Source organism: Triticum urartu, chromosome 5, assembly GCF_003073215.2.
Source record: "Triticum urartu cultivar G1812 chromosome 5, Tu2.1, whole genome shotgun sequence".
Lineage (NCBI taxonomy): Eukaryota > Viridiplantae > Streptophyta > Magnoliopsida > Poales > Poaceae > Triticum > Triticum urartu.
In genome coordinates, this window is record NC_053026.1 from 204,107,477 (window position 1) to 204,251,655 (window position 144,179).

Sequence of the window (144,179 nt, forward strand, 5' to 3'; positions counted from 1 at the left end):
CGGGCTGAGGCCGGATCGTCCAGACGGCGGTCCGGATCGTCCGGGCTTCTGCTGACTTAGCCCTTTTTCTTCTCCGTCTTCACGTCCATCTTCCTCTTCGGATTTTCCTCGCTCCTTGGCGTCTCCATGGCTAACTCCTTGATACCTGAGTATGCACAATGTCTCCGTTTGAGGTAGTAGCCATGTCTCATGGTCATCGAAGTGGAATTGTGAGAGGAGAGATGTCACCTCGGTCTCGAGAGCTCTTGCACGTGATCGAGTCATGGGTACACTAGGCACTTGATGAGATGATGGTAGGTCCATGGGGATGACCTTGGGATGCTCCGCATCATCTTGTAATATTTTTTTGAAATTCCATGATTTCTTTTCCGTTTGCTTTGGTGTTCTGCGTCGGCAGGGCCCGACCCCGCGCATACCTCAGCCGCCATTGGGCCGTCCGGATCACCAGGACGGACCAAGGAGTGAGGGGGTACGTGGCCAGTTAGGCTCCTCAGTCGCGATGCTGAGGAGTCCCCCTTGATGCGCAAACAACTTATAGAAAGGAGATGCGAGAGTAGGCCTAGTGTTCTACGACGGCAGGGCCCGACCCCGCACATACCTCAGCTGCCATTGGACCGTCTGGATCACCAGGACGGACCAAGGAGTGAGGGGCTACGTGGCCAGTTAGGCTCCTGAGTCGTGATGCTCAGGAGTCCCCCTTGACGTCCAAATGACCTTCATACCTTGGCTCCACTTGGGAGGGCGTGCGACGATCAGGTACCGAGGGACCTGGTGATGACCCACAAGTATAGGGGATCTATCATAGTCCTTTCGATAAGTAAGAGTGTCGAACCCAACGAGGAGCAAAAGGAAATGATAAGCGGTTTCCAGCAAGGTATTCTCTCCAAGTACTGAAATAAGTGGTAACATATAGTTTTGTGATAGGATAATTCGTAATGAGCAACAAGTAACAAAAGTAAATAAAGTGCAGCAAGGTGGCCCAATCCTTTTTGTAGCAAAGGACAAGCCTGGAAAAACTCTTATATAGAGAAAAGCGCTCCTGAGGACACATGGGAATATCGTCAAGCTAGTTTTCATCACGTTCATATGATTCACGTTTGGTACTTTGATAATTTGGTTTGTGGATGGACCGGTGCTTGGGTACTGTCCTTACTTGGACAAGCATCCCACTTATGATTAAACTCTATTGCAAGCATCCGCAACTACAACAAAAGTATTAAGGTAAACCTAACCATGGCATGAAACATATGGATCCAAATCAGCCCCTTACGAAGCAACGCATAAACTGCGGTTTAAGCTTCTGTCACTCTAGCAACCCATCATCTACTTATTACTTCCCAATGCCTTCATCTAGGCTCAAATAATGGTGAAGTGTTATGTAATCGACGTTCACATAACACCACTAGAGGAGAGACAACATACATCTCATCAAAATATCAAACGAATACCAAATTTACATGACTACTAATAGCAAGACTTCTCCCATGTCCTCAGGAACAAACATAACTACTCACAAAGCATAATCATGTTCATAATCAGAGGGGTATTAATATGCATATAGGATCTGAACATATGATCTTCCACCAATTAAACCAACTAGCATCAACTACAAGGAGTAATTAACACTACTAGCAACCTACTAGTACCAATCCTGGACTTGGAGACAAGAATTGGATACAAGAGATGAAGTAGGGTTTTGAGAGGAGATGGTGCTGGTGAAGATGTTGATGGAGATTGCCCTCTCCCAATGCGAGGAGCATTGGTCATGACGATGGCGATGATTTCCCCCTCCCGGAGGGAAGTTTCCCCGGCAGAACAGCTCCGCCAGAGCCCTAGATTGGTTCCGCCAAGGTTTCACCTCGTGGCGCGGAGTTTCGTCCGGAAAGATGGCTTCTGATTTTTTCCTCATCGAAAGACTGCATATAGCAGAAGATGGCCATCGGAGGGCCACCAGGGGGCCCACGAGGTAGGGAGGCGTGTCCAGGGGGGTAGGGCGCGCCCCCACCCTCGTGGGCAGGGTGTGGCCCCCCTGGTGAACTTCTTGCGCTCAGTATTTTTTATATATTCTGAAAACGTCTTCCGTGAAGTTTCAGGACTTTTGGAGCTGTGCAGAATAGGTCTCTAATATTTTCTCCCTTTCCAGCCCAGAATCCCAGCTGTCGGCATTCTCCCTCTTTATGTAAACCTTGTAAAATAAGAGAGAATAGGCATAATTATTGTGACATAATGTGTAATAACAGCCCATAATGCAATAAATATCGATATGAATGCATGATGCAAAATGGACGTATCAACTCCCCCAAGCTTAGACCTCGCTTGTCCTCAAGCAAAAGCTGAAATCGAAAAATATGTCGACATGTTTGGAGATAGAGGTGTCGATAAACCTAAAATACAGACATGAGGGCATCATGATCATCTTAGAACGACAACTTACATAATTCTTGTCATATGATTTCTTATGCTAGAGTAATAATTCAATCACAATTTCAAGTATGAATCGTAAACTTCATTGAAAACTAACAAACTATAATCTCAGTCATTGGAGGAATTGCAATTTATCATAACATAGGAAAAAGTCAATATATAAGAGCTTTTCAGCAAGTCCACATACTCAACTATCATATAGTCTTTCAAAATTGATGACACTCATGCAATACTTATGGGTGTGGAGTTTTAATCGGACACAGAGAAAGATAGGGGCTTATGGTTTTGCCTCCCAATGTTTTACCTCAAGGGTAATGTCAACAATAATAGTTCATGAAAACTCACATCCAATTAGCCATATATACCAGATCTTTCCAACCTACTGTGCTTGCCAAAGGATAAAATGTAAAAAGGAAGGGTGAAGATCACCATGACTCTTATGCAAGGTAGGAGATAAAAGTAAATGATAGGCCCTTCGCAGAGGGAAGCAGAGGTTGTCATGCGCTTTTATGGTTGGATGCACAAAATCTTATGCGAAAGAACGTCACTTTACATTGCCACTTGTGATATGGACCTTTATTATGCAGTCTGTCGCTTTTATTTCTTCCATATCACACGATCGTATAAAGCTTATTTTCTCCCACACTAATAAGTCATACATATTTAGAGAGTGATTTTTATTGCTTGCACCGATGACAACTTACTTGGAGGATCTTACTCAATCCATAGGTTGGTATGGTGGACTCTCATGGCAAAACTGGTTTAAGGGTATTTGGAAGCACAAGTAGTATCTCTACTTGGTGCGATGAATTTGGCTAGCATGAGGGGGAAAGGCAAGCTCAACCATGTTGGATGATCCATGACAATATAATTTAGCTTAGATGTAAGAAAACATAACCCATTACGTTGTCTTCCTTGTCAAACATCAACTCTTTAGCATGTCATATTTTAATGAGTGATCACAATTATAAAAGATGTCCAAGATAGTATATTTATATGTGAAGACCTCTCTTTCTTTATTACTTCCTATTAATTGCCACGATGACCAAAACTATGTTTGTCAACTCTCAACAACTTTTATTCATCATACTTTTTCTATGTGAGCTCATTACTCTCCATAAGATCCATATGATCTCTTTGTTTCATTTTTATTTATTTCTCTTTTCTTTTATTCACTTTGGATCATGGCAAAATAATCAAGCCCTTGAATCAACACTAATCTTTATTATATATAGCTCACGGACTCGATTACATAGAGGGATCATAAAGCAAAACTGAAAACTAGATCATGCCATAAACTTTATTCTACTAGATCAAGATATTACCAAAAGGATCGAACTAAGAAAAACGGTTAAGATAAAAGTGATGGTGATATGATACCGGGGCACTCCCCCAAGCTTGGCAGTTGCCAAGGGGAGTTCCCATACCAGATACTCAATTCTTCTTTGTTGGTGGAGAAGGTGATTGTTTTGTTGATGGCGTAGGCTTGTCGTCCTTCTTCCAAGGCATAGGCTCACCATCATAGAAGGATGATCGAGTCTCCTGAAACCTCAAATCTGCAGCCACACTCATCCTCTTGAATCTATATTCATACTCACAGTTTTGATTTTGCAGGTCATAGATCTGGGCTTGGAGGTGCTCGATTTTCTCATGAAGCTTGAAGATGGCCTCCCCAATGTCCTTGACGTCCAACTTCTGGTTGTTGGTGAACTCCGTGATCATAATGTGATTGGAATCGAGTCCATGCTCCACCATCTCTTGACACTTGAAACATCTTGCTCCAATTCCTCGAGCCTTGCCTCTGTGCTTCCGGTCTTCCTTGGTCCCTCAACATCGTGGATGTGCAACAACCCCTCACGCATCTCAATGGTTTGAGGGTGTTGCAGCACCTCCGCGAGGTAGGGGTTGATGACCTTCTTGAAGAACTGGTCCTTGGGGGCACTTGAAGACGACAGGACGTCCTGGATCTGTCAGAAAAACAGCTCAAAACACAAACAGAGGATAGTTGCGTGATACGGGAGTCAAAACCCCCAGGAGATTATATAATGAATTTTTACCGACCAAAATACGTATTGTGCAAGAAAACGGAGTCCGGAGAGCGCACGAGGTGCCCACGAGGTAGGGGGCGCACCTAGTAGGGTAGGGCGCACCCTCCACCCTCATGGAGGCCTCGTGTCCTTCCCAACTGCGTCTTATTTTTCTATTTTTCTAAATATTCCAAAATGGAGAAATATTGCCTTAAAACTGTTTTGGAGTCGGTTTACTTACCGTAACACATACCTATTCCTTTTCGGAGTCTGAAACGTTCTGAAAAGTGTCCCTTATGTATTCCTCCAGGGTTACGGTTTCAATAACATTGGTTTCAATATTTATGGGATCACCTGAGATATAATGTTTGATTCTTTGACCGTTCACCACCTTCGGATTTGTGCCTTCGAAATTGTTGATTTTTATGGCACCGGACCGATAGACCTCCTCGATAACGTAAGGACCTTCCCATTTAGAGAGAAGTTTTCCTGCAAAAAATCTTAAACGAGAGTTGTATAGCAATACATAATCTCCTACATTAAAGTCATGCTTTTGTATCCTTTTAGCATGCCATCTTTTAACCTTTTCTTTAAACAACTTGGCATTTTCGTAGGCTTGGGTTCTCCATTCATCGAGTGAGCTAATATCAAATAACCTCTTCTCACCGGCAAGTTTAAAATCACAATTGAGCTCTTTAATATCCCAATATGCCTTGTGTTCTAGTTCGAGAGGTAAGTGACATGCTTTTCCATAAACTATTTTATACGGAGACATACCCATAGGATTTTTATATACAGTTCTATAGGCCCATAATGCATCATCAAGTTTCTTGGACCAATTCTTTCTAGACCTATTGACAGTCTTTTGCAAAATTAATTTGAGCTCTCTATTACTCAATTCTACTTGACCACTATACTGAGGGTGATAAGGGGATGCAATTCTAAGATTAACATCATACTTAGCAAGCATTTTACGGAAAAGCACCATGAATAAATGTGAACCACCATCAGTCATTAAATATCTAGGGACTCCAAATCTTGGAAAAATAAATTATTTAAGCATTTTAATAGAAGTGTTATGATCAGCACTACTAGTTGGAAGAGCTTCTACCCACTTAGTAACGTAATCAACAGCAACTAAAATATGTGTATAACCATTAGAGGCAAGAAAAGGTCCCATATAGTCAAAGCCCCAAACATCAAATGGTTCAATAATGAGTGAATAGTTCATAGGCATTTCTTGACGTCTACTAATATTACCAATTCTTTGACATTCATGACAAGATAAGACAAACTTACGGGCATCCTTGAAGAGAGTAGGCCAATAAAAACCAGATTGCAATACCTTATGTGCAGTTCTTTCTCCAGCATGGTGTCCTCCATAAGCTTCAGAGTGACACTTGCGTAGGATCTGTTCCTGTTCATGCTCAGGTACACAACGTCTAATGACACCATCTACTCCTTTATAAAGATGTGGGTCATCCCAAAAGTAATGCCTCAAATCATAGAAGAACTTTTTCTTTTGCTGGTATGTGAAACTAGGTGGTATAAACTTAGCAACAATGTAATAAGCATAATCAGCATACCATGGAGCAGTATGAGAAGCATTTATGACATTTAATTGCTCATCAGGAAAGTTATCATCAATAGGTAGTGGGTCATCAAGCACATTTTCTAACCTAGACAAGTTGTCTGCAACGGGGTTCTCAGCTCCCTTTCTATCAACAATATGTAAGTCAAATTCTTGTAGCAAGAGAACCCATCTAATAAGTCTAGGTTTATCATCTTTCTTTTCCATAGGATATTTAATAGGAGCGTGATCAGTGTGAATAGTTACTTTAGAATCAACAATATAAGGTATGAACTTATCACAAGAAAATACAACTGCTAAGAATTCTTTGTCAATAGTAGCATAATTTCTTTGAGCATTGTCTAGGGTTTTACTAGCATATTGAATAATGTTTAATTTCTTATCAACTCTTTGCCCTAGAACAGCACCTACAGCATAATCACTAGCATCACACATAATTTCAAAGGCTAAATTCCAGGTGGCTGAACAATAGGTGCAGAGATCAATGATTTCTTAAGTATTTCAAATGCTTCTACACAATCATCATCAAAGACAAATGGTATATATTTTTGTAATAAATTAGTCAGAGGCCGAGAAATTTTTGAGAAGTCCTTAATGAACCTCCTATAAAATCCGGCATGAACAAGGAAACTTCTTATACCTTTGATGTCCTTGGGGCATGGCATCTTTTCAATAGCATCAACCTTGGCTTTATCAACTTCAATACCTCTTTCAGAAACTTTATGCCCCAAGACAATACCTTCATTAACCATAAAGTGGCACTTTTCCCAATTCAAGACAAGATTAGTTTCTTCACATCTCTGCAAAAATCGATCAAGGTTGCTCAAGCAATCATCAAAAGAAGAACCATAGACGGAGAAATCGTCCATGAAAACCTCACAAATCTTTTCACAAAAGTCAGAGAATATAGCCATCATGCATCTTTGAAAGGTAGCAGGTGCATTGCATAAACCAAAAGGCATACGTCTATAAGCAAAAGTACCAAAAGGGCAAGTAAAAGTAGTCTTTGATTGATCCTTGGCTGACACAGGTATTTGAGAGAAACCAGAATAACCATCTAGAAAGCAAAAATGTGAATGTTTAGATAATGTTTCTAGCATTTGATCGATAAAAGGTAAGGCATAATGATCCTTTTTAGTGGCCTTATTTAATTTGCAGAAATCAATTACCATCCTATAACCTGTAATAATTCTTTGAGGAATCAATTCATCTTTATCATTAGGAACGACAGTAATACCTACCTTCTTAGGGACACAATGGACAGGACTTACCCACTGACTATCAGCAACGGGATAGATTATACCTGCCTCAAGGAGCTTTAGTATTTCCTTTCTTACCACTTCTTTCATTTTAGGATTCAGCCGTCGTTGATGATCACGAACTGGTTTAGCATCTTCTTCCAAATTTATTTTATGTTAACATAGAGTGGGACTAATGCCCTTAAGATCATCAAGAGTATACCCAATAGCAGCACGGTGCTTCTTCAGAGTTTTGAATAATCTTTCTTCCTCATGCTCTGAAAGGTTAGCACTAATAATAACAGGATATATCTTTTTCTCATCAAGATAAGCATATTTAAGAGTATCAGGCAATGGTTTAAGCTCAAACACATGATCACCCTTGTGTGGAGGAGGATCCCCTAGGATTTCAAAAGGCAAATTGTGTTTCAGAATAGGTTCCTGGTTAAAGAATACTTCATCTATTTCCCTTCTTTCATTCATAAACATATCATTTTCATGGTCTAGCAAATATTGTTCTAAAGGATCACTAGCAGGTCCGGCAATAGAAGCAAGACCAATAATTTCATCCTTACTAGGTAATTTCTTCTTCACGGTGTTGTCTACTAAATTTAGAGAAATTAAATTCATGAGACATATTATCTAAACCGATAGTAACAACATCCTTTTTGCAATCTATCTTAGCATTAACAGTGTTTAAGAAGGGTCTACCAAATATAATGGGACAAAAGCTATCTTGTGGGGAACCAAGAACAAGAAAATCAGCAGGATATTTAGTTTTCCCACATAAGACTTCAACATCTCCAACAATTCCCATTGGTGAAATAGTATCTCTATTGGAAAGTTTAATCGTGACATCAATATCTTCTAACTCAGCGGGTGCAATGTCATGCATGATTTCTTTGTATAAGTCAAAAGGTATGGCACTAGCACTAGCACCCATATCACATAAGCCATGATAACAGTGATCTCCTATTTTAACAGAAGTAACAGGCATGCCTACCACAGGTCTAGGTTTATCTTTAGCACAAGGTTTAATAATTCTAGCAGTTTCATCACAGAAATGAATAACATGCCCATCAATATTATCAGATAAGAGATCTTTAACAATAGCAATATTAGGTTCAACTTTAATTTTCTCAGGAGGTGTATAAGTTCTAATATTACTTTTATGAACCATAGTTGAAGCTTTAGCATGATTCTTTATCCTAACAGGGAAAGGTGGTTTCTCAACATAAGAAGTAGGAACAATAGGATCATTATAAGTGATAGTATTTTCTTCAACTTTAATAGGTGTAGCTACTTTTACCTCTATGGGAGGATGATATTTAAACCACTTCTCCTTGGGGAGATCAACATAAGTAGCATATGATTCATAGAAAGAAGCTACTATCTTAGAGTCAAGTCCATATTTAGTGCTAAATTTACGGAAAACATCGGTATCCATAAAAGATTTAACACAATCAAACTTAGGTGTAAAACCTGACTCCTTACCATCGTCGAGGTCCCAATCTTTAGAGTTGCGTTTAATTCTTTCCAATAAATCCCATTTGAATTCAATAGTCTTCGTCATAAAAGAGCCAGCACAAGAAGTATCGAGCATGGTGCGATTGTTATCAGAAAGCTGAGCATATAAATTTTGAATAATCATCTCTCTTGTGTGCTCATGATTGGGGCATTAATATAACATTGATTTAATCCTCCCCCAAGCTTGAGCGATGCTTTCTCCTTCGCGAGGCCACAAATTATATATATAATTGTGATCACGATGAACAAGATGCATAGGATAAAACTTCTGATGAAATTCAAATTACAATCGTTTGTAGTTCCATGACCCCGTATCATCACATAGCCTATACCATGTCAATGCATCTTTTTCAAAGTTAAAGGGAAGACCTTCTTCTTAAGAACATCTTCGGGTACACCGGCAAGCTTAAATAATCCACAAACTTCATCCACATATATTAGGTGCTCATCAGGATGCGTTGTTCCGTCTCCTGCAAAAGGATTAGCTAGAATTTTTTCTATCATACTTGAAGGAATTTCAAGGCAGACATTTTCATTTGTAGTAGGTTCAGTAGGTTGAGGAGGAGCTCTTTGCTCTACTGGTCGGGGTGAAGATACCCCGAACAAGCCCCTCAGAGGATTACTTTCCATAGTAACACGTGACAGTAAATTTCAGCACACTATATAAATTTTCCTTACCAAATTCCAACTACCAAAGGCGCTTCACTCCCCGGCAACGGCGCCAGAAAAGAGTCTTGATGACCCACAAGTATATCGGATCTATCGTAGTCCTTTCGATAAGTAAGAGTGTCGAACCCAACGAGGAGCAGAAGGAAATGATAAGCACTTTCCAGCAAGGTATTCTCTGCAAGTACTCAAATAAGTGGTAACAGATAGTTTTGTGATAGGATAATTTGTAATGAGCAACAAGTAACAAAAGTAAATAAAGTGTAGCAAGGTGTCCCAATCCTTTTTGTAGCAAAGTACAAGCCTGGACAAACTCTTATATAGAGAAAAGCGCTCCTGAGGACACATGGGAATATCATCAAGCTAGTTTTCATCACGTTCATATGATTCGCGTTCGGTACTTTGATAATTTGGTATGTAGGTGGACCGGTGCTTGGGTACTATCCTTACATGGACAAGCATCCCACTTATGATTAACCTCTATTGCAAGCATCCGCAACTACAACAAAAGTATTAAGGTAAACCTAACCATAGCATGAAACATATGGATCCAAATCAGCCCCTTATGAAGCAACGCATAAACTGGGGTTTAAGATTCTATCACTCTAGCAAGCCATCATCTACTTATTACATCCCAATGCCTTCCTCTAGGCTCAAATAATGGTGAAGTGTTATGTAGTCGACGTTCACATAACACCACTAGAGGAGAGACAACATACATCTCATCAAAATATCAAACGAATACCAAATTTACATGACTACTAATAGCAGGACTTCTCTCATGTCCTCAGGAACAAACGTAACTACTCACAAAGCATAATCATGTTCATAATCAGAGGGGTATTAATATGATTATAGGATATGAACATATGATCTTCCACCAAATAAACCAACTAGCATCAACTACAAGGAGTAATTAACACTACTGGCAACCTACTAGTACCAATCCCGGACTTGGAGACAAGAATTGGATACAAGAGATGAACTAGGGTTTTGAGAGGAGATGGTGCTGGTGAAGATGTTGGTGGAGATTTCCCTCTGCCGATGAGAGGAGCGTTGGTGATGACGATGGCGGTGATTTCCCCATCCCAGAGGGAAGTTTCCCCGGCAGAACAGCTCCGCCAGAGCCCTAGATTGGTTCCGCCCAGGTTCCGCCTCGTGGTGGCGGAGTCTTGTCCGGAAAGATGGCTTTTCATTTTTTTTCCTCATCGAAAGACTCCATATAGCAGAAGATGGCTATCGGAGGGCCACCAGGCGGCCCACAAGGTAGGGGGCGCGCCCCCCACCCTCGTGGGCTGGGTGTGTCCCCTGGTGAACTTCTTGCACTCAGTATTTTTTATATATTTTGAAAACGTCTTCCGTTAAGTTTCAGGACTTTTGGAGCTGTGCAGAATATGCCTCTAATATTTGCTCCTTTTTCCAGCCTAGAATCCCAGCTGCCGGCATTCTCCCTCTTCATGTAAACCTTGTAAAATAAGAGAGAATAGGCATAAGGATTGTGACATAATGTGTAATAACATCCCATAATGCAACAAATATCGATATAAAAGCATGATGCAAAATGGACGTATCACCTGGCAGGGTGGCGTACGCTTGGCGTGACCCGAGCGCAGCCCCCGTGCCCAGCCCCCTCGTGCGGCTCTCCCGAGGGGAGGTGTTGCGATGAGGCCAGACACAGATCTCAGAGGCTCCCTGAGGTTGATACGACCATTAGGCTGCCCTTAGTTGTTTATCACCAACGCGGAGCATAGCGCTTTCGCACTTGCACGGGTATAGCCGCTCCTCGGCAGTGTCGACTGCCAGCGCAGAGCATGGTGCTTCCACTGGTGCGTGGGTGAGGGCTCCCTCTGAGTGGAGCCCCCGGGGTGTGTACATCGCCGCCCTGACACGTGGCTTGCACGGCAGGGCTGGACGAGGTGTGTCTGGGCACTCGTGAGCCAGCGCGGGACTCACGAGGCCCTACCTCAAGGTGGGTTGCGCCTGGTCTTGGCTCTTGATGGCTGTGGTGATCCTGCGAGATGGTTAGGCAACCTGCTCCGAGTAGATCTCCTGAGGCTATCGCATGAGGAGGCCAAGCACCAACGACCTTAGGAGGTGACATGAACGGGGATGGCCCGCCAGAAAGAGCTCAGCCGTTGGGTTTATCGATGGTGCAGGGACGGACCCGAGCATAGGCGCCGTGCCTAGTATTCTCATGCGAAGGATCCTAAAGAAAAACGATTGGCATGCGGCTCCCTTGGTGGGTGGCAATCAGGCAGGTGATGACTATAAATAACTCATGCATGGGAACCGGCTAGCTTAGATAGATGCGAGAACGATACATGCCACCGGGACGGACCCGAGCGGCCTGGGGATGATGTAGCCCGATGGGTGCCCCAGTGAGGTAAGCTAAAGATGCAAGAGGATACACGCCATAGGGACAGGCCCATGCGACCTGGGAATAATGCAGCCCGAGGGGCGCTCCTAGCTGAATGAACTTGGAAAATGTCACCTGGTTTTGTTGTCGATGGAGCATTGGGGTAGCTGAAGCCGTGCGTTGAAGAAGTCCCTCCTCATGAGCCGCCAAGACCCTGAGCCTCGGGAGGATCTGGGGGTTCAGGTGGCTCCCTGAGTACCGTATCCATCTCCTCCAGGACTGCATGATGCCTAGCCTCCCGGGTTGCCAGGATGCTTCGTAGGTTGCGCTTGAAGGCGGCTGCCACGCTCGGTAGGCCAAACGTCATGCAGATGTAGCTGTGAGGTGGACCCTCGCACCGGCCAGCGCGCGAACACTGAAAGTGCTCTTGAGATGCGGCCCTGTTGAGCCCTGGAATGTCGACACGGATGCGCAGCTCGCCACCCTCTCCTGGATGGGGAGCTGCACCAGGTGGGCGGTGGTCGCCGTGTATTGCCCTTGCTTCCTGAAGCTCCTAGGTGGCCTTGACGATGAACTCCTGAGCATCGGGCGCTCCTTGCCCGGTGCCCTCCTAAGGGAAACGTGCCGCGAAGCACGCCTCCACGTGGTGCCCGAGCGCCTCCCTCGTGATGTCGACTAGGTCTGAGGCCCTCCAGAAGAGAGTCCCCGAGCCCTGCCCGAGGAGGGCGCCGGGTGCGCCTTCCTATGCTAGGGAGGGAGGCGTCCCAGGCGCGGGCGTCGATCCTGATTTGGCACCGCTAGAGGCGCCACTCCCCTGGGGCCCTGTGCGGAGTAGTTGCTTCTTCTTCTTGGGGGTGGCCTCAGGAGGGTACGCGCCCTTACCGTCAGGGTCTTTGATTGCTGCGGCCTGGAAGGGGCGCTCGAGGAAGCACACCGCATCTCTTTCTTCGCAGGGGACTGTGATGATCCCGCCGCTTCCTGGCATCTTGAGGACATTGTAGCCGTGGTGGGTCACTGCCATGGACTTGGCCAGAGCCGGATACCCGAGTATGGCATTGTACGGCAGACGGATGTGAGCAACGTCAAAGTCGATGAGCTCGGTGCGGTAGTTGTCATGCTGTCCGAAGGAGACAGGGAGGTGGACCTACCCTATCGGGGTGGTGGGGCCGTCACTCACTCTTGAGAAGGGCTTGGTGGGCTGAAGCTGATTGTATGGCACTTGGAGGCTATCGAATGTCTCGACGGATAGGACGTTAAGCCCTGCGCCGCCGTCTATGAGGGTATTGGTGACTTGTACATTGCTGATGACGGGTGAGCAGAGCATCGGAAGGACGCCGACGGTTGCCGCACATTTGAGCTGGTCCGCCGAGCTGAAGGTGATGGCGTACTTGGACCACTTCAGCGGGCGCGTGGCCTCAAGCCTAGGGAGGCCTGCATTCACCTAGCGAGAAAACTTCTTGAAGATCCGTTGGGAAGCCGGGGCTTGAGCACCACCCAAGATGCAAGCGATAGCGCACAGCTCCGGGAAGCCCCCAGCCCCCTCGTCCTGATGGTGGTTGTCGTTCCTTCTTGGTGGTGACGGTAGCGGAGGGAGGCCAGGATTCCCCTGAGGACGGTCCTCGCGAGGCTGGTCGCGCCAGGCGCCCTCACGAGGCTGCTCCTATGAGTGGTCCTCACGAGGACGGTCGCGCCACTCCTGGCAGGGGCCATGGTCATCCCAGCGTCCTCCACCTCGTCCTCCTCCTCGACCGTAGCCCCGGTCGTTGCACTCGGGGCGTCGACCGAAGCGTCCATCTCGGATGGTCCTGAGCTCTTGACAATCGTTGGTGTTGTGGCTGTGTACATTGTGGAAGGCGCAGAATGGACGACTGCTCTTGGACGACTCGCGGTGGTCCCGGCCGCGCTTCGTGTCCGTCTCCGCTGTGAGCACGGCCACTCCCTTGCACTTCACGTCCTTGGCGTTGGCTTTCTTCTCCTCTGGGTCGGCAGCAGGGAGCTCTTGCACACTTGGTTGCTATGTTGAACAGCTCTAGAGTCGTGTACCTTCTCGTGGATGGCGAGCTCCTCCTTCACCTTGATGTCGCGGACACCATGGGAAAATGCTGAGATGATGGCCTCGTCCATCACCTTGGGGATCTTGAGATGAACATTGTTGAAGGGTGGATGTACTTATGCAGGGTCTCTCCTGGCTGTTGCTTGATGAGGCGCAGGTCACCCGAGGCCGGAGGGCGGTCGCGAGTGGCCTGGAAGTTGGCGATGAAGCGGTGGCGCATCTCACCACAGGAGGAGATTGATCCCGCGGGCTGGTTCAGGAGCCATGAGCGGGCGCCATCCTTGAGATCCATGGGAAACCAGTTCGCCATGACCTTTTCGTCGCCATTGGCTGCCTCGATGCTCAGCTCGTAGAGCTGCAGGAACTCCACGGGGTCGGGGGTGCCGTTGTAGCGCAGAGGTAGATCCGGCTTGAACTTGCCTGGCCTAACGGCATTGCGCAGCTCGGGAGCGAAGGCGCGGCAGCCTGCGGTGGCCACCGGGGCCCTCTGCAGGGGCGGAGCCTGCCCTTCATGTCCGCGCACCGCCGCCACAGGTGGCTGTCGGTGTTCTGGGAACGGGGGTCCCCAGACTTGCCTGCCTGCGGCCTGCGGCGTGGCTCAAAGGGGGGCCCAGCACGGCCCATCTTCACCAGCACAAACCCAAGACCCTCGCGAGGGGCCAAGCCTCGCGGGGCAGACGACACGGAGCTTCCTCAGGCAGGGCCTCGTCAGGCTGGCTCGCGAGGAGGCGGAGAGATCAAGGCGGGGTACCTCGCGAGGTGCCCATGACGCAAGCCATGACGACTCAGGGCGCCAGGCGGGTGCCAGCCCGCGCAGCGTCCTCTTTTCCTCTTTGGTGCGAGGGGGCAAGCGCAGCCGTGGAGTACCGAGGCATCAGGCAAAGGTTGCCGTTTCGGTGCAACGAGACCAAGACCAGGAGGACTACGAGACGGAGGTCACCGTGGAGCCCAAGACGGCGTCATCACCAGAGCTTTGCACAGGCGAAGAGTACTTTTGTCAGGATAGTTGATACTTGCTGTCCCCCTTCAAATTAGCTCGCCATTGTTGGCTCCCTTCCCGCTCAATATTTGGGGAGAGTACCAGGGCCACTATAAATAGGACCAGCCACCCGCGTAGCAAGGGGGTTCGGCTCAGTCTCCTCCAAGGGCTCGACAAGTAGAGAGGTGGTAAAAAGAGAGAGAGAGAGAGATAGAGAAAGGTGGCTGAACTTCTCCCAGCAGTTCATCGCCCCAGCCAAGAACAGACCCTCGCGAGGCTGTTCTTCCTTGTACTGCCCATTATCATCAGCCCAAGAGGCAATCCACCACACCACACACTGGAGTAGGGTATTACACCACAACGGTGGCCCGAACCAGCATAAACCCTGTGTCCCTCGTGTTGTTCTTTTCGTAGCTTTGATCCCCAAGTGGCGGAGGGGTGCAGGGAGGTAGGAGGCGAAATCTCCGCGCGCACCCCAGTGTTCGAACCTCAAGGGTCTACCGGAACCCGAAATCCTACATTTGGCGCGCCAGGTAGGGGGTGCGTCGGAATTCGTCTGCCACTGCTCCGTTCTCCTCCGACCATCATGCCCATGTCTGACGCACGTCGGGCCCGCGCAGAGCGCCGGGCCGCCCTCGCTTCCCGCGTCGCCCAGACAGCCCCTGTCGGTGGGTGTCCTCGCCGTTCCCCGTCGACCGCCGTCAACGCCGCCACCGGCCCGACAGGGGACGAGCAGCAAGCATCATCTTAGCATCCATCCGTGCGCCAAGACGGCCGCACCGCGACTCCCTCACTCGCCCCGGCTGGATCCTCGTCCCGCGCACTTCGCGTGCCCGTGGAGGCTCGGGCTGCACTCATAGCGGCAAACAAGCTCCTGCACTACCGTCCCGTTGATGACGTCTACAAAGAATGGCTCGACCGCGTCGCCGAACTCGTCCGCGCCGCAGGAGGCTCCCCCGCACCGTCCGCTCCGCTGCACCGCACCCGGCCCCGCGCGGGCGACGAGGCTCCGGCGGCGCCCCGGCCGCCTCCTCCTCAAGAAGACGCCATGGCTCCAAGATGCGTGGCCCCTGGGCGGAACCCGCTCCATCAGGTGCCAGCGCGGCAAGAGCAGAGCTACCAAGAAGTCCCTCCCCCGCCAGAAGCTGCCCGGGCACTCCCTGCTCCAGCACGTCGCAACCATCCTCCTGCTCCGGCGCGTGGGTACATGCAGGACCAGGCTCTCCATCACCCAAGGCCCCCCGTGGCCACAGCAGGCTGCCGCGCTTACACCACCGAACTGCGCAGTGTCGCGTGGCCGGGCAAGTTCAAGCCGGACCTGCCTCCTCGCTACGACGGCACGGCCGACCCTGCGGAGTTCCTCCAGCTCTACGAACTGGGCATCGAAGCTGCCAACGGAGACGAGAAGGTCATGGCGAACTGGTTTCCCATGGCGCTCAAGGACGGGGCCCGCACCTGGCTCCTGATCCTGGCTCCAGGCACAATCTCCTCCTGGGAAGAGATGCGCACCTGCTTCATCGCCAACTTCCAAGGTACTCGCGACCGGCCACCCGCCGTGAGTGACATGCGCCGCATCAAGCAACAACCCGGGGAGACCCTGCAGAAGTACATCCAGCGCTTCAACAACGCACGCCTCAAGATTCCCAAGGTGACTGAAGAGGCCATCATCTCAGCCTTCTTTGACGGCGTGCGCGACATCAAGATGAAGGAGGAGCTGGCGATGCATGAAGACCTGTGCACTTCTTTGGAGCTGTTCAACTTGGCGAACAAGTGCGCCAGGGCTGAGGAAGGGCGTCTCTCCCTCCTTGAACTGCCTGCCGCAGACCCGGAAGAGAAGAAGCTCAAGGCCAAGGAAGTGAAGCGCAAGGGGCTGCCGTGCTCGCGGTTGAACCAGACACCAAGCGGGGCAGAGATCAGCCCGAATCCCCCAAGGGCAGCCGGTACTGCGTGTACCATGACCTCCACACCCACAACACCAGCGAATGCCAAGAACTCCGAGCCGTGCGTGAAGGAAGGATCGGCCGTCGCCCTGACCGTGGTGACCGGGGATACGGCCGAGGAGGAGGAAGGAACACAGGGCGCTGGGAAGACCGTGGCCCGCCCCAGGGATGGCACGACCAACCTCGCGAGGATCGCTGGCAAGACCCACCTCGCAAGGGAGGCTGGAGGGATCAGCCTCGCGAGGATCGCCCGCAAGGCAACGCAGGCCTCCCACCGCTGCCGCCGCTGCCAAGGAGAAACGAGGACCGCCGCCAGGACGAGGAGGCTGGGGGCTTCCAGGAGCCGCGCGTGATCGCCTGCATCCTGGGCGGAGCTCAGGCCCCAGCCTCTTAGCGCATCTCCAAGCAGTTCGCCCGCGAAGTGAATGCAGCCCTCCCCAGGCTCGAAGCCACGCGCCCTCTCAGGTGGTCGGCGTGTGCCATCACCTTCAGCTCAGCAGATCAACTCAAGTGTGCGGCTATAGCCGGAGTCCTCCCGATGCTTTGTTCCCCAATCATCAGCAACGTGGTGGTCACCAAGACCCTCATCGATGGCGGAGCAGGGCTCAACGTCCTGTCCGTGGAGACGTTCAACAACCTCCAAGTGCCCTACAGCCAGCTTCAGCCAACCAAGCCCTTCTCCGGTATCACCGACGGCTCTACAGTCCCGATCGGGCAGGTCCGCCTCGCCGTCACCTTCGGGGCACGCGACAACTACCGCACCGAGCTCATCGACTTCGACGTCGCTCACATCCGCCTGCCGTACAACGCCATCCTCGGGTACCCGGCGCTGGCCAAGTTCATGGCCGTGACTCACCACGGCTATAACGTCCTCAAGATGCCAGGGAGCGGCGGAGTCATCACGGTGCCCTGTGAAGAGAAGGACGCAGTGTGTTCCCTGGGGCGAGCCTTTCAGGCCGCATCACTGGAGGACCCAGATCGCGGAAGCATGAGGCTTCCCGAGGCCGCCCCCAAGAAGAAGAAGACAACGTCTGGCCTGGCCCCTCAGGAGGTAGGCCCCTCTGGGCCCGTGCCTGCCCAGGGGGAACCTCCTTCCGTCGCATAGGAAAGCGCGCCCGGCGCCCTCCTCAGGCAGGGCTCGGGGGCTCTCCCCTGGAGGGCCACCGACCTAGCAAGGGTCACGGGGGAGGCGCTGGGGCACCACATGGAGGTGTGTTCCAGAGCACGTTTCCCTCAAGAAGGAGCAAGGCAAGGAGATCCAGACCCACAGGAGTTCGTCAGCAAGGCCATTTAGGAGCTACAGGAGTCCAGAGTCATGAGAGGCGCCCGCCGCCTACCAGCAGTGGCTCCCCATCCAGGCGAGGATGGCGGGCTGCGCTTCTGAGTCGACGTACCAGGGCTCAACCAAGTCGCCTCCCTGGAGCGCCTCTGGCCCTCGCGAGTGGGGCTCTACGGAGGTCCACCCCACAACTACGTTCGCATGCCTTACGGCTTCCCGAGCGCGGCTGACGCGTACCAGCGCCTCATGAAGGACGTCGCGGAGGCGCAAGAGGCCAGGTGCTCCGCAGCCCTGGCGGAGATGAAGATGGCCCGCGAGGAACCGCCAGCGCCTCCAGAGCCTCCCGAGGCCCCTGGGCCTGGGGGCTCAAGAGGATCGGCAACAGGAGCCCACCGAGCCGGCTACACCAACACCCCTTCGTCTTCAGCGTCATCAGGTGACATCTTTCAAGTTTAACTTCCAGCTGGGAGCGCCCCCAGGGCTACATTATCCCCAAGGCGCGTGGGTCCGTCCCTGCCGTGTATATCCCTTTTTATTTCGCGTCATTAGCTAACCTTGTTGGGGGCGCACCTCGGGCTGCATGATCCCCAAGCTGCTCGGGCCAGGCTCAGCGGCATGTACCCCATTTGCGCTCATTTCCGGTTATGTGTTAGAACTGCCATGCTTGATTATTTGATGCCGGTACGCGGCGCCTCCTTTTCTCCATGCTGACCACTTGCACATTAAAGGGTGGGGGTACCTGAGCATCGCGACTCAGGGCTCTTACTGGCTCTCCAACCCTCACCCTCTTGCCTTGACCACGGCATCACGACCTGGCATACCAGCGACGGCTGAGACCAGCTCAAGGGCCAGGACCCGAGGACGTAGAGTGCAGGCATCTAACCGAACTTGTAGGGAAACAACACAAGATAAGGCCCAGTGCCAGGCGCAACCTGCCTAGAGGTAGGGCCCCGTGAGTCCCGTGCTGGCTCACGGGTGCCCAGATACACCTCACCAGGCCCTACCGTGCCAGCCATGTGTCAGGGGGGGGCTGTACACGCCCCGGGGGCTCCTCCCGGAGGGGTCCCCCCTCCCACGCACCAGTGGAAGCACCATGCTCCGCGCTGGCTGACGACACTGCCGAGGAGTGGCTACGCCCGTACTCATACGGAAGCGCTATGCTCCGCGCTGGTGATAAACAACTGAGGGTGGCCTCCGGGCCGCATCAACCTCAGGGAGTCCAGTGCTCAGTGTCTAGCCTCATCGCAACGCCTCCCCTCGGGAGTGCCGCGCGAGGGGGCTGGGCATGGGGGCTGCGCCAGGGTCACGCCCAGACGCACGCCGCCCAGCCAGGTCCCCACGGGCCTGGTTCCTCGCGCCTCTTCCTGAGCGGAGCCAAGGTATGAAGGCCGTTTGAGCGTCAAGGGGGACTCCTGAGCATCGCGACTCAGGGGCCTAACTTGTCACGTAGCCCCTCACTCCTTGGTCCCGTCCTGGTTTCCGGTCGGGGCTATTGCTGGGTGAGGTATGCGCGTGGCCGGGCTCTGCAGACGTAGAACGGTGGATTCGCCCACATCACACCTCCCTACTTGCTATTCATGTGCCAAGGGGGACTCCTGAGCATCGCGACTCAGGAGCCTAACTTGTCACGTAGCCCCTCACTCCTTGGTCCCGTCCTAGTTTCCGGTCGGTGCTATTGCTGGGTGAGGTACGCGCGGGGCCGGGCTCTGCTGGTGTAGAACATAAGCAAGTAGGAAGGAAAAGCACAAATTGCAAAGGAATTCGAAAGCAAATATTACAGGCCACACTATTATCCCAGTATCAGGCGCAAGTTTAAACTCCTCCCTGAGGCATGGTACATGTGCAGGAATCAAAAGCAGGGCAGGAGCCACGATGGAGTCACTTGACGGCGGGGTAGCGGCGCGGCCTTGCTCGCCTCACGAAGCACGGGGTCAACGGCGCCTTGCTCCGGCTTGGTGCTGAAGGCCTGGAACTTCCCCAGCAGAGCCTCTGCACGACCCTTCACGGCCTCGGCAGCAGCCGCCGCGCGCTAGCCGCTGACGGGCTCCAGCAGGCTGTCAAGGTCGAACCCGGGATCGCAAAGGTGGATGTGGGTGAGAACCCGCGTCAGTGCTGCAGAAGAGAGAACGCGCGCCTCGGCCTCGGCCGTGGGGCTGAGGCCAAGGGAGACATCTTCAAGAGCGTGGACCAAGAAGGGAAGCAGCTTGGCGGGGACGTCCTCAGCGCCGGCCAGCGGGCTCTCCAGGCCGCTGGGGTTCGCCTCGAGCTCCGTGAAGGCCGCGCGGTCTTCGGCGAGGACCAGGGCCTTGCTGTCCAGCTCGGCCTTCCTCGCCCCCAATTCCTGCTCCAGTGCGCCTAGGCGGTCGCGGCGTTTCTTGAGCTTGGCCTCCCGGCCCTCGACGACCGCCTCGCAAGCCTTCACGTTGTCTTCCTGCTCTTGGCGAAGGCGAACCTCTTTCACGAGCTGATCCCGCATGCCCTGCGGCTCGTCCTCTAGCACCTTGCAGCAACCACGGGCATCGACCACCTTTCCCAGGGCTGCATCGCGAGCAGCCTTTGCCTCAAGGACGGCTTGCTTCTCCTCGTCGCATGCCGTCGAGGCCTGGACTAGCGCCGCCCGAATCGAAGCGTCGGAGAGAACCCATCCAGAAACCAGCTCCAAGCGCCCGGCCACCAGGCGGGGGTCGGCGCCGAGAAGATCCTGCCGTAGCCGATCCAGCTCAGCAACAGCACGGTCCAGGATGGCGGAAGGAGTCGGGGAGATGGCAGCCGATGGAGTAGGAGGAGAAGGCGGTAGCACGGCCGCAGCATCCTGAGGCGGAGTCTGCCGCGCCCCGACAACTGTAGCAGTGGCGGCAGACGGGAGCACCTCGGGAGCCACTTGGGCCGTGGGGGCTGAGCTCGCCCCAGCCGGCTCAGTCAGGCCCCGCGAGGATGACCGGGCGGGAGAAGCTTGTGCGTCGCGGTCACCTTCCTTCAGGGGCGCTGTCACGAACGAAACCTCAGGAGCCCCCTTTGACTTCTTCGCTGCGGGCGCCAACCTATCCAAAGATGTGGACGTCAAGCCTCAGAAGCAGAGCAAGAGATAAAGACAAGAATCGAATGCTTACGGGTCGCCGCCAGTGAGCTCAAGAAGCCTCCGGCCAAATTTGAAGCCTGAAAGCCGGCTGGAAGGGTCAACCTCGGGAAGCTTGGAGGCGGAAGGTGCGCCTGCGGTTCACCCCAGGGCCGGGGGAGACCCGCGGGAGATCAGCCCTGCCCTGTCCTTCTTCGGGATCAGGGGCGAGCTCCCGCCGTCCTGCTCGTCGTCGTCTTCGTCGTCATCCTCGTCATCATCATTCGGAGAGAGGCGGAGAACACTGGTCCTGCGCCGGGGGAGGGGAGCCCTCGACTCTCCGTCAGTCTCCTCGGAGTCAGGCCCTTTTCCGTGCTCCCCTCCTTCCTCTTCTTTGCTGGAGTCGCCGGAGGGCACGTCCACCGGTCCCTCGGGAGCCTCCAGGGGCACGGGCCCTTCCCCGTTGAAGACGGGCATGGACTTCACTACCCGCTCCCAGTCGTCGCGAAGGAACAAGGGCGTAGGAGCACCCTCCAACCTCGCCACATTGCCCCCGACCAGAGATTGGAGAACCGCGGCCAAGTCTCCGTCGGCCCAGGCCGCGGGGCTCGGACGGGGCCTCCACATTGGAAGCAAGTACCGCCGAAGCGGAGCCAGCTGGTGCTCCAGGAACTCCCTCAGCAACGACGCGCCGGTCAGCTTCGCCGCCGCCATGTCGGCCGGCCTCAGATCCGCGTCCATCTTCTCCAACACCATCTTCGCGCAGGGATCCGTGAGCTCCGCTCGACCCCAGTTGTTGGAGCTCGTAGGCTGCTCGGTGGGCAAGATCAGCCGAGGGTGGATGCGCTCAGCGTCCACCAAGACCCACTTCCTCCTCAAGCCCTCGATTCTCTTCCCAGAGTTTGAGATGGCAATGGCGCCACCATACGCGACGAAGCTCGCGCACGCGGAAGCAGGACCGCGAGAAGTCCGGAGGGAGAAGTAGTGGTGCAGCAAGGCCACTAAGGGTTGCACCCCAACGTGGGCCTCACAATAATAAGCAAAGATCGCGAGGAGAAGGACGGAGTTGGGATGGAGATGCAGAGCCTGCAGCTTGTAATGGCGGAGGACAGAGAAGAAGAACTCGGAGAAGGGAGGCACCAGGCCAGCGACAATGGCGCTTACGAAGAGTGGATAGAAGGTGCTCCTCTGACCCTCAAAGGTGGCGGAGCCGGCCTTGAACACCTTCGACCCATCGACGCCTCGCGCCGTCACTATCCGGCGCAACTGGGCAAGGCCCATCTCCGACACGTTCGGCGGGTCCAGGGCAGACGAGTACCAAGCCGCGGCCGGGGGCTGGCAAAGCGCCATGGCTTCCAGGTTCGCACGGCCAGAGCAGATCTGGAGATTTCGGAGGAAGGGAGGAGAAGCACAGGAAAGGGGATCTGAACGGCAACCGGGGGAAGCAAGAAGAAGGGCCTAGGCGGACGCCACTCTCTTATCAACTCGCGCGGCTGCTAAGGCGCCCGTGTCCAATCAACCGCCACGCGGCGCCCAAGGCCGCAGGCTGTTAGGGCCCGCGGCACTTTGCTCTTGCCCTTCCGCCTCCCTGCACGGCCAAGTCCGGGCGTGCCTTGGGCCCGGGGGCTACTGTCGGCATTTTGGGAACGGGGGTCCCCAGACTTGCCTGCCTGCGGCCTGCGGCGTGGCTCAAAGGGGAGCCCAGCACGGCCCATCTTCACCAGCACAAACCCAAGACCCTTGCGAGGGGCCAAGCCTCGCGGGGCAGACGACACGGAGCTTCCTCAGGCACGGCCTCGTCAGGCTGGCTCGCGAGGAGGCGGAGAGATCAAGGCGGGGTACCTCGCGAGGTGCCCGTGACGCAAGCCATGACGACTCAGGGCGCCAGGCAGGTGCCCGCCCGTGTAGCGTCCTCTTTTCCACTTTGGTGCTAAGGGGGCAAGCGCAGTCGCGGAGTACCGAGGCATCAGGCAAAGGTTGCCGTTTTGGTGCAACGAGACCAAGACCAGGAGGACTACGAGATGGAGGTCACCGTGGAGCCCAAGACGGCGTCATCACCAGAGCTTTGCGCAGGCGAAGACTACTTTTGTCGGGATAGTTGATACTTGCTGTCCCCCTTCAAATTAGCCCGCCATTGTTGGCTCCCTTCCCGCTCAATATTTGGGGAGAGGACCAGGGCCACTATAAATAGGACCAGCCACCCGCATAGCAAGGGGGTTCGGCTCAGTCTCCTCCAAAGGCTCGACAAGTAGAGAGGTGGTAAAGAGAGAGAGAGAGATAGAGAAAGGTGGCTGTACTTCTGCCAGCAGTTCATCGCCCCCGCCAAGAACAGACCCTCGCGAGGCTGTTCTTCCTTGTACTGCCCATTATCATCAGCCCAAGAGGCAATCCACCACACCACACACTGGAGTAGGGTATTACACCACAACGGTGGCCCGAACCAGTATAAACCCTGTGTCCCTCGTGTTGTTCTTTTCATAGCTTTGATCCCCACGTGGCGGAGGGGTGCAGGGAGGTAGGAGGCGAAATCTCCGCGCGCACCCCAGTGTTCGAACCTCAAGGGTCTGCCGGAACCCGAAATCCGACAGTGGCACGTGGTCTTGTCCTGGTGGCGCCGGGAGCACTGGAGCGTTTTCTTGCGGCCGGGGAACCTGTTGGCAGCTTCCTTCTTCGTGCGCGGGCACATAGCGTGGCGGATCACGCCGCGGGACTGTGCGTCTTGGGGCGAGGACACCATCTTGACGCGGAGGGGACGGTGGCGCTCCATGAGCTGCGCGTTTTGGCGCAAGGGCGCCGTCTTGATGGGGAGGCGGCAGAGGCGCTCCGTGAGCTACGTCGCCCGCGACCGAAGGTGGGTGAGGCAGTGAGAGGGAGGGTGCAAGGGAGCCCCCAGCAGCGCTGACGAGCTTGGCGATGCGGTCTAACCAGTCCTCGTAGAGGTCATCGACCGGGCGATAGTGCAGGAGCTCCCGTGCCATGAGCAGCGCGGCCTGCGTGTACGTGGGTGCGCGGTGAGCATGAGACGATGAGCCGGCCGGAGTCAGCCGCGGGGTGGTGGTGTGGCCGTCCCGCCGCACGGAGGGGTGCAGTGATGATGCTTGCTGCTCGTTTAATGCCGGGCCGGTAGCGGCGTTGGCAACCGGGGATGGAGAACAACGGGGAGGCCCGCCGACAGGGGCTGTCTGAGCGACACGGGCGTCGAGGGTGGCCCGGCGTTCCGCTCATGCTCTAGGGCACGGCCCGGATGTGGCTGACCAGCCTGAAGCCCCGTAGCATCAACAGCTGGGTTGATTTCACTGAAGCCTTCATCTGCAACTTCACCAGCACGTACAAGCGCCCTCCCAAGCCTCGCCAGCTCTCCTTATGTGTCCAAGCCCCCACCGAGTCAACTCGTGACTACCTCACGCGTTGGGCCGAGCTGCGCAACTCCTGTGAGGGCGTGCACGAGGTGTAGGCCATCGAGTACTTCACTGTCGGGTGCCGAGAAGGCACCCTCCTCAAGCACCGGCTTCTCAGTGACGAGCCGACGACCCTCGATGAACTGCTGATCATAGCAGACAAGTACGCCACGGCCGACTCCTCCATGAAGGCGGAAATCCGAGTTGACGCATCTGGCAAAGTGGCTCCTCAAGCTCCTCGGACTCCGGCTGGCAACACTAGTGTCGCCACCTACCGGCTTGTGGAAGCCGGCATCAACAAGCGCAAGACCACGCAGCCGGCTTCCACAAGCCGGTAGGTGGCGACAGTCGAAGGTTAGCAGCCAGAAGGGCAGCCCCCTCGCAAGCGTCAGAAGGGCGGCGAGCCCAACTGGTTGCCCGCCTTCTCGTACGAGCAGACTCTCGATGCACCTTGCAAGTTCCACAGCGGCGCGAAGCTGTCCAACAACACCACTTGGAAAATCCACTGGCGCACCAGGATTGCCAAGGGTGATGGACTCCTGCCTCCTCTGCCTGCCGGCCCGCCGCCTCCTCCCCAGCAGCCGGCGGTTCGGCCAGTCGGCGCCATATAAGAAGAATACCCTGAAGAGCATGGAGCTTATGTCATGTTCACCAATGTGGCCGACGATAGGCACAATAGACGATGGCGACAACAGGAAGTAATTGCAGTCGCATCAGAGACCCCTGAGTTCATGCATTGGTCTGAGAAGCCCATCAGCTGGAGCAAAGCTGACCACCCTGAGATGATGCCCAATCCCGGTTCTTATGCCCTGGTTTTGGATGCCACTTTCTCCACAGAGAGGCGGGCTGCTCGCTTCTCCCGAGTCCTGATAGATGGCGGCAGTAGCATCAACATCCTGTACCGAGACACAGTGGAGAAGTTAGGAATCAAGAAGAGGCAGCTTCGGCCCAGTCGGACTGTATTCCATGGCATAGTTCCTGGCCTTCCCTGCTCGCCAATCGGCAAGACTCAAATCGATGTCCTCTTCGGAGATAAAGAACACTTTCGCCGAGAGCCTATCTGGTTTGAGGTGGTGGACCTTGAGAGCCCTTATCATGCACTGCTTGGCCGGCCTGCAATGACCAAGTTCATGGCGGTCCCCCACTATGCCTACCTCAAGATGAAGATGCCATGCACCAAGGGAATCCTAACCATAACTGGGGACTATAAGAAGTCGTCCGCCTGCGTGGCAGACAGCAGCCGGCTGGCCGAGTCCCTCGTGATCGCGGCTGAAAAGCGGATCCTTGACCGGGTTGTGGCAATGGCAGGCAAGCTGCCGGAAATGTCACCCAACCCCAAGGAGTCGGAAGCTGAGGGCTCGTTCAAGCCGGCCAAAGAAACAAAGAAGATACCCTTGGACCCGTAGCACCCAGAGAGGCACGCTGTCATAGGTGCGAACCTTGACAGCAAATAGGAAAGCAAGCTCGTTGAGTTCCTCTGTGAGAATAGGGACATCTTTGCATGGTCTCCCAAGGACATGCCGGTTGTTCCGACGGATTTCGCCGAGCACAAGCTACATGTCCGACCTAATGCTAAGCCAGTAATGCAGCCCTTGCGCCGCCTGTTAGAAGAGAAGAGAAGAGTTGTTGGAGAAGAAATAGCCCGGCTTCTAGCAACCGGCTTCATCATGGAGGTGTTCTTTCCCGAATGGTTAGCCAACCCCGTCCTTGTGCTAAATAAAAATAAGCAGTGGCGCATGTGTATTGATTATACCAGCCTCAACAAAGCTTGCCCCAAAGACCCATTTCCTTTGCCAAGAATTGACCAAGTAATTGACTCCACAACAGGATGCGAACTGTTGAGCTTCTTGGATGCATACTCAGGGTATCATCAGATCAAGCTGAACCCAGCCGACAGGCTGAAGACCACCTTCATCATGCCATTTGGAGCCTTCTATTACCTGACCATGACGTTCGGTTTGAGAAATGCCGGCGCCACGTTTCAGCATTGCATGCAGAAGTGTCTCCTCAAGCAGCTCGGCAGAAACGCCCACGTCTATGTGGACGATGTCGTGGTGAAGACGGAGAAGCGTGGAACACTGCTAGAAGACCTCAAGGAGACCTTCGAAAACATGCGCCGATTTCAGATCAAGCTCAACCCAGAGAAATGCGCCTTTGGAGTACCAGCTGGCCAGCTTCTTGGCTTCCTGGTCTCAGAGCACGGCATACAGTGTAACCCTGTGAAGATCAAGGTCATCGAGAGGATGGAGGTGCCCACCCGACTGCTGGACATGCAGAAATTCACTGGTTGCTTGGCATCCATCAGCCGTTTCATCAGTCGGCTAGGCGAGAAGGCTCTTCCCTTGTACCAGCTCATGAAGAAAACCACTTTTTTCGAGTGGAGCGGCAAAGTGGATGAAGCTTTTCTCCAGATCAAGATGATGCTGACCACTCCGCCTGTCTTGGCGGCTCCGACTGCTAAGGAGCCCGTGCTTCTTTACATCGGTGCCACCAGTTGAGTGGTCAGCACAGTCATAGTTCTGGAATGCAAGGAAGAAGGCAAGGCACTACCAGTCTAAAGACCGGTGTATTACCTGAGTGAGGTGATGTCCGCCTCCAAGCAGAACTACCCGCACTATCAGAAGATGTGCTACGGCGTACACTTTGCCTCCAGGAAGCTGAAGCTATACTTCCAAGAGCACCCAATCACTGTTGTCTGTACTGCTCCTCTTGCCGAGATCATTGGAAGCCGAGATGCTTCGGGCCGAGTGGCCAAATGGGCCATAGATTTGCCCCCCTACACCATCTACTACCAGCCTCGCACCGCCATCAAGTCACAAGCACTGGCCGACTTCCTCGTCGACTGGGCCGAGACCCAGTACCTGCCGCCAGCGCCAGACTCCACCCATTGGCGGATGCACTTTGATGCTTCCAAGATGCGCACCGGTTTGGGAGCCGGCACCGTCCTCACCTCTCCCAAAGGCGACAAGCTCAGATACGTGCTGCAAATCCACTTTGCTGCCTCCAACAACGTTGTTGAATACGAAGTACTCAATCACGGGCTCTGGCTTGCCAAGGAACTCGGCATTCACTGGATCCTGTGTTGTGGAGACTCTAACTTGGTGCTCCAGCAGTCGTCAGGCGACTGGGACGCCAAATATGCAAACATGGCAAGCTACCGCTTCCTTGTCCAGCAACTCAGCGGATACTTTGAAGGGTATGAGTTCCTACATGTGCCAAGAAATGACAATGAGCAAGCAGATGTTTTGGCACGAATCGGCTCCACCCGGCAAGCAGTACCAGTCGGCGTCGCCCTGCAACGCCTACTTAAGTCGTTTGTCAAGCCATCGCCAGAGTCATATTCCATCTTCGTGTCGGCTCCTCCTGAAGTAGTCGGATCCTGCATGAGGACCCCAGCAGCCGGCGCGGGGAGTTCGGCAGGCGGCCCAGGGACTACAGCAGCCGCACCCGGCCCGGGGACTTCAGAAGCCAGCCTGGGGACTGCAGCAGTCGGCCCGGGGACTTCATCAACTCAGCAAGCGACAACCGACTCCAACCCGCCGCCTCCCGGCCCAACCGCCCTCGTGCAAGTTGCAATTCTGTCAGTCGAAGAAATAGCAGCACCTTCATGGGCACAACCCATCCTCAACTTTATGGTAAACAAAGAGGTGCCGACTGATGAGATCTCGGCCCGGCAAGTCCAACGTCGGGAAGCAGCGTACACCATTGTCAATAGAGAACTTGTGAGGCACAGTGTCACTAGTGTGTACTAGTGCTGTGTGGAGCCAAAGCAAGGTCAGGCAATCCTCAAAGATATCCACCAAGGCGAGTGTGGCCACCACGCGGCTTCAAGAGCACTTGTTGCCAAAGCTTTCCGCCATGGGTTTTTCTAGCCGGCTGCACTTGAAGACGCCAAAGACTTGGTTCAGAAATGCAAAGGGTGCCAGAAGTTCTGCTCCAAGCCACATCATCTGGCTTCTGCACTCAAGACCATCCCCATTGCCTAGCCCTTCGTTGTCTGGGGGCTGGATATGGGTGGACCATTCAAGATAGCATGCGGCAGCATGACTCATTTGCTTGTCGCGGTGGACAAGTCCACCAAATGGATAGAAGCCAAACCAATCAAGAAGTTGAATGGTCCGAATGATGTAACTTTCATCGCCGACATCACCATCCGGTATGGCATACCACACAACATCATCACCGACAAGCACAAACTTTGCCAAAGGCGCCTTGGCCCGTTTCTGCGCGACGCAGAGCATCCGATTGGACTTAGCATCCATTGCCCATCCGCAGTCAAACGGCCAAGTGGAGCGAGCAAACGGCCTCATTTTGTCCGGCATCAAGCCCTGGCTTGTCGAGCCTCTGGAGCACTCAGCCGGCTGTTGGCTCAACGAGCTGCCGGCCGTCATCTGGAGCCTGCGCACAACCCCGAACAAGTCAACCGGCTTCACGCCCTTCTTCCTCGTCTACGGTGCCGAGGCCGTCATCCCGGCGGACATAGAATTCGACTCCCCTCGAGTCACCATGTACACAGAAGAGGAGGCAAAAGAAGCACGAGAAGACGGCGTCGATCTGCTGGAATAGGGCCGGCTGTTGGCACTCAGTCGGTCCACCATCTACCAATAGAGTCTACGCCGACACTACAACCGGAAGGTCAAGCCAAGATCCTTCCAAGAGGGAGACCTTGTGCTCCAGCTGATCCAGCGAACAGCCAGCTAGCACAAGCTCTCTGCACCTTGGGAATGCCCCTTCATCATCAGAAAGGTGTTGGGCAATGACTCCTACTACCTGATCGATGCTCGAAGCCTCGAGCACGCAGAAGAGACGACTCCGGCAAGGAGATGGAACGACCATGGAATGCAAACCTCACCGAAGGTTTTATAGTTGATGCAGTATGTACCTAGCCCACTTTTGTATTAAGTATGAAGACTTCGGGTCCCCCGAGGAGAGCTCAGGGACTGCCCTCCTTTATTTATATGATAAGTATTATGCATATGGATGTGTTAGTCCACCTGTCACTGGTTTCGACCAATCGACCCGGAGGCTCGCCGCCTTGTACTATGTAATGCTTCCAGCAGCCGGACAAGTAATGTGTTGGCACTTAAAGCCTTCTCCTGCCAAAGCCGTAGCTCACAGAGCAGCTGTCCGGTAGGCAGGAGCCAAAGGCAGGAATGGGTGCCCACATGAAAAATGGCCAAGGACGCAAAAGCATGTACATAGTTCAAGCCGGCTCCTCGCCACGCCGATCGGCTGCCAAGTAGTCGGCCGACCAGCTTCTACTTAAATTGCTAAACGCTCTAGTCGGCTAAGTACTTGCCTTCCTGAAAGTGGCTAAGTACTTGACCCAGCCATAGTCTGTAGAGCGGTTGTTCGGCTGGCAAGACGATAACTAAGGAAGGGTGGCAAAGGAAAAAGGCCAAGGAGCAGAAAGCAAGAAGAGATAGAAATCGGCAAAAATATTTACATATCAAAAGGCCCTTGGGCAGCATTCAACAGAAGTTTGAAATACACCCTGCGGGTGGAATTGTGTGAAGCTAACGAAGTTTGTCGACACTGATAAGCAGGTAAAACTAAGATAAATTGGCAGCCTAGGGAGCGGCAGACGGGTTCGGCGGAACGGTAGAGTCGGTGGCGCCGGTTGGTGGAGCGGCCGACTGGTCAGTCTCCGCTTGGTTGCCTTCAGCGGCACTCGGCTCGCTCGGGCGTGGCCCGTTGCTGGAGGCACGGTCGAGCTGAGGCTGGCCGTCCGCTTCGACCTCTGGCACTTCCTCTTCACCTTCCTCGTCCTCCTCGTCTTCTCCCTTGTTGCTGGAGTCGATCACTTTGGTCGAGTCCTCGCCATCCTCCAGGTTCAGCCCGAACCACTCTGGTGGCGCCTCAGCACCATTCTCAACCAGCTCCAGGACGAAGACGCTGGTGTCGGTGTACTCGGCGATCGTCGCCGCCCGCTTGATGAGATCATGCTCCACCGCCACCAACTCCTCCTGGGCGTCCTGTCGAAACGTGGTCAACTAGGCTAGATCTAGCCCAGGGTACCATGCTTTGATGCACTCCAAAGCCCGGCGTGCGCCAACCCGGGCCGAGGTGCCCTTCCAAGACTCAAGACGACCGACCGCCACTTCCAACCAGTCGGCAGTCCGGCTGGGAGTGCGCGAAGCCGGCATGTCTGGCCACAGGGCGGAGATCGCCTGGGCCCCGATACGCTGAAGACGATGCAGCATCCGATGAGCCGGCCGAAGGCGGGCCTGGATGCTGAGAAGCTACTCACTAAGGGACCGGGGGGCATCGACAACAATCTGTTCTCCTTCCGCCCTCCGTTCCTCGCTATAGGCCTTGATAGCCTGGTTGGTGACGCCGGAGTGGCCAGGGAAGAAGTCTGCACGAGCAGAAAGCAAGTAAGGCACAAGCCGGAGGTTAGAAGCCGGCTTGGTCAGCAGCCGGCAAATCAAAGAAAAAATAAGGAAGAACTTTACCGTCAACGATGTCTTCAATCTCGCTGAAGCCGGCAGTCAGCATGGCCTCCTTATCAGTCCAGGCGGAGCGTTCGGTCTCGAACTTAGCAAGGAGACTGGACTCCTTTGCCTCCGCCTCCTTCTGGGCCGTCTTGAGAAGCTCCGCCTGCTCCGCCAGTTGCGTGGCCAGCCGGTCACGCTCTTCGGCCAACTTGCGGCACTCCACCTTCCTGGCGCGCAAGGCGGTGTTGGCATCACCAAGCCACTGCTGCAGGGCAGCGTTGGCTCTCTGCAAGAAGGGAGAAAGAAGAAGGCGTCAGCAATCAACAAAGAAGAAGAACAGTTGCCAGGGAGATCCAGCCTGACTGCGCTAGTGCGCCCCCGCAGAGAAAGAAAACAAGGACATACTCCGGCTCTTCGACAAGTCGACGGCCCGTCGGTCCAGCTCTCGGGCATTAGAGTCGAAGGCGACTGCGCAGAGGTTGTGGTAGTCCTATAATGAAGATAGCAGATGAAGTTAGTACTCGGAGCTCGCCGATTAAAGCTCCAAGCCGCCTGCTTGGCAGCCAGCCCGAAGCTCGGGGACTACACCCAATGGGTGCGCTGGCGCGCCTCATAGAGAAGTATAAGAAATGCAAGAATCAAAGATGAAGGAACATACCCGAATGGCTGCTCGCGACTCTAGGAACGCCTGGTTGCACCGCTTCAGGGCGTCGGCTTCGGCTCGAAGTTTGCCTTGGATGTCCAGGATCGCCTGGTTCAAAGGACCCATCCCGCCTCCTCGCACCCAGTCGGTGGGTGTGGCGCTGGTCACCTCGGTGTCCGGGATCGAGGAGCTTGCGGCACCGACTTCCAGCGGGCGCGGCGCCGAAGCCGCCTTTGCAAGCCGGCGACGTGATGGTGTGTGGACCTCAGGATTTGGGGCCGTCACCATCTCGCTTTCAGCTGGTGGTGCCGGCGGGTCGGCCGGCTGCTTGTCCTGCGCTCTCTCGGAAGGCAGCGGTGGAGGCACGGCGATGTCCGTAATGACGACGTCGCCACCTTCCCTCTCCATAATCGGGTGATCATCGCTAGCACCACCAGTCGGTGGCACAAACTCTGGCGGTGGCTGCGCGGAGTTCAGGGGGACGACGAATAGCGGCTCCTGGCGGCATGCGGCTTCTTCAAGCCGCTTCTTCGCGGCAGCATCGGCGTCAGCCTCCGCCAGCTTCTTCAGCGCGGCGGCCTCTGCCTTGTCTGCCTCCGCCTTCTCCTGGCGGGCGGCCTCTTGCTCCTCACGCGCCTCACGCGCATTTCGTTCCCACGCCTCCCGGAGGTCGGATGCTGGATTGATTCGCCGGCTTGTGGTGGAGGCCTCCGCCGACCCGATAACGGAGGCGGCGGCCGACTTCTCGAGCGAGAGCGGAGCCCTAAGTCAAGAAGACAAGGAGAGCAAGTTCAGATATAACCAACAAGAAAGGAAGGCACGAGAAAAAGATACTTACGCCGACACCATGGGAGGCGCCTTCGGGATTTTCTAAAATTTGGCTGCCTTCACGGTGGCTTCCTTCTGCCTAGTCACAGCGGTCGGGTTCTTTGCCTTCTTCGGCACGTTGCCGAACAAGGCGGGGACCTGTTTACGCTTTCGCGTACAGCCTCGGGCGGTCGGCTCGGCAGAGGGGCCCATGTCCGCCTTGCCAGCACCTTGTGAAGGGTGCGGCTCCTCCTCCATGTCCTCGAATTCATCCGGCCATGTCTTGACGCTGACCCCCTCTTCGGAGCCGCCAGCTCCGTAGACGTCGCCTATGACGTCGCCTATGGCGTCACCTTTCTCTCTCTCTCTGGTCCTTTCTTTTATCCTTCGATCCCCCCTATTTCCTTCCAACCCCCTTGCTCTGTGGGTGGCTGGTCCTATTTATAGAGGCCTTGGTCCTCTTCCCAAATATCGAGCGGGAAGGGAGCCAACGATGGCGGGCTAATTTGAAGGGGGGCAGCTAGTATCAGCTATCCTGACAAAAGTAGTCTTCGCCTGCACAAAGCTCTGGTGATGACGCTGTCTTGGGCTCCACGGTGACCTCCATCTTGTAGTCCTCATGGTCTTGGTCTCGTTGCACCGAAATGGCAACCTTTGACTGATGCCTCAGTACTCCGCGGCTGCACTTGCCCCCTTTGCACCAAAGAGGAAAGGAGGACACTGCGGGGGCTGGCACCCGCCTGACACTCTTGGTCGTCATGGATTGTGTCACGGGCACCTCGTGAGGTACCCCGCCTTGATCTCTCCGCCTCCTCGTGAGCCAGCCTGACGAGGCCGTGCCTGAGGAAGCTCCGCGTCGTCCGCCCCGCGAGGCTTGGCCCCTCGCGAGGGTCTTGGGTTTGTGTTGGTGAAGATGGGCCGCGCTGGGCCCCCCTTTGAGCCACGCCGTAGGCCGCAGGCAGGCAAGTCTGGGGACCCCCATTCCCAGAACGCCGACAGTAGCCCCCGGGCCCAAGGCGCGCCCGGACTTGGCCGTGCAGGGAGGCGGAAGGGCAAGAGCGAAGCGCCGCGGGCCCTAACAGCCTGCGGCCTTGGGCGCCGCGTGGTGGTTGTTTGGACGTGGGCGCCTTAGCAACCGCGCGAGGTGATAAAGGAGCGGCATCCACCTAGGCTTTGCTTCTTGCTTTCCCCGGTTGCTACTCAGATCCCCTTTCTTGCGTCTCTCCTTCCTTCCTCCAAAATTTCCAGATCCACTCCGACCGTGTGACCTAGGAAGCCATGGCGCCTCGTCAGCCCCCGGCCGTAGCTTGGTACTCGTCTGCCCTGGATCCGCCAAACGTGTGAAGGCGAGCCTTGCCCGGTTGCGCCGGATGGCGACGGCGCGGGGCATCAACGGGGCGAAGGTTGTTTAAAGCCGGCTCCGCCACCGCTGAGGGTCAAGGGAGCACCTTCTATCCGCTCTTCGTAAGTGCCATTGCTGCTGGCCTGGTGCCTCCCTTCTCCGAGTTCTTCTTCTCTGTCCTCCGCCACTATAAGCTACAAGCCCTGCATCTCCACCCCAATTCCGTCCTTCTCCTGGCAATCTTCGCCTATTATTGCGAGGCTCATGTAGGGGTGCAGCCCTCAGTGGCCTTGCTGCGCCACTACTTCTACCTCCGGACCTCTCGTGGTACTGCTTCCGCGTGCGCGAGCTTCGTTGCGTACGGTGGCGCCATTGCCATTTCGAACCCCGGGAAAAGGATTGAGGGCTTCAGGAGCAAGTGGGTCTTGGTGGATGCTGTGCGCATCCACCCTCGGCTGATCTTGCCCACGGAGCAGCCCACGAGCTCCAGCAATTGGTGTTGAGCGGAGCTCACGGACCCCCGCGCGAAGCTGATGTTGGAGAAGATGGACGCGGATCTGAGGCCGGCCAATATGGCGGCGGCGAAGCTGACCGGCGCGTCGCTGGTGAGGGAATTCCTGGAGCACCAGCTGGCTCCGCTTCGGCAGTACTCACTTCCGATGTGGAGGCCCCGTCCGAGCCCACGGCCTTAGCCGACGGAGATCTGGCTGCGGTCCTCCAGTCTCTGGTCGGGGGCAATGTGGCGAGGTTGGCGGGCGCTCCTACGCCCTTGTTCCTCCGCGACGACTGCGAGCAGGTAGTGGAGTCCATGCCCATCTTCAACGGGGATGGGCCCGTGCCCATGGAAACTCCCGAGGAACCAGTGGACGTGCCCTCCGACGACTCCAGCGAAGAGGAGGAAGGAGGGGAGCGGGGAAAAGGGCCTAGCTCCAAGGCGACTGACGGAGAGTCGAGGGCTCCCCTCCCCCGGCGCAGGTCCCGCGTTCTCCGCCTCTCTCCGAGCGATGACGACGAGGATGACGACGAAGACGACGACGAGGACAACGACGAGCAGGATGACCGGAGCTCACCCCCGATCCCGAAGAAGGACAGGACCGGGATGATCTCCCGCAGGTCTGCCCCGGCCCCGGGGCGGACCGCAGATGCACCTTCCGCCTCCAAGCTTCCCGAGGTTGACCCTTCCAGCTGGCTTTCAGGCTTCAAATTTGGCCGGAGGCCGCTTGAGCTCACTGGCGACGACCTGCATTCGATTCTTGTCTTTATTTCTTGCTCTGCTTCTGAGGCTTGACGTCCGCATTTCTTGGATAGGCTGGCGCCCGCAGCAAAGAAGCCGAAGGGAGCTCTCGAGGTTCCACCCGTGGCAGCGCCTCTGCCTGCGAAGGAGGGTGATCGCGACGCACAGGCTTCTCCTGCCCGGTCGTCCTCGCGAGGCCTGGCTGAGCCGGCTGGGGCGAGCTCATCCCCCACGGCCCAAGTGGCTCCCGAGGTGCTCTCGCCTGTCGCCGCCACTACAGCTGTCGGGGCGCGGCAGGCTCCGCCTCAGGATGCTAGGGCCGCACTGCCGCCTTCTCCTCCTACTCCACCGGCTGCTGTCTCTTCGACCCCTTCTATCATTCTGGATCGTGCTGTTGCTAAGCTGGACCGACTGCGTCAGGATCTTCTTGGCGCCGACCCCCATTTGGTGGCCAGGCGCTTGGAGCTGGCTTCAGGATGGGTTCGCTCCAACGCTTCGATTCGGGCGGCGCTGGTCCAGGCCTCGACGGCATGCGACAAGGAGAAGCAGGCCGTCCTTGAGGCGAAGGCTGCTCGCGACGCAGCCCTGGGGGAGGTGGTCGATGTCCGTGGACGTTGCAAGGTGCTGGAGGGCGAACTGCAAGATTTGCGGGACCAGCTCGCGAATGAGGTCCGGCTTCGCCAAGAGCAGGAAGAAGGCGTGAAGGCTCGCGAGGTGGCTCTCAAGGAGAGGGAGGTCAAGCTCAAGAAACGCCGCGACTGCCTAGGCGCGCTGGAGCAGGAGTTGGGGGCAAGGAAGGCCAAGCTGGACGACGAGGCCCTGGTTCTTGCCGAGGACCGCGTGGCCTTCACGGAGATGGAGGCGAGGGCTCGCTCCTCACTGAGGACGCTTTACGACAGCGGCCTGGAGAGCCCACTGGCTGGCGCCGAGGACGGCCCCACCAAGTTGCTTCCCTTCCTGGTTCACGCTCTTGAAGATGTCGCCCTTGGCCTTGGCCCCACGGCCGAGGCCGAGGCGTGTGTCCTGTCTTCTGCAGCACTGACGCGGGTCCTCACCCACATCTACCTTCGCGATCCCGGTGTCGACCTCGACAGCCTACTGGAGCCAGTGAGCGGCGAGCGTGCCACTGCCGCTGCCGAGGCCGTGAAGGGTCGCGCAGAGGCCCTGCTGGGGAAGTTCCGGGCCTTCAGCACCAAGCCGAAGCAAGGCGCTGCTGACCCCACCGCTCCGTGAGGCGTACCCAATCCGCGCTGCTCCACCGCCGACAAGTGACTCCGTCGCGGCTCCTGTCCTGCCTTTAATTCCTGCACATGTGTCATGCCTCGGGGAGGCGTTTAAACTTGCGTTTGGCATTGAGATAATAGTGTGGACTGTAATATTTGCTTTTGAATTCCTTGAAATTTGCGCCTTTCCTTCCTACTTGCTTATGTTCTACGCCGGCAGAGCATGGCCCCACGCATGCCTCACCCAGCGTTGGTCCCGACCGGAAAATAGGACGGGGCCAAGGAGTGAGGGGCCACGTGACAAGTTAGGCTCCTGAGTCGCGATGCTTAAGAGTCCCCCTTGGCACACGAACAGCAAGTAGGGAGGTGTGATGCGGGTGGATCTACCATTCTACATCTGCAGAGCCCGGCCACGCGCGTGCCTCACCCAGCGTTGGTCCCGACCGGAAACCAGGACGGGGCCACGGAGTGAGGGGCTACGTGACCAGTTAGGCTCCTGAGTTGCGAAGGTCAGGAGTCCCCCTTGACGCTCAAATAGCCTTCGTACCTTGGCTCCGCTCGGGGAGAGACGCGCGACGAACCAGGCTCGGGGGGACCTGACTGGGCGGCGTGTGTCTGGGTGTGACCCAGGCGCAGCCCCCGTGCCCAACCCCCTCGCGGGGCACTCCCGAGGGGAGGCGTTACGACGAGGCTAGACACTGAGCTCTAGGCTCCCTGAGGTTGGTGCGGCCCGGGGGCCACCCTTAGTTGTTTATCACCAGCGCGGAGCATAGCGCTACCGTATGTGTACGGGCATAGCCGCTCCTCGGCAGTGTCGTCAGCCAGCGCGGAGCATGGTGCTTCCACTGGTACATGGGAGGGGGCCCCCCTCCGGGAGGAGCCCACGGGGCGTGTACAGCCCCGCCCTGACACGTGGCTGGCACGGTAGGGCCTGGCGAGGTGTATCTGGGCACCCATGAGCCAGCGCGGGACTCACGGGGCCCTACCTCTAGGAGGGTTGCGCCTGGCACTGGGCCTTATCTTGTGATGTGTCCCTGCAAATTTGGTTAGATGTCGGCACTCTACGTCCTCGGGTCCCGGCCCTCGAGCTGGTCTCAGCCGTCGCTGGTATGCCAGGTCGCGATGCCATGGACAAGGCCAGATGGTGAGGGCTGGAGAGCCAGTAAGAGCCCTGAGTCGCGATGCTCAGGTGCCCCCCCTTTAACGTGCAAGTGGTTGGTATGGAGAAGAAGAGGTGCCGTGGACCGGCATCAAATAATCAAGCATGGTGGGTGACGGTGTCCTGGACTAGGGGGTACTCAACACGTCATCTCCCGATCTGATAGATTGGACCGAGGACCCCCGTGGCCGTATATTCATGGGCCAGTTCGGACAATTGCCGCATACAAGGAAGATTCCAGAAGACTTGGTGATCAAGACAAGGACTTCTCCCCACCGGCGTATTCGGCTAGGACTCTTGTTAACCTAGGCCTCTGGTGCATTATATAAACCGAGGCCAGGCTAGTCGATACAACTCCATATACAACAATCATACCGTAGGCTAGCTTCTAGGGTTTAGTGTCCTTGATCTCGTCGTAGATCTACTCTTGTACTACCCATATCATCATTATTAATCAAGCAGGACGTAGTGTTTTACCTCCATCAAGAGGGCCCGAACCTGGGTAAAACATCGTGTTCCCTGCCTCCTGTTACCATCCGGCCTATACGCACAGTTCGGGACCCCCTACCCGAGATCCGCCGGTTTTGACACCGACATTGGTGCTTTCATTGAAAGTTCCGCTGTGTGATCGACAAAAGGATCGATGGCTCGCCGGCAGATCAACTGCGACTTCGGCGTCTCCGTCACCAGTTCGACTGGTCACCTTGGTTCGACCAAGAATTGCGCCCCGTGTTTGGATCACCATGTTCGTACGAGGGCCTTCATCAAACATCAACTCCGATCTCTATCAAGATCATGGAGGAATCATCTATGGAGCTCGGGGGCTCAACGTTAACATTGCCCTCAAGCGTCCGTGCTGTTTTTTCTGGACAGCAAATTCGTATCTGCCGCCACCACCTCCTGGAGTATCACTTTGACGATCGCTTTGGTGGAATTGTGCGGAATTGTGTCTACAACAACCCTGGAAAATTTCGTCGAGTTCCGATGGAGGAATCTTTGGCCATCCACGGTATACCGGAGCCCTGTCAAATCTGGACGGGAATTTGGATGAGTTTAGGGCGTGATGTCCAGCTTCTAGCTCGGACGTCCTTTGGAAGATCCAACCGTTGATCGGCTGCAGAATTCCTGTATCTACCACCTCTCAAAATTTCAGCTCGATCCGACCGTCCAAACTCCGGGAACCTTCCGATTAGTGCATCACTTTTCGGATCTGTTTTCTGCGTGAAAACGAGTCCGACCAGAGTTCATCTTTTTTATGAACAGGATTTCGGACATCCCTTTTGAAGGAAGTTTTGTATGGGGTATTGTGTTTTTTTGCCGAAAACATCCCACTAAATTTAAGATCTTTTGAACATGATCTTCAACATTATGCTGGTGTCAAACCAGTCCGGCAATATTACTCCACGGCTGCCGACCTGCGCTAGACACGGCGTCAATTTGTTGAGCCAAGCTCAACCTCTTCGGATCATCATCTCGGCAAGACGAACAAGAGTCCGGCATCGCGAAGGATAAATCATCACCAACATCGCCGCCCCGCGGATTACATGGAGCGGGTATACCGGCATCGCCGCACGGTCGCTTCATCAAGCCGGCATCGACCACGTCACGACCTGCATTGACAGGGCCGCACTATTGCTTCTTCAAGCTGGTGTCCATCATGCCGACCTACTTCGACTCATCGGCTGACATCGAGGCTTCGACATCTCGGCTGGACCGGGGGCTTCGCCATCTCTTCATCAACCTACTCCGGACACTTCGGCGTCACTAGCCGACCAGCTCGGTCACGTTAGCTGGGCCGAGGGCTTTGCCTCGGCGAGTCAACCTTTACCAGCATTGCCATGCCATCGTTTTATCGCCCATCAGGCAATGGGTGTGCGGAGCGAGTCCCAATTTTGGGAATCAGCTTCCTTCGGATGGCTACAACAATTAAACCAGGTGCTATTAACCTCAATATTTTTTGCTTGTTTGGGTTCATTTTTTCCCAAGGAATTATTACTCTGGTTTGTCCATGATATGTACACAGGTCTATCAAATGGTGACCGCATTAACGACGGTCGCGTGGTGGTTCGATCAATTTCCGTACATAGTCCGGCGAACGCCGCATCCGGAGCTCGGACCGACCTGTGAATTCAGGCTTTGCCACGCCTTTACTACATCACGCCGATGCCCTGCATCGACATTGACTTCGGCACCAGGCCATATTTCTTCTATTGCTCACTTTGCATAAATTATTTATTATGCAACATTTTTTTTAATTATCACTATTACTATTATCTCCGGTTTGCACTATTTTATGTGGCACAGGAAAATGATCCAGCCGGACTATATCCTTTGGCGTCACCTCGGCTGGATGGGGGGCTTCGTCAACACTTCATTACCCCATGCCAGCGACTTCGGCATCACTCTGCCGGCCTGCATTGACCGTGCTATGTCACCACTTCGGAGTGCCGAGCTCTTTGCTCTGCCACCTCGGGACCGGCTTGGGGGATGGCACCTTGTCCCGCATCAAGCTCGGACCGCGTCATCAATACCGAACACATTAACCAGCTAAGTTGCCTTCATGCTCAAAGTTTTAAAATTTTAACTTGTGTTCGGCTCGACCAAGCATTATACTTTTTTGGAAAAAAGTTGCTTGTAATTTTTTTTCCTTATCCAAACTTTGTTTGTGACGCACAAATTCAAATACCCCGTTTACTTGGGGGCTTCCTTCATGAAGCTTTTTCCTCTTTCATATGATTATACTTGTACGGCTTCGTTCCTTGTTCGTGTATTACGCCATAATATGCACCATATTGACTTAAGCGATTTGCAAGCTGGGTTGCCTTGCTCCTGTGTTTACCCCTACGTTCCCGATTGTTCGGGTAGGGAGTAAAGGGAGCACCTCTGCGATTGTCACGATCGGGTCAACCGAGCCGGACCTCAGACTGGGTGAAGCCGAAAGCTAGCGCTCTTATAGTTTTCAATGATGGTCGGCACACAACGGAACTTATGAGTACAAAAAATCTATTGCACAAGTCTCATAATAACAATGAGCACCGAAGAAAGGTATCGGTGGGCGTACTATTTTCTTCGAAGATGCTTCTTACACTTCACGGTAATATAGCATAAGTTCCCTGAGCGCGCTTTGTCTGTTACAGCCTTATGGACTGATTGCCTGGTCGTTGGAAACACCGTCGATATTCTTGACCGATGGAGTACATAACACTTTTCGGTCCTTGACCGAAGAGGGAGAAGCTGACGGTCGGTTAAGACGCGTTTAAAGTTCGGTTGAACGTAGATATGATATAAGTACTTCGGTACATGCAATCATTCTTATACCCAAGTCACTTGGGGCTCTTAAGTTTATTTGGGCCGTTTTATAATAAGTGTTCTTCTTCTTAGTCGTTGCAAAGTTTTATTATTATTTATCACTCCTTTTTTCGACATGAGTGTGCAGTCACTAGCCGGGGAGCCTAATTTCTCTCTCAAAGCCGCTAGAGTTTAGTTTGCTAAACTGGCCTGATGAAAGTACTCCGCCCTCGGGATAGGAGGTTGAAGCCGTAGGCTGACCCGCTCGAAGTCTTGAGATAGGATGTATCATGTTAAAACACGACAGAAGCACTTCTTTTTTCTAAGACCAACTTTCGGATTGGCACCGAACACTTGATATTGTTCGGACGTCATGTTTTTACTGACTTTTCTTCGTTTTCCAAGCTTTTTGGCACTTTTAAAACTATTTGTGCTTTTCCAGCATTAGTCTCGCAGTGCAACGCCGGACACCTTTAGGGATTCGGCAAAAACATTCTCAGATATTGCTATATATGCATCGGTTTCGAATTGTGTCTTCGGTCAATAGTTGGGTTGCCCGGCTCCTGCACTTGCTTCCTACATTCCGTTTTGTTCGGCTAGGCGTGCAAAGGGAGAACCACTGCGATTGTGCTTCCAGCTCACATGGTTAAGCACCTCAGTGGAGAAAGCCGAAAACTGACTTTCACAATAAGCATAAACTGGTCAGCGATCCGATGACTATGTTAAATGATGGGCCGTTCATAACATTGGCCGAAGTGTTTACGGCTTGACCCCGACTGTCGCCGAACACTACCGGGGGCTATTAACTGGCCTCCCAAACTAAATCCTCAATATTTTTCTCTTACATTAGAGCTGAGGTTTAATGATCATGCTTAGCATGACAACCCAAAGGAAGAAACCGATAGCGGGACCATTTTCTTTGGAGGACATTTCTTATGTTAAACTGTAAATATTACATATCTCTCTGCGTACCTTTGTTTATAAAACCGTATGACCACATTGCCTTGTTTGTCGTAAATCCTTGCCCTCATAAAGGCTTTATAAAGTAGGACAAACACTCCTCAGCTAATGGCCAAGGAGGTGGAAGCCGATGGTCGGTCAACAAAGTTTTGTACAATGCGGATTCGAGTATTAATGATGTAAAGTACTTGAATACATAGAGTCATTACACATAATTTGTGATTTTACTATGGATATCGATCCTTAATTCGGCCACCCGTGCCCGCATTAAGGCTCGGGGGCTACTGGGCTTCGGGCTTATTATTTACAAATATTAAAGGGGCACATTGATCCCCTGATCTGGTGTTGCCACCCGACCAGTGTCTCGGGGGCTACTGCATTGCTTGTCCAATGCAGAAAATTTTATGTGCAATATAGTTTCCGAGGAGATTTTGATCCTCAGGTTGGTCGGCCGCACCCAACCTGAGTCTCGAGAACTGAGCACGCCGCTTTTAGTGTCCCGAAGTATTCTGCCGAGCTAGGACTTGATCCTCAGGCTGATTTTGCAAATCGACCTGAGTCTCAGCGGCTACTGGGATCAGCGGTCTTATGTCATCCTTCATGTGCATCTCGGGTTTTAGACCGATACCCACCTTGAGGGCTACCGGCTATATATCTGGCAGAGAATAAATTGCACCAATCAAAAATATTGACAAAAATCGGCCCACATTCGGGGTGGTGCACCACCTCGGAAGCAGTCCGGCATAAAGCTCGGGCGCTAGCGGCTGGCTCCATAGAGGGCATTTTCGGCATTAAGCTCGGCTAAACTCCTTCAAACTTCTTTGAACCAAGGTGATTTACGACACCTCGGATATAGTCCGGCGTTGGAGCTCGGATACAGTCCGGCGTTGGAACTCGGATATACATTCCGGCGTTGGGGCTCGGATACATATTTCGGCGTTGGAGCTCGGATACAGTCCGGCGTTGGAGCTCGGATACATAGTCCGGTGTTGGAGCTCGGATACATTCCAGCGTTAGAGCTGGGAAGCGGTCCGGCGTTGGTGCTCGGCTGCTAAAGATACCTCGAATGCAGTCCGGTGTTGGAGCTCGGACGCAAAAGGATGCTGCCGCCCGGGAACAACCTCAAACCCGAGGTGTGGCATAAAAATAGCCAGGCATTGATAAAGGCCGTAAACCTAAAGGGGCTCCTCAGATACCCGACGTGTAAACTCGTCGAATGCATTTCGGCGATCCTCAAGATCGAAGATAAAGAAGATTCGTTGAACCCGTTTTCAAGACCGACGACCGAAGATGAAGAATAGTTCGGAAGAATCGAGGAGCGTCCCTAACTTGAAGACAGGTTCAGGGGGCTACTGACGGTGTCCTGGACTAGGGGGTACTCAACACGTCATCTCCCGATCTGATAGATTGGGCTGAGGACCCCCGTGGCCGTATACTCATGGGCCAGTTCGGACAACTGCCGCATACAAGGAAGATTCCACAAGACTTGGCGATCAAGACAAGGACTTCTCCCCACCGGCGTATTCGGCTAGGACTCTTGTTAACCTAGGCCTCTGGTGCATTATATAAACCGAGGCCAGGCTAGTCGATAAAACTCCATATACAACAATCATACCGTAGGCTAGCTTCTAGGGTTTAGCATCCTTGATCTCATGGTAGATCTACTCTTGTACTACCCATATCATCAATATTAATCAAGCAGGACGTAGGGTTTTACCTCCATCAAGAGGGCCCGAACCTGGGTAAAACATCGTGTTCCCTGCCTCCTGTTACCATCCAGCCTAGACGCACAGTTCGGGACCCCCTACCCGAGATCCGCCGGTTTTGACACCGACAGTGGGTCTAACGCATAATCGGAAATAAACGGAAATGGGATTCATGCCGCTGGGCCTGGCCCGAGCGGCTTGGGGATCATGCAGCCCGAGGGGCGCCCGCAACAAGGTAAGCTAACAACATGGAATATAAAAGGGATACACGCCACAGGGACGGACCCACGCGGCCTGGGAATAATGCAGCCCTGGGGGGCGCACCCAGCTGGAAATAAAACTCGAAAGATGTCACCTGATGATGTTGAGGACGAAGGAGCATTGGTGTAGCAGGCTCGGTGGGCTGCGGGAGCCGATCCTCACGAGCCCCCAGGCCCAGGGGCCTCGGGAGGCTCCGGAGGCACTGGTGGCTCCTCGCAGGCCATCTCCATCCCTGCAAGGGCTGCGGAATGCCTGGCCTCTCGTGCCTCCGTGATGCCCCTCATGAGGCGCTGGTACGTGTCAGCCGCGTTCGGCAAGCCGTAAGGCATGCGAACGTAGCTGTGTGGTGGGCCTCCGCAGCGCCCCACTCGCGAGGGCCAGAGGCGCTTCAGAGAGGCGACTCGGTTGAGCCCTGGTATTTCGATGCAGACGCGCAACCCACCATCCTCGCCTGGATGGGGAGCCACTGCTGGTAGGCGGCGGCCGCCTTTCATGACTCTTGACTCCTGTAGCTCCTGAATGGCCTTGCTGACGAACTCCTGAGGGTCTGGATCTCCTTGCCTTGCTCCTGCTTGAGGGAAACATGCTTCGAAACACGCCTCCATGTGGTGCCCAAGCGCCTCCCTCATGACCCTAGCAAGGCCGGTGGCCCTCCAGGGGAGAGCCCCCGAGCCCTGCCTGAGGAGGGCATCGGGCGTGGTTTCTTATGCGATGGAAGGAGGTTCCCCCTGGGCAGGCGCGGGCCCAGAGGGGCTTGCCTCCTGAGTGGTCGGGCCGGACGATGTCTTCTTCTTCTTAGGGGCCGTCTCGGGAGGCCTCCTGCTTCCACGATCCGGGTCTTCCAGTGACGCGGCCTGAAAGGCTCGTTCCAGGGAACACACCGCGTCCTTCTCTTCACAGGGCACTGTGATGACTCTGCCGCTTCCTGGCATCTTGAGGACGTTGTAGTCGTGGCGAGTTACGGCCATGAACTTGGCCAGCATTGGGTACCCAAGGATGGTGTTGTACGGCAGGCGAATGTGAGCGACGTCGAAGTCGATGAGCTCGGTGCGGTAGTTGTCGCGTGCCCCGAAGGTGACAGGGAGGCGGACCTGCCCAATCGGGACCGTGGAGCCGTCGGTGATACTAGAGAAAGGCTTGGTTGGCTGAAGCTGGCTGTAGGGCACTTGGAGGTTGTTGAACGTCTCCACGGATAGGACGTTGAGCCCTGCCCCGCCATCGATGAGGGTCTTGGTGACCACCATGTTGCTGACGGTCGGGGAGCAAAGCATCGGGAGAACTCTGGCTGTAGCCGCACACTTGAGCTGATCTGCTGAGCTGAACGTGATGGCGCACGCCGACCACCTGAGAGGGCGCGTGGCTTCGAGCCTGGGGAGGACTGCGTTCACTTCGCGGGCGAACCGCTTGAAGATGCGCTGAGAGGCTGGGGCTTGTGCCCCGCCCAGGATGCAGGGGATCGCGCGCGGCTCCTGGAAGCCCCCAGCCCCCTCGTCCTGGTGGCGGTCCTCGTTTCTCCTTGGCTACGGCGACAATGGTGGGAGGCCTACGTTTCCCTGCGGGCGATCCTCGCGAGGCTGTTCCTCCAGTCTCCCTCGCGAGGCTGATCTCTCCAGCCTCCCTCGCGAGGCGGGTCTTGCCAGCGATCCTCGCGAGGTTGATCGCGCCACCCTTGGCGCGGGACACGGTCTTCCCAGTGTCCTGCGTACCTTCCTCCTCCTCGACCATAGCCCCGGTCACTGCGGTCAGGGCGACGACCGATCCTTCCTTCTCGCACGGCTTGGAGCTCTTGACATTCGTTGGTGTTGTGGGTGTGGAGGTCGTGGTAGACATAGTACCGGCTGCCCTTGGAAGGTTCGGGCTGATCTCTGCCTCGCTTGGTGTCTGGATATGCTGCGAGCACGGCAGTGCCCTTGCGCTTCACATCCTTGGCCTTGGGCTTCTTCTCTTCTGGGTCTGCGGCAGGCAGCTCGAGGAGGGAGAGACGCCCTTCCTCGGCCCTGGCACACTTGGTTGTCAGGTTGAACAGCTCCAAGGAAGTGCACAGGTCTTCATGCATCGCCAGCTCCTCCTTCATCTTGACGTCGCGCACGCCGTCGGAGAAGGCCGAGATGATGGCCTCCTCAGTCACCTTGGGAATCTTGAGGCGCGCGTTGTTGAAGCGCTGGATGTACTTCTGCAGGGTCTCCCCGGGCTGTTGCTTGATGCGGCGCATGTCGCTCACGGCGGGTGGCCGGTCGCGAGTGCCCTGGAAGTTGGCGATGAAGCGGGTGCGCATCTCGTCCCAGGAGGAGATTGTGCCTGGAGCCAGGTTCAGGAGCCAGGTGCGGGCCCCGTCCTTGAGCGCCATGGGGAACCAGTTCGCCATGACTTTCTCGTCTCCGTTGGCAGCTTCGATGCCTAGCTCGTAGAGCTGGAGGAACTCTGCAGGGTCAGCCGTGCCGTCGTAGCGAGGAGGCAAGTCTGGCTTGAACTTGCCGGGCCACGCGACGCTGTAGCTCGGCGGTGAAGGCGCAGCAGCCTGCTGTGGCCACGGGAGGCCTTGGATGACGGGGAGCTTGGTCTTGCATGTCCCCACGCGCTGCAGCTGGGAGCAGCGCGGGATCTTGACGCGCGGGAGCAGGAGCATGGCCGCGACGTGCTGGAGCAGGGAGCGCCTGGGCAGCTTCTTGCGGGCGAGGGACTTCTTGACAGCTCTGCTCTTGCCGCGCTGGCGCCTGATGGAGCGGGTTCCGCCCAGGGGCCACGCGCCTTGGAGCCATGGCACCATCCTGAGGAGGAGGCGGCCGGGGCGCCGCCAGAGCTTCATCGCCCGCGTGGGGCGGGGTGCGGTGCAGCGGAACGGACGGCGCAGGAGAGCCCCTTGCGGCGCGGACGAGCTCGGCGATGCGGTCGAGCCATTCTTCGTAGACATAGTTGATGGGACGGTAGTGCAGGAGCTCGTTCGCCGCGATGAGTGCAGCCCGAGCCTCCATGGGCGCGTGGAGCGCGCGGGACGAAGAACCAGCTGGGGTGAGTGAGGGAGTTGTGGTGCAGCTGTCCTGCCGCACGGACGGATGCTGGGACGATGCTTGCTGCTCGTCCCCCGCCAGGCCGGTGGCGGCGTTGACGGCAGGTGACGGGGAACGGCTAGGACGCCCGTCGACAGAGGCCGTTTGGGCGACGCGGGAAGCGAGTGCGGCCCGGCGCTCGGCGCGGGCCCGACGAGCGTCAGACATGGGCGTGATGGTCGGAGGAGAATGGGGTGGTGGAAGACGAATCCCGGCGCACCCCTACCTATTGCGCCAAATGTCGGATTTCGGGTTCCGGCAGACCCTTGAGGTTCGAACACTAGGATGCGCGCGGAGATTTCGCCTCCTACCTACCTGCGCCCCTCCGCCTTACTAGGATCTAAAACTACGGAAAGAACAACACAAGAGACACAGGGTTTATACTGGTTCGGGCCACCGTTGTGGTGTAATACCCTACTCCAGTGTGTGGTGTGGTGGATTGCCTCTTGGGCTGATGATGATGAACAATACAAGGAAGAACAGCCTCACGAGGGTCTGTTCTTGGCTGGGGCGATGAACTGCTGGGAGGAGTTCAGTCACCTTTCTCTCTCTCTCTGGTCCTTTCTTTTATCCTTTGATCCCCCCTATTTCCTTCCAACCCCCTTGCTCTGTGGGTGGCTGGTCCTATTTATAGAGGCCCTGGTCCTCTTCCCAAATATCGAGCGGGAAGGGAGCCAACAATGGCGGGCTAATTTGAAGGGGGACAACTAGTATCAGCTATCCTGACAAAGGTAGTCTTCGCGTGCACAAAGCTCTGGTGATGACGCCGTCTTGGGCTCCACGGTGACCTCCATCTTGTAGTCCTCATGGTCTTGGTCTCGTTGCACCGAAATGGCAACCTTTGCCTGATGCCTCTGTACTCCGCGGCTGCGCTTGCCCCCTTTGCACCAAAGAGGAAAGGAGGACACTGCGCGGGCTGGCACCCGCCTGGCACCCTTGGTCGTCATGGCTTGCGTCACGGGCACCTCGTGAGGTACCCCGCCTTGATCTCTCCGCCTCCTCATGAGCCAGCCTGACGAGGCCGTGCCTGAGGAAGCTCCGCGTCGTCCGCCCCGCGAGGCTTGGCCCCTCGCGAGGGTCTTGGGTTTGTGTTGGTGAAGATGGGCCGCGCTGGGCCCCCCTTTGAGCCACGCCGCAGGCCGCAGGGAGGCAAGTCTGGGGACCCCCGTTCCCAGAACGCTGACATAGCCTATGTGGGTATGATAATGAGTATATGTGATGTCCTTTCCAGACTATCCCCTTCGGTTTATATAGGCACCGAGGGGATCTAGGGTTTACATGGAGTCGTTTATATGAGAAGGAATTTTCGGTCGCCAAGCTTGCCTTCCACGCCAAGTAGAGTCCAATCCGGACACGGTGCATTCTTCGGCCTTCATGTCTTCACAGCCCATCAGTCTGGCCTAAAGGATAATAGGCCGGATGCCCGAGGACCCAGTAGTTCAGGACTCCCTCAGTAGCCCCTGAACCTGGCTTCAATGATGAAGAGTCCGGCGTGCAGATTTGTCTTCGGCATTGCAAGGTGGGTTCCCTTTTTTCTAAACTACAAGATAGTCTTCGGATGCGATGATTGTATCCAGACCTGTCACACACACCATATATAACCGCAGAGAGAATATATATTCTTACACGAGTCTAATCCGCTGACAGCTTTTGCAACATGACATCGCGTTTGTTCGGTCGTAATTTCGAACCGTTTTTCGTCTACCGCTCCACGTTGCGAGACGCGGTTGTCATTGGCACGTCTTGTCTAAGCAAAGATCGTCCCCCCTTATTACGGGATTCTCATCAATACGGGCATGGGTAACCCAACCATGCCGTTTTGCACGGCTCTCGGGAATAGGCGAGTTCAAGGCGAGTGGGGAGGCGCTCAATATTCGCGGTCTTTATAAGGGGATAAGGACGCTCTTCCTTTACCCACATCCTTCTTCATCTCCAGTCCCTCCGTCCTTGAGCTCTAGTGCCCAAGCTTTCGTCTTTTCCTCGTTCGAGAAGACATTCCAATCATGTCTGGGTCCGGGGCTAGATGCAAGTGGATGGCCTCCTTCGTTAAGGAGAAGAACATCATGGAGCTCCGGGAGGCCCGCTATCTAGCCAAGGAGATTGCTCACCGACTCCCGGAAAAAGGGCAGATCGTCCCTTCCCCCGATCCCCACGAGAGGGTTGTGTTTCTCACACACTTCGTCCGTGGGCTGGGATTCCCTCTTCATCCATCTGTCCGTTGATTGATGTTTAACTATGGGTCGGACTTCCACAATCTGGCCCCCAACTTTATCCTCAATATCTCCGCATTCATAGTTGTGTGCGAAGCCTTTCTCCACATCCCACCTCACTTTGGCCTATGGCTGAAGACTTTTAATGTAAAGCCAAAGGTGGTGTGCGACCAACAGGCCGAGTGCGGAGGTGCCATGGTGGGAAGGATGCCCAACACCACCTGGCTCGAAGGCTCCTTCCTAGAGACAGTGAAGTGATGGCAATCGGGGTGGTTCTATATCACCGAGCCGCGCGACGCCAACTGGGCGACGGCTCCCAAATTCCGATCCGGAGTCCCGATGCAGCTTACCTCCTGGCAGGAGAAGGGCCTGACCTGGCGATCTCTGGAAAAGATCACGGGGCTCCAAACGTGCCTCCAGAATATGATAACCCGGAAGATCAAGCTAGTTGATGTGATCCAGGTCATGCTTGTACGCCAGATCCTTCCATGTCAGCGCCAGACCTGTTATTTGTGGGAGTTTAATCCGGCTGAGCACCAGACACTGCTAAGGCACTTCGACACGATGCACGAAGATATCTGGAAGGTGCTCTTCAAGGGTAGCGAGACACCGCCACCCTTGACCAAAGATCGCCGGCTCAACTTTAAGCGTCAGGCCAATTCGGTAAGCCGTCAAGGTGTAGTCTTTAAGGACACATTTCGAGGGAGGATACTAAGCCTTCTTGTCAATTTATTTTTCAGGCCTGGGTCGATCTAGCGGGATGGATTAATAGTCCGGCTCCTCTGCCCGAAGATGAAGAAACCCCACCTCTTACTAAGATGCTATTTCCAGCGCCTTACGATGTGCCGGAGAAGAAGGTCAAAACCACGGTCAAGGGGACCTGGCGTGGGCTTTGCCGAAGGAGCACCTTGGTCGTCTCGTCTGACGACAAGACAGACCCCTCAGCCGCCGAAGACGACGACGAGGAGGGAGGCGACTCCCACCCTGCAAGAGGAAGGGGGAAAAGGGAGGCCTTCCCGAGTTTGGAGGCGAAGGCGCCCAAGAGGGGGGAAGGCTCCTTCGCAGATAACTCCGCATGGGATGCTGACAGCAGTCCGGAGCAACCTCGTCGGACCAAGCCTCGGGCTGCCTTGTGAGTACCAGAATCAAAAACACCCGTCCTTCTTGGTTTGCAATATTGACGCATATTAAACCTTATCGTTGCAGTCCGGCAGGCGACGGCTCCCCATGATCCTTGACAGAGGATTCGCTGGACTCAAAGGAGATGGCTAGCATGTCACCGCCGCCTGCTCATTCCATCTCACCCAAGAGTGACGATGAGGTGGCGTCCAAAAAGACTTTCCTAGGCCGGGGGAGATTCCAGAAACCATCGGGGTGACGCCCCATGATGGCTCCTCAGCCGCCGGACATGCGGGGGAAAAAGTCCCCATGGGGACCGGTGACGGGGTCCGAGTTCCCTTTGGGCCTCAGCCGGATACCATTCCAGAGATCTACATGGCTCCGGGGTCCTGCGAACGGCATTCCCCCTAAGGAGGGAATGCGCCTGTTCCACCGGTGACCTCTGTACAACCAGAGGCACCGGATAATCTGCTGGAGGCGCTACAAGGCTCCTCTATCGTGGATGAGCATCGTGTTCTTATGGACACGGTAATAGAGAAGGTTCGGTTTGTCAAAAGCGGACTGACCAAAGCCTGCACCAGCCTTCTAACAGACTTTGAGGTGACTAATGTGATTGTAGGAAAAATATCACTGTATAGACCGTAGCCCCTGATGCTCTGTTTGGTGTTCGGGAGGAAAAGCCAAACAGAGGATTGAGAACAAATATCATGGGAGTCTAACATGAGTTGTCCATGTGAATAAGCAGGTATCGCTGCAGGCTGCCACTACTCATGCTATGGGAGTGTCCGGACTGAAGCGAAAGCTGGAGCGGGCCGAGGAGGAGCTCGGCCTCGTGAAGAAGCAGCTGGAAGATAGCCAAGGTATGCAGTAACCTATGGGTATATTTCGAAAAAATTAGTAGTCTAGCCGGACTAAAGTGTCATAAACATTATTAGTAGCCATGACCGAGGTGGCGGCACTTAAGAAGGCGTTACCCGAGGCCGAGGACAAAGCACCCAGGTTGTCGAGGCGCAGCAACAGTGTCGGGTGTTGGGTGCGACATATGCCAACGGGTGGCTTATCTGTGTGGGAACCAGTAAGACATCGCCGGTGCCTGGAAGCGGGATGAGGTGTAGACATGCACGCCGGCGGCTCTTACCCAGCTTCGGGGCTCTCCGAGGAGATAACACCCCTACTGCTGCTCTGCGGGGTCTTCGCATGCTCACTAGATGAATCGAGCAGTTACACAACGCTCCTTGAGCTGTTTTGGGGGGGGGAGGAGGAAGAAAGGGCACGGCTAGCCTTCTTCTTCTCCTGGTCTCGTGTCTAGAACTAGCAGCGGGTCCCCTTTTGTATGGGTGCCCCGGGGGGTTTATATAGGCCTACCCCCCGGGGGTACAATGGTAATCCGGCTGGGCGCGGGGCCCAGCCGTCTGTGACTGCACTCGCCGGCTTCTGCGCCGACTGCTGGGGCCCGCCGGCTGATGGGTCCCGCCGGCTGCCAACTCCTTCGTCACGGTGGCTTCATCTTGCTGACGTGAGCTTCATCCTGGTAAGCGCGGCTACAGTACCGCCGCCTGCCGGGCGATCGCTGTAGCCTTACCGCGTCTTGTCTCCTTAATGGGGCGTCTTCTTTGAGGGAGGCGGCAAGCCGGCCGCGGGGAGCCGGCTCCGTCTCGGGCCGGCTGGTCGGAAGCGTGGCCGCCTTCGGCCGTCCCTCCGCACGAAGGGGCCCACCGCCTGTGGGCCTCGCTGGCGGCCCGTCGTGGGTGATGCCAGGGTCAACGTGGCTACAGTGCGGCGCCGGACGGGTCGTGCCTACCTCGTACGGCGCACTGTGCCAAGCGTGCTCCGGGATTCGGGGGTGGCAGGCTCTCCTGTAGCCATGCCCCGTCGCACCACCGTTAGGTGGGTGCAAACTTTGTGGGTACGGTCTTGACTGCTTTATGGCGAGCCGGCTCGAAGGAGTCGGCCTTCTCACCGCCGGCTTCTTGGAGTCGGCTCTTTCATGAGGGCTAAAGTCGGACCGCCTTCCGAAAGCCGGCCTTGATCTCAGCCGGCTAGTGGAAGGCGGCCCCAGGTCATGGGTTCTCGAGAGCCAGGCAAGCCCGTAATCTTTGCAGAAGGGCCAGGGGAAGCCGGCTAGGCTACCCATGGCTATTTCCTCCGACAGTAGTCCCCGAAGCTGATCGAGCTCCGAGGCGAATAAGGGGACGAGAAGCTTGGTCAGCTTCCTATCCTGAAGGGCCGGCTTCGCGGGCATACGCCGACTTCTGATAACCCGCGTAGGCGGGAGGAGAGGGGGCCTGCATGCTGACCACGGGCCCTCTCGCGGCCACGTGGCGGCAGCATTCTGCGAGCGCACGCGCGCGATGGGACGCCGCCGCAGGCCCGGGCCCACCCCTCGCGAGCCTCGGTCCGGGCGCGGATCTCCCGTGGCCCACAGGGCCGCTCGCCTTCTCAAGGCAGTTTCGCCTCGCCATTAAGGATCGGTAATCGTGGGGCGTTGGAAGTGGGCACGATCGACCCCCACGCTTCCCCACGCCATGCCTCCTTGACTCCGTCACGTGAGCCTATAAGTAGGGGGAGGAGAGGGAGCGACAGAGGTTCGCGCGCTCCCTCCCACTCCGTCCCTCCTAGCCCTCGCCTCCTTACTCTCGCTGCCGCCGCAGCCTCCTCCTCAACGCCGTCGCGTCTCCACGCCACCTCGTCGCCATGGCACTGTCAAGCTCCTGGGACGGCTCCAACGTCCACGAGGATCACGTGGAGTTCCTTCGCCAGACCTGGCGCCTGCCCGGCGCCGACCGCGTTCAGGTCCGTCTGGCGCCCGAGAGGGAGATCTCGCCGGCGCCGGAGGAGGGCGAGTGGGTCGTCTTCCGCTCGCACTGCCTGCGCGGCTTCGGCCTCTCGGCGAGTGGGTTTCTTCGTTACTTCCTCGACTTCTACAACCTCCAGCCGCATCACCTCACGCCCAATGCGGTGATGCTGCTGTCGGCCTTCGTCTCCCTCTGCGAAGGCTTCTTGGGGCTGCTCCCCACGCTGGAGCTCTGGGGAGAATTCTTCCAGAGCAAGCTCGGCACGGTCGTCGCCGGCGTGCCCGCCCCCTGCGGAGCCTTCATCGCCATGAGGAGGGCGAGCGAGAACAATCCGTTCCCGCCCATCCCCCTGATCCAGTCGGTGAAGGTCTGGCAGAGATCTTACTTCTATGTGAAGAACGTCGCCGAGCAAGAAGACTACATCAACTTGCCGGCTTACGTAGCCGGCCCGCCGGCTGGGAGGCAGCCCTCGTGGAGCTTCCGATCCCGGTCGTTGTCTCCGGCCGGGAACGCCGCCATCTCCCGGCTTCGGGTGCTCATTCAGTCAGAAGGCCTGCACGGGGCCGACTTGGTGGCCACCTTTGTGGAGCACCGGATCCTTCCTCTCCAGAGCCGGCCCCACATGATGTGTCAGATGAGCGGCCGGTTCGACCCAAGCCGGCTCAGCACATGGGAGATGCCCCACGCGGAGGTGGCGCTTATGGTCAACTACATCGCCAATTGCAAGCTCAGCGGGGACTGGCAGTACGACAAGGCGCCGTACTCTCGCGCGAATCCTCCACCCGTGGTAAGCTTCTCTCTTTATCCTCTTTTTCGTCGTCAGCCGGCTTCGCGACGGCCGGCTTCTGACCTTCCGGCTCTCTGTGCAGAACCCTCTTCTCCCGCTGCCGGCCGGGGCAACAGGGATCGAGCGCCAGTACGTCCCCGACCGCACGGTGGATGATGTTGACGACCCGGACTTGGGGGCGGCCGCCATGGAAGACGCCGTCGTGGGGGACAGCGCCGTTCCCGGAGGCTCGAAGTTCACCGCGAGCTTCGAGGACTGGCCAGACGACTTTGAAGCCGAAGTCGTTCCGCGCCGCCAGCCGGCGGCCGACCAATAGGGCGCCGGCTCGTCCGTCGCGCCGGCTGCCGGCGGCGCGCAGAAACGTCGGGCCGCTCTAGGCCTCTTCGGCAGTCGGCCGAAGAAGTCCAAGCCCTCCGCCGCGGCGACGAAGCAAGAAGAGGCGGCCGCGAAGGCGGCCCGCTTCCGCAAAGCCGTGAAACAGCCCCAGGCGGTCTCGGCGTAAGTTTTTAACCGCTTGCCGTAGTCTCGTCTTTGTTCTTTTTTCTTCAAATGCACTCTTAGCTTTCTTCGTTTGCTGGACAGGGCGCCGCTTTCTCTCGAGCGGGGCCCAGGCGGCTCCATCGTGGGGCCGGCTGTAGGTTCTTCGAGCTCCCGCCGCGTGGACCCCCGCGCCGATCTTAGGGAGGCCACAGAGCGGAACGGCCGCGAAGCACGGGAGGAGCGCGAGGCGGCGGAGAAGGCGGCCGCCCAGGCGGCAAAGGGGCAGGCTGAAGCCGTAGCCAAGGCCCAGAAGGAGGCGGCTCCTGCAGAGACGGAGGCGGAAAGCTCGCGCAGCCAGCCTCCGCTGCTCGCCGTTCCCCTCTGAGCCGTGGCCCCCAACACCCCGTTGCCCATGGCGGAGGAGATCATCCAAGACCCGCCGCTGTTGGAGAGGGAGGAGGAGCCCGTGGTCTTGGCCGGGAGAACGCTGCCTGCGGCACCAACCGGGGCGGGCCAAGGCAGTCGATCGCCAGCGGCGCCGGAGGAGCCGGCCGGAGGTGAGCCAGGGAGCCGGGCCGGCCTCAAGGTGCAGCTGGCGACGGGCCGGCGTGCTGAAGGAGGCGCCGCTCCGCCGGAGTCGCGCCGAGCCGCGGGCGCAGGCCAGCCGGCAGGAGATCTGGAGGTGGCCAGCTCTGCCGTGTCCTAGTGGACTCCCGTCGGGGGGACTGGCGAGCTAGAAGCAGCGGCTCAAGGGGTCCGGAGCCGGCTACGAGCTCAAGCCGCCCTGCTGCAGCAGCTCAACCAAGAGTTCTCGTCGACACGAACCTCTGTCCGGGTAAGTCCTTCGCTCTTGGCTGCTTTGCTTTCTTGATTTCTTCCGTGGGGGCGCGTCAGCGCACCCACTGGTTTTAGTCCCCGAGATTCGGGCCGACTGCTGCGCAGTCGGGTCGGATCTTTCTCGACGGCCACCTTACTTTGCTTTCTTTCTAAACTTTCAGGAATACCACAACCTTTTTGTTGCCGCCTTCGACTCCCAGGCTCGAGAGCTGAGCCGGCGGACCAACGACCTGGCCGACAGCCGAAGTAAGTACTTGGTTTGTTTGTCTCCTGTGGGGGCGCGCCAGCGCACCCACTGGGTGTAGTCCCCGAGATTCAGGCCGACTGCCGCGCAGTCGGGTCGAATCTTTCTTGACGACTCCTTTCTTATTGATTTTTCTTCTTCTTTGTCTTCAGGGGCCAACGCCGACTTGAGGAAGGAGCTTGGCGAAGCAAAGGCCGCCCTTTTCGCCAAAGAGGCAGAGTGCACTGCCTTGGCCCAGGAGCGGGATCGCCTGGCCAAGAAGCTGGCCGACCAAGAGGAGAGCCACAAAACGGCCCTTCAGGCGGCGAAGAAGAGCGAAGCCGCCGTGCTGGCGGAGTATGAGATAGCGGCGGCGACCTGGTCCGAGACCCGGCGAGGCCTGGAGGAAGGCTACGGCCGGATTGAAGACTTGATCGACAGTAAGCTGCTTTCCACGGCCTTCCCCCGTCCCTTGCCGTCTGGGTTTTTTGACTTATCTTGGACTGCTGCTTGTTGTTTCTTGCAGATTACTTCCCGGGCTACTCCGTCTTCGCTGCCCAAACCATCGAGGCTCATCGTGAAGCGCGCCGTCAAGTGGGGGCCGACATTGCGCCGGATGTAAACCGGACCCTTGAGGAGCAGCTTCTGGCTGTCCAGGCCACCGGATGCTCCGCCGGCTCCAACGTGCCGGGGCGCAAGTGCTGGCCGCCCTCTGGCCTGGAGAGACGATCGCCCGCACCCCGAGCCGAACTGCCGACTGGCTGGAAGTCGCAGTCGGACGCTTCGAGGCTTGGAAGGCGTCAGCGGCCCGCCTCGGAGCCGGTCGGGCGTTGGAATTCGTACGGGCTTGGTACCCAGGACTGAGCCTGGACCAGCTGCGTACATGGCGGATGGAGGCTGACGCGGAGCTGGAGGAGGTGAGGCCGTCTATCGCCCAGCGAGCTTCAACGATCGCCGAGTGCACCGACATCAGCGTTTTCGCACCCGAAATCGATGATGACGGTGTCGCGCAGCCGGAGGAGTGGTTCGGGCTGAACCCGGCGGTGGGCGAGGACTCGGCGGAGGAGATCGCCTCCAGCGACGAGGGCGAAGAGGACGAAGACGACGATGGCGGAGACGTCGAGCCGGCTGGTGGAACAACCAGCCGACCTCAGGCCGACCGTGCCTCCAGCAACGAGGCGCGTGGAAGCGCGCCCTCTGCGGGAGGCGGCGACCAAGCCGAAGTTCGTCAGCCGGCCGCTCCTTCAGCCGGCGCGACCGTCTCCGCCAACCAGTCGGCCGCTCCGCCAGCCTGACCTGCCGTCTTTATCTTTCCTGCTTTGTTGTCTTTGAACAATCTTTTGTTAAGTTTCGCAGTTCCACCCACTGGGGGTGTATCCAAACTATGTTGAATGCTGGCCTCTTGGAGGTCTTTTTATGTAAATATTATCACGTGCATGTTTGGTTTCCATTCACGTATGCTTGTTTGTCCTTAGGCTTTTCCTTTGCCGCCTTCCCTCTTTGGGGAGGCAAGTACTTGAGCTTTCTTGGATTTAAAGTAAAGTGAATGGAAACCGGCCGGCCGGCTGCTCTGGTAGCCGGTCGGCGGTGTGGGAAAAACCGGCTTTGTTATATTAATCCGTTAGTCCCTAGCCGTTTTTCGTGTGGGCGGTCGTTTCTACCTTTGACCCTTGCCAGTCGGACAGCCGATTCTTCGAACTGCGACTTTGGCAACGGAAGGCTTGAGAGCCGGCACACTACTTGTCTGACTGCAGGTAGGACTTCTAATATAACTTCAGTCGGCCAGTCCCCGAGCCGACTAGTCGGACTCGGTGCCGGACAGAATAAGTAAATGATGCGACAAGCATGATATTTTCATTCATAAAATAAGGGATGGCAGTCCCCGAGCCCTCCTCGGGGAGCCTATTGTCTTGTACTTAATACAAAAGTTAGCGCGATACATACTGCCTTTCAACTGTAAAATCTTCGAAGGAGGTTGGCGTTCCATGGCCGTTCCGACTCCTTGCCGGAGTCGTCTCTTTTGCGTGCCTTCGGCTTCTGTGCGTCGATCAGGTAGTAGGAGTCGTTGCCTAGAGCTCTGCTGATGACGAAAGGGCCTTCCCAAGGGGCTGAGAGCTTGTGCTGGCCGGCTGTTCGCTGAATCAGCCAGAGCACAAGGTCGCCCTCTTGGAAAGTTCTTGGCCTGACCTTCCGGCTGTGGTAGCGGCGCAAACCCTGCTGGTAAATTGCAGACCGGCTGAGAGCTAACAGCCGGCTTTCTTCCAGCAGGTCGACGCCGTCTTCTCGTGCTTCCTTGGCCTCCGCTTCCGTGTACATGGTTACTCGAGGCGAGTCGAATTCGATGTCAGTTGGGATGACCGCCTCGGCACCGTACACAAGGAAGAAGGGGGTGAAGCCGGTTGACTTGTTGGGTGTAGTGCGCAGACTCCAGAGGACAGCCGGCAGCTCATCGAGCCAACAGCCGGCAGCTCATCGAGCCAACAGCCGGCCGAGCGCTCCAGAGGTACAACCAATCGGGGCTTGATGCCGGAGAGGATGAGGCCGTTGGCTCGCTCGACCTGGCCGTTTGACTGCGGATGGGCGACGGACGCTAAGTCCAGCCGGATGCCTTGGGCTGCACAAAAACGTGCCAAGGCTCCTTTGGCGAAGTTCGTGCCATTGTCGGTGATGATGCTGTGCGGCACGCCATACCGAGTTGTTATGTCTGCGATGAAGGTCACGGCAGTCGGCCCATTCAGCTTCTTGATTGGCTTTGCTTCAATCCACTTGGTGAACTTGTCCACGGCGACGAGCAGATGCGTCATGCCGCCGCGCGCCGTCTTGAATGGGCCCACCATGTCCAGTCCCCAAACGACAAAGGGCCAAGTGAGGGGAATGGTCTTGAGTGCCGAGGCCGGCATGTGTTGCTTGGAGCCGAAGAACTGGCATCCCTTGCAATGCTTCACTAGTTCTTTGGCGTCGTCCAAAGCAGTCGGCCAGAAGAAACCATGGCGGAAGGCTTTGGCGACAAGTGATCTTGAGGCCGCATGGTGGCCGCACTCTCCTTGGTGAATGTCTGCGAGGATTGCAATGCCCTTCTCTTGCTCGACGCATCGCTGGAGGACTCCGGTGACGCTGCGCTTGAGTAGTTCTCTGTTGACGATTGTGTACGCTCCGGCTCGACGCTGGACTTGTCTTGCTTCTGTTTCATCAGCCGGCAGGTCTTGGTTCACTAAGAAGTTGAGGATGGACTGAGCCCAAGACGGAGCCGCGATTTCTTCTACTGCCAAAGTGGCTACTGCCACTAGGGTGGGCGGGCTGGGCGGTGAGGTGCTGGAGTCGGCCACCGGCTGTAGTGCTGGTGCAGTCCCCGGGCTGGCTACCGCAGTCCCCGAGCCGGCTGCCAAAGTCCCCGAGCCGGCTACAGGGGTCTTGAGGTCGGCTACTTGATTCTTCGAGCCGGACCTGGCCGCATCGGGGTCAGGCGTCACGAAGATGGAATCGGATTCCGGAGACGGCTTGAGTAGGCGTTGTAGAGCGACGCCGGTTGGAATTGCTTGCCGGGTGGAGCCTATTCGGGCAAAGGCATCGGCTGGCTCGTTGTCGGCTCGAGGTACGTGGAGGAACTCGCACCCTTCAAAGTATCCGCTGAGTTGTTGGACCAGGAAACGGTAGCTCGCCATGTTCGCGTCCTTGGCGTCCCAGTCACCGGATGACTGCTGGACTACCAGGTCCGAGTCGCCATAACATAGGATCCGGCGAATGCCAAGCCCTTTGGCAAGCCGGAGCCCGTGTAAGAGCACCTCGTACTCGGCCACATTGTTGGAGGCGGCGAAGTGGATCCGTAGCGCGTATTTGAGCTTGTCGCCTTTGGGAGAGGTAAGGACGATGCCGGCTCCCAAGCCGGTGCGCATCTTTGACCCGTCGAAGTGCATGCGCCAATGGGTGGAGTCCGGAGCCGGCGGCAGGTACTGGGTCTCGGCCCAGTCGACGAGGAAGTCGGCCAGCGCTTGGGACTTGATGGCGGTGCGGGGCTGGTAGAAGATTGTGTAAGGGGCCAGCTCGATTGCCCATTTCGCGACCCGGCCGGGTGCATCTCGGCTGCCTATGATCTCGGCTAGCGGGGCAGTGCATACGACCGTGACGGGATGCTCTTGAAAGTAGGCCTTCAGCTTCTTGGCGGTGAAGTACACGCCATAACACATCTTTTGGTAGTGCGGGTAGTTCTGCATTGAGGCGGACAGAACCTCACTCAAATAATACACCGGCCTCTGGACTGGCTGGGCTCGGCCTTCTTCCGGGCGCTGGACTATGATGACGGTGCTGACCACCCGGCTAGTTGCAGCGATGTAAAGGAGCATGGGCTCTTTCTCAGTCGGCGCTGCGAGGACAGGCGGCGTGGCCAACATCTTCTTCAACTCGTGGAAAGCTTGGTCGGCCTGGTCGTTCCACTGGAAGTGAGTGCTCTTCTTCATGAGGCGGTAGAGGGGGAGGGCCTTTTCTCCGAGCCGGCTCATGAAGCGGTTCAAGGAGGCTAAGCACCCTTCTGAATGTCTCGAAGCTTGGTGGGGATCGCCATTCTCTCGATGGCCTTGATCTTTGCTGGGTTGCATTCGATACCGCGTTCGGAGACTAGGAAGCCTAGGAGCTGGCCGGCTGGCACCCCGAACACGCATTTCTCGGGGTTGAGCTTGATTTGGAACCGGCGCAGGTTCTCAAATGTTTCCTTGAGGTCTTCCAGCAAGGTGCCACGCTTCCCCGTCTTCACCAGGATGTCGTCCACATAAACGTGGGCATTCCTGCCGAGCTGCTTGAGGAGGCACTTCTGCATGCAACGCTGAAAGGTGGCACCGGCATTTCTCAAGCCGAATGTCATAGTCAGGTAGCAGAAGGCTCAGAACGGCGTGATGAAGGCAGTCTTCAGGCGGTCATCCGGGTCTAGCTTTATCTGGTGATATCCAGAGTAAGCATCCAAAAAACCCAACAGCTCGCATCCGGCTGTGGAGTCTATCACTTGGTCTATCCTTGGCAGGGCGAAAGGATCTTTGGGGCAGGCCTTGTTGAGGCTTGTGTAGTCTATACACATGCGCCACTTGTTATTCTTCTTCAACACAAGGACCGGGTTGGCGAGCCACTCTGGAAAGAAAACTTCCATGATTAAGCTGGCCGCCAAGAGCCGGGCTATCTCCTCCCCTACAATCCTGCGCTTCTCCTCAGACAGCCGGCGAAGGGGTTGTCTGACCGGCTTCGCGCCTTCTCGAACATGCAGTTTGTGCTCGGTGAATTTCCTCGGAACACCCGGCATGTCCTTGGGGGACCATGCGAAGATGTCCTGATTCTCATGAAGAAAATCGGTGAGCTCGCCTTCCTATTTGCTGTTCAGGTTTGCCCCGATGACGGCAAACCTCTCCGGACGCTCGGGGTCAAGAGGTATCTTCTTCGTCTCCTTGGCCGGCTGAAAAGACCCTTGAGTGTCATGCTCCTTGGGGTCGGGGGACACGGCCGACTGCTTGCCGGCCATGGCCACGACTCGGTCTAGCATCTTCTTCTCTTCAGCGATCACAAGGGACTCGGCCAGCCGGCTGCTGGCCGTGGCGCACTCGGAGGACTTCTTGTAGTCGCCGGCTACGGTGATGACGCCTTTGGTGCTTGGTATCTTCATCTTGAGGTATGCATAGTGGGGAACCGCCATGAATTTGGCCAAGGCAGGTCGGCCCAGCAATGCATGGTAAGGGCTCTCCAGGTCCACCACCTCAAACCAGATCGCTTCCCGGCGGAAATGCTCCTTGTCCCCAAAAAGTACATCAATCTTGATTTTGCCAATGGGGGCGCAGGACAGGCCGGGTACGATGCCGTGGAACACTGTCCGAGTGGGCGTGAGCTGTTTTGTCTTGACGTTCAACTTCTCCAGGGTGTCACGATACAAGATGTTGATGCTGCTCCCGCCGTCTATCAATACACGAGAGAAGCGGGCGGCGCGTCTGTCCGTTGCAAGGGTGGCTTCCAGGACCAAAGCATAAGAGCCGGGAGACGGCATCACCTCCGGGTGGTCGGCCCGGCTCCAGCTGATGGGCTTTTCTGACCAATGCATGTGTTCAGCGGGGTTGGCAGCGACCACGCTGACTTCCTAGTGCTCTCGGCGTTTGCTGCGCCGGTCTTCGGGCTGGCTGGTGAAGACGACGTAGGTTGCTTGCTCATCAAGGAACTCGTCATGCATGGCTCCGACTGCGGGCCGAGCGGCCGGAGGCGGCGGAGGCGAAGGCGGCGGGCCGGCAGGCGGAGGTGGCAAGAGCCCCTCGCCTTTAGAGATTCGGGTGAGCCAGTTGCACTTCCGGGTCGTGTGGTTGGACGGCTTCGCGCCGCTGTGGAACTTGCAAGGGGCGTCGAGGGTTTGCTCGTAGGAGAAGGCGGGCTGCCAAGCCGGCCTGCCGCCCTTGGGCTTCTTGGGCGTCGGTCGTTCTTCAGGCGGCGCATCTTCGACCGTGGCCACCTGCCGGCTAGCGGGAGGCGGCGCAGGGCCCTTGCGCTAGTTGTCGTTCGAGTTGGGGTGTCGGCCAGGCTCTCCAGCCGGCGTCTTGGGCGCCGGGTTGAGCACCTTCCCGGACGCGTCTACCCGAAGCTCGGTCTTCATCGAGGAGTCGGCGGTGGCGTACTTGTCCGCTATGTCCAGAAGCTCGTCGAGAGTAGCCAGCTCGTCGCAGAGGAGCTTGTGCTTGAGGAGGGTGCCTTCTCGGCATCCGGCTATGAAGTACTCTATGGCTTGTACCTCGTGCACCCCTTCAAAGGAGTTGCGGAGCTCGGCCCAACGCGTGAGGTAATCGCGAGTGGACTCGGCGGGCCTTGCACGCACAAGGAGAGTTGTCTGGGCTTGGGAGCCCGCTTGTAGGTGCTGGTGAAGTTGCGGATGAAGGCTTCTATGAAGTCTAGCCAGCTGTTGATGCTACGCGGCTTGAGGCTGTTGAGCCAAGTCCGCGCCGTGCCTTGCAGCATGAGGGGCACGTACTTCACGGCGACTCGCCGGTTGCCGTTGGCTATGCTAACTGCGGTGGAGTAGTCGATCAACCAATCTTCCGGCTTCACGGAGCCGTTGTACTTGGGCGTGTCTCTTGGGAGTGAGAACCCTTTGGGAAAGGGCTCGTCGCGGATGCGGGGGCCAAAGCAAGGCGGGCCGACATCGTCTTCTTCTTCCAATGCCAGGGATCGTGCCAGGCGGTCGAGCCGATGGCGGGCGTCGTTCTCGCCGATTCCTTCGCGGCGGCCCAGTCGGCTGCTGAGAGTCGGGTGTGCCACTGGCGGTGAGGCGGGATATCTCTCTCCACGGGGCGGAGGCGGAGGCGGGTCGCCCCGCCACTCCATGGCTCGGGGATAACCGTCCGCATCCCGCTCGATGGAGATCCGGGTCCGGCGGCGGCTGGTAGCCGGCTCCTTCTCGCGTCGCGCGCGGGTATCGCTCGTAGTCGGCGTCCAGGACGTCGCGCCATTCTCTCGGCACAGGGGAAGGCTTTCCGCGCGAGCGTCGGCTTTGTGCCACTGCGTGGCGGCGTCGATCAACTGCTAGATGCGCCGGGTCATGTGGGGAAGGTCTTCGGGCTCCAGGCCGTCCAGCTCGTCTACGGCCGCCTGGGCGGCACGCAAGTTCTCGAGCGGAGTGGCATAGACTGGGCGGTCGACTCCCAGCGCGTCGGCGATGACGGCGCCGCGTTGCTTGACAAGGCCGGGCCGGCTTGGCCCGCTCGGGACCGGCGTGCCGAAGGCGGCGCGGTCAGCCTCGCGCCGGTAGGCCTTAGTGAGGCGTCTTACGGAGGCCAGCCTCCGGCCCTCTGCGAGGAGGGCGAGGCGGCGTGCTTCCAGGGCTTCGTCGTCGGCGTCGGCCGGGAGAGGAGCGGACAGGTCGTGGGTCGCCGCGCGCGAGGCGTCGCGGGTGCTCTCGTCGGCCGGGCCGCTGTGGCCGACAACCATCACTTCGGCGGCGACAGCATCGTGGCCGTCGGCTCGGGGAAGCGGGTCGTTGTAGATCGCGACGTTGGCGGGGAAGGCGCCGTAGGAGGCCGTGTCGGAGTCGACAGGCATCGGGTCGGTGGAACCAACCGACTCTAGGTCCGCAGCGGGCTCGCTGGAGACATGGAGCTGGCCAAGAAAGTTGGCGAGGCGGTCAGCGCCCGCATCGGAGGCGAGCTCGTCGGGGAGATCGGCGAGGCCGCTTGCCGCACAGATGCTGGTGACGCCTTGCAGCGCGTCGCGGCAAGTGCCATCGGGCGTGCCGGGCTGGCTACGCTCGCTGGGGAGGAAGAGGGTTCCCGTCCAGAATAGGTCTCCGGACGACGGTGCGCCTGGCCCCACGGTGGGCGCCAAATGTCGGGTGGTGGGTGCGACATATGCCAACGGGTGGCTTATCTGTGTGGGAACCAGTAAGACATCGCCGGTGCCTGGAAGCGGGATGAGGCGTAGATATGCACGCCGGCGACTCTTACCCAGCTTCGGGGCTCTCCGAGGAGATAACACCCCTACTGCTGCTCTGCGGGGTCTCCGCATGCTCACTAGATGAATCGAGCAGTTACACAACGCTCCTTGAGCTGTTTTGGGGGGGGAGGAGGAAGAAAGGGCACGGCTAGCCTGCTTCTTCTCCTGGTCTCGTGTCTAGAACTAGCAGCGGGTCCCCTTTTGTATGGGTGCCCCGGGGGGTTTATATAGGCCTACCCCCCGGGGGTACAATGGTAATCCGGCTGGGCGCGGGGCCCAGCCGTCTGTGACTGCACTCGTCGGCTTCCGCGCCGACTGCTGGGGCCCGCCGGCTGGTGGGTCCCGCCGGCTGCCAACTCCTTGGTTACTGTGGCTTCATCTTGCTGACGTGAGCTTCATCGTGGTAAGCGCGGCTACAGTACCGCCGCCTGCCGGGCGATCGCTGTAGCCTTACCGCGTCTTGTCTCCTTAATGGGGCGTCTTCTTCGAGGGAGGCGGCAAGCCAGCCGCGGGGAGCCGGCTCCGTCTTGGGCCGGCTGGTCGGAAGCGTGGCCGCCTTCGGCCGTCCCTCCGCGCGAAGGGGCCCACCGCCTGTGGGCCGCGCTGGCGGCCCGTCGTGGGTGACGCCACGGTCAACGTGGCTACAGTGCGGCGCCGGACGGGTCGTGCCTACCTCGTACGGCGCACTGTGCCAAGCGTGCTCCAGGATTCGGGGGTGGCAGGCTCTCCTGTAGCCACGCCCCGTCGCACCACCGTTAGGTGGGTGCAAACTTTGTGGGTACGGTCTTGACTGCTTTATGGCGAGCCGGCTCGAAGGAGTCGGCCTTCTCACCACCGGCTTCTTGGAGTCGGCTCTTTCATGAGGGCTAAAGTCGGACCGCCTTCCGAAAGCCGGCCTTGATCTCAGCCGGCTAGTGGAAGGCGGCCCCAGGTCATGGGTTCTTGAGAGTCGGGCAAGCTCGTAATTTTTGCAGAAGGGCCAGGGGAAGCCGGCTAGGCTACCCATGGCTATTTCCTCCGACAAATAGCTCTAGGGCGTGATCGAGAGATTTGAGTCCTTAGAGCGCGATTGTAAGGCGCGGGAGTCCGAAATGGCGGAGGCCCGCAGGAGCGCACATTATGCATGAGCCGAAGCCCAGGACGCTCTCCAGGAGATTCAGGCGGCTAAAAAGATTACGACGGGTAAATCTTTCGCTCTGCATAGCAAGTGTGCGTAAGAAACCTACCTTGTACTTATCCGAATTCAGGTTTTCCTGGGGCGTTTACGGATCTTCCGCGTAGTATATCGGATGCTGCTGAGTATTACAGAGTCGAACAAGGAATGTCTACGGAGAAGCTATTTTGGTCCCAGTATCTTGGACTCGAACATCTGTTGCCCTTCATTGACCAGTTGAAGCAGTAGGTCGAGCTGCACAAGTCGGCGGAGCTTGCCATGAAGGACCTGATAGTCCAGTTGTGGCCTGCCGAGCCTGTACCTAGCAGCTATTTTGGACTTGCAAAGCGTCTTGTTAACGCTTGTCTATGGCTTGAAACCGTGAAGAGGTCAGTCTGCATCGAAGGTGCACGTATGTCCTTTGCCCGCGTCAAGATGCATTGGGCAAAGCTGGATGCCAAGAAGCTGATGACCGAGGGACCGCCGGAGGGCAAGGAGCATCACTGACCCGAGCTCTATTTTGACGGCGTCTTGGAGGGGTCCCACCTTGTGGCTTAACAATGTTCGAAGGATATCATTTTCCCATGAGAACATTTGTATTATACTGTCCTGTAATATGGAGCAGTGATGTTATGTATTATAATGCTTATGATTTACATTTTACCTCATGTGTGGTCGTTTATGAAATCTGAGGGTTGACCAGTCGTCGGCTTCGGCCCCCACGTAGATAGTGCGGGGGTGTTGGAATAAATCTAAACACTCTTTACTCCACATTCTGGTCCTTAAAGGAGGTGTTTAGTAAAACGAACAAGGCAATCAGACTATGCGGCCTTTACCGCCTTCACTTAGCCATAGGAGTTTGACAGTTAAAAAGTTTGGCGAAGCCCCTTGAGGGAGTCCTGGATTAGGGGGTATCCGGACAGCCGGATTATATCCTTTGGCCGGACTGTTGGACTATGAAAATACAAGATTGAAGACTTCGTCCCATGTCCGGATGGGACTCTCCTTGGCTTGGAAGGCAAGCTTGGCAATACGGATATGTAGATCTCCTTCCTTGTAACCGACTCTGTGTAACCCTAGCTCCCTCCGGTGTCTATATAAATCGGAGGGTTTTAGTCCGTAGGACAAGATACAATCATACCATAGGCTAGCTTCTAGGGTTTAGCCTCTCTGATCTCATGGTAGATAACCTCTTGTACTACTCATATTATCAAGAATAATCAAGCAGGACGTAGGGTTTTTACCTCCATCAAGAGGGCCCGAACCTGGGTAAAACATCATGTCCCCTACCTCCTGTTACCATCTGCCTTAGATGCATAGTTCGGGACCCCCTACCCGAGATCCGCCGGTTTTGACACCGACATTGGTGCTTTCATTGAGAGTTCCACTGTGCCGTCGCCGTAAGGAAGGATGCCTCGTCTCGTTATTAAAAACAACATTACCGTCGGGGGAGCCCTGGCTGTCGGCCAAACTCTCCGGCTAGGTAGTTTCATCATGACCGCCCGTTCGGCCGCTGCACCGACGAAGACTTCTCGGGTCATCAAAAACAGCCTCCACGTCGGCTTGGAATTTGCTAAGCAGATGGATCCAATGGAGCTCTCTTCCCTAAACAAGCTCTTGGATCGTATCGCCACCCTGGGGGTCGCTATAGACTATGATCGGATTGGGCTTAAACCTGATCAAAGGGAGATTAACTCTCCACCGGTCACCCATCATATTGCGGTGGTGGAGGAACAATGCGGCGATTCTTCCTCTATCTTGAGGACTAACTATCTCTGGATTCCCGAACTCTCCAAGCCGGATACCCGTTTACGGGAGAACATCACCCAAGCCCTGAACCTAGAGTCAGGTAGCAGGCCAGACTTATCGGGCAACATCCCAGAATCCGAACTTCCAAGATCGGAAACTCCTCGGCCCCTGGGTCTCAGATCGGCTAGGGGTTCGGACTCAAATCCACCCACCCACCCAGACATAAACGATCTTTCCCACATCACGCAAGAGCCCCATGAAATAGTACATCATTATTGGGCCAGATTCCTCCTTGTGATGAACAAGGTTAAGGACTGTCGCGAGGAAGACGCATTCTCATTTTTCTGCAATAATTGCACGGACAAGGGAATCCTTAACGCCTTAAGTCATCGTGACATATCACGCTTCGCTGACTTTGCGTCCATAGTACGAAAGTACTGTGCGATGGAAAGTGCCTGGAAAACCAAAATGAAATTTGGGGCTAATCTGGCCCGGAATATACACCCAGTCCAAAGTAAAAGGGTGCACTATCATAAGACACCCGAGTTAGTTACAAAGAAACAAAAACCCTCTACAGGGCATGGAACCGTATTGGAGGGATGGCTCAACGGCCCCTGCAAAATTCATTGTATAGCGGATACCACACCAACACACAACCTTAGAGCAAGTTGGGTACTCCGGCAGGTGGCCAAAAATGGTGAGGATCTTCTCATCCCAAATACCACAGAGCATCATCTCGTGGATAACAATAAGATATTAATAGTCTTCAAAACCTTCACATCGAATAATAGGCGCAAGCGAACACTCCGCAGCCTCGCCGAAATCAGCCACGTGGCAACAATAAATCCATGGAGTGACACGGCTATTACCTTCAACGCCAGTGATGAACCTAAATTCTGAACAGCCCGAGCACCAGCTGCACTGGTCCTTGGTCCAATTGTGGACGGCTTTTGACTCACCAAAGTACTCATGGACGTCGGCAGTGGATTGAACCTCATCTATTTAACGCACTCGATGCGGCTATATCTCCCACGTGTCGAAGCATGACTTAGAGGCATAACCACATTGAAAGCAATGTCACAAGTGAGGTTATCTTCACACAACCCATGTAATACATAAGGGACAGAGATACATAGTTGGCTTACAATCGCCACTTCACACAATACATGAATAAAGCATTACATCATCCAGATACAATCAAGGTCCGACTACGGAACCAAAATAAAAGAAGACTACCCCAAATGCTACACAGATCCCCGATCGACCCCAACTGGGCTCCACTACTGATCAACTAGAAACGGAACAACTCAAAGGACAAGATCTTCATCAAGCTCCTCCTTGATCTTGGTTGCGTCACCTGCACGGTATCATCGGCACCTGCAAGCTGGTTTTGGAAGTATCTGTGAGTCACAGGGACTCAGCAATCTCACACCCCCGCGATCAAGACTATTTAAGCTTATAGGGAGGGTAAAAGGTATGAGGTGGAGCTGCAGCAAGAGACTGGCATATATGGTGGCTAATATACGCAAATGAGAGCGAGAAGAGAAGGCAAAAGCACGGTCGAACAACTATGATCAAGAAGTGATCCTAGAACAACCTACGTCAAGCATAACTCCAACACCGTGTTCACTTCCCGAACCCCGCCGAGAAGAGACCGTCATGGTAACACACGCGGTTGATGTATTTTAATTAAGATCAACTTCAGGTTTTCTACAACCGGACATTAACAAATTCCCATCTTCCAATAACCGCAGGCATGACTTTCGAAAGTTCAATCCCTACAGGGGTGTCCCAACTTAGCCCATCAGAAGCTCTCACGGTCAACGAAGGATATTCCTTCTCCCAAGACAATCCGACCAGGCTCGGCATCCCGGTTACAAGACATCCTCGACAATGGTAAAATAAGTCCAGCAACACCGCTCGAATGTGCCGACAGATCCCGATAGGAGCTGCACATATCTCGTTCTCAGGGCACACTCAGATGAGCGCTCCATACAAATAAAACCAAACCTCGAGTTTCCCCGAGCGGGCGCTGCACAGGGCTCTAGTTTGGACCAACACTCAGATGAGCACTGGCGCGGGGGGTTAAAATAATGATGACCCTCGGGAGCGCGACTCCCAAGGGAAAAAGAGGCTATGTGGCGAATGGTAAAACCAAGGTTGGGTATTGCTGGAGGAGTTTTATTCAAGGCGAACTGTCAAGGGGTTCCCATTATAACCCAACCGTGTAAGGAACGCAAAATCCGGGAACATAACACCGATATGACGGAAACTAGGGCGGCAAGAGTGGAACAAAACACCAGGCATAAGGCCGAGCCTTCCACTCTTTACCAAGTATATAGATGCATTAATTTAAATAAGAGATATTGTGATATCCCAACAAAATATCCATGCTCCAACAAGGAACAAACTCCAATCTTCACCTGCAACTAACAACGCTATAAGAGGGGCTGAGCAAAGCGGTAACATAGCCAAACAACGGTTTGCTAGGACATGGTGGGTTAGAGGCTTGGCTTAACAATATGGGAGGCATGATAAGCAAGTGGTAGCTATCGCAGCATAGGCATAGCAAAAGAGCGAGCAACTAGCAAGCAAAGATAGAAGTGATTTCGAGGGTATGGTCATCTTGCCTGAAATCCCGCAAGGAAGAAGAACGAGTCCATGAAGAAGACAAACGGACAAAGTCGAACGAATCCTCACAAACGCGACGGTATCGGAACTAACCTGAAGAAGCAACACCGGAAAGAAGCAAACAACATGGTAAACAACCATCACATAAACATGGCATGATGCACAATCAAGTATGATGCATGTCCGGTTTAAATAGGGATGGCATGGCAAAGTGCACAAACAACACTACAAATTAAGTGGAGCTCAATATGCAACGAGTTGCATATTGACGAGACACCACAACAATTATTTAGTTCTCTCTCGGGTTATGTAACAAAAATATTAAATGTTATTAAGCATGGCAAGGGGTGAAGCATAAGTAAACTAACTATTTAGGCAAGTTTAAATGAGGCCGGAACAACAAACAACAATTCCGGAAAATCCCCATGTGCATATTTTAGATTTGTACTGTTCTGCCTAAACCATATTTTAGAGTTGTTAAACAGCAAAAGTATGTGCATCATGTTAATCTATGCATTTTTCTACCCCATTTACATATAAAGAACATTTAAGTCTGAGCTACGGTTATTTAGTTATGAGCATTTAAAAACGATGGCATTTCGGTAAATATGCATGCACTGAAAAATGCTAAAATACACAGGGTGGAAAAAATATGCATGGGCCCGAAGCATCACAGTGCAGCGGCCCAGATGAGGACTCAACCCATGTGGCTGTGAGAGGGGCCCAAGTGCCTGCGTGCGTGTGTGTGGCAAAAAAAACAGGTGGGAAACAAAAAGGGGTGAGCTTGGGATTCGAACCCAGGTCTACTGAATGAGGCGCGGCGTGACGGCGCCTGCTGCAGCTACCAAGCGCCGGCGGGGGTGCGGAAATAGGTGAGGGTGCGCGTGTGCATGGAGGGGCTTTTGCGGCTGTTGGTGATGCGTGTGGACTCGCTGAAGATGCATACGTTGGGCCTGAACCAAGCGGAGCAAATAACAGAGAGACAGGGCCGGACTTGCAGGTCGGGGCGCTCCTGGGTGCGGCAGAGTCTGTTGAGCAGCATGGCGAGCGCGGGCAAACGGCTCCACGGAGGTGCCCGAGCACGAGCAGGCTTGGCTCGGCCCGGGCGATGCGCCGCGAGGCCGGGTGAGTACAGAGGCGCGGCGAGGCGAAGCACACAGGGTGCACGCGTGCTGTGTGGATGCGCAGGCGTTCGGGCATGAGCTTCAGCTTGCCCCGGACATGGCGAAGAAGATGACCGGAGCCGCGTGGGTGGCGCTCTACGGCTACAGCGCGTGCGTGCGTGCGGGAGTGTGTAGGAGTATGCAAAATAAACGACGAGGCGAGGCATACGCCAGTGCGTGCAGAGGAGGAAAACATCCTCTGGTGTGCGCGCGGTAGGCCAGAAGCAAGAGCGCTAAGAGTTTGCGCTAGGCGCGGGCGTGAGAGAAAGCCGAACGTGGCCTCGACATGATGCGAAGAATCGTTGACGGGAACTAGCGGGGACACGAGGTTGCTCACCCTAGGCTCGAGGAACAAGACAGGGGACCGGAGGCGCGATGCAGAGGGCGAAGCGAGGCGCTGATCGTGGCGGCCTGCGGCTCCGCGAAGAAGACGAAACAGGGGAGGTAGGTGACATAGAGGAGGACGACCGTGTCGGCCTTGGACCTCCTGGCTCCTGGACTTGCCGGAAAAACAAGGAGACGACGTGGGGACGCGCCGATCGGGGCGACATCCTCGGATCCACGAAGCAGAGGAAGCGGGGAGGAAGACGTCGAGGAACTTGGAGACGTAGTGGAGGTGACCTAGTGCAGGGAAGACGCCTGAACGGATGTAGTCGACGTCGAGGAAGAAGATGAACATGTCGGAGACGATCTTGAAGTCCCCCGGCTGCGCGAGCGATGCCGCACGCTGGCGGGGTTTTCTCGCATGTGCTCTGCTCTTGAAGAAGAAGAACAAACAGAGGAAGAGGGAAGAGGACTTGTGGCGGCGGCGAGACGGGGGAGAGGGAAACCCTTGGGCGCGGGGATGCGGATTTATAGGGGCGCAGGAAGGCGCTGGCCTCGACGTCCATGAGCTCACGGCGCGACGGTGCAAGCGCTCTGGCTCTATAGCAAGGGAGACGGAGGGAACGGAGCAGGTGACCGTGAGGGCGGATGGGTCGCTGGCAGGCGGGCCCGGCGAGAGAGAGAGAGGGAAAGAGTCGGCGCTGGCGGGCTGCGGGCGAGGGAAAAACTAGGCCGGGCTGGAGGTGAGGCCCAGCTGGCTGCTGCTGCGGCCTTTTCCATTTCAGTTAAGTTTATGTTTATTAAATAAACAGCAAAAGAAAAGAAAAATGGCCAGGGGGCTAGGAGAAGAGTTTTTCAGATATAAAAATATTCTCGAGCTCCTGGAGTTTTGTAGTATTTGAAATAATTGTTTTGGGCATTTTTAGAGGTAGAAAAATAAAACAAGTTTGAATATAATTCAAACTTGAGGTACTTTTGAACCCGACCAAAATATCTTCAAATGAGCTGAAAATTGGCAGAGGGTGTAGGCATGGTGCACTAGCATTATAAAAGAATGAACATTAAAGGGACAGGGAAGAACTCGCTTGCATAAAGAAGTAAAAGAAGAGGAAGAAGAAGGTGATGGTGCAAGGCTAGGTTTGAGAGGGATAGCAAAGGGGTTGATACATACGACATGAATAGAGAAACACAACATCATGAAGAATGCAATGCACATGGTGATTATGATGAAATGCAAAAATGACAAGAGGCACAATGCCATGTAAAACAATGATGATCATGAAGCAAGAAGCAAATATGACAAGGCACTCAACAACGAATAACTGGAAGACACCTGGCACATCGGTCTCGGGGCGCTACAACACCTCACCACTACGAGAGGATCTCGTCCCGAGATCTAGAATGGCACCAGAGGGAAAACAGAAGAGAAAGAGAAGAGGTAAAACTAAGTTGCTTCTTTGACAAACGAGTGAAACCAAATAATCTTGGGAGGTTGAACAAATTGAAAGAAAGAATGCAACAAGAATGAACGAAGTTGAAACTACTCCGTTAGCCAAGAGAAACAAGGAAGAACAAATTCGGGCAGCACTCTGGTTGAAAAGTGATACAAGTCTTGATAGGATGAAAAGAACTAGAGAAAAATGGCACAACACTCCAGTTAAATGGATAGGCATGAAAAGAACATGATACTCGCCATCTCAAGATGATGATCGAAAAAGCAACATCAGAAAGCCTCCGAGAGAAAGAATAGAAGATAGATAATTGAAATGAAAGAATGGAGAAGAAAATGCCAACTTCTGCTAGAAAAGAGCTTGGAAAGGCATCTTTAGGAGAAGGGTCGAACGGAGTTGTTGGAAGCCCAACAACGAAAAGATAGGCTTGAAGTGGACTTATGGAAAACATCTCAAAAACTTGAGGTGAAATTCTGCCACTCACGGAAAAACAATAGATTGGCTTGATATCAAGAAGGAGACGAGAAACTTATTAACCGGGAGTATAAAAGACGAAGTTGGGTCCTTTCAGAGCACCATAAATAGCAATAACCCTTAAGGAAGGCTTTAGGTGAAAATTTGAACCCAAGATCACTCCAATGACGAGATAGATGGATTTAATATATCTCATTCGTAACAACATGTGAACCATGAAACATGAACTCAAATTATCAAGAATGACATAATACCACCTCCAATGATACGGTAGAAAGACTTGGACTCCAGATTGCAAGATGAAGAATTCTTGAGCTCCTCTGAAAAGAATCTTGATGAACACTTCGAGAAGGAATTAAATCCTTGATGAACCATCATGTAGAACCTTCATGAAGAACTCCGGTAAACAAAAACATAATGAAAAGAAAGAGAAGTTGAAAAACACAAGGTGAATCCTTGTAATGATTAGATGGGTCTTCACGACGATATAGTGTGGAAAAGCTTGGAAGTCCGGAAAAGAAAGATGAAACAAATGAAAACGAGAATTTGATGAGCCTCCGGAATAGGGAATTGAGTTCACTCCATGAAACAAAAATAAGAATTACATTATGCGTATCCTTCACCATTTTAAATTGATGACAAGCAGCGGATTTGGCATACCACTTATTCTCGTCGAAAGGATTAAATATAAATATATCTCAAACTTGAGGAAGGTCTTCAACGAACCACCGGTAGGATGAAACAACGAATGAATTAATATGACAACCATGGAAGAGAATCTTGAACGAACCGCCGTAAGAATTGGGAACGATCAAAGGAAAGATATCGAGGCACCGAGAAGAATTAGCAAATGAACGAAGATGTTTGAGAGAATTTAGATACAAAATAACGAAGAGATCAAGAGCTGATAAGAGAATACTTGAATGATGCACCGGTAAGATTTGGAGAATGATAGCTAAAAGCTAGAATGAATAAATCTTCTGAAATGATGGGCTCCGGATAACAAACTGAGAAGGCTCTTGAAGTGCTCCGGATAGGTGAAAAGAATTCCCACAATCGAAAATAATTATGGGAGGATGGTAACAAGCTAGAATCATGAATTTTGATCAGAATGGAGCAAGATTAAAGAGAAACTCTTCTTCGGTGTTCAAAATCCGAGAATGACGACGAGAAACACCACCAATAATTGTAGAGGCACTATGGAAGAATCAAAAGCGAAGAGATTGAGCCAACGATGAGAAGAATTTAACCGATCTTGGAGAAAAGCATTAGACTGATGATAATTCATTCTTACGTCAAACTTTAGAAGATATGAGAATATCTCCGGGAGAATAAGAAGAGTCAGGTAAGATCCTGGAAAAGACCTGTGGGTTAGGGCCCACTCAAAAGAAACACCGTTGAACAATTACTTGAAAAGGGAGATTGCACCGGTTGAATTAAATGGCTTGATTGAGATAACATCCTCGAAAGAGCTTGAACGAATGCAGGGTGGAAACACGAATCTTCGAGATATCCTCAACACTCCAGAACAAATGAATAGCGAGAGGTGAACAATTAAGAGGTGCACCTGCATGAGAAAGCATTTGAAACGGGTAAAAATGATATGATCCACCAAGCTTGAATTGGATCCACCATAGAAGAAAAGAGAATGAAGAATGATAAACTAGAAGCTCCGTTAGAATCTTCATGAGAATCATCGGATAAGAACATAGACGGAAAAGAATGGAGAGACTTCCCATCAATATAAAAGATACTTGATTAAGACATCTGAGTCCTTGAGGAAAAAGGGGGGGGGGGGTGGGAAAACAAAGAAAACTTGGGATGGATGGAACGAAGACCGTTGAGAAAGCTGAGATTGAATCTTGCGGATGTTGAAAAGGATTGGATCCCCTTGAAGAGAAACACGCCGGTTGAAAAGGATTGACATGAGAGTCTCGACGATCGAGAAGGATTAGTATTCACATCGGAGTATAAGAACACCATTTAGGAAAGGTATGGAATCAACACTTGACATTGAAGCAACTCGAATACCAGGACTCAAAACAAAACAAAGGATTGGCTTGCAGAATAAGCCGGAACAAACATATGATAGAGATTTCGTCTGAAGTTTTCATGGTGGGGCTTATACGGGCTCGATCGTACAGCACCATCATGTACAAGGTAGTGCACATGACATACGAAGCGTCCCCAAGTCAGCATAGCCAAGGACTCTTTAAGACACAACGAGACCACTGTAAAACCAACCGTGGATAGGCGGACCACTAGACGTCGAACCCCAATTTCATATCATACATCTGTCGGAAAGATATCCTAAGAGCTACTTGAATTCCCACTTATAAACTCCCGAAATTTTCCAGTTATGCAATCAGGTGTTGTGGATATAGGGGAAGCATAATATCTCACCCAAAACTAGCAAGTCCTACATCCAGTTGTATCCATCCTTCAACACATAACCAAGAAACCTTCGGAAATCGTTTACCTCAACCTTCGAAAAGCATCTGTTATATAGTAATGGCAATACTCCCGAACTCCCGCCCCAGTACTGGGTGGCGTCGAGGTTATCTCACCAACAACTGCATAAAAGAGCTTTTCGATGTCGGTGAAAACTCTGTCCAGAATCTCAACGATAAAATTGTGACGACAACACCTCGGAGCTCAACTCCCTGGGACACTGCCACAACCCCTAAATGTCAGGAGGCACCAAGAACAATGTTCTCGTCACAAAACCATCGGAACGATTCCATGATACCCGTGTGATCCTAAAAATTTTTTAGTGAAATTTGAGAAGAGAAGAGTCAAAACTCTACGTCAGGATGCCTCACCAAAGCGACGAAGGGACTGAGGAGTAAAAAGGATTCCTAACTCTCCGATATATATAATCCTAAATGACTCAAAACATTTTTCTAGACTCAACAACGCCAACGATTTGATCAAGCAGGGGGCTCCTAAAGTCGTGGAAGGCTCTGATACCAACTTGTAACGCACTTGATGCGGCTATATCTCCCACGTGTCGAAGCATGATTTAGAGGCATAACCGCATTGAAAGCAATGTCGCAAGTGAGGTTATCTTCACACAACCCATGTAATACATAAGGGACAGAGATACATAGTTGGCTTACAATCGCCACTTCACACAATACATGAATAAAGCATTACATCATCCAGATACAATCAAGGTCCGACTACGGAACCAAAATAAAAGAAGACTACCCCAAATGCTACACAGATCCCCGATCGACCCCAACTGGGCACCACTACTGATCAACTAGAAACGAAACAACTCAAAGGACAAGATCTTCATCGAGCTCCTCCTTGATCTTGGTTGCGTCACCTGCACGGTATCATCGGCACCTGCAAGCTGGTTTTGGAAGTATCTGTGAGTCACGGGGACTCAGCAATCTCACACCCTCACGATCAAGAATATTTAAGATTATAGGTAGGGTAAAAGGTATGAGGTGGAGCTGCAGCAAGCGACTAGCATATATGGTGGCTAATATACGCAAATGAGAGCAAGAAGAGAAGGCAAAAGCACGGTCGAACAACTATGATCAAGAAGTGATCCTAGAACAACCTACGTCAAGCATAACTCCAACACCGTGTTCACTTCCCGGACCCCGCCGAGAAGAGACCGTCACTGTAACACACGCGGCTAATGTATTTTAATTAAAATCAACTTCAGGTTTTCTACAACCGGACATTAACAAATTCCCATCTGCCCATAACCGCGGGCACGACTTTCGAAACTTCAATCCCTGCAGGGGTGTCCCAACATAGCCCATCACAAGCTCTCATGATCAACGAAGGACATTCCTTGTCCCAAGACAATCCGATTAGGCTCGGCATCTCGGTTACAAGACATCCTCGACAATGGTAAAACAAGTCTAGCAACACCGCCCGAATGTGCCGACAAATCCCGATAGGAGCTGCACATATCTCGTTCTCAGGGCACACTCAGATGAGTGCTCCATACAACTAAAACCAAACCTCGAGTTTCCCCGAGGGGGCACTGCACAGAGCTCTAGTTTGGACCAACACTCAGATGAGCACTGGCCCGGGGGGGTCAAAATAATGATGACCCTCGGGAGCGCGACTCCCAAGGGAAAAAGAGGCTAGGTGGCGAATGGTAAAACCAAGGTTGGGTATTGCTGGAGGAGTTTTATTCAAGGCGAACTGTCAAGGGGTTCCCATTATAACCCAACTGTGTAAGGAACGCAAAATCCGGGAACATAACACCGATATGACGGAAACTAGGGCGGCAAGAGTGGAACAAAACACCAGGCATAAGGCCGAGCCTTCCACTCTTTACCAAGTATATAGATGCATTAATTTAAATAAGAGATATTGTGATATCCCAACAAAATATCCATGCTCCAACAAGGAACAAACTCCAATCTTCACCTGCAACTAACAACGCTATAAGAGGGGCTGAGCAAAGCGGTAACATAGCCAAACAACGGTTTTCTAGGACATGGTGGGTTAGAGGCTTGGCTTAACAATATGGGAGGCATGATAAGCAAGTGGTAGCTATCGCAGCATAGGCATAGCAAAAGAGCGAGCAACTAGCAAGCAAAGATAGAAGTGATTTCGAGGGTATGGTCATCTTGCCTGAAATCCCGCAAGGAAGAAGAACGAGTCCATGAAGAAGACAAACGGACAAAGTCGAACGAATCCTCACAAACGCGACGGTATCGGAACTAACCTGAAGAAGCAACACCGGAAAGAAGCAAACAACATGGTAAACAACCATCACATAAACATGGCATGATGCACAATCAAGTATGATGCATGTCCGGTTTAAATAGGGATGGCATGGCAAAGTGCACAAACAACACTACAAATTAAGTGGAGCTCAATATGCAACGAGTTGCATATTGACGAGACACCACAACAATTATTTAGTTCTCTCTCGGTTATGTAACAAAAATATTAAATGTTATTAAGCATGGCAAGGGGTGAAGCATAAGTAAACTAACTATTTAGGCAAGTTTAAATGAGGCCGGAACAACAAACAACAATTCCGGAAAATCCCCATGTGCATATTTTAGATTTGTACTGTTCTGCCTAAACCATATTTTAGAGTTGTTAAACAGCAAAAGTATGTGCATCATGTTAATCTATGCATTTTTCTACCCCATTTACATATAAAGAACATTTAAGTCTGAGCTACGGTTATTTAGTTATGAGCATTTAAAAACGATGGCATTTCGGTAAATATGCATGCACTGAAAAATGCTAAAATACACAGGGTGGAAAAAATATGCATGGGCCCGAAGCATCACAGTGCAGCGGCCCAGATGAGGACTCAACCCATGTGGCTGTGAGAGGGGCCCAAGTGCCTGCGTGCGTGTGTGTGGCAAAAAAAACAGGTGGGAAACAAAAAGGGGTGAGCTTGGGATTCGAACCCAGGTCTACTGAATGAGGCGCGGCGTGACGACCAACTAGGTTACAACTATCCTTGTGGAAAAGAAGAAGTCCAGGGCTAAATGAACAGAGACCAAACAGGGCGACCTTTGGAGTCAAACTCACCGGCGACGGTAACAACAGACGGCGCCTGCTGCAGCTACCAAGCGCCGGCGGGGGTGCGGAAATAGGTGAGGGTGCGCGTGTGCATGGAGGGGCTTTTGCGGCTGTTGGTGATGCGTGTGGACTCGCTGAAGATGCATACGTTGGGCCTGAACCAAGCGGAGCAAATAACAGAGAGACAGGGCCGGGCTTGCAGGTCGGGGCGCTCCTGGGTGCGGCAGAGTCTGTTGAGCAGCATGGCGAGCGCGGGCAAACGGCTCCACGGAGGTGCCCGAGCACGAGCAGGCTTGGCTCGGCCCGGGCGATGCACGGCGAGGCGAAGCACATAGGGTGCACCCGTGCTATGTGGATGAGCAGGCGTTCGGGCACGAGCTTTAGCTTGCCCCAGACATGGCGAAGAAGACGACCGGAGCCGCGCGGGTGGTGCTCTGCGGCTACTGCGCGTGCCGCGCGTGCTTGCATGCGGGAGTGTGCAGGAGTATGCAAAATAAATGACGAGGCGAGGCGTGCGCCAGTGCATGCATAGGAGGAAAACATCCTCTGGTGTGCGCGCGGTAGGCCAGAAGCAGGAGCACCAAGAGTTTGCGCTAGGCGCGGGCGTGAGAGAAAGGCGAACGTGGCCTCGACATGGTGCGAAGAATCGTTGACGGGAACGAGCTGGGACACGAGGTTGCTCACCCTGGGCTCGAGGAACAAGATAGGGGACCGGAGGCACGATGCAGAGGGCAAAGCGAGGCGCTGATCGTGGCGGCCTGCGGCTCCGCGAAGAATACGAAACAGGGGAGGTAGGCGACGTAGAGGAGGACGACCACGTCGGCCTTGGACCTCCTGGCTCCTGGACTTGCCGGAAAAATGAGGAGACGATGTTGGGACGCGCCGATCGGGGTGACATCCTCGGATCCATGAAGCAGAGGAAGCGTGGAGGAAGACGTCGAGGAACTTGGCGACATAGTGGAGGTGACCTAGTGCGGGGAAGACGCCTGAACGGACGTAGTCAACGTCGAGGAAGAAGATGAACATGTCGGAGACGATCTTGAAGTCCCCCGGCTGCGTGAGCGATGCCGGACGCCGGCGGGGTTTTCTCTCATGTGCTCTGCTCTTGAAGAAGAAGAACAAACAAAGGAAGAGGGAAGATGACTTGTGGCGGCGGCGAGACGGGGGAGAGGGAAACCCTTGGGCGTGGGGATGCGGCTTTATAGGGGCGCGGGAAGGCGCTGGCCTCGACGTCCGTGAGCTCACGGCGCGACGGTGCGAGCGCTCTGGCTTTGAAGCGAGGGAGACGGAGGGAACGGAGCAGGGGACCATGAGGGGGGATGGGTCGCTAGCAGGCGGGCCCGGCGAGAGACAGAGGGAAAGAGTCGGTGCTGGCGGGCTGTGGGCGAGGGAAAAACTAGGCCGACCTGGAGGTGAGGCCCAGCTGGCTGCTGCTGCGGCCTTTTCCATTTCCTTTAAGTTTCTGTTTATTTAAATAATCAGCAAAAGAAAAGAAAAATGGCCAGGGGGCTAGGAGAAGAGTTTTTCAGATATAAAAATATTCTCGAGCTCCTGGAGTTTTGTAGTATTTGAAATAAATTTTTTGGGCATTTTTAGAGGTAGAAAAATAATACAAGTTTGAATATAATTCAAACTTGAGGTACTTTTGAACCCAACCAAAATATCTTCAAATGAGCTGAAAATTGGCAGAGAGGGTGTAGGCATGGTGCACTAGCATTATAAAATAATGAAAATTAAAGGGACAGGGAAGAACTCGCTTGCATAAAGAAGTAAAAGAAGAGGAAGAAGAAGGTGATGGTGCAAGGCTAGGTTTGAGAGGGATAGCAAAGGGGTTGATACATATGACATGAATAGAGCAACACACCACAATGAAGAATGCAATGCACATGGTGATTATGATGAAATGCAAAAATGACAAGAGGCACAATGCCATGTAAAACAATGATGATCATGAAGCAAGAAGCAAATATGACAAGGCACTCAACAGCGAATAACTGGAAGACACCTGGCACATTGGTCTCGGGGCGCTACAATCTATGAGGAAACTCTTCAAAAGATGGAAATAGTCTGGAACCGCATTGAGCAAAGAAGCACAACCTTCAGAGGAATCATCCCCAGTCGGGAAGCACGTTGTGTAGGGAAAATCACACTAGATGTGGTATTCGGCACGCCGGAGAACTATAGGTCCGAAGAAATTACATTCCAAGTGGCCCCGTTCAGTAGTGGATACCACGCCCTTTTAGGACGGGAGGCGTTCACAATCTTCCAAGCCATACCCCATTATGGGTACATGAAGCTCGAAATGCCCGGGCCTAACGGAATCATCACTCTCGCTAGTGATCCGGACACAGCACTCCGCGCCGAAAACAAAACAGCCGCATTGGCCCTCGAGGCATTGTCTGAAGCCCTTTCGGCCGAGGAGTTAACTGCGCTACACTCCATAGTGGACAGGGACGACGTGATACTTGACAAGACATCCAAGACCATCTCTTTTAAACCAGCGGATGAACTAGTCAAATTCCAAGTCCACCCAACGAACCCTACAAAAACAGCCTCCATCGGGGCACTATGAGAGTTCCTGCGCGAGAGTTGGGACATATTCTCCTGGCAGCCCTCAGACATGCCAGGAATCCCATGCAGGCTGGCCGAGCATAGCCTCAATATTCTAAAGGGATTCCAGCCGGTCAAGCAGACTCTTCGGCGTTTCTCTGAACCTAAGAGACAAGCTATGGGAGTAGAACTAGCCAAGTTATTAGAGGCCGGATTCATTAGAGAAATAAAACACCCGGACTGGCTAGCAAACCTGGTGATGGTACCAAAGAAGGACAAATCCTGGCGCCTGTGTGTCGATTTTAAGGACCTCAACAAGGCCTGCCCAAAGGATCCCTTCCCCCTCCCCCGCATTGATCAAATTATCAATGCTACTGCAGGACACAAGTCATTGTGTTTCCTCTACGCATACTCCAGCTACCACCAAATCAAGATGGCGGAGTCCGACCAAGCCTCAACGGCATTTATAACACCATACGGCCCCTTCTGTTTCAACACAATGCCTTTCGGGCTCAAAAACGCCGGCACAACATATCAGCGCATGATTCAGACATGTCTGGAGAAATAGATTGGCAAAACAGTAGAGGCATACGTAGATGATGTGGTCGTCAAAACCAAGCACGCCAACTCTCTAATAGACGACTTGAGGCTCACATTTGACAACCTCCGAAAATACGACATCAAGCTCAATTTGGAAAAATGCATTTTTGGCGTACCGGCCGGAAAGCTCCTGGGCTTCATTGTCTCCAGTAGAGGAATTGAAGCTAATCCGGCCAAAATCCGAGCTCTGCCACAGTTCGCTACCCCAACAGACCTCAAAAAAATCCAGAAATTAACTGCATGTGTGGCGGCTCTAAGCCGCTTTATCTCCCTCTTAGGAGAAAAGGCATTACCCCTTTATCGCCTCCTTCGGCGCACCGAACACTTCGAGTGGACGGACGCTGCCACAACCGGACTGGAAAAAATAAAAGCCATTCTAGCAACCAACCCAATCCTGGCCGCGCCAAACATTGGCGAACCAATGCTGTTGTATAGTGCGGCAACTCATCAGGATGTAAGTGCAGTGCTCGTCATCGAACGAGAAGCGGACAGACATAAATTCCCCCTTCAAAAGCCGGTATATTATGTATCCACTGTCCTCACTCCATGCAAGTCACGGTACCCACATTATCAAAAGATAGCCTATGCGGTATCCATGGCATCCCGGAAGCTGTGACACTACTTTCAAGAGTGTTCGATTACAGTAGCCTCGGAAGTGCCACTTAATGATATTATAAACAACCACGACGCCACAGGCCGGATTGCCAAATGGGCCATTGAGCTCCTCCCGTTCGACATAACATACAAACCCCGGTGAGCCATTAAATCGCAAGTATTGGCCTACTTTGTCGCCGAATGGACGGAAGCCGAACTACCTAAAGAGTACGGCGCATACTCCAATTGGATCATGCACTTCGGCGGCTCCAAAATGCTGGCTGGTCTAGGGGCTGGAGTCGTCCTGACGTCCCCAACCGAAGATACAGTCCAATACATACTGCAGATACTGTATACAGACTCCAACAATGCAGGCGACTACGAAGCCCTGTTACATGGTCTTCGAATGGCAGTTTCCATGGGCATTCAACGCCTGGAGGTGCGTGGGGATTCGAACCTCGCAATATGCCAAATAAATGGAGACTTCGATACCAAGGATCCGAAGATGGCGGCCTATCGAAACGCCGTCCTAAAGATGTCAGCTCGGTTCGAGGGGCTCGAATTTCACCATGTGGCTCGGGAAAACAATCAGGCGGCGGATATCCTCGCCCGCATCGGCGCAAAACGCAATGCGATCCCCCAACATCTTTTGGAGAGGTTGTTTAAGCCATCCGTGGTATGGGAAGGGGACACCGGTAACAATAGTCCCGACCCGGCCAAAATACCCGATACCGAACACTCTGACATAATCGGAGGCTCCGCCACCGAAATAACACCTTCAGCCCACGTAATAATGGCCATCATTGCCCCGTGGACAGAATCATTCCTGGCCTACCTAACTAGGCAGGAATTTCCCGAGGACCAAAATGAGGCATGCTGCATAGTGCGGCGATCTAAAGCCTACAGGGTCCACGAGGGAGAGCTGTATAAAAAAAGTACTACCGGAATCCTTCAAAGGTGCATCTCCGGAGAGGAAGGGCGGAAGCTTTTGGCAGAAATTCACGCCGGACTCTACGGCCACCACCCTGTAGCCCGGGCCCTTGTAAGCAAGGCCTTCCGTATAGGTTTTTATTGGCCGACGGCCCGGGCAGACGCATAGGACTTGGTCCAACACTGCGTCGGTTGCCAGCTTTTTGCAGACCAAAGCCACATGCCACCCACTACCCTCCAAACAATCCCCATTACCTGGCCCTTTGCGGTCTGGAGGCTTGACATGGTTGGACCCCTTAAAGGGGGAAACCATAAGAAAAAATACTTACTGGTAATGGTGGATAAATTCACCAAATGGATAGAAGCCAAACCTATTAAAACGGCCAAATCCAAACCGGTGATAGACTTCATATCCGGGGTTGTACACCGTTATGGCATCCCCCACAACATCATCACTGACAACGACACGAACTTCATGGCCGATGAGGTAAAACTCTGGTGCAGCAACATGGGCATCAAGCTCGATTATGCTTCAGTCTATCACCCACAAACCAATGGCCAAGTTGAGCGAGTAAATGGTCTTATCATGAGCGGCATTAAGCCCAGACTAGTGCGGTCCTTAAAGGAGTCTAACACGCACTGGGTAGAGCAGCTCGACTCCGTACTCTGGGGCTGCGGACCACGCTGAATCGTACTACCGGATACACACCCTTCTTTATGGTGTACAGCACAGAGGCGGTTCTGCCCTGCGACATAATTCATGACTCACCTCGAGTGCGCATGTACCAAGAAAGAGAAGCCGAGCTCGATCGACAGGACAGTCTGGACACCCTGGAGGAGGAGCGCGACGTGGCAAAAGCCCGTTCTGTATTCTATCAACAATAGGCTCGCAGATACCAAAGCAGAGAAGTATGGGCCAAAACTTATAATGTTGGCGAGTTAGTTCTACGCCTGCCAGAGAAGAAAAAACCAAGCTCGAGCCCAAATGGGAAGGTCCCTTCATTATTGACCAAGTTCTGACCGGTGGAGCGTACCGTCTGCGGGATGCATCGAATAATCGACTTGAGCCGAACCCATGTAACGCAGCCAGACTCCGAAGATTCTATGCCTAGCGCCGGACTCTATGTTCATCTCTTTCCTCTGTCCATTTTTTGCATATACATTATCTGTCTTTTTTTCTCTTTCTTCCTTTTTTTCTTTCTCAAGGCCTTCAAGGGCCAACTTGTGCCTCGCTCGCACATTATAGACGCGCTAACCACGCTCATTATACCTGGTGGCTTCTTACACAAAAGCTTAATTATTTATCTGGGCTTCATGCCCCGCACATGTGTTATTCTTCCGCATGTACCTTTTCTTCGCCATTATATGCATCGATATGACTTAAGTTTTGGCCAAGCTGGGTTGCCTGGCTCTTGTATTTATGCCCTACATTCCTGTTAATTCGGCTAGGGCATAAGGGGAGCACCTCTGCGATTGTTACTGCCGGGTCAGCCGGATGTGTACCTCAGACTGGGTGAAGCCGAAAGCTAGCGTTCTTAAGGGAATATTCAGTCGGTGAACAAAAGATGATTTTTATTTATTTTCCATATGTGCCCCCAGATGTTTTTGCCTGCGTCTCCTATCGCAGTCCGGACATGCACTTTAGGGCATGCATACCTAGGGAAAGGAACCCCTAACAGAACTATTCTCCCTGGAAGATGTTTCTTACTACCCATGTAATATAACATAACAAGTTGGGTACTTGTCTGTTCAAGCACTAATAACCCCTATGCCTGGTTTCGACGCATACCCCGGTTCTTATATAACTGAGTGGGTATTCGGACACACTCCCGACTATCGGGCCCTGAGGTTGAAGCGAAAAGGTCCACCATGAGAAATGATTTACAATCCGGCTAGAAGGCATTATACATGTCACTTTAATTACATAGTCATGTAGACTGACTAAATTCCTCTTCTATACCATCCAACAGGCTGTCTAGCTTACAATCCTTTTGGGAATACTTTGCAGTTAATTCTACTTGCCCATACACTAAGCTAATGGGGATCTCTTTCCCATCGGGCCCCACAGGTCCGACCTCGGCCATGTGGTTTGGGTCAGCCTTGGTATACTGCGTCTTCACCATGGCCCAGGTTTCCCTGGTACCTTGACGGCAGGCCGATATCTTCCATAATCGGAAGCGCCACCGTGCTCCCTTGAGCTTCTCCGCAAGCTCTCCAATGCCTTCTGGCAGGGAGACGGATGGCCACAAGGCCTGGGCAATACCTTGCATCACCTGCCGAACTTGTTCGTGCAGTCGTGAGAGCTCGGCAGAAGATCACCCGCAGACCCGGGCATCTCCTCCGCGGGACGACCCGTCAGCATACCTGCAGACATAATTCTGTTAGCCAGCTTCTCCACTGCCCCCCTTTTAAGGGTTCATCCAAGCACTTACTAAAAATGTCACGTGAAGCCGCTTATTCTCCTTCTTGGAGTCCGCAAGCTGAGCTCGAACATCCTTCAGTTCCACGCTCAGCTTGGTATTGGCGTCTTGGAGATTGTTTTTCTCCCGCCTGACCTCAGTCAGCATGCGTTCGCCAGCCTTTAGCTGTCGTACGACATGCTAGTCCTCCGGATTCTCTCTGGATTCATCTGCAATATCTATTGTTAGATCTGCAGCCACACCGCATGCTATATGGTACTTATCATTCTTTGAAAGAAATGTTACCAGCTGGGGACTTTTTAGGTTCCTTCAATGTGGCAACGGCGGCCCGAAATTGGGTCTTGCATTCCTCCAGCTCCTGTGACAGTCGAGTATTCTTCTCTGTAAGAACCTGCACAATAGATGATCCTTAAATCAGTTCTGCTAACTGTTTCAAGTCTCAAGGGCTACTGATACATATAATCGTCAGATTTGCTTACCCGTACAACCCTTACATACTGGTCCGTGGCTCTGGCTAGACCATTTTGAGCAGCACAGAGGTACATGTCTCCAGAATTGAAGGCATCAAATGCCTCTGGTGAGAAGCAAGCGTCACGGAATACGGCCCGGCGACGCCTATGATTCATGGCGCTCTCCACTTCTGAATTTGTAGCGGATAGTCTAACCGCATCCTCTATAGTGGGAGTATCCGGCGTCCGCCCCATGTCGGCTTCCGCCTCTATGTCCGGTCCTGGAGCCCGATTGGTGGAAGCATGATCGGTAGCCTCACTGGACATATTCTGGCGAGCGTTTTTTCTGTTAAAGAAACATGGACGTCATTACATTTTGATAAAGACGACAACTACGGAGCGGGGTTTTTTTCATACCTCTGCGCCGGCCTCTCCGTCCTGACCGCCTTCCTTTTTGGCCTACCCGGCCTCGGTGCCTCTTGTTGGCAAGCTGCTGCGGGTTCGGCACGGCGTCCTGAATGCCTTCCCTGTAAAACACCATATGTATATGGTAGGTGAAGTATCTAAAAGGGGATCCTAGTTTTTGGAGTTGGGATTTTGGTTTTTCTTACGAGCGACGCAGGGAGCAGTCCGGGATAGTCGGCCGTAATGGCCAGCATGGCGTCATCACAACTCAATTGATAGAACTGCTGGTCTATCAGCTCAACGAATATGTCCGTATTTTGTTCGAGTCCGGGACCGAGGGCCCGGTCAGGGTCCTCTGGTTGTGGGGACGGGCTGTTGACCTCCCTTATGGCTTTTCGCAGTTCCTGCCGTAAAATGGCAAGGTGAGTACCTACGACAAAGAATGTGGGAAGAATGGGAGTAAGGAGATATAACTCACCCAGCTTGGAGGGTTGTACATGGAGAATCCATCCCGTGGCTTGATGCGGATGAACTCCTCTTCCTCTCCCTTGAACAGCTCGGACAGGATTTTTGCTAAAGCAGCAAAGTTGTCCGGACCCTTACACCCACAACGTGTGGCATCGTCTTCCCCGTTAAAACACCACAGGGGGTGCCCTCGATATTGAAGTGGCTGCACTCCCCGCATTATGCATATTGACATAACCTCGATTACTGTCAATCCTGATTGAGCCAGCGCTTTAATCCGGTTCATCAGGTAAAGGACTTCTCCATTGTCTTCCTCCTGGGGGCTCCGTGGGCGCCAGCTTCGGCGTTTCTCCAGAGGAGCATTGTTGAACTCAGGAAGACATCGCTGAACAGGGTCCAAAAGGGGGACGTCCTCCATATAAAACCATTCTGAAGGCCAGTCCCCGGACGTCTTCTTCGGAGTACCGGACAGGTATTCGGTTTCGGCGATGCGCCATATTTCGGCTCTGCCCACTTGATAAAGTGACCCCTCCTGTGTGCGGGGGACGAGGCAAAATAACCTTTTCCACAGCTCGAAATGAGCCTCGCAGCCCAAGAATAACTCACAGAGGGCAACATAGCCGGCGATGTGTAATATGGAAGCAGGGGAGAAATTATGCAGTTGGAGGCCGTAAAACTCCAGGAGCCCGCAGAGGAACGGATGAATTGGAAATCCGAGTCCCCTTAATAAGCAAGGAACAAGGCATACCCACTCCGCCGTAGAGGGGCTAGGGAAGCTCTCCGCTTGCTCCCTGCCATTGTAGGTGGCGAGCCCGGCTCGGACGGGAACCATATACGCTGGAGGGAGAATTCCCTTAGTCTGCAGTTTGACTAATCGACTATGTGGGACAGAACACCTCTCCCAATCACCGGCCTTAGGGCTACGAGGGTGGGAGGAGGAGCTGCGGAGGTCGGCCATGCTGAAGTGGATTTTTTCGAAGCACGCTCCGATGGATTCTCGCTGGGGGAGGATGATGTGGATTGGATCTAAGAATCCCCATCCCTTTAATAGACAATTTATTTATCTGGCTAGGGGGGTGAATGTAAAAATGCCCTGGCTCCTCATATTCATTCGACGCGTGGGAGATAGCCCTTAGTGGGCGCAAAAGCCAAGAGGTCCAACACTGCTTAACAAACATTCAAAATTTGGAGAGGAACCCGCCTTGCAATGCCGAAGACAATACTGCGTGTCGGACTTGACGTCATTGAAGCCTAGTTCGGGGGCTACTTAGGGAGTCCTGGAGTAGGGGGTATCCGGACAGCCGGATTATATCCTTTGGCCGGACTGTTGGACTATGAAAATACAAGACTGAGGACTTCGAACCGTGTCCGGATGGGACTCTCCTTGGCGTGGAAGGCAAGCTTGGCAACACGGATATGTAGATCTCCTTCCTTGTAACTGACTCTGTGTAACCCTAGCCCCCTCCGGTGTCTATATAAACCGGAGGGTTTTAGTCTGTAGGACAAGATACAATCATACCATAGGCTAGCTTCTAGGGTTTAACCTCTCTGATCTCGTGGTATATCAACTCTTGTACTACTCATATTATCAAGAATAATCAAGCAGGACGTAGGGTTTTTACCTCCATCAAGAGGGCCCGAACCTAGGTAAAACATTGTGTCCCCTGCCTCCTGTTACCATCCGCCTTAGACGCACAGTTCTGGACCCCCTACCCGAGATCCGCCGGTTTTGACACCGACACCCCTGGTATTCGGAAGGCCGAACTAGGGGCGCCATACACGCCTAATTGGAGGGACCGATTCTTCGCGCGAAGCGCAAACAATCTCTAACGATTTGGAACCTCTCGAACAGTTGACCGGCTCTCGCCGCATCATGATAGTCAGTTTTCAGCTTTCTCTACTGAGGTGCTCGTCCGGAAGAACTGGGACACAATCGCTGTAGTTCTCCCTTTACTACCCTAGCCGACATAGCGGAACGTAAGGTAGTGAGTACAGGAGTCGAGAAACTCAACTATTGACCAAAGACATGATTCAGAGCCGATGCATATAATGCTATAAGTTCGGGATGCCGAACTATACTATAAAAGTGTTCAGACTTTTTATTGTCGTAGTGTTGGGTGTAATCAAGCCCCTGGCGCAGTAATACGTACCATAGTGTACGTGTGCAATAAGTAATATTTACAAAGGTGAGAAAACAGTAAAATTAGGTAATAAGCTGATGCCATCATTCATTCACCATTGTGATGTAATTGGTATGTCGAGGCGTACTTTGTGCAAATAATGCGACAAGCAATAAAGCTATTTATCATGCCGTAACCAAGGGCGGGCTGCGTGAGGGTATATAAAACAAGTATGGCGATCGTTAATAGAGACCACTTGGGGGTTCCTTTGTATGCCTGAGCTCCTTGCCTCCTTGGTGTGTTCTACAAATGAGTCGTTCGTATAGTCCTCGAAAAGAGAAAAAACCCGTAATACAAAGCAAAAGTAAAGGCGTGTGAATCCCAGTATCGGTCGAGCCGTACAGTGGATTGCAGACGAGTTATGCCTCCGTTGATTCCCATGGTGTTTTGAGTGTGTGGTTTATGTACGCGCGGTATTAGTGCCATTGCCTCATCGGGGCTGGGACGGAGGTCATATTGCTAATTCGACTCTTGTCGAGCCGAGCTGTCCTGCTGTAGTGTGGTCCGGACCCTCTTGATGATGTCCAGGGGCTCGGCAGCCGGATTATAATGCTGCTTGAGAAGGCCGCTTTGTACCTCTACTGCTAGAGCGGCAGTGTGCTCCTCTGTACGGAGGGAGCGTTCCGTGGTTCCGTTTACTATGATGATGCCACGTGGGCCGGGCATCTTTAGCTTGAGATAAGCGTAATGTGGTACCGCATTGAATCTAGAGAATGCGGTTCGTCCGAGCAGGGCATGATAGCCGCTGCGAAATGGGACGATATCGAAGATTAGTTCTTCGCTTCAGAAGTTATCCGGGGAACCGAAGACCACCTCCAGCGTGATCGAGCCCGTACAACGGGCCTCTACGCCTGGTATGACTCCTTTAAAGGTAGTTATCATGGGTTTGATTCATGAGGGATTAATGCCCATCTTACGTACTGTATCCTGATAGAGCAGGTTGAGGCTGCTACCACCGTCCATTAGGACTCGTGTCATGTGAAATCCATCGATGATTCGGTCGAGTACCAATGCGGCCGAACCACCATGACGGACGCTAGTTGGATGATCACGACGATCAAAGGTGATCAGGACTGACGACCATGGGTTATATTTTGGGGCGACTGGCTCTACCAAATAAACGTCCTTGAGTTCACGCTTGCGCTCCCTTTTGGGGATGTGTGTGGTGTATATCATGTTCACCGTTTTGACTTGAGGCGGGAATTTCTTATGCCCCCTAGTGTTCGACTGCCCGGGCTCTTCGTCTTCGTCCTCGCGCTGCGATTCCCCTTCCTTGTTTACGCTATTTACCTTGCTGGCTTGCAAGACCCGGTAATCTCTGTTAGTATGGTTGGCCGGTTTGTCTGGAGTGCCATGTATCTGGCACAGACGGTCGAGTATGTGGTCCAAGCTGGATGGTCCTCCGCCGTTCCTTTTATATGGCTTCTTTCGCTGGCCGGACTTGGAGCCACTGAATCCGGCATGAATGGTAGTGTCATCGGTGTTATCATCATTGCTTCGGTGTTTGTGTCTGTTGCGCCGGAGCTTGCCGGTGCTGTTTTTGGCCTCGGAGGGCCTATTTCGTTGGCTGTGTTGGTACTGCGAGCCAGCCAAATATCCTCTCCCGCACAAAAGTGGGTCATAAGTGCCGTGAGGGCTGCCATGGATCTCGGCTTTTCCTGGCCGATGTGGCGGGCGAGCCATTCGTCCCGGATGCTATGCTTAAAGACCGCTAGGGCTTCAGTGTCCGGACAGTCGACGATCTGGTTCTTTTTGGTTAGGAACCTAGTCCAGAATTTTCTGGCTGATTCTCCGGATTGTTGAACTATGTGGCTTAAGTCATCGACATCGGGTGGCCGGACATATGTACCTTGGAAGTTGACGATGAAGGCCTCTTCCAAGTCTTCCTAGCTGTCGATGGAGTTCTCAGGCAGACTATTTAGCTAGTGTCGAGCTGGTCCTTTGAGCTTTAACAGGAGGTATTTGATGGCATGGAGGTCATCTCCTCGGGCCATATGTATGTGAAGAATGAATCTTCGATCCATACTGCAGGGTAGGTTGTTCTGTCGCATGATTCAATATTGACAGGCTTGAACCCTTCGGGGAATTGATGATCCAGCACCTCGTATGTGAAGCAAAGAGGGTGTGTGGCGCCTCTATAGCGGGTCGTGTCACACCGTATTTCCAATGACGTCCCTCTGTGATTATCGGCTCGGGTGTGATTAAGTTTGTCACGTCCTAATAGGTAGCTGTCATCCTGAGTATGGGAACGTCCTTGCGATCCGTATATAGATCTGGTGTGCCCTACTCTATTGTCCAATTTCTGCCGAAGATCGTATGTATGGTCCCGAGCTGGTCTGTCCCTGTTTTTGCGAGGCGGTTGGGCGGGCTGCTGTTCCGTCTGAGTTGCCGTTTTATCCCGACCGCGGGGTGCTCGATCCGCATTGTGCGAAGGAGGTATGGGATCTATTGCCTCCTCATCGAACTGAGGTAGCATTCTGCGTTTTGGGTACCTCTTGGCTGGGCGCTTGAGGCTGTATTCCTTAGCTGTCAGGACATCAGTCGATCTGTCGACGAGCAGGTCTTGTTCAGCTTGAAGCTGCTGCTGTTTCTTTTTCAGGCTTTTTGCAGTGGCTATGAGCTGAAGCTTAAAGGGCTCCTGCTCAAGAGGATCCTCAGGCACGATGAAGTCTTCATTGCCAAGGCTTGTGTCCTCCTCGGAGGGTGGATGGTAACTATCATCCTCTGGGTCATCTTCTATGGCCTGTCCGTCAGGGTTGTTTTGCCTACTGTCGTGTTTCTGTTCGGATGTAGCCCCGACAGGGCCTTCATTGTTTTCGGCGTCGCCCGGAGTACTATTTTCTCCGGTGCTAGTGTTGTCGTCCTTTGAGCGGCGGTGCTTAGAGCGGTGTTTGGGCCGCCGGCGCTTGGACTGTGTCTCGTAGGTTTTATTCGTGTCCGGCTCTTCTTTGTCGTTGCCTGATCCTTTAGGTGTATCAACCATGTACACGTCGTATCAAGACGTGGCCGACCAATGTCCGGCGAATGGCGGGTCTTGGCCTTGCTCCTCGTCGACATTGTCATCCATACCGTCGATGTCTTCGGAGCCATAGTCCAGCACGTCGGTTAAATCATCGATGGTGGCTATGAAGTGGGTGGCGGGTGGGGAGCAAAATTCCCAAACATCCGTTTTTGGCTCAAACCGGACATAGTTTGGTTGTGAGTCCTTCTCCAAGGACAAATTGTTTAAAGATTTTAGCACGTCGCCCCAAGGTGAGTGTTGGAAAACGTCAGTGGCGCTGAACTCGAAGATCGATAACCTATCTAGCTCGGTGTCTGCAGGCTTGCACAGTCCGGAACTTATAGCCAGAGACGAGTCTAGAGTTCCGTCAAGGTGAACATTGTAGGGTGTCGAGTCCATGTGTGGCTCCAACACCGCGGACTCTGAGGCCTCGGATGGCTCGATCTGCTTTGTCTCTAAGGTCGTTGCAGCCGCAGGAACCATCTCATGGGTGTGCTCCGATGACGGATTTAAGTCACGTTCATCGAGATGAGGGGGAGCGATCGCCGCGGGCTCAAATCCCTCGAAGATCGAGTCTCCACAGATATCCGCAACGTAGTTCAAGCTTCCTAATTTGACCTGAAGGCCAGGGGCGTAGCTGTCGATCCACTCCAGATGGCCGAGTGAGTTGGCCTATAGTACGAAGCCGCCGGATACGAAGATCTGTCCAGGGAGGAAGATTCCTCCCTGGACAGCGTCATTATTGACTATTGAAGGGGCCATCAAACCTTTTGTCGATGGCACAGTGGAACTCTCAATGAAAGCACCAATGTCAGTGTCAAAACCGGCAGATCTTGGGTAGGGGGTCCCGAACTATGCGTCTAGGATCGATGGTAACAGGAGACGGGGGACACAATGTTTACCCTGGTTCTGCCCTTCACTATGGAGGTAAAACCCTATGTCCTGCTTGATTGATATTGATGAATATGAGTGTTACAAGAGTGGATCTACCATGAGATCATAATGGCTAAACCCAGAAGTCTAGCCTATGTGGGTATGATAATGAGTATATGTGATGTCCTTTCCGGACTATCCCCTTCGGTTTATATAGGCACCGAGGGGATCTAGGGTTTACATGGAGTCGGTTAGATGAGAAGGAATTTTCGGTCGCCAAGCTTGCCTTCCACGCTAAGTAGAGTCCAATCCAGACACGTTGCATTCTTCGGCCTTCATGTCTTCACAGCCCATCAGTCCGGCCCAAAGGATAATAGGTCGAACGCCCGAGGACCCTTTAGTCCAGGACTCCCTCAGTGGCCTCCCCTATTCATGAAATAAATCCTTCTCAGCCAAATGTATCATAAGAAGGTGAAATTCCTCAGTCTGAGCATCAAGCATCTTTAGCCCGTGTCGAACCAAATGAATCGGTTCCTCCCTCAGCGCCTCAACCATTTGTCATAGAACATCCCCATCAGTCCCGAGTGCCTGATAAACCTTTAGTGTCACCTGCTACGGTGTCCGCTCCCTCTCCATTGTGAATTTCACTCGACACTGCAAAAAGAAATTCAGATGTTGACCCTTCGACTGTGAAATCTGTTTTTGCTCATCATGAAGATTCTATAGTTTATGGCGATGAATTGATTTCCATTGACGATGAACTCAAATATCCATATCCTTGTGAAAAATTCTCGTTATTCTCTTCAGGCGTTGGCGTCAAAGGGCCACTTTTCAATTAGAACACTCATCCTCTCTTCTTTCAAGAGAGTCTGTATAGCAAGCCTCTCACCTCTGAATCTTCTCGGTTTTGGACTCAATAACAGGCTATATTTTACTCTCGAATCCTATGTGACAGCCGCAAGATTTTTCCTCATGAGTTCTCGGACATCACTGCTATGAAGAACATTGGCTGCTTCAATCAAGTCTTGCAAGATATCAAAGATTTTGGCCCCACACATGTATTTGCATTTCGGCATCCGTGGAAGAGAGAAATAATATATCAATTCTATGCCACTTTTGTACATCTCTGGTGATGAATCTGATAGCACCAAGTGGATCATGGAATGTATGACTGAAGGGAAACGTGTAAAATGCTCTGCAATAGACTTCGTCTCACACTCTCATTTCCCTCGGTTCGAGCATGGCAACACTGAAATTCGAGTACACAACATTGTGCAATTTCCGATGAAGAATTTTGTTGCACCATGGATCAAGAGAAAATTCATGACTACAATGGTCCTCCCTTGCCCGAGCATTTGAACTTTGATAATCAGACTCTATACCACATGCTCACCTATACCATCTATCCTCTGGCCGGGATGACTTCCGATAATGATATATCTGATGTTCTTCGAAACACCATTCATGCCATCTCCCAAGGATATATATTTGGTGTTAAAGACATGTTTCTATGCATATTGAAGGACTTCACTCAGCATATGAACACCGTCAAAGTATTTGTGCCTTGCATTCATAAAGTGGTTGATTATGCAATGCACACCGAATACTTGGCAAAAGTCAGTCGCAAGAGTTTCATTCCTCATGTAAGTGATACGCTGTGAGTCATGCAAGATTTTTCTTCTTGCGAAATACCAGTGTCAAGCCCTCCAGATTATCGCAATACATCCGATGGGCCATGGCTACCTCGGTGTGATGGAAAATGAAACACTCCACCTCCTTCACACCTTGAAGTGAGTTTGTGCACTCAACAGCTGTTGTTGTAGCATATGACTGAGGATCACCGAGAGAAAGAACATATGGCTGCCGAATTGAGTGGCATCAACAACCGTACAAAAGTTGTGCACATGATTACGGCTGAAAATAAGAAGCGCCTATGGAATTTGCTTCGAAAGTTCTTCCCCAAGAAACACCTGAGTAACTCTGATCTTAAAGAACTCTATGAGTATGATCAAGTGTTCTCTACTGAAAATTTTCAAGATCGTATCACTCCACCTCTGGTAGCTCGTGAGCCAACAACTAATTTACTTCGATTTCAGCTGCGCAACTTGCTCGACAAATCAGAAGCTACCTCGCCAACTGAGAAACCTACTGAAGGAAATGTGATGTCCCGGAAGAATCAACAAGTTGATCCCAATGTGCCTTCATTTTCTCAGCTTCAAGCCAGTCTTGAAGGAACATCTATTGCTGCAGACGATGAAGATATACCAGCCACTTCCGAATCAGAAACATCTTCGGGCAGTTCTTCTGGCAATGACTCAATGTGAATTAAGTTCACCTCTTTTGCCCTCATATTCCCCGTCACCTTTTTGAACTAGTTGACAAAAAGGTGGAGAATTACATCGAGTTTCCATAGATTTGCTCTGATAGTTTTGGTCTCTGTGTTTTTTTGGCCTAGTTTTATGAGACTGTTGAGCTCTATGTTTCAAAGACTATTTGTGCTTAGTTGTAAAACTAAACTTATGTGCTGTAATATTAAAAAAACCACCTGCTGCACTATTTCTCTCGAAGCATTTGTTTTGAAGGTGGAATTATTATTAGAAGTTATGAATGATTTCAGTACACTCTCAATGGATTATATATCATCAGTGTGAATCATCACCTCGAATGATTGAAAAATCCTCCACATACTTCAATGAATTGCAAGGGAATTTTATTTCATATCATTAACCCTCCATACAACTAGGGGGGGGTATATTTCATCATCGAGTCAAGTAACGCAAGTTCACTCTTGTTTGAATTAAATTCACTTATCTATCTTCACTTTGATGATTATCTGTTTTGTCAACAACCGTCCAAAAAGGGGGAGATTGTTGGTGCAATGATCCACCCCTTATGTTTTGGAGTTTGTTGACATAAATAGTATGGGACTTATGTGTTTGCTAGTACACACAAAGTAACAGGTCCCTGAGATGTTGAGGAGTTCGATGCAAACGATGAAGATAATCCCCCTGCGTTGAAGCGAATGTTATCATTGAAGATGATGTTAACAAGGGTGACCCCTAAAAATTGCTGAAGTTCAAGCAATTGGTTCGGTGTCTGTTCGAAGAAAATGACTGTGTTCGAGGGAGAATGAAGACAAAATGAAAATGTATCATTTATTTTTCTCTTCTTCTTCTTCTTTCCTTGAGTCACAGGACCACCGTACTATTAAGAGGGGTGTAGCGTTTGAAACTTTGATTCTCTGATGCTAGACCCAAATCCTATGAAAGTTGTGAGAGAAATCTCTTTGGCTTCGAGCAAATACTTGCTAGCAAGAGACTGTGATCTTCTTCACTGTGAGAGATTTGTCTCAGACCAAGGAGTTAGCATTACTTGTTCCTCAAGTAATGTTACCGTCGCTCCAAAATCGGACTATTGCAAACGTGTCGGTTGGCCATTGGCTGGACCGCGTGTCCAAAATGGTAATTTCCCATCTAGGAAGGATGCGGCTATAAATAGCCACCCCACGCCTGCTTGGTCATGTGGCTGCTCCATTTGATTCTGAGAAGATTGTTAAGCAACACACTCTCTGAGCGATTTTAGTTTAAAATCCACCGAGAGATAAAACCTAGAGCCAAAGAATTAGATAGTGGTTAGCATCACTCGAATCTAAGTCTAGTACGCTCCTCCTATTACTCTTGAGACCTTCAAACTCTCTAGACAATTAGGTGTCAATTTCTTCATAGACCAAGAGTGGTTGTGGTTCTCTAAGAAGAAGTCTATAAAGGTTTAGAGATCACCTTCAAGTATCTGCCACAAGTAATCGGTATCGGTTGACGAATCGATTGTCGAGGAGAATAGGGTGAAGAGACTTTATCATCCGTGTTAAGTCACAGCCCCTCAAACCAGGCATAGTGCTTGTGCAGAAGGATGAACTGGTCGAACAAATTCTCTGTCGCCATCGAGCACCATTGGTTATCTCTGTAACTCATGTTTTCATTCGATATATTTTCCATCATGTGATTTGTTTCGATGCATGCTAAGTTTCCTTTCGGTACTTAGTTTTAGCTTGCTATAGTTTGGTTTTCATTCATTTACGCTGCTGGGTTATGAGAGTTTTGAGTTTTCCAAAGAAAATTTAAAACTCCCATTCACCCCCCTCTGATGGACATACTTCCTTCCTACAATTACCAAAATCACCCAGGGAGCACTTGTGCTTTCAATCTCACCCTTTTTGCTAATTGATCACAACATACATCAAAGCTTTAAGTAAATGATGTGAAGAGTAGCTAGTAAAGCTTTAGAGGATCATGTAACATGCATAAGCTCCCCCTACATGTATGTAATCATGAGAAGATAGAATATACTAACTTGTGAATGCATAACATGACAGAGTAAGCAGAGAATTACATGTATCTTGGCTATATTCATCAGAGCAAATGATATGGTTGAGAAATGTACATCCATGTTTATGAATCCCTCCTGCAAACAATATGTACAACAACAAGAGATCATCATGCACATGAGTGTGATGCATATACTTACCTTGTGGTCTTGAGCTTACTTTTGAGAGAGTAGACTTGAGAAGACATGGTTAGATAACACAAGAACACTCCAAGTAAAGCAGTTTTAAGGAACCACAGGAATACCAAGACTGGGCTGACATGTAATGGGTGAGTACTACAAAGTAATTACTTCATTTACATATAGACATGTCCCCAAAGATTTAAAGATGTGCAATAAATTCAAGGATTTTTCTCCCCCTAGGCATAGACTGTTTCTCCCCCTTAATCTGATATTGGATAATGGGAGAAGGTAGGGTGAGATAAAATCAGAGCAAATAAGGTAAAAGCAATCAAAATCAGAGCAAAAAGAATTTTCAAGAGCAAGAGCTAGGATCAAAAATATTAGCATGTCTTCCCATCTTAAACACATGTGAGTTCTCTCCTCTTTGTTAACAAGCATCTATAGAAGAGCTTACATGTGTTGATTTGATAAGCTTTGATGTACTCTCTCTCCCCCTTTGACATCAATTTCCAACAAGGGGACTTCTGGAACATGAGCCAAGTAGGTGTGGTCCTTGAGAGTCACGACAAAGTAGCAGGTAGCTTAGGATGCTGATAGAGGAAAGAATCATTGAGTGGAGCTGCATAAAATAGGCAACAAGAAATGAAAAAAATCTCGGAGTTGAAATCAGTGACACCGATATGGTTCCGTCGGTGACTCCGAGATGACAGGGTCAGAGAAGAATCTCATCGGTGAGATCGAGCTAGTCCTTGTCGGTTTAACCGATGAACTATATGCAAGGAAACCTTGTATTTCGGTCTACCCAATAGGCTTGGATCGAAGGGACCGAGTTCAACTCAGAGTAAAGATTTTGTCAACTCAGCTCACTTGGAAAATGAAATCTCACAAGGATTTTCAAGGAATTTTTTTGAACGAATTGCAATGAATTTGCAACCGAATCATAAAGGAAAAACAGAAATTGTAAAAGAACTCTAGATGAAGTAATTTTTTGTTTTAGAGGGAGACACAATGACAAGAGAACCATACAAATGGAAAAACAACTAAGCAAAAGAACACTAGAGAACTTCATCTAGAAAAGGCCGGCGACAAAGTCAACTATGTTAGAGTATATTGACTGAGAAGTGAAGTGACAACACATGATCATAGGTCATACTCATCATTTAAGCTCAAAATGGGGTTACCATTTTTCATTTAAGCATTTTGATGTATTCACATCTTGTTGAGTTGCTTTAGCTTATGTCTTAGAGTAAAGCTTCTCTAAGATGGAATGAGACCTTGGGGTGTGGTGTTGATCCTGATCATGTAGTCAAACTTATGTTGGATGCTCATGGTTGATGTTGTCCATCAAGAGTTGGGAGCACCACTAATAGTATAAGTTCATCTTCCTACATGGATTAGTCTTGCAAGGAAAAGCACTTGTGTATCCAAATTGACCATCATGAAATTTGACATATGGAAGTAGTCAAAGGATATGTATAGTGAGTGCATGCTTCCTTGAGATCAACATCTAGACTATAGGAACTTGGTGATGTAGAAATTGCTTTGGATTTGAGTGATTTGCAATTTCCTATATTGAGGCTCAACCAAGTACGTACATAGTTTAGATAACATACAAGGGTACAAGTATAGATCTAAGACATATGATCATCATCATAAGAGAAATATCAAGGATTAGTCACAAAAGGCTCACGTCTTGCATGTATCCAAATGGAGCTTCTACTCCAAGTTTGAGGCATCAATGATATTCAATTCACCTCTCAAATGGCAAAATACATTCTCATCAAGCGGTTCGGTGAATATATCCGTCAATTTCTTATCAGTACGAACATGTTTAAGATTGATGTCTCCTTTAGCAACATGATCTCAAATGAAATGATGAGGAACTTCAATGTGCTTAGTTCGAGAATGTTGCACGGGGTTGTGAGAAATATTAATAGCACTTTCATTGTCACAAAGAAATGGAACATGTTTCACATGTATCCCATAATCCTTAAGAGTTTGGGTCATCCAAAGTAATTGAGCACAACGTGATCCGATGGCAATGTATTCCGGTTTGGCAGTGGATAAGGATACTGAATTTTGTTTCTTAGAGGACCAAGACACAAGGGATCTACCAAGAAATTGACAAGTACTCGAAGTGGACTTACTATCAACCTTGTCACCAGCATAGTCCGAATCGGAGTAGCCAACAAGATCCAAAGATGACCTCTTAGGATACCAAATGCCAAAGTTTGGTGTATGAATTAAGTATCCCACTATCCTTTTTACGGCCTTAAGATGACACTCTTAGGAGCCGCATGATATCGTGCACACATGCACACACTTAGCATAATATCGGGACGGGAGGCACACAGATATAACAATGATCCAATCATAGAACGGTAAACCTTTTGGTCAACCGGTTTGCCATCCTTAGTCAAGTCAAGATGTCCACTAGTAGGCATGGGTGTTTTCATACCTTTGCTGTCCTACATGTTGAACTTCTTGAAAAGATCCTTGGTATAGTTTGTTTGTGAGACAAAGGTACCTTCCTTAGTTTGCTTGATTTGCAAACCAAGGAAAAATTTGAGTTCACTCATCATAGACTTCTCAAACTTCCCCAGCATTAGCCTTCCAAACTTTTCACTAAAATGGGGGTTAGTAGAACCAAATCTAATATCATCCACATAAATTTGGCACACAAATAGTTCACCATTAACCCTTTTAGTAAAAAGTGTAGAATCAATCTTCCCAATTTCAAAGCCTTTTTCAATAAGAAACTTGGCAAGCATTTATACCAAGCTCTAGGGGCTTGTTTAAGACCATAAAGAACTTTATGAAGTTTGTAGACATGATTAGGTTCCTTTGGATTAACAAAGCCGGGAGGTTGTTTAACATACTGTCTTCTCAATTTCTCCATTTACAAAAGCACTTTTAATGTCCATTTGGTATAAAGTGATATCATGGTGATTGGCATAAGCAAGTAAGATGCGTATGGACTCAAGTCTAGCAATAGGGGCATATGTCTCACCATAGTCCATACCTTCAACTTTAGTGTCGCCTTGGGCAACAAGACGGGCCCTGTTGTGAACAACTTATCCATCTTCATCTTGCTTATTCTGAAACACCCATTTGGTTGCAATGACATTGTGATTGTCGTTGGGCTTTTCAACCAATGTCCACACTTGATTCCTCTCGAAGTTGTGTAGCTCTTCGTGCATAGCATTTACCCAATCCAGATCCTCAAGAGCTTCTTCCACCTTCATAGGTTCAACACTAGAAATGAGTGAGTAGTGTTCACAAAAGTTAGCCAAACAAGTTTTAGAGCGAGTGATTCTCCCAGTTTGAATTTCATCGAAGATTTGTTCGACAGGATGGTCTCTTGCGACTCTTGCTCTAACTCGTGAGAGCTTTTTTTGGGTTGGGGTGGAACATCCTCTTCATTGTCTTCTTCTTATCCTCCTCCTTCATTATTTTTAGCATTGTCTTTCTCTGGTGGAGGTGGAGAGGGAGGTCGAGGTGGTTCATCCTGTTGCACTTCCTCATTTCCTCCTCCTTAACGTGTTCCACTTGTGGATGCCTCCAAGTCAACTTGTGGTTCACCTTGATGTGAAGTTGAGGCTTCTACTTGAATATACGAAGTACTCTCCTTCACCTCCATTGGGCGAATCTTGCCAATGGACAAATCTTGGATTGCTTCCGAAGGATCTTTGCCTCCTACATCAATTGGCAATTGCTCTACTTGCGAGCCGTTAGATTCATCAAACTTCACATATACCGTCTCTTCAACCTTTCGGGTGAAATTGTTGTAGACATGTAAGTGTGAGAGTTTGATCCATAACCGAGTAGGAAACCTTCATGAGATTTAGGAGCAAATTTCTAGCGCCGATGCTTATCAAGAATGTAACACTTTGAGCCAAATACTCGAAAGTATCCAACTTGGGGTTTGTTACTGGTGAGAAGCTCGTATGCCGTCTTGCCGAGAAGCTTGTGAAGATATCACTACAAAAAAAGACACATCCATTAAATTTTGGGGCGAATGAAATTTTTTCTGTCATACTTATGAAACTTTTATGACGATAATTGTGAAAAAACCCGGTGTCATCATAGATGTGGTGGGCTCCTACTTCTATGACAAAAAATCATGACAGAAAATAGGCTTTTCGTCTTGGGCGGGCCGGAGACGCAGCTGCATGACATTCTTTGGCCCGTCCATCACGGAAAAAACCATGGTAGAAGCTACGGCGAGGAAAATATCAGGGTGTTCCCGGTTACGGTGGCTGGTCAGGGCCGAGCGATGCGTGTTTCTCTCATACACACAAGCAAGGCATTGGGCTCTAACTGAACCTGAGCGAGGCGTTGGGCTCTAACTGAACCCGAGCGATTGCACTACAGGTTACGCGTTACTGAAACCAAGCGATCGATCGATGGCTGTTGACTGAACCCGATCCAGCGATTCCTTCGCTACTGCTGCTAACTGAAGCAGATCGATGTTGCCTATGGAAGAATAGTGAGCGTTGCTGGGGGGTGGATGAACAGTTCCCGGTGGGGGTGGATGAACAGGACCCCATGGTGTTGCCTCTGGATGAACAGGACCCCGATCGATCGAGCCGGTTGGGGCTGGATGAACAGGACCCCGTGGAGGGCAGGATGAACAGGACCACCCCGTGGAGGGCTGGATGAACAATAGACGGTGGAGGGTTGGATGAACAGTAGCCCGTGGAGGGGTGGTTGAACAGGAGCCCATGGAGAGGGCTAGTTGAATAGTAGCCAGTGGACTAGCGCGCGGTGCAGGCTGGATGAACAGGAGCCCGTGGATGAACAGTCGCAGGTGGAGGCTGGAGGAGGTCGACGGTGAATGAATAGCAGCCTGTGGAGGCTGGAGGGGGTCGACGGTGGAGATGAACAGTATCCCGTGGAGTCTCGTTTTGCGGTACGCAACACCCCTCCCGATGAACAGGACCCCCGTTTCGACCATAGCGCTCCAACACAAGTTTGTTTCCTCCGTTTTGCGGTACGCCACACCCCTCCCGATCAATAGGACCCCAGTTTCGACCGTAGGAGGTCCGTTTCCTCCGTTCTGCAGTACGCCAGACCCCTCCCGATGAACAGGATCCCGTTTCGAACGTGGCCGGTCGAACACAAGGCTATTTCCTCCGTTCTGCGGTACGCTAGGCCTCGTTTCCATCGGCTATTCCATCCAAGCCCTCTAGATGAACACGACGACACATTCTATTCTGACCCAGCCGGTTGGCTCCCCATGAACACGACGACAACGCAGTTTCTCCGTTCTGACCCAGCCATGTACACGAGCCCTAGCCGTACGTATGCGTGAGTAGGCGTTCTAGACCCTGCCCGTATGTATGTACGTGGCCGGATTTTCTTTCTTGCACACTGTCTATTGTACGTACGTGTACATGCTACGTGCGCGCCTCTACTACGACACGTGTGCGCCTCTACATCGACTAGTATGTACGTACACATTCGCGACAAGAATGACAATGCTACTTACGCTTCAACCAGGTGGGTCCTAGTTGTCACGCACTTCCTTGCATGCGAAGATTTAGTTGGTGGGTCCCAGCAGTCAGGGAGAGAATCGTTTTTTGCCCGGACGCACTTCCTTGCATGCGAAGATGTAGCTGGTGGGTCCTAGCAGTCAGGGGGGAATGTTTTTTCGCGAAATATGGTGGCCCATCCGATAGGTCCCCACTGTCAGGTGGAGGAATAATTATTTTGCGCGTAATAAGGAGGCACTTCCTTTCTGTGGCCGTGGACCCAGCTATCAGCCTCTGCACGTACAGTCCACGTCCGATGGAAGCCATTACTTGACCACGCCGCGCCGAGAGCACCAGGGCGATGGACGAGGGCGAGGCCTAGGAAGGGGACGACGTGGAGCCGGGGCAGACGTGACAGTGGAAGCCCACACGGAGAGGAGTACGAGGGTTCACTGGTTCGGCTGCGGTGTGAGATTGCCACCGCCGCACAATAATAGGGGTTGTGGGTGAGTAGAGGGATGACCTGGCCAGTGGTGGGAGTAGTAGGGGGCAGTGAGGCCTCCACGGAATCACAGCCGGCCACGGGAGGCAGGAGCACGAGGCACGACCGGCACTGGTTTGGGCGGTTGGAGCAAGAAGACCAGAGGTTGAAGAAGCACTACGGTTGTTGGTCAATGGAGCTAGAATCATGCATATTGACTAACTTGACAAAGGCCTCCGTCCCCGTCAACTTGTAGGCCCACAAGTCAGCCTCTGACTATACTGGGTCCCAGCTCGCAGGGGGAGTACTCATTTTTTTGTGCGTAATAAGGAGGAACTTCCTTGCGTGCGAAGATATAGCAGGTGGGTCCGAGCTGTCAGCGGCAGTAACGTTTTTTTCGCAAAATACAGAGGCCCTTTCGGTGGGTCCCAGATGTCAGGTGGAGGAATCATTATTTTGCACGTAATAAGGAGGCATTTCCTTGCATGCGGCCGTGGACCCAACTGTTAGCCTCTCCACGCATAGTCTACTTCAGATGCATGTCGGTCGTTGACCATGTTGACCAGGCCGCGCCAAGAGCACCAGGGCGGTGGAGGATGGCGAGGGCTAGGAAGGGAACGACACGGAGCCAGGGAAGACTCGACAGTTCCTTCCCACGCAGAGGGGAGTATGATTTTACGAGGGTTTACTGGTTCGTCTGCCATCGCTGGAGAATAACAGCAAGTGTGGGTGAGTAGTGGGATAGCTAGGCCAGTGATGGGAGTACGGTGGGGCGGTGAGGCCTGCGCGGCAGCACAGCTGGCCGCAGGGAGGAGGGATCAGGCAGTCCTGTCGGCGCTTGTTTGAGCGGCTGGAGCAGGAAGAGCAGAGATTGAAGAAGCATGACGGCCGTTGGATGGAAATCCAACAGTCACTGCTTGTGCGTCAACCTTTTTTTAGGAAAGCCTCAAATCTGTGGAAAACAGCATACAACCCATCTGCCATTATTTCTAATAATTTACATCCCATTTGCTAATTCTTAAGGTTTTTTGGAGCCCATATTCGTTTTGTTAGCATTACAGCCCATATTGTGGCCACGGTTAAAAAAAATATACGAAATTTTGCATATTTCGGTGCGGTCTGAACTGTTTTTAATCCCGAAATTTTGAGTCATGTTCAAACTGATTTTAAAAATAAATATATATAAATATAAAATCCAACAAATTGTCCACGCATGAAAATTAATGCAATTTAAAATCTCAAAATGAAAAAAAGAAATTTGAAACTAATTGTCGATTTGATGTGTTTTAAAAATGTACATCCCATTTCTCATTACTGATAGGCCATTTTCTGGCCAGCCAAATGAAGCTCTCCTCGTATTGAAAGATTTGCAACCCAACAGGCCTGACAAAGCGACTTACTTAGCAGATCACAAAAAAACCAGCTGCGGCCGTGGACCCAGCTGTCAGCCTCTCCACGTACTGTACTCTTCCGATGGAAGTCGGTCACTGACCACATTGACCATGCCGTGCCGAGAGCACCAAGGCAGTGGACGGCGGCGAGGCCTAGGAAGGGACGACGTGGAGCCAGGGAAGATGCGGCAGTGGATTCCCACGCAGAGTGGAGTACCAGGGTTCACTGGTTCTGCTGCGGTGTGAGGCTGCCGTCCCCATAGGGCCTGACTAGCGGTGGGAGTAGTAGGGGGCGGTGAGGCCTCAATGGTAGCACAGCCGGCCACTGGAGGCAGGAGCAGGCGGTCTCGTCGGCACTGGTTTGGGCGGCTGGTGCAAGAAGAGCAGCGATTGAAGAAGCGACATGACCGTTCGATTCAAATCCAACGGTTACTGATGCTAGAATCGTTTGTTGACTAAGATGACAAGCCCTGCGTATGCGTCAACTTAGTGGGCCCACAGGTCAGCCTCCCAACCGGTACGCCCCAGATGTCAGTGGGAGGAATCATTTTTTCGCGTAATAAGGAGGTAGTTGATTGTGTGCGGCCAGCCCAACGGAGGGAGTAGGGTGGGTTGGGGAAGCCTGCGCGGCATCACAGCGGGCCACAAGAGGCAGCAGGCAGTCCCGTTGGCGCTAGTTTAGGCGGCTGGAGCAGGAAGATCAGGGATTGAAGAAGCACGTCGGCCGTTGGATGGACATCCAACAGTCACTGCTGCTAGAATCATGTGTTGACTGACAAATCCTTGCGTAAACAAGTCAACCTCAAAAGTTGTGGCGTGTACAGCCCATTTGCTATTATTTTTATATTTTTTACTCATTTTCTAATTCATATGGAATTTATTGCAGCCCGTTTTCCATTTTTAGAATTGCTGGCCATTTTCTGGTTAGTACCAGGGTTAAAAAAATTAACTAAATATGTGGGAAATTTTGAAAATTCACAAATTTTTGCTGAGGAAAAATATATTTTTAATCCAAAAATTAGTAGCCATACTAAAATAAATTTAAAATAAATTAGTACTATGTCATGTTAAATCCAATGAAATACTCCCTCCGTCCCAAAATTCTTGTCTTAGATTTGTCTAAATATGGATGTATCAAGTCACGTTTTGGTATTAGATACATCCGTATCTAGACTAATCTAAGACAAGAATTTTGGGACGGAGGGAGTATAAGATATTAGTGAAGAACAAAAACAAGAAAAGAAACTAATATCCCATTTGCTATATTTTTTTGGAATTTTCAACCCCTTTTGATATTACTTTTAAGAGACACTGACCATACTCTTTGGCCAGGCCGGAATGCATCCCTCCTCGTCTTGAAAGATTTGCAGCCCAGTAAGTCAGAGAAAACAAATAGGCCTAGCTTGGGTATTCTTCAAAAAGAAATACTGGGCTACCTATTTTCCCAAAGAAAAAACTGTTGGGCTGGTCATGTTGTTAGACGGGCCATAGAGACCGCATAACCCAGTTTATAGCCTGCTCCTCCGAATTACTACTAAGAAATAAAGTTGTGAAATTCTGTCGTTAATTGACTATATGTTGAAAATGATGTGGGTCCCAGATATCAGCAGGGTGGATTAGAGTAAAAAATGAGGGGTTCATCTGAGTAGTAAAAGAGGCGCTTGCTTGTGTTCCGGAGTGGACCTGGTGGGTCCGTACTGTCATACTCACAAGTACAGTCCTCTCCCGATTCACTATGTTGATAGGGACCATTTCGAAAAAAAACTATGTTGAGAGGGCCGGACGGTGGCGCCGCAGCGAGCGCACCAAGGCGGAGGATAAAGTGTTGTCGCCAATGTGCTGGGCTGGGTTGGACATTCTTATTGAAAACTAAAAATGGACCAGATCTATTTACGACGTTGACTACGATTTGCATGGGTCTGCTGGTTGCAGGAAGAAAATACTGGGAGAAAGAAGACTGGTCGCTATCTTTGCCGAAGAATAATATCGACTGAATGTAACCAAACTATCATAGGAAATAATATCCTCCTGTTAAATCGTGAATTTAAAGAACTGGTGCATGAGCATTTAGCTTTATTTATTTATTTACTTATTTATGTTTAGGCGAGCATGAGCATGTACCTAGGCTGGATTCATGTGAGAGCATCCCTTCCAGTTAATTATGGGCTTCTCCATTGGACCTTCATCAGTGGGTTGCCTGTTATCAACAAGTGGAAAATGTGTCCCATACGAAAAATAGTATGCGCTACGTACCGTACGGGGAACTAAAGGATCAAACCATGCAACGACTTCCAAAACATTGTGTTTGTCGTTCTAACAACACATTTATTCAACCAACAGACGAAATATACTACTGATTGTACATTGAAAACATCAGCAGCAACAACCAGGGCTGGGGGTGCAACAGAAGTAGTAAGCAGGCTGGAAGAGTGAAGACGCATCTCTCTCTTCCATACCAAACATCAACCATCATTACAAAAGGCCTACCAAAAAAGAACAAGTGTATGCATCAAACTAAATAAAGATCCTACTACACCAAGTGTACGCATCTAACTAAGTGGCTCAGTTAGACGTTACTATTTATTGAGCTGTGGAGATTGGCTGACGGCTTGAACCAGATGGGTGCCTGGCGGGGGAAACTCCAGCCAGCAGGTCAAAGTTTGATACTTGCAAACCTCTCTCCTACTTTGGGCTGCAGAGCGTGGCGGCACATATCAGGGTATGGTGCATGCAGAGACGCATGGTACGCTGTGTACACACAGTTTTGCCTGATGAACGAAACCGCGCTGCCATCATGATCCTTGCCATCGGTTATCTCCTGGTTAATCGGATAATTCAGTCCTGCAAACAGAGAGCGTGTACCAAGGCTACTTACCAACCTCTAGTCAAAAATTCCTGAAGGCCCAGAGAAGCTGGGATCCTGCTGAAAGACCTTGTAGTGATTGTGATTGTATTCCGCGAAACAACACGTCTGGTACGTGCGAACGATCATCAATCATTTGTAGTCATCTGATCGAGCCAGGAACCACCTGCAACTGCCATGCCGCTTTTCTTTGAAAGGTTCTGGGATTAAGAAAGGTAGGGACACCAGGCGGCCTACAACATCATATCAAGTTGGAGTCAAATAACCCTAAAAAAAGTTGGAGTCAAATAAAAAAAGGGCTCTTGATGTAGTCAATCTTAAGAACAGCATGTTATGAGCATGAATATTTTTTCAGTAAATGTTGACAGTAATATAAGTAAGCCATCATGATATCATAGGAAAGTAACATACTGCTCTAACAGCCGTTTATAGCAATGACTGGAGTAGGCTAACAATACGTACAGTCATAGAAGGAGTCGACAACGTAAATGAAGCCCTTGTGTTCAATGGCATCAGAGAACCTTGGAGGGTGTATTATCCTGCGATGGACGTGCAGATTTATCCACTTACTGCAGTGACCTGTCAGATAGGCCAGACCGCGGTTGAAGAACGCAATTAGCCTGAAGTCTTTATAATTCGCAGATCTTGTGGGCACTTGGAAGATTACAACCTTGAGCAAATCAAACTTGGTATCATGTTAGCTACTGTAAGATTCCGAGTATTGTGGGCCGCGGTGCCAAAGCAGTGTAGTGTTAATCGAAGGAAGGGGGGTTAATCGCCGGGTGTAGACCTCCACGAGCATCCAGCTGCCGCGATTGTCGATGAGCACCATCCAAGACATGTTCATGCCAACCCAGTACATACCGTTAATGTATTTGAGGGTGAGGGGTTCGGATCGCAGTCAAGGGGGTTGATGCTTGCCACCCTATGATCGTTATGTTGCGTGACACGCCGTTTCTGAAGATCAGGCGGCATCAGCAAGCAAGGAGCTGGCTTAAAAAGCTCCGGCCTAAGGGCTTTGAGAGCGTCATGGTACTGACATTTTCCACAGCGAAACAATGAGCTTGATTACCTCTATGGGGAGCGAATTCCAGCCACTCTTTCGGCGCACGCTGCTCGGTTCTGCCATTGTTAGTGCTTGGGTTTCGGACGAGGGGGGAGGCGCCTTAGCGGGGATGGATGAGTGGACGAGGGGGGGAGGCGCCTTAGCGGGTATGGAAGAGCGGACAAAGATGGAGAAGCAAATATGTGATGCGGGAAGTGGACAGGTGATGATGACTACAGCAGGCCGCTTGACTTACGAGACACATACCAGCAGCGTAGGGTCATATCGAAGTCAGACAACTTGCCTGAGTGATCACAGTACTGGTCCAATCATTCTTATATCAAAAGTAAACTGTTTGGAGTGAAACATAAGATATTTTTAGTGATACATATATCAAAAGTAAACTGTTTTCTATCAAATTTGTGAATATGTATTACTCTACTTTGGATCCGTTGCAATAGATGGGCTGATTGTTATAAAGGTTTATCTCTTGCATTCTCCACAACCAACACCTAATGTACTGGTCCGGGCCGGATGCTCGCAGCGCGATGACCCGAGTTCGAATTCTGTCCTAAACTTTAGCTTTTTATATTATTTTTAATATATACTATACTTCTTTCGCTACTGTACTAGCAGTGGAACCCACAGAGTACTTAGAATACATGATTAAAGATGGATTTGTTTCTTTTTAACTTTCTGTACGAATCTGTAGCCAGCCTGCAAGTGATCTACACTGTACTGACAGTGGAACCCATAGAGTACTTAGAATACAAGATCAAGGATGCAATTAACTTTTTATAGAGGGAGAATCATACATGCAATTAAAGTCAAATGGATTGGACGTGACTCGATTTTTCTCCAATGGCAACCGGCAAATTTCCTCCCGCGGGCCGGAGTAGGTTTCTAGGTTTGCATGCGGGTATAACGGAGGGGTTTGATGGAGGAGAGGAGGCATGTTCAGCAAGGCGTGCACTGGACGACGCAGTACTATTCGATTTGACAACTACAACTAGTATATTACCAGTATGCTGGTACAAGCATAGCACGTGCAAAGTTCAATTCGTGAAAACAGATCTCCCACACCGATTTTTTTCTTCAAAAAAAAGTCCTTGAAAAGTCTAACGAATCAACAATTCTGTTCTGTTTGTATGTAAAGTTATCATGGCAGCTATCCTAATTTCACTAATCAAAATGTCCTAGGTGTATAAGTCTTCCCTCCTTCTTGGTCATGGTGCACAACCAAAGATGACTTATTGACCTGGACGGAGGGAGTAGCACAGTCTGCAAGCATATATAGAGAGAGACGTGTAGTACGATAGTATATAGTGAAGTTTGTGCTATATGCATGTACTTACAAAATGCGTATGAATACACAAGGTTTCCAAACTTTCCCTTTTACATACTTAATTAAGGACGCTAATAATTCCTGAACGTTCGGGATTTATCATTTGCGTCCCAAAACTAATGAGACCGCCTTACGAAACAAAAATTATACTCCTACTAAAACCCACGGCGCTCGCAGGAGCGCTTGCGGCGCGCCACGAGTGCCCTAGTGCGCAGGAGTTTCCCAGCGCGCTGACACAACGCCTCTTCCTCAGCCTCGCAACTTGCGAGGTGCTGATTGGAGGCTTGCCGGCGGGCGAGCGCGATCTCACCGGTGTGGTGATCCAGCGCCAATAGGTACTCCTCCTCGCTGGAAGTGTGCACCCGGTCCACGTACCGCCAAGCATAGATGAGGTGCTTGGGCCCGACTGCACTCAGGGCTTCGCCACAGGCGTCCTCCACCACCCTCACGGCCATCGCACGAGCCTTCTGCCAAAGAGCCAATTGCCTGACTCTCTCGGACGCAACATAGGACTGCCAGGCAGCTTGTTCCACTATGCACTTCTCTTCCTCGGTCTTCTTCTCGCCTCTATTTTGGCGCGCTCTGCTGGAGGCAAAGCCTCCCACAAGGCGACATCCGTTTCTTTCAAACGCTCCTCAAGGCTGGGGGGCTCGGCGGGCGGCTTGGCATTCTCCGGTGTGCGTGCTGGCGAGATTGGGAACGCTGACGCGTCCACCTCGACGTGTCGCAACGAGGAGCGGAACGACGACGCGTCATCCTCGACTAGTGGCAGCGAGGAACGGAACGGCGATGCGTCCACCTCGACCTGACGCGGCGAGGAGCGGAACGCCGACGCGTCCTCCTCGACTAGTGGCGGCGAGGAACGGAACGGCGACGCGTGGCCGTCTACGCGGTGCAGCGAGGGGCGCCTAGGGCTTGGGAGGGGGGATGCCAGGGGGGTGGGCGGGAGAGGGAGGGGGGGGACATAGCGATGAACGTGAATGTGAGGGGGAGGAGATAGCGATGTCGTGGGAGGCGCAATATTTATAGCGAGCAATGGCACACCTACGTATGATATGGGCTGAGCTGCACTGACTTAACTGCAGGTCCAGTTGCATCACTAACATGTGGGCCAGACCCCTGTTGGGCCCATATGTTAGTGACCCAATGCACCTGCAGTTAAGTAACTGAAGCAGCGTCCCGGAAGATATGTTGCGTGATTAACGTAACAACTACTCCCATCACATGCTCAGATTTCAAGGTGCATTAATTCATTGCATGGGAGGATTATGAGAAATTTGACCAATGCATGTACTTCATCCATGCATGCATTGCAATTAATGCATTGGTAAAAACAATTCTTTGAGAAAAACGCGCGCATTAATTGAGTGCTTTTACAAACCATGAAAATTATTCCACCACTCATCATCTACCTTGGTTGGTGAGATTTTTGAATTGAGCCCTATAAACCGGAAAGGAGGTAGTACGTGGGTATATTTGTTGGACTAAATTATGGGGGAGGAAAGGGGTGGAAATATTGCTGGTCACAACGGATTGGACAAGCGCGGGGGGAGGAGAGTCATGCATGCAGATTTTTTCCACACGGGGTGGAGTGGTGGGACCGCCAGAGGGAGAAGGAGAGTCTGGTAGGCATATTGTTTCCACACATGGAGAGGAAAAGATTTGGAGATGAACGAGCTTCCTGCAGGTATGGGGAACGGTGCATAATGAGTCTCATATTGCATGCCGGGCTAGGTATAGTGCAAGTCATTAAAAACATACACTGGCCACACATGTTCATATTTCAAGGTGCACTAAATTATTGCATGCGATGATTAAGGCTGGCCATAATGGTGGTATCTTAGCTGGTATCATGCACACGGGAATAGCAAACATGCTTATGTGGCAAAGAATTAAAGAAGAGGGGGGTTTAGAGTAACTAGTGTTCATGCATGCATTGGTAAACACATTTTTGTGAAGAACTACAAAAACTATTCCACCGCCTCTATCTTGCTAAGAGTAGGTGAAATTTTCGAATCGAACCCTTTAAACTAGAAGGGAGGTAGTAGTACTCTAATAGCTAACCATGGCCCTATTTGGATCCATGTGTTAGAGTTAGTTTGGGTTAGTTTGAACTGAACTAACCCAAAAAAAATCTAACCCACCCAAGAGGTGCTTATTTGGGTTAGTTCTTCTCGGGACACTAAAAAACACATTTTTCTCTCGCTCTCCCCGCAGCAGATCCCTCCCCACTTCCTCGAAGCTTCTCGTCCTCTCCCTCCCTCCCTCCCTCTCGCACCGCCCATGAAGGCACCTCGCCGTATCCGCGCTCCATCTAACCCTGTCATCCAAACACCTCTTTTGCTAGAGTTACCTCAGGATTAGTTCAGGATTAGAATCTTTAACTCATCTAACTCATCTAATAGTAGTTCTTATACTCATTATAATTAGTATTGTAGATATTGATATTTTTACTATAAATTTGGCCAAACACTTTGCAAACGGTTGACGGAAGTAAAAAGGACCAGAGGGAGTATCATGCATGCGGAGTAGGCAAAAAAATTGCTCATTTATAGCAGGTCGAAGTCTCAAAGGGCGCGACCGCGCGAGGGAGGCGAAGGTCGTGGGAGTTGCGACAGTTGATGGAATTAAGTGAAGTTACCCACGCGCCGGCATGGCGTGCGAACATGCAGAAGCTATACCGCCAGGCCTACAATATGGGTCTAGTAGACATGACATCTACTGGGTCCCGCATAGTGCTTGAGAACTCTTTGGGGGCTTGCAGCCGTTTATCCACCGGGCAAGCCAGCAACCCCACGCCGTTCGCACGCCCTACTCATCCCCATCTTCTACTAGTACAGTACCTTACAACAATTTGCTCCTAGTCGTCCCATCCTTTCACATTACACATGTTCAACTTGTCCTAACCCTCCTCCAAAATCCATGGCCTCCCAAATCTCCATGGTCGCCGCTGTGTACCAGGTTAGAGCCATCACCAGCGATGAGTCCTTCAACATCTACACATGTGGATCCGCGACGATGAAAGCATGCCTTGCTCGCTTCCTACGCATGTTCAACGGTTCAACGGATGAGTGGGTCGCTGGGCTAGATGTTGAGTACACCACAGTCCTACAAAGAGAGAAGAAACTAAAGGAGGCAGAGAAGAAGAAGCCCGCGGTGATCCAAGTTTGTGTACATAACATGCGCCTGGTCTACCACATATGCCATGTCGACGTTGAGTGCCAGGATTTTAAGAACTTCCTCAAGGACGAAAGAGTGAGATTCGTTACTATAGACTTTAGGAATGACAGGGAAGTCCTGGGTCGGATAGGCCTCGTTGTAGGCCAGCCCTTTGATCTCCAGAAGGCAAGCCTCGTGTCCTCCTCTCAGCCTTCAATGCTGACCCTAGCAGCAGCCATGATTGATCCTTCGTACGCTAAACTAAAGAAACCTCACCATGAGTTTCATCATGCATGGGAGTCGAAGACATTAGATGAAGATCACATCCTGTACGCAGCAATGGATGCCTAGCTTTGTTTGAATATCTACAAGGGTTGGATGAAGAAGCAGAGCCCAGTGTTCGGTTCAAGCAATGAAGCGTCGGCGAAGAGGAAGAGGAAGAGGGACGAGGACGAAGTCGAGAATGTGGACTCGGACTGCGAGTAGGTGGTAGTGTCGTCGCTCATGCTGGTTCTACTGCAGTGTCAAGCGGACTAGTTGCTTTGTTTATTTTAAAGGGTGTGTTGTGCCGAGGCCCCAGCAGAACTATGTTTATGTTCTTTCTCGTTATTTGAACTCTTTAGTACGTACAGTAGTACTAGTACTATGTCTTACTACTGTTCTTCTTGCAGTTGGTACTACTGCTTGTATCTTCGTGTTCCTACTGTACTTAATACGTTCGTACTAGTAGTATAATTTGGGTCAGTCGATTTGTGAAAGAAGTTTGATGGAGCGAAGGAAGAAGATGGTAGAGAAGCTACCCCAGTATCTATATTAGGGTGGCAGGGTGCCCATGATCTATCTTATGAGTGTTGGGTGTGGAATGCAGTTTGCCCGAAAAAAATGGATCGTGCCCGGGGATAAACGGATGGCGGGGGTGGGGGAGCATGGCGGTAGCAGGCGGTTCAGTGGAGGGCGCGGCAGCGGCGGCAGGCGGTTAGGCGTGTGGCGAGCTGAGAAGATGAATCGTGCATCAATTTCAGAGGTTGAAGAAGCCCTTCTAGCCATCCATGTTGCATCAAACGGCTCACAAGAGTCGACTGACCCAAATTGCTCCTTCAGATTGCAGGATCCACGTGGCATTCAAGGTCTCGAAGGTAGATTCCGCGTCCACACCTGGTTTGCGGGCTCGATGCTCGCGTGACCGGCTTCCGCCGCGACAGTCACCATGCGTGCCTCCTCCGCATGGGCGGAGACGAAAATGACACGCTAGTTCCTCCTCACCGGCGTGCTGGAGCATGCGCTCGTCCTCCTCTTCATATGCTACGTGCATATACGCGGCTCCACCAGCTGTTCGCGTGCTTGGCAGCGCGGCGGCATCATGAGGAGGGACTGCAGACTACGTGAGCGGGCGAGCCTTCGGCTTGGCGGCGACACGGCGATGATGGGCGAGAAATTGTTGGCCGGAGCAGGTGGGCACCGGCATGCGCAACGGCGGCGGCATATTGATGAGTGCGCGTATGGGAGCTTAGTTTAGTTTTATATAGGGTTGGTCAAACTTAAAAGAAAACTGTACTAGTACACGTAAACATTAGACTTAGGCAGCGCTTCTATTAGTTACCACAACCATGATATGGAATCCTATGCAAGCGCGTGAATCGCGGCCGCGCGGTCGATCGAATGGTGCGTCACCGTGTCATGCTCGAAGGACAACCACCAAACCTTTTTGTGTGTGTGAAAACAATCCCTGAATATTACTCAACTTTTTTTCCTGGAGAAGTTCTTGACACTACAATATTTCCATATATTTTAATTTAGCTCTAGTTCGTGTTTATTTGGATTTGGACGTTTTAGGTGTGCCCTAGTTTTTTTAATACTGATTTTGTGTGTGTGACTGAGAGAGAACGTGTGTATGTGTCCATATGTGTGTTGTGGCAGAAGGGCAATGTGGAGACGGTGTGCACGTGATAGAGACATAGAGAGGTGTGAATGTGCAAATGATCATGCATGAGTGAGACATAGACAGATGCCGATACGTTGTGTACTTGTGTATACATGAGAGAACAGTCTTCTATTTTACTTGTGTGTGTGTGTGTGAGAGAGAGAGAGAGGAGCATCCGTAACACAACAACCATCTCTCTCGAGTCGTCCATCCCTCGCACGATCGCATGTAACACATGCATCAACGCGCACATTTTGACACCCTCACCTGGCCCCTGCCCACCTCAAGGCCCGCACATCGCTCTTTATCTCGCATGCACAATCTCTTCGTGAATACCCTGTTTAGCATGTAGCTTTCCGTCACATACGCACACATTTCTCTCCTTAGGTTTGTTTTCTCCCAATATCAGACACACACACACACACGCATAGCACACATCACACACACACACCCCTCCCCCGAGCACACAATTCATCCCCATCCAAGGTTATATGGCGACCACTCTCGCTTGTGCTTCTCTGCACCTTAGCATGCACAACACCTCAATCTTCAAAGAGGGCATCGAGGAGATCGAATACGTCGACCACACTATGCTAGAGAATGCGGGGCCATTTGGAAGCAGGATGATGTGACGACGGCTGACTGACTCCTCCCCCCCACCCTCTCTCTCTCGCCCAAAATTACCAATCCCTCTCTCCCCCACACAAATTTATCAATCCCTCATCCCATGAGATCCTTCCCCTCTCGTCCATGTTTTTCCAGCTCTCTCATCAAACCTTTTGTCTCTTCTCCTTCCACGTGTAAAGAATCCGGATGCACACGCATCTCAAGTATATTACATGTCTCCATATTTCTCACAGACCTAACTTCTTCCTCTCTCTTTCTCTCTCTATCTCCCTCTCTTTGTTTCGTTAGGTTTGTCTCCTACTCTCTCATCCACACACATACAGTCTTTCCCGCCCTATCTGCTCCATCTTCGCAAGCCCTCTCTGCATGTTTCATTTACACATTGGGATATGTTCAAAATGTTGGTTTTATAATGGCTGATGTAGATTTATTGTTGGTTTTCTTGCATCCTACAAAGTAATAACTATGAAATGCATTTTGATTGTCATTTGACTGGGATTATGCACGTTTGAGCATGTTGTGAAGTATATAGACCTCGTATACATCTTGGAATTCGATAATGATTGTAACTATTGAATTGTATAGACCATTACATTCGAAGTCAGTAGCCTAATATATTTATTTCACAATTTCAACAAATGATTAATTCACTACATACTAAGAAAACAAATGTGTACACCCTCCATTTTTATTTAAGTCCACATATTAGCATTGGTCAAAGTCAAGTTTTGTAAACTCTCAGAATGTTTATAACAAAACTATTAACATATACAATAACAAATAAATACCGTTAGATTCATTATTGAATGTACTTTCACATCATACATATCTGTTATGGTAAATCTTCATATTTTTCTATAAACTTGGTCAAACTTTAGGAAGTTTGACTTCGATCAAACCTAATATGCAGAGTTTACTAGTACTAGTCCCTAGTTGCTTAGCCGAATCACCCAACACGCCACACGGGGAGTTTAGTGTCACAAAATTTTGAGGTCGGTAGGAAAATCTCCCGCGACCTTGATTCGAGCAGTGGGAAGTTACCATCTGTCAGGACCGGATTTTCGGGATATTAATTTCCCAAAAGCGGCCCTTGTGCTCACCAGCCCCAGGATTACTGTTAGCTGATGAGACACCAACTTGTTACAGAAACTCCAAGCAAAATACAAAATATGAAGTACAAGACCATTCTGGCCTATGGGTACAACAATTTGTTTCTAGAGGTTGATGGCGGAAGCGGTTTGCGGATCATCAGCGTCTATGGGACTCCATTTCCCACAGGAACAACTGACCAGGATAACTCCTATCTTTGTGAGGCTGCTATCACCATTACGTAGGTTCCGGGGCTTTCATCGCAACGCTCCTTTCCACGCAAGAAATCTGGCCAAGACAATAGCCAGGGACAAGCCAGTGAGTACTTTGAATGTACTGCAAACATTAAGAACACAGGTATAATATAGCCACTGAAAATCATGTTTTAAAATATTCTATGATCATTTCGTCAGTTATGAAATAAGGTTCATGATGCACGCAAGTAGATCATTTAAATAAATCACGAGTAAACAATCAGGGTGTAAAAATATAAAGCACCGATCGGGTGTCTGAAGCGACGCCTCGAAAGGATAATAATATGAAGCATGCCTGAGTCGGGCGTCTGAGCGACACCACAGAAAGGGCTTGTATATAAAGGGAATAACAAGCATACCACAATCGGGCGTCGGTGCGACAACACATAAAGGGCTTATAAGTAAATGAAATAACAGACATGCCATAGTCGGGCGTCTGTGCAACACCACATAAAGGGCTTATAAGTAAATGAAATAGCACGCATGCCACAGTCGGGCGTCTAGGCGACACCACATAAAGCTTATATAAGAATAATCACGGTGAATATCCAGGAGGTAGAACCGTCCCAAGGATACTCAATAATTCAAATAACATAAATGATTAGTCCATAAAAATAATAATCCATAATCATCATAAGTCACAAGTTATGATCCATATTCTGGTTTAGTAGTTTCTCCTCCGAAGACCGACACTAAGACCGACGCTTGACCCATCCCAGACTGTAGTCCTTAACCATGGACACGGCTATTCGAATAGGTTAATATCTCTGCAGAGGGTGTACTCTTTACCCACGAGTGGTTTAGTAGTTTCTCCTCCGAAGACCGACACTAAGACAGACGCTTGACCCATCCCAGACTATAGTCCTTAACCATGGACACGGCTATTTGAATAGGTTCAATATCTCTGCAGAGGGTGTACTCTTTACCCACGAGTAATAGATTTCTTTAGTCCATCGGAACTAATTTCGTCTACAGTCTTTTAGTCGAAAAAACGCCTGACTTGCACACACCAGCTTAACCTTACACGTGTCTGGAATCACCTAGACACCTGTTAAGCAAAACTCTAAGTGGGGAGGCTACTTAGTCCATCGGAACTAATTCCGTCTACAGTCTTTTAGTCGAAAACATGCCTGACTTGCACACACCAGCTTAACCTTACACGTGTCTGGAATCACCCAGACACCTGTTAAGCAAAACTCTAAGTGGGGAGGCTACAACCTCGCGTAGCATGGGATCAAATTTTTATCGTGCGCTCTAAGGGGTGGCCTCCCCTCTCGGTCCCAACCGGAAACACCCATGCCCCCGGACCAGGTGGCATGCCTACCAGCTACAACCGGTATCTTCCACCATGGCCTCTCTGTACGGTGTGTGCTAGGACAGGGGTGGACAACTTACTGAACCGTACCCTACCTACGGCAGGGGCAAGTGGCAGCACGAAACAAGTATGGGGGTTACTGGAACAAGACTCGATATACGGCCGACTCAGGAGGCTTAAGTATTTCCTGCATGGTTAGCTCAAGAATTATATTTCACAGCCATCAGACACAACCACCACTTATCATACCTCCCCCTTCCCTACCGGTCATAACTGTCTCAACGAGGGACAAGCTCGTGTCTACACAAGACAGAGACTTTCCCGGGTCCTTCCCGGTAGGCATGAGAGGCATATGAGGGTGATTGCTATCACAAGCTTATCCATTTCCAACAGCAAGAATTTTCATTTATGCACTCAAAGCGTATGATCATATCGTCACAAACACATGACGGATACTCCGTGTCACGGTGGTGTTGTAACTGTATTAAACAACACACGATAATATTATGCCTGAGTTCAGAAATGCTTGCCTTTAAGTTGTGGAGAGGCAGGGTGCATTCCAACACCTTGAAAGTTTTCTTCTCTCTCCAACAAATCCTATTTTTGGAAATATTTAAATTATCACCTAATTTAAAAACAGTACAAGAATGTTGCTTGGAAAATTTTGAAATAAATATGAAAATAAACTAGACAATATTTGAGGAACAACAGAAAAAGAATCAAGTCATTTGGATTTATATTTTAAAAGTTATAGCCAGTCAAAGTTTAGTCAAAATCTGTTTTTAAAATAAAACAGAAAAAAGAAAAACGCTTCGATGAGAATACGCTTTCGAGAAGAGGAGACGTACTCTGGGGTGATGCGCTTTCACTTAAACACATGGACCGATGCGGGGTCACTAATAGTGGGTCCACGGGGCCCACTGGTCAGGTTTGACCGGTCTCCTTTCCCTCTTCTTCCTCTGCCCGAGAGGGGGCGAGACTCCGGCGATCGTCGCCGGCGATTGGCGTCTCCTCGCGGGGCCTCGAGGGCGGGGATGGATCCGCCACTCCAGGGCGGTCCTCCCGGTGGTCGCCAGGCCGGAGGGGACGGAGGGAGCTGCCGGCGGCGAGCTCCTTGGCGAAGGTGGCCTCGGGAGCTTTTGGGGGCCAGGGCTATGGTGGTTCCCGAGCTGGATTGAGGTGTTGGGTAGCTCCGCGGGATCACGGGGATTCGAATGGTGGCGCTAGTTTGATGGGAGGGGCTCGGGTTGTGACCGAATGGACTGGAGGGCGGCAGCGGCTGATCCTGCCGGAGCTGGGGAAGATGACCTCTTTTCTTGGATTGTTGGCTACGGGGGAACTAGGGGAGTGGACTGAGATCGCATGGGTGCTCAGATGAGCTCGGGGTCTCTCTTTATAGTGCAACGAGGTCGGTTCCGCGACGGCAGTGGATAAGGTCGCCGGCGAACCGCCTCTCTGTTGTTGCAGGGGGGTCGTGGCGGCGACAAGCGCTAGGGGACACGCTTGTGGATGAGCTCGCGCTGCTCCAGGGGGCAGGTGGCGAGCCGGGGTGGCTCGGGCGGCACCGACCGGGGCAGGAGCCACTGTGGCCGGCCGCGTGCCGCCGTGGCCGACTTGACGGCGGCCCTGTAGGGCGCCAGGGGAGGGCTTGGCTGGTTCCTGCGAGCGGATGAGGTCGGGGGGTGCGGCTCTGCAGGCGAGCAAGGGCCGGGGTGCGACGCGGCGACCCGAGCGCACGCACGTGCAAAACGCGCGCTCTGGGCTCGCCCAGAGCATGCTTGCTACGTGCTCGACAAAATGCCAGGGTATCCTACAGTGCTTGAGAGGGGTTGGAAAATAACAGGACTAGTTTAGGGTTAGCAAGGGGATCAAAGGACATGGTGGTTTGGTCAGGGGCTCAAGTTCATAATGTAAACTTGAAATCATGCCAAATCTGGCCATGCACACAGGGTGTTTGACAAAATGCCAAAGGCATCTAGGCAATTCTTGGGGTGGCCAAATTCTCCAGATCAGGGTCTCTTTAGTTGAAAGAGTGGGTGGTGAGGTTAGTTTGACAAAATCAGGAACTTGTTGGTGCAAGTTCTGCAAAACATCAGTTTTGGACAGAAAGAAAAAGGCATGGTTGCATGCACTAAAAATTCTCCAATGGGTCCACTCTTCTGGACTTAAGGGTTTTGTAGCATGGGCTATAAGCAGGAGAAAGCTCAAGAGTACTAGAGCAAATTTAACTAGGGTTGTAGTAGAAAAAGCCAAACTGGACCAGAAAGCAAAAGATGTTGATTCACTCAAATTTTTCAAACAACACCACTGGGTTTTTGCATAAAGTTGAATTACATACCACTACTAACATCCCACAATTTTGGTGGAAGTTTTAAAGAAATATTTAATTAGGTTGTAGTGCAAAATTGCTCTCTTGACCAGATTTGGAAACTTGGTGTAGAGCTCAAAATATTAAATGAATGGAATATATTTTTGCATAAAAGTGATTTTAAAACATCTCATGACATCTCCAAATTTTGGTGAAAATTTTAAATAAATTTATCAAGTGGTTGTGGTTCAAAAAGAGCTCCAACACTAATGAAAAATCCTTTTAAGGAATAAAGCTCAGAGAAAAACAATTATGCAAATAAACTCCACTGATAATAGAAATGTTTTTTTTTGAAAGGGCAAACAAGTCCAACACATATTTGGAAAGTTCTTCATTTGAGGTAAAAACTCCAAATTAATAAGGGAAAGAATGGCTCTGAAATCCACAGAAAAGTCTAGAAAATAAAAATTTAAATACCCTGGCAAAATTTTAATTAATAAAACAAGGTTAAAATTTTGGGGTGTCACAACACTACCCCCCTTAAGAAAAATCTTGTCCTCGAGATTTGCTAAAAGTTGCTTTAAAAAATATAAGCAATAAAATGTGGCTACAGTAAGAGGGCAATAAGTGGTGTAAAACCACAGTGTGGAACACTGGCGCTGCGTGGGAAAATCTACGGTTAGGGGGAAAACAAGGGATTTCTACCTTGGATACTGTAAATTTAGAATAAATCCTAAATTTAAAATACGCTGGTCGTACCAGAGAGCACAGTGCTCTCTCTGGCTGACAGGTGGACCCGGGGCCCACTATCAGCCTCTTCTTCTTCCTCTGGCTCTCTCTTCTTCCCCTCTCCCGCGCGCTTTCCCTTGCCTCCTCCACCGGCGACGTCTAGCGCGTAGGGCATCTAGGCCGTACCCGCGGTAGTGCGTGGCGTGCTAGCTGCCGGTGCAGCGTGCACTCACCTCGCGGGCCAGCGTGCTGTCAGCACTGCTCGCGGATTCGCCTCCGAACACCGGCGATCGGGTGACGAGCGGCGCTGGTGGACTTCGCCCACCGTACACCGAGCTCGAGCTATAAAACGGCCGTGGTGCTTCTCTCTTCTTCCTCACACCTGGCCTCGCTTCTCCTTCTTCCTCCTCCATTTCCATTTACAGAAGCTAGAGACAAGGTTTTAATGGCGGAGGTGATGCCGGATTGGTATGTGATCCTGATGTGCGGAGGGCTGGCGGCATTGCTGGGGCTCTCCGTGCTCCTGTGTGCGATGATCCTCGATGATCGTCGTGATGCTGCCGCTCGAGTGTTGGCTCTCCACGATGGCGGTGATCACGAGGAGTAGGTGTGGTCTCGGGTGCTAACTGTTGTTGGTGTGCGGAAGGTAACTCGCATCCGGATGATTATCCACTAATCTCTCTTTCAGAGATTGTGGTGCGTTAGGGAGATGATTAGACAGATGCAACACGGTTACGTGGTGTTGCAAGTAGTGTATGTGTTCGAGTGGTTGCGGTTGTGAGTCTGCTGCCGTGGTGCTGCGTGAATAAAATTCCATGTCGTGAGGAGACATATGATGTAGCAATTCAGGGAAAAGAAATCTCACTCCAGGATTTCTCACGAGGAAAAAATTAGTTAATCAAAATTTACAGCAGCAAAAATTACTCATTACAATTGAAACCAAATGTTCATCTCATCGCACAAGGTTTAGAATAACACGCATGAGTTACAACACTTAACTAAATGCGAGAATACAAGAACATAGCAATGACGTCTAGAATGAAAATGGCAACTAGACGGGGTCCCGAGAAAACGTCTCTGGTACTGGGGCGCACTCTTCTTCTATCGGGGGAAGTGGATTGATCAGTCGATGAACGCGTATTTCCTGGTCGGGCCTCAGTGGTCTGCCGATGGCGATCTGAGGATTCAAATCAGCGAGGCTCTAGAGATAACCCATTACTCGCTGGATCAAACTCTCTTGGGAGATGACGTACTGGACAAGGTTGGCCAGTACTGGGTCTCTCTCAATTCGTCCGCCGGGAAAAGATGTCACTTCCCCGGGTGCTGCGCGGCTCGGAAAGTAATAATACCCTCGTTCGCTGGCATAGGGTACCGCGAATCGAAGGCGAACAATCGCTTCGTGTGCAGCCGCTTCTATGGCCATCTGCGGAGTTGGCATAGATTTTCCTAGGAATGAGACTTCCGTTGGGTCCTGATTTGAGTTTACGGGAGGGATGTGCACTACTGCCCAATATTTCGAGGTGGAAGAGGTGATCCTCGATTTGAGCAACTCGTACTGGGGTGGCTAGGTAGAACCCATGGTACTGCAGGTAAAGTCCCACAATATTTTAACAAAACTACCCGGGGTTGCATCCGGGGTTCTCAGATAAATGCTAGGGCTCGGCATGGCATGAAATGGTTGTGAGGTTTGCGCACAAGATGAGGGGTACTCGGCAAGGTCACGAGGTGTCCCTTTTATAAAGCAACTGGGCTGGGTTATTTACCGCGGTGAAGGGCAACTAGTTTGTCGGTTCTGCCCAATGGGGTCGGGGTCAAAGCCACAGTTACACACATCTCGCCAAAGTGACGCATTACTGTGGGTGTCGTCGGGGGTTGGTTTTGGTAGCTACGCCCGGAATTAAAATGCTGCCGTACATTAACACAGCTACTATAAAAATAGGGGCGCACAGGCATGCAACGTTGTGGTAATACGAGGTCACATAATTACTGGGTGTGGACAAGCCGAGACTGGGTACTACTCGAGTGACTTAGTCAACCTCATTCATATCTAAGCGGGCGTGTCTTGCGGACGCGAAGGCTTCTCCATTGGCTCCACCGTCGGGGTTAGCTGCAGGGGGTTGCGGAACTGTAGGGTCGGGGTAGCGATGATGACCATCGTGGGGATTGTTGGCCACAATCCCGTTGGAGTGTGTTCCCAAAAGGCAACGAAGCACTTCTAGGGTCATCAAAGCACCTTGGTTGACGGCTGGGGCTGACCTCAAGGTCTCGATCGGTTGTCCGAACAGCACGACTGGGTTGTCGGTGTCGGGCTCAGCCTCTCTTCTTGCTGGGGGTCGGCGGATCAGTTCTCCACGAGTTGCGATCAGATCTAGGGTGATTTGATCGAACAGTCCCTCTAGTGCACTTACATAGCGCACCAGATGCAATAATGCAGGATCCGTCTTGTGATCTCCGTTGGCAACTTGTGGTGGTCTACCATACCCGTCACGGCTGGGGTAGTAGAAGGAGCGACAGTTAACTCTGGGCGACAAGTGCCGGAGTTGAACTATAGCTTCTCGGGCAGCTAGTTGGATGGCTTGTGGCTCACAGGAAGTTGTCCTTCCGGTGAACCTGTAGGGGCGTTCTGGCGATAGACCCCTACCATAGACGTGCACAATGGCCCAAAATTGACGGCTCTCACCGCTCGTGGACCCTTGGTACACAACATACTCCGGGGGCTCTTCTAATGCAAAGGCACGGCGGGTGAGGTTTGCTAGCACAGTCACGAAACCTCCAAGGTTGGTTGCTGTGGTCTCATTGTGAACAATGGGGCCAGGCATTATGGCTTGGTGTGGGCTAGAGGCTGTGCTGTGCTGGGTTGAGGCTAGCGTGCCCTTTTATAGAAAAAGGGAACGGAGTCTTCCTTCGCATGCTTGCGAGAAAGACTATTTAGGGGCTGGTCACTGGCGTGTGACTGACAGGTTAGGCTGATAGGTTGGGCACCGACTTCCAAAAGGTGTCGGGTCACTGTGAGGCTATCTTACACGAGAAGCTTGGCTGGGGCTTGGTTAAGATCTGGTGGGTTGGTTTACCTAGGTTTTTCGACCTGGCTAAGATAGGATTAGCCAATGGTCAGCCTGGCTCTGATACTAAGTTTGTCAGGACTGGATTTTCGGGATATCAATTTCCCAAAAGCGGCCCTTGTGCACACCGGCCCCAGGATTACTGTTAGCTGATGAGACACCAACTTGTTACAGAAACTCCAAGCAAAATACAAAATATGAAGTACAAGACCATTCTGGCCTATGGGTACAACAATTTGTTTCTAGAGGTTGATGGCGGAAGCGGTTTGCGGATCATCAGCATCTATGGGACTCCATTTCCCACAGGAACAACTGACCAGGATAACTCCTATCTTTCCGAGGCTGCTATCACCATTACGTAGGTTCCGGGGCTTTCATCGCAGTGCTCCTTTCCACGCAAGAAATCTGGCCAAGACAATAGCCAGGGACAAGCCAGTGAGTACTTTGAATGTACTCGCAAACATTAAGAACACATGTATAATATAGCCACTGAAAATCATGTTTTAAAACATTCTATGATCACTTCGTCAGTTATGAAATAAGCTTCATGATGCACGCAAGTAGATCATTTAAATAAATCACGAGTAAACAATCAGGGTGTAAAAATATAAAGCACCGATCGGGTGTCTGAAGCGACGCCTCGAAAGGATAATAATATGAAGCATGCCTCAGTCGGGCGTCTGAGCGACACCACAGAAAGGGCTTATATATAAAAGGAATAACAAGCATGCCAGAATCGGGCGTCGGTGCGACACCACATAAAGGGCTTATAAGTAAATGAAATAACGGACATGCCACAGTCGGGCGTCTGTGCAACACCACATAAAGGGCTTATAAGTAAATTAAATAACACGCATGCCACAGTCGGGCGTCTGGGCGACACCACATAAAGGGCTTATATAAGAATAATCACGGTGAATATCCAGGAGGTAGAACCGTCCCAGGGATACTCAATAATTCAAATAACATAAATGATTAGTACATAAAAATAATAACCATAATCATCATACATCATAAGTTATGATCCATATTCTGGTTTAGTAGTTTCTCCTCCGAAGACCGACACTAAGACCGACGCTTGACCCATCCCAGACTGTAGTCCTTAACCATGGACACTGCTATTCGAATAGGTTCAATATCTCTGCAGAGGGTGTACTCTCAACGAGGGACAAGCTCGTGTCTACACAAGACAGAGACTTTCCCGGGTCCTTCCCGGTAGGCATGAGAGGCATATGAGGGTGATTGCTATCACAAGCTTATCCATTTCCAACAGCAAGAATTTTCATTTATGCACTCAAAGCGTATGATCATATCGTCACAAACACATAACGGATACTCCGTGTCACAGTGGTGTTGTAACTGTATTAAACAACACACGATAATATTATGCCTGAGTTCAGAAATGCTTGCCTTTAAGTTGTGGAGAGGCAGGGTGCATTCCAACACCTTGAAAGTTTTCTTCTCTCTCCAACAAATCCTATTTTTGGAAATATTTAAATTATCACCTAATTTAAAAACAGTACAAAAATGTTGCTTGGAAAATTTTGAAATAAATATGAAAATAAACTAGACAATATTTGAGGAACAACAGAAAAAGAATCAAGTCATTTGGATTTATATTTAAAAGTTATAGCCAGTCAAAGTTTAGTCAAAATCTGTTTTTAAAATAAAACAGAAAAAAGAAAAACGCTTCGATGAGAATACGCTTTCGAGCAGAGGAGACGTACTCTGGGGTGATGCGCTTTCACTTAAACACGTGGACCGGTGCGGGGTCACTGACAGTGGGTCCACGGGGCCAACTGGTCAGGTTTGACCGGTCTCCTTTCCCTCTTCTTCCTCTGCCCGAGAGGGGGCGGGACTCCGGCGATCATCGCCGGCGATTGGCGTCTCCTCGCGGGGCCCCGAGGGCGAGGATGGATCCGCCACTCCAGGGCAGTCCTCCTGGTGGTCGCCAGGCCGGAGGGGACGGAGGGAGCTGCCGGCGGCGAGCTCCTCGGCGGAGGTGGCCTCGGGAGCTTTTGGGGGCCAGGGCTATGGTGGTTCCCTAGCTGGATTGAGGTGTTGGGCAGCTCCGCGGGATCACGGGGATTCGAATGGTGGCGCTAGTTTGACGGGAGGGGCTCGGGTTGTGACCGAATGGACTGGAGGGCGGCGGGGGCTGATCCTGCCGGAGCTGGGGAAGATGACCTCTTGTCTTCGATTGTTGGCTACGGGGGAACTAGGGGAGTGGACTGAGATCGCATGGGTGCTCAGATGAGCTCGGGGTCTCTCTTTATAGTGCAATGAGGTTGGTTTCGCGGCGGCAGTGGATAAGGTCGCCGGCGAACCGCCTCTCTGCTGCTACAGGGGGTCGTGGCGGCGACAAGCGCTAGGGGACATGCTTGTGGATGAGCTCGCGCTGCTCCAGGGGGCAGGTGGCGAGCCGGGGTGGCTCGGGCGGCGCCGACCGGGGCAGGAGCCACTGTGGCCGGCCGCTTGCCGCCGTGGCCGACCTGACGGTGGCCCTGTAGGGCGCCAGGGGAGGGCTTGGCTGGTTCCTGCGAGCGGATGAGGTCGGGGGGTGCGGCTCTGCAGGCGAGCAAGGGCCAGGGCGCGACGCGGCGACCCGAGCGCACGCACTTGCAAAACGCGCGCTCTGGGCGCGCCCAGAGCACGCTCGCTACTTGCTCGACAAAATGCCAGGGTATCCTAGAGTGCTTGAGAGGGGTTGGAAAATAACAGGACTAGTTTAGGGTTAGCAAGGGGATCAAAGGACATGGTGGTTTGGTGAGGGGCTCAAGTTCACAATGTAAACTTGAAATCATGCCAAATCTGGCCATGCACACAGGGTGTTTGACAAAATGCCAAAGGCATCTAGGCAATTCTTGGGGTGGCCAAATTCTCCAGATCAGGGTCTCTTTAGTTGAAAGAGAGGGTGGTGAGGTTAGTTGAAAAAAATCAGAAACTTGTTAGTGAAAGTTCTGCAAAACATCAGTTTTGGACAGAAAGAAAATGGCATGGTTGCATGCACTAAAAATTCTCCAATGGGTCCACTCTTCTGGACTTAAGGGTTTTGTAGCATGGGCTATAAGCAGGAGAAAGCTCAAGAGTACTAGAGCAAATTTAACTAGGGTTGCAGTAGAAAAAGACAAACTGGACCAGAAAGCAAAAGAGGTTGATTCACTCAAATGTTTCAAACAACACCACTGAGTTTTTGCATAAAGTTGAATTACATACCACTACTAACATCCCACAATTTTGGTGGAAGTTTGAAAGAAATATTTAATTAGGTTGTAGTGCAAAATTGCTCTCTCGACCAGATTTGGAAACTTGGTGTAGAGCTCAAAATATTAAATGAATGGAATATATTTTTTCATAAAAGTGATTTAAAAACATCTCATGACATCTCCAAATTTTGGTGAAAATTTTAAATAAATTTATTAAGTGGTTGTGGTTCAAAAAGAGCTCCAACACTAATAAAAAATCCTTTTAAGGAATAAAGCTCAGAGAAAAACAATTATGCAAATACACTCCACTGATAATAGAAATGTTTTTTTGAAAGGGCAACCAAGTCCAATACATATTTGGAAAGTTCTTCATTTGAGGTAAAAACTCCAAAATAATAAGGGAAAGAATGGCTCTGAAATCCACAGAAAAGTCCCGAAAATAAAAATTTAAATACCCTGGCAAAATTTTAATTAATAAAACAAGGTTAAAATTTTGGGGTGTCACACCATCATAGCCTTCGGAATAGGCCTACGGATGACGGTTGGTAGGGGGCTGTTTTCGTAACTTCAGGCTCACCCTACCCAGCAAACCCCACCCCGGCACCCAGAGTAGTACACCTGAATACTCCCCATTTTCTATCCCTACCGCAAAATAGACTTCTCCACGGCACCGCAACCGTCGTGCTCCTCCCCTTCTACATCGGCGCACTCGTCCCCGTAGCGCATCTACCTCATCGACGACCTCGTACGCCGCACTGGAGCCGGTCCACCGTCGTCATCGTACACGGAGCCTCTTCCCCGGCAGCGTCTTCTACGGTGTTGGATCTGCTTCCCGGAAGCCGATGCCAAGCGCAGAAGCACCACCGTCGTGGACAATGAACTGACTCTCGTTGCCGACCATGACTCACAGAGGCCGCCGTGACCATCGTTCTCCTCCTCGATTGGTAATGTGTGTATTGAATCACTTAGCAGTACATGTGTAGTTCCAATTTTGTTCATACCTACCCTTCAAATTTCCTGGGTGCTATTGTTCCTGTAAAAGTAATTCGTTATAGCCTCCATTTTTCTTTCCATGTTGAGATTTTAAAACCACGAGTGCGAGCATGCAGAGGAGCAATGAAGACCAAACACGGGATATTGGGGACATCTTCAAGGAGCGTGGCAAGTTAAAGAGGAGCTGCACCGAACCTGTAAAACGAGCTTTGGTAAGTAACACCCTTTCAATTACTTTCGTTTAGCCTCGTGTTCTTCGATGTGTATATGTTGTAGTTTTTGTTTCTCTTAAGCCTCGTGTTCTTTGATGTTTCATAAGAAGAGTCTTAATCGTCCTAATGCTTTCATTTTTAGCTTGATGTAGGAAGTGGGTGTTCTCACCTTGTAGCCTGTTTTTATATTTTTTCCTTTTGAATTCACTTCTCCCAGTTCTGTTTATCTGGCTTCTACTAAATGTATCTGGTTGCTCTTAGTATTGATCTAAAAAAGAAGTAACTTCATGTCAGGATGCAGTTCCTGCGCGGAGGGAAGTATGGTCAACCTCGAGATCATGTTTCCAGAATGAGGCTGGATTACACACAAGGTGCCAGTTCCCTAATGATGCTGGATTAGACACAAGGTGTAAATTCCCAGATGATGCTGGATTACACACAAGCCAGGTGGAAGTCGTCAGCTGTTCGTGTCCTCGTGGCTCTAGTAAAGGATGAAAGAAAGTGTGCAGCAGCCCTTGAGAATGTAGCTGAGTTCCTGAAGAAGCGAAAAGAGCAATCAGATGCTCTCTTCACCCATGCCAAAGAAGAGATGGAAGAAGCCATAAATAAGCTAGCAGAGGCAGAGCAGGCTAGGCATCTCCTGCTATCTAAAACTGTTGTCAATACAAAATTTCCTTCATAGTAGCTAGGTTCAAATGTTTATCCAGTCAGCATGCCTGTTGTGATGTCCGTGCATCTACTGATGTGGCACAATTTTTTTTTCGGGTCATGTAATAATAGCAATTACTTTCCAAACAATAACAGATGAAGCATTGGACATGGTATAGTTCACGTGCAAGCCCGACATTCCAAGTTCAACTTCCACATCAACCTCATGTTCACAGATATCTCCACATTCATACATAATGTCCACAACCATGATTCACTTCAAAGCCAAAAAAATTGAGGAGAGTTATGAATAAAGAAAAACCTCTAGTTCCTGCTACCATTGCGAGCACAACAAGTCAAGACCATGCGTAATTAATTATATTTTGGTCATTTTTGTGTTCAAAAATGCCGCCCGGTTCGCGGAAGGACGTGTTGCCGGCACACGCGCGGATTCAATGATGGCAGGCAGGGCAGTCTGAAGCCGGTTGCATGCGGCGAGGAGGCGTGTTCAGCCGGGCCTGCAGTGAGTGGGGCCCTCTTGGCCGGCGCGCCGGTTCAATGCCTGCGCTATGAGAGGCCGTGTCCGTGTCAGAGCAGTCACTCCCTCCAGTCCTTTTTTGTTTGCGTATAACAAAATCTCGTTTTCCATTCACATTTTACAAGTAAAATTCATGGACAAACTTTGACCCAAAATATGATGGGGACTAGTAAACCAGAACGGAGGTAGTAGTTCTTTTTAATCAAAGAAGGGTTTCCCCCTTCCGATTTTCATTACTGAGAACCAACATCTAAATCTAAACCATAGTATTTGCCCTAGAACTACCAGGTTCAACATCTTGCAACATAAACCCATACAACCATACGCCAAGGAGGTACGTAGTACTATGAATTCCATTTTCGATCCATACTAATCATTTTAAAAACTACTTAGTAGTTATAACGCGCCATTGAAAATCGGAACTCTTAACCCCCCTAAAAATGTTATTTTAAACGTGGCTACTCAATCTGTGGCAACTAGCGAGCCACCGCCTCCAAGTCGTTCACCTGTGGTCCCGACCATCAACTCCTACGGATCAAATTATCACGCGAGCTGACTATTCCTACAAAGGTGTGCTCCACCACGTACCCGGTACCCGCCAATGCAGCAATCGTGCACCTAGGGTTTTAGGGTTTATTTGTTAACGTTGCCTTTACGTAACACTCATGTGTGCGAGATAGCGCGAGATCGACTGCGTGCGCGCGCCTCTTCTCTTCGTATATGTACTCCACCATTTGTCTGGTGTCCAAAAAATTATAATAACTACTAGCAATGTGCCAATGCGTTGCCACACGATCAGAGTAGATCAATACATATTCACCGATTTGATAGAAAAAAAATTCTAGTTTTGAAATACGTATATCACTAAAAAATGTTATGTTTCACTCAAAATATATTCCTTTGGTGGTTTTGATGAGATAAGGGAGGAATGTTGTTGGTTTCAAGATTCGAGAAGTGGTATATGTCTAATTTCTACTCTTACCAGCAAGATGCCTACGCGTTGCACGGAACATCAAGATCTTGTGGGAGAAAAGGATGAACAAGGGAAGGCCTTATCTGCAAATGTGGAGAGGAGTGCGGGTAAATTGCCATAGTTTCGTTCGTATCGATCAGATATAAACCGGACGGCCTATATTGCAGGATGGCAGGCCCACATCATCACCAACTCTGTTTTTTATCCCTACTCTTATAAAAAGCATAGTCGGTGATGATCGTGTGCCTGCCATCCTGCAATATAGGCCGCCCGATCTATATCTGATGGATAGGAAGGAAACTATGGCAATTTTGCAAAAAGATACCCACACCCCTCTCCACACTTGCACATAAGGCCTTCCCTTGTTCATCCTTTTCTCCCACAAGATAAACTACTCATACAAATGCATCTTCATGTTCCATGCAACGCATGGGCATCTTGCTAGTTGTTGCAAAAATCCCATGTGTGTGAGAGAGAGGGAGAGAGGAGGAGGGCAGAGTGCATGTGTGACAAAGACACAAAGAGTGTGTGTGCGAGAGGTATCAGCTAGAGACATATAGGGTGTGTGAGAGAATCCCATGGATAGAAAGATAGAGTGAAAGATGAGTGGAGAATGTGTGTGTGGCGGTGAAAAAGAAAGCTTAGGTACCTAGTGATACGAGAGAACGGTAGAGACGTGAGAGATAATGAAAACCGTGTAATGTATAATGATAGGGAGAGTGTGACACTTCTCAAGGGAGACGTCGGGGGACCATGTTTGCGAGGATAGGAGAAACATGAAGTGAGCATGCGGGTGAGCTGGAGAAAAGTGAGTGATAGATACATGAAGGAGCATGCATGCGAGAGAGATGGGCGTGAAAGGAATGAACATAAAAGGGATTCAAATACTTCAATTCGAGATGATGATACATGTAATCCATACTCGAACCAAAATTGAACTATCAAACATGCATACTCATATGAATTCACGTGCATATATGTTATTTAATATGTAGATATTACTGATCGATACATTTTAGTAGAACATAATTTGGTTTAATTTTTTGAATTCAACCTTATGATTTTGAGATCATTGTATTTGTAGATCATATTATACATATAAAGGAGCAGAATTCTTTGTTGTGCTTTTGAAAGTATATGTAAAAAATGATGTATATAGAATTTTATTCCAATCGAAAATGGATCGCGCCTGAAAAAAATAGAATACAAATGGGATTAGAATTGAGTTTGCACGGTAAACGTGCACTCTGCAAAATTTGAACGAAGCGGCGAAAGACGCAGTAACCGCCCGAAACCAAAATATGTGAGATGGAAATTACTACTGCCTATCCCTGCCAAGCAAAGCCTATCTGCTCGATTTCTATAGGTTTCGATAGGGGTAGGTTTGTAATTTCACTCAAACGTGACATAACCGCCTCTCACCCGGATTCATACACGGTGGGCGCCAAAACACATTGTGTCCTGAGCCGAAATCGACTCCCTCCCCGATTCATACACGGTGGGCGCCAAAAACAAACTCTCGCCGACAAATATTCGGTGTGTGTGAGATTACCGTCCTATCCCCAATCGACTAATATTGCTGTGATGTAGGAAATTTGAAACGGGGGCTAAGTTTGTAAATTTCCTCGCATTTGAGACAAACGCGCCCTGAAGACATGGTTCCCCCTTCCTCTCCACCTCCATTTCCCCATTCGTACTCTGTGGGCGCCAAAACACCCTCTCCACCCCAGCCTCCTCCGTCCGCCACCCCATCCACGGCCGTCCTCCTCCACCATGCCGGAGCTGATACCCCGACGCCCCTGTCCATTACAAGAGATCGACCTCTCTCATCCACGGCTTCGGATCGGGATCCTTGCATCCCGTCCTCTCGCTTCATCCCCGCCATCGTCCACCTTGCCGGCGCCGCTCCTACGCCCATCTCGTCCACCGCGCCCCGCCGCCACCTTCTACCCTCCTAGATCTGCTTCCACGCCGCCGACAGCCATCACTACCGCAGCACCGTCAAATTCTCAGTAGATGCATACATGGTGCCTCACCAGAGGTGGTACTCTTTCGTATCTGCTCAACTTATTTATCACGGCAAGAAAATAGATCGCCACTGGTTTACTCTGATTTCTTGTCCATCACTTACTTGCTAGTTGAAAGCAAACATTGGTTGCGAAGTTGCCTTTGTCCGGTTTGCACCTTCAGATCTGCCATGGCACGCTCAACACTATACTCCCCATGCTTATGGTTTTCCCCTTTTATATTTCACACTAGTTAAATCACAGTAGACTAAATTTCAAAATTGGGTTAGTCAATTTTTCAGAGCTCACCGGAGTTCGCCGGTGCGAAGGAAGGGGCTCGGGTGGGGACTTTGGTTGTGGGGGCAGTGGTGGGGCCTCGCCGAACGAAGAAAACTCGACGCGGGTGGGGGCGGGGGTGGCGGAGGAACACAGGCAGTGGGGGCCGGTGGTCCGGCCGGCGGCCCGTGCGGTGTTCTGTATGGGAAGAATCAGAGACGAGGAAGAAGAAGGGTTAGGAGACGTAGGATCTTCATCCAACCGCCTGACATGGTCGACTGACCCAAATGACAAAAGTCACGCGACTTGCATGTAGACATGCCTTCATATTCAGTACCATCATCTTACCTGCTTAGCACTGCTCCTGAATCCATCAAGCTAAACAATGTGCCACTCATAATTCCAAACTTGTTGCTCAAGTACGAATCTGATATGATGCTAATATTACTAAAACAGATAACATTTAATTGGTCAGCTAATGTTCCTACTTTACTTTCAAAAAAGCACGTGCACCACATATAGAGAGACAGCAGGGAGTTGCTTTCTTAATGCGCTCTGGTTCATCATGTGTGGGCACTACGCAACGAACATTTTATTATCCAAAATCTGCTTGCTCTTCTTTAGCATGTTCCTCTTCCGTTCTTATTTAATAGTACTCTCTCCATTCCTAAATACAAGTCTTTGTATAGATTCCACCATGGACTACATATGGAGCAAAATGAGTGATTCTACACTCTAAAATGTATCTGGATACATCTGTATGTGATCCATAGTGGAAATCTCTACCAAGACTTGTATTTTGGAATGGAGGGAGTATGATAGTAGTACAGTATGTTCCTTGTAGTGAAGATGCGCATGGACATTTGCAGTGTAGAGGTCTATACGATCGGTTGGTATGGACACTTTGAACTCTTCGGGCCTCTTTGATTCGTAGGATTTTGTAAACATGGGAATAGGATTTGTAGTGGCCTGCCCACTTGAATCCTATAAGAATAGCAAGGAAATGTGGGGAGCTGTGTCGCCTTTGGGAGTTACACAGATATTAATAGTACCGCACCTTCAGTTGAAGAGAGCTGGTATCCGAAGCTTTTCTAGCCATACCAACAATACTAGCACATATATTCCAGCAAGTTCCACTTTGCTGATTTTACTCTGATGCTTACTGTTTTCCCGTTATATCTACACTATGATCTGTGTAGCTGCTTTGTGTCGCACTAGCAGCAGTCCACTCTTGAAGCTAAACACCACAATGACTTACAAAATTGGCACCAATGCATTGAGTGCCATTCTGGATACAATGAAACTCATACGCTCCCCACCTGTTGATTCTTGTTCAGAATATGATCCTAATGACTATTCTAACCTCGAGGAGTCAAAGGCAGATGGCATGTCCTGTTCACCCATCAAGGTGCACGTTCTAATTTGGCAAGGTTGTATTGATTTCATGTATCTTGCATATGTTGTCTTGCATTTCTTCTACCTTGTTGCACCGCCATCTGCTTAGTTTAGTCATCATATATGTCGAGATGCCATGCCCATCCATTATCAATACATTTTCCATCTGTCATCATACCATGTTTTTCCACTCAAATGCTGTTCTTATGCATCAAACATCAAAAAGGAAGAGGGTGATTGCCAAACTTGAAGGAGCACCAGCAAAGTCCTTGAAAAATGTGGTTGTGCCGAAGAAATCAGACAGCACACCACTTATATTGGCTGTACAACCAGTGACACAAAACATAGGACCGACTCCAGCAGACTGTACCCATACTTCACTGGCCACACCACTTGCCGCACCACACAGGACCTGCACTCCAGCAAAAGGTATGCCGATTTCGGTTGCCATAGCACCAGCCGTACCACAGAAAAATCCCACTCCAGCAAAAAGTACAGCAAGTCCACCGGCCAAAGACCTATCCCAACTGCAGAGACGGCCAATTCCGGCAGATTGGAACCCCATTCCAGTTATTCCTAGTTTAAAAAGACAATGATTTCAATGTTGTTAGGGACTACGTGCATATATACCATCATGGGAAGATTATAGTGAAGACAAACACCATTTTCACATCTTCCTGTCCCACTTACGTGTAAGTGCTATTATTCATGGTGATTATTTTCCTGTTTTCTGCTGATTGAACACATCAATGATTTACATTACATTGTTGTAAGTAGGTGAGGATCAATCTGGATAGTCATGACGAGCAAAGCTTGCTTGCGCTTTTCAAAGAAGCATTGCAGCAGTATTGGTGTTACCTGAGGAAATCACACTTTGATGGCAAGTCTATAAACGAATTTATGGTGAAATCTCCTGTGCTAAATTTAGAAGACATTGAATGGAAAAACCTTGTTATGCACTGGTCTCGTTCCGAGGATGAGGTACTGTCTATGATATCGCATGACAATTTGAACTTCTACTTATCCGCATGTGCCTTACGAATCTTTTTTGCAGGAAATCTGCTCGAAAAAGAATTTCGGTTTGAAAAGAACGACAGGATATCACAAATATGCTGCCCGCTGCTTTGCTCTTGTTAGTACCTGTTGTACTGTATCTCTGTACTTGCATACATACCTGGTTCATTATGTGATAGCAATATGCATGATAGGTTGCTTATCAATTGTTCGCTCCAAATTATCTGATATGTATGAATGGTTACATTAGTGTAGAATATATCCAATGCCAATGAAATTTTTTAGCTCTGCATTGTTCTTGTAAGTACCCGCTGTCCTTTATCAGTGTACTTATATTGACAGGTAGTTGTTCATGTACCATCACTCTGCAGCTTATTTTCCTTTGCCCTCCATTTTCTACACATAAGATCTATATTTACTCTTACCATAAGGTTGGAGAACACCGATGGTACTGAAGAAAGTTAGCTCTGCATTGCTCTTGGCTGTACCTTTTGCCTATATCATTGTACTTACATTTATAGCTACTTGGTTATGTAGCATCACTCTTCATTTTATCTTAAATATTCTCCATTTTTTCTTATATTGTCACATCTATATTTACTCTTAACAAAATGTAGAATGAAGGCAATGCTTATGAAGAAGATTTTGTGGTAAACTTCTTGAATTGCTCCCCCATCAGCATGGACAAGGGCTTTATAGAGCCTGCCTTCACCAATAATGTAAGTTTGTCCTTCTCAAGCCTTCAAACTTTGTTGTGTATATTTGGTTAGGCATGACTGCAACAACTGTTTATTTTTGGTGTTTGCATTAAATTTCATGTTTAAAGTTTATTATGTAGTTCATAAATAAAAGTTTGTCCTTCTGAATTTAAGTCTTCAGTTGTACATCCAAGTTCCTTCTTCATACCATGTAAATTAAACTATACAGAGCAAGTGCTTTTCTTTTGCACTACATGTATGCATATGTTCTTGATCCGTAATCCAGTGGTGTGGTGAACCTACCCACTATAGCACAATGTCATATTCTGCAATGTCTTAACTATGAACAATGTCATATCATTCTACTATTATTTAAATTGTCTCTTTATTTGCCAATCTGAAATGGGATAAATTGACAACACACTAACCATTGATACTTATGAGTTATTGATCTGTAATCGAGTGGTGTCGTGAAGCTGCCAACTCCTTCACAATGTCATTTCTTGCCATGTCTTGACCTGAACAATACCATATTGTGTTAATGCAATTTTAAACTGTGTCACTTTTTTGGCCAGTAAGAAATGTGATGAATTGTCAGCATTGATACTTTTATGTGCAAAACTTGTCATCTGTGTGCTTGTTTATCTTTCAGAGTGAGGAGGATATAAGTGTTAAACGTAGTCTCATCAGCTTGCTCAGCTGCTTGCGCTGCAGCTCCCCAGCATAGCTAACTTTTCTTGAACTCTATTGAAGTGTTGTCGGTTTTGTATATTATTTTGTCGGCATGTTTAGTTGCATTGGTGGTGATCTTTGATGCCCCGTGTATGTAATCTGCTGTCTGCTTGTGCTTTATTATCATAGTGGCGAACTTTGAAGCCCAGTGGATGTAATATGCCATAATTTCTTTATTGTATAGTCTAGGTTTTTTCTTATTCACGATGCCATAGTTATTTTACTGTATATATATCCTGTCTTCGCAGTAAACCGGCCAAACCGTAAAATTATGGTACATAATCGGGCCGTCATGCAATCACGATGTATGATCCGCATCATGGGCCTCGTCATCTTGGTCCGTTAGAAGGCCTGAAAGGTGCTGAACAGCTCATGGACGGTAGCAGCCCGAAATGGACCCCGGCCCATGATTGTGCCAATGAAATCACGAGCTTTTAATAGGCCAAAATTGTCTCGGTCCTTGTTTGGCCCAATCAGATTATCGGCTGCGAGCAGGCCGGACGCAAACCAGGTCGTAGTTAGGCCCAACTATATGACGTGCTTTTAACAGACCGAAATTAATATAGGGCTGAAATGTTAAACGGGCCCTTAACAGGCCGAAACTAATATCAGGCTGAATTACTAAATGGGCCTCTAGCAAGTGGGCCCAAAAGCATAGCGTCCAGTTGATGGGCCATAATTTAGCCCAAAGCCTCTTAAAGGGTCGGACCTGATCTGGGCCGTAATTTGGCCCAGAACGTGGTAGGCTTTTAACGGGCCGGATCTCATATGGGCCATTGTTAGGCTCGGAACGTGGCAGGCCATTAATGTACTGGATCAAATATGGGCCGGCATTTGGCCCAAAACATGGCAGCCAGTTAATGGGCCGACCCATTAATGTCGGCCAAATCTCATGGGCCTTTAGCTGGGCCAGCCCATTATGGTCCACAAAAATCATGTGGGCCTTCACCTGGGCCGGCCCATTATGGCCCGCAAAAATCTTGTGGGCCTTTACCTGGGCCGGCCCATTATGGCCCGAAAAATCTTGTGTGCCTTTAGCTGGGCCAGCCCATTATGGTTCGCAAAATATCGCAGGCCTTTAGCTAGGCAAGCCCATTATGGTCCTCAAAATCTTGCAGGCCTTTAGTTGGGCCGGCCCATTTAAACTTTATGGGCCACTTTTGGGCCGGTCCACGTGTCAACATATCATAGGCGCATCTCGCCCATTGGATGAGTGACATCTGTGCCAACGCGGAGCTGACACGTGTTTCTGTCAGCCAATCAGAATTTTACACGTGGAAAATCCCCATTGGTCCAGGCTGTTAACGGGTTATCAGATCCAAAACCGGACCCGATAGCTTAACGACGTTCCGTTATGGTGGATGCCACATGTTGGTCACCTTTGACGAAAGCACTTCTCTGACACGCGGTTTATCGTCATGGAAGTGGACACTTTTATGATGATAATTTTGGTAATGTCATGTAACACTTCTATGAAAGCACAGGTATGGCTATCTTGATTCTGTCATAAAATTGTCATGGATGTACATGCATGACAGAAAATGTGAGCTACTGTGACAAACATGTATCATCACGGAAGTGTATTTTTTTGTAGTGTATAGTCGATTCGTAGCATGACAAGCTATCTCAACCGCTTCTGCGCAAAAGTATCTTAGCATCTTGTATTCATCAAGCATCATTCTTGCCATCTCGATAAGTGTCCGGTTCTTCCTCTCAACAACTCCATTTTGTTGAGGCGTGTACATAGCTGAGATCTCATGTGAAATCCCTTCATCAAGAAAGGTATCGACATTGGCATTCTTGAACTCCGTTCCATTGTCGCTTCAAACCTTTTTGATCTTCACTTCAAATTGGTTTTGGGCCTTCTTAGCGAAGTTCTTGAAGATCTTTGGTACCTACGATTTGTCATCAAGAAAGAACACCCACGTAAAAATCTTGAAAAGTCGTCAACAATGACCAAACCGAACGAGTTATCACTAAGACTCTTGTAGGCGTTGGGACCGAAAATATCCATATCAAGTAGCTCAAGCGGTCTTCTCGTGGTCATGATGTTATTCATGGGATGACTTTCATCCAACCTGTTTTCCTTCTTGACAAGCACTACAATGTCTATCCTTGTCAAATATGACATCTTTAATACCAAGGATATGATACCTTTAATAAGCTTATCAACATTTCGCATGCCCACATGACCTAACCTTCTATGTCATAACCAACCTTTAGATTTAGCAATTAAGCAAGTACGAGGTTGGGCTCTCTTAGTGAAATCAACAATGTATAGATCACCTCTACAAATACTGGTAAAGACCATATTATGGTTATCTCTACGAAACACTTGGCAATCTACTTCAGTAAATAGAACATTGAAACCAAAGTCAACTAGTCTAGATACAGAAAGGAGATTCTAGCCAAGTGATTCAACAAGCACAATGTTTTGGATAGAGCTATCATTGGAAATGGCCACCTTACCAAGGCCAAGTACCTTACCCTTGGAGTTATCTCCAAAAGTTACATACTTGCATGGGCCGTCATTCTTAGGAAGCTCATAGATCATGTCCTTGTCTCCGGTCATATGATCAATACATCCACTATCGAGAATCCATTCTTTCCCTCCGGCCATGTAACCACGAAGGTTAGCCATAAGACCAAAATGTCTCATCGACTCCTCAAGGTCAAAGTCACTTTCTTCATCTTCATCATAATATCCATGCTCAATATCATCATGTAATTGATCATCACCTAGGGAAAGTGATTCATTAGATTTATGACCATGACAATGTGCATGTTTATGAATTATAATAGTTTGTGAAATGATGCTACTAATACTCCAACAATTCCTTTGGCACGCATAAGGTCACAGAGCTCAAATAGACATTCATCAAACATAGGATCACTAGGGTTCATATTTTGAAAAGCAATTGACTTTTGAAGAATCTCATATAGATTTTTCAAGGAGTAATTTGGAAAGTGATCCCTAAGATATTTCCATATAGTATAAGCACATTCAAGGGTAGGCAAGCATACATGCAAATTTCTAGGTAATCCTCTAATGATAAGATCAATAGTTCTAAGATTGCGAATCATGTTAAGATACTCATTGGGGGTATGATGCAAAGGATCAATAGGAGGCACATAAGGGCTAGTAATATACTTGTTCAAATCATATTTATTGAAAATCTCAAGAATCTCATTCTTCCAAGAACCATGGAACTCTCCATCAAGCACAAGCACTCTACATCTAATACTCCCGATCATAGACTCATCCATCTTCCTCCAATGGTGATTAAACCAAAGCAATGAAGATCAAATCTTTGATACCAATTGAAAGGATTGAGAAGAGGGGTCTAGAGGGGGTTGATTAGACCCTTTACAAGCAAAAGTAGAAGTTTTTAGATTCTTCAAGTTAAGGTTGAGATTTAGCAGAAGTTTAAGCATTCACAATACATTTCAAGCAAGAATGACAAGAGTATATGTAGCGGAAAGAGTAAACCATGAAAATTCAAGAAAGTAAAGGGATGGGATTGGAGTCTACAAATGCAATGAAGACACGAAGATTTTTGGCATGGCTTCCATAGGTGTTGCTATCGTACATCCACGTTGATGGAGACTTCAAACCATGAAGGGTAACGGTTGCGCGAGTCCACGAAGGACTCCACCCACAAAGAAGCAACCTTGTCTATCCCACCATGGCCGTTTCCCACAAAGGACTTGCCTCACTCGGGTAGATCTTTAGAAGTAGGCGATCTCCTTAGCCTTACAAACTTCTTGGTTCAACTCCACAACTTGACAGAGGATCCCAAGCAACACCTATGCAATCAAGGAGACAACACTCTCCAAAAGGTAATAGATGGTGTGTTGATGACGAACTCCTTGCTCTTGTGCTTCAAATTATAGTCTCCCCAACACTCAAATCTCTCTCACAGATTTGGATATGGTGGAAAGATGATTTGAGTGGACAGCAACTTGGGGAAGGTTAGAAATCAAGATTCTTGTGGTAGGATTGGAATACCTTGATCTCAACACATGAGTAGGTGGTTCTCTCTTAGAATATGTAAGGTGGCAGTGTAGGGACGTTCTGATGGCTCTCTCACATACGGAGAAGGGGTGGAGGGGTATATATATCCTCCACACAAAATCCAACCGTTACACACATTTGACTAATCTTGGTGCGACCGAATAGGTAAACTTTGTGGGATCGATTAGTTCAAAAATGTGAACGTTAGGAATCTCGGTGGGACCAACTGGAACAACTCGGTGGGACCGATAGCTATGGCTTAGGGCGAACCTAATCTCGATGGGACTGATTGCATCAACTCGAAGAGACCAAAGGGAAGCAATAAGGCAACAGAGAATTGGTCAAGCCATCTCGGTGAGACCGATTGCTATTTCGGTGAGACCAAAATAATTGCAAATAATAACAGGGAGTTGGCAAGGCCATCTTGGTGAGACCGAGACCCGTATCAATGTGACCGAACTGTTAGGGTTTCTGGCTGTGGCTATGTCATATGAACTCAGTGGCACTAGATAGAAAGAATCGGTGGGGCCGAGTTGGAGTTTAGGGTTTTGACATATTTGGATGGAGAAAGTGGTTGAGGGTTTTGGAGCAATATCACTAAGCATTTGAGCAAGCAAGCCATTAAGCAACACCTCATCCCCTTTAATATTATGGGCTTTCCTATGGACTCGATGTGGTCTTGGATCACTAAAATAGAAATGAAGAGTCTTGAGCTTTAGCCAATGCATGTCCTTAGCACCATGAAGGGGTTCCATATCCTCTTGTCCTTTCCACGCAATTGTTGAACTTGTCTGAAGTACACTAGATGAAAACATCAGTCCAACAAGAGATGTGTTGACATTAATTAGCCAAATCACCCAGGGAGCTCTTGTGCTTTCAGTGTGCACGTGGGTCCCGTGGGAACGTTATAAGCTTGTGCGCATGGGGTGCTATAGCGGCTAGGGCCCATGCGCACGGGGTCCTAAGGCCGTGCGCAGTAGGGTGCGTGTCTCAGTTCCAACAACTCTCTTGGTAGCTCGTGGGCACGGGGCTGGAGGGCCCGTGCGCATGAGGTCACCTAGGAGGTGTTGCCTTCATCTTGTTCAACTCCTTTTCCTTCATTGAGGCCTTGGGGTGCTTCTCCTGCTTATTTGGGGTGTCCTTTAGCCTCTTGGTGGTTTTGGTCTTCATACCTAATGACACATAACATGTTTTTGTTAGGTAGCATCCAAGTTCCACCTATATCCATATTGCTCTTAAGTAGGAGTCAGTTCACCTCGGTTTCAATGGCGCTTGCTCGAGCTCTTGCCATGGGTCCACGTGGTGCTTGATGTGTTGGTGTAGGGTCCATGGGGATGATGTAAGGATGCTCTGCATCATCTCCCCCCTTGGGAGAGATCCGTACTCGGATCATGATATTCATCACCATGGTATGGGGCCAAATCCTTGATGTTGAAGATGTCGCTTACTCTATACTTGTCACGTGGGATGTCGATCTTGTAGGCATTGTCGTTTTATCGTGCTAGCACTATCAGATTACAGGTTCCGGCAAACCCTTGAGGTTCGAGCACTGGGGTGCACACGAAGATCTCTCTCTTCCTCGCTCACTCTCGCAATGATCTCTAGGCCTAGCTCGCCGAACCCAAGGAACAAGTGACACGAGAGTTTATACTGGTTCGGGCCACCATTGTGGTGTAATACCCTACTCCAGTGTGGTGTGGTGGATTGCCTCGTAGGCTGAGGATGAACATCCTCCTAAGGAGAGGTGTTCTTGAGCTCGGTGAGCTTGTGTGTGTGAAGATGTTCTCAATGATCCGTCCTTTGCTAAGGTGGTGGCTAGTCCTATTTATAGAGGCCATGGTCCTCTTCCCAAATGTTTAGGCGGGAAGGGATCCCACAATGGCCAATTTCAAAGGGGGACAACTAGTACAAGCTATCCTGACAAAAGGTGGTCTTTGCCTTCCAAAGGCTCTGGTGGTGACACCGCCGTGGGCTCCGTGGTGAACTCCGTCTTGCCGGTCTTGGTCTTGTTGCACCGATATGGAAACCTTTGCGTGTTGCCTCAGGACTCCTCGCCTACGCTTGCCCCTTTAGCACCAAAGAGGAAACAATTACTCTGCACCCGCTGGCACCCGCCTAGCCTTGGTCGTCATGGCTCACGTCACGCGGTCCTTGCGAGGTGCACCTTGCATATATATCTCCGCTCCTCAGGAGCCAGCCTAGCGAGGCCGCCCCGAAGGAGGTCTTGGTGTCGTCCGCCTTGCGAGGCTTGGCCCCTCGCGAGGGTCTTGAGTGGTTGCTGGTGAAGATGGGTCATACCAGGCCGTTGGAGGAGCCACGGCCTAGGCCACAGGCAGACAAGTCTTGGTACCCCCATTCCTAGGACGCCGATAGTAGCCCCCGGGCCCAAGGCGCGCTCGGACTTGGCTTTGAGGCGAAGCCAAAGGGCAAGTCCGGAGTGCCGTGGGCCCCTATAGCCTGCGGCCTCGATTGATGCGTGGTGATTGGTAGGTCGTGTGCGTCTCCGCTTCCACATGCTGCCTCAGCAACTACCCATCTTGACGAGACCCTGCTGCATGCAGAAGAAAATCATCATTACCTTAGATCGTGGAGGCTGGTGATTGGCCTCCCTCTGGCTACAAATGAGGAAGGGGCGGTGCCCCCATTGCTCATTTCCTCCTCCATTCTGCTTGCTTCTTCTTCCTCCTTCTTGCTGCGACATTCATGGCGCTAATACGGAGGTTCACCGCTGCCGAGAAGGGGAAAACCCCTCATGAAGAACTTGGGCCACTCCCGCCGAACAAGAGGCCGGTCCGCTCCCGCGACATCATCGTGAGGCTGGAGGTGACAAGGCCTTGGTATGAGCGGCCTCCCCCGGGCTACACGTTGCCCTCGTACACTCAAGCAAAAGGCTCCGGAGGAGGAGGAGGCAGCGACCGACGCCTCTCGCGCCATGGCCGCGATGGCCGTGTAGTGGTGGCGCGTGCCGCCGCCCTGCGAACCCATGTCGAGGGCTCCTCGTGAGAACTCATGGTGTGGGTGGCGATGCCACCATGCACGTGGATCCGATTCCCTCTGTTCTTTGCCAAAGTGATGCCGCCAAGGGGACAGCTCGAGTTGTCGCTGCAGCACGCCGGGTGCGACACCCCAACGACGGGAGCAGAGGTCGAGGTCGCCTCCCCAGGCAAGATCTTCATGACCCGCACATGGGGTGAGGTCGCCCGCGTCTGCCGCACGGAGGGGGCCCTCGCCATCCATTTCGAGTATGACGGCGCCTCCATGCTGTTCTTCAAGGTCTTTGACGAGGAGGGCAGTCGCCTAGAGTGCTGCCCTGGAGGGGGGCCGTCAGGGCGGTGCGGCGGCAGGCGCTCAGCCCGCCCTTGGACCTGGCGACAGCTCCTCCAGCAGTAGCGGCGGCTCTTGGGAGTACATCTACTCTCCCGAGCCTGACGAGACTCCGGAGACG